The sequence below is a fragment of the Martes martes genome (assembly GCF_963455335.1).
Source record: "Martes martes genome assembly, chromosome: 9".
NCBI lineage: Eukaryota > Metazoa > Chordata > Mammalia > Carnivora > Mustelidae > Martes > Martes martes.
Window position 1 is genome coordinate 13716046 of NC_137896.1, and position 142909 is coordinate 13858954.

Below are 142909 nucleotides of genomic sequence, written 5' to 3' on the forward strand. Positions count from 1 at the left end.
AAGTAGATCTTCGAACCCACAGAACACACGAGATCATGCAGGATAGTCTGTAGAATGAAAAGAACCTTGAGGGACCCTCATGTTTCAAGGACAGGTGCACCCCAGGAAGACTTCTCTGGCCTCTCCAGGCACACATGCCTCCTACCTATACCGAGCCCCACAGCAATTCCTTTAGATTTCCTTTTACTGCCTCCTTGGTATTATTATCCCCGAGATCCATGGTTCTTGACCAGGGGCAGTTTTGCCTCTTAGGGGACATTTGGTAATGTCTGGAGACATTTCTGTGTGTCACAGCTGGATAGGAGGCTGCTACTGGCATCTAGTGGGTGGAAGCCAGGGATGTTGCTAAACATCCCGCAGGGCACAGGACAGCCCCCCTCAACCAAGAATCGTGTAGCCCAAATTGCTGATAGAGCTGAGGTTGAGAAATCTGGCTATCGATGAAAAGATCCTGAAGGTGGGCACCGGGCTTTTCCATCTGGGTCAACCCAGTGTCTAGCATGACTTAAGGCACAAGGCGAGCACTCCCTACCCTCGCTGAATTAAACGTGGGCTTGGGGAGCATTGCTGTCTGCAATACATAAGCCCCAGTCCTCCCCATTAAGCCCCAGTCCTCTCCAGGGCGGCCCGTTCCCTCCCCCGCAGGCTGTATGGGCCCAAGACTTGGGCACCTGTGGAGGAGGGAAGGACAGGCCAGCAGAAAGCCTGCCAGAGGTTGAGGGCACGCTGCCGTGTCTCCTTTTTCCCTCTGTGCCTTACTAACTTCTGTCATTTCTTCACCCGAGTAAATATATGTAATTTTTCTTAAAACAGGCAAGTTAGAGATAAAATGAGAGAACACAACAACCTCCTGATGAAGGTCATGGGCTCTGGGGTCAGAGAAAGCCAAGTTTAAAAATCCTAACTCTGCCATGTACGAGCTGAACAAGCCTCTGTTTTTTCGTCTGTAAAATGGCTTTAATAAACCTACCTCCTAGGATTGGAGGGAAGAGCAGAAGTACAGACAAAGGCTGACTTAGTGCCATGCTGGGCTGGTGGCTGTCAGCTACAGAGTGAAGCCATATGCATGTGTCAACTTCTGTGTGTGTGTGTGTGTGTGTGTGTGTGTGTGTGTGTGTGTCTTTTTATATAAGAAAGTATTTTTAATTAGCCATAATCCCACCACCACTTGGCTAACATTTCAGTGCATATCCTTCTTGACATATATAGATTTTTAAAAAATAAAAATGGCATCTTGCTTTATACATATGCCTTTGTAACCTGCTTTTTTTCACTTGATAATATATTGTGAATGTCTTGCCATTTCGATAAATATACATCTACATCATCATTTTTTAAGAGCTGCGTGGTTCTCCATTGTGTGGCTGGCCCGTAATTCATTTAACCAGCCCCCACCGGTGGACATTTGGGTTGTTTCCAACACTTTGTGATTACAAACAAGTCTGCGATGAACATCCTTGTACACACATCTTCACGGTCTTGTCCGGTGATTTCCTTGGGGACCCCTTGGATAATTTTGGCAGAAGGCGTGTGGCTCTGACCAGACTCCTTGAGTAGGAAGCCCTTGGGCCCGGCAAGGAGGGAGCTGGGGGTCCCCGGGGAACGGAGAGGTGCCAGATGGCAGAGAACGGCTTTGGCTCCTGGGAAGTAGGTTCTGATGTTAAGACTGGACTTCTCTGGGACCAAGAAAGGAGAGGCCCCACCCTACCTCTCTGTGGGCGGGTAGATTCGTGTCTGTGTGTGTGTGTGTGTGTGTGTGTGTGTGTGTGTGATGGGCAGAGTGACAGACACCAGACAGGCAGAGAACACAAGGTGAATGGGCCCAGGCAGGCTGATGGATGGGGAGCCGAGGCAGATAGGATGCAGGTCAGTGGGCAGACAGGATGATGGGCACTGACGAGCCAGGCAGATTCAGATGACTGGGGTGACCGTCCCTGGGGTTGCAGGGGCAGATCCAGCGACAACAGGGAGTTCCTGGGACAAGTAGGCAGGTCCCGAGGCCAAGAGGCTCCCATGGCTTCGGATGATACATTTTAGAGGTGAAAAGGCCTTTAGGGGCAGATGCGCCCAACCCCATTAAGTAGATGGGGAACTGAGGCCCAGGGCAAGTCTCCTTTTCTTTCATTTTCACTTTTTTCTCATAAGTCCCTCGCCTGAGCTGGCAGGGCTGAGGGCTAGGGCAGCAGGGGAGGAGATCACAGTGGGGAGGAAGACTGGGAGGTCAGAATGTCTGTCATGAATGTCTCTGTCCAGCCACCTGCCGGGATGCCCTGTTGGGAGCACAGACCAGTAGTGGGACTGCTCGCTTCTGTCCCTGCTCTGTCACTTACTAGCTGGCTGATCTTAGAAGAATTGCCCAGCCTTGGGCCTCGGTTTCCTCATCTGTACCTACCTCATAGGTTCATTGTGACGACTGAGTGAGTTACTAGGAGGAAAGCCCTTAGAACAGTGCCTAGCCCAAAGTGAGTGCTCTGTACTCATTAACTGTGAATATTACACTATTTTGCCTTTATTTTCCCTTTTAACTTCTGTATGTGTTTGCGTGTACCTGCACACTCAGAAGCAGGCTGTGAAAGATTGTGTCTTCCTCATCCTGTATCCTCCCCTTCCCATCATTAGGGCCCTTAAGCCAACTGAGCACACGGTAGGTGCTCAATAAATGTGTTTTGATCAAGTGGCTTGCTTCATTATATCCAGTTGAAGGGATACGGAAAGGTTTCATGGGCGAGGCAGCACTTGAGTTGTATGTTGAAGTCTAGGATGGCATTGCCACTGGTGGAGGTGACAGGGAGGGCTTTCCAAGTGGTAGGGACAGCATGAGTAAAGAAAGGGAAGTATGGTGAATGTCTGGGCCACAGCCAGGTTACCTAGTATAGAGTACATAAGGGAGAGGAATAAGAGAGGCCCCCAAAGGGACGATTCAGCTGAATTTAGAAGTGTGGAGCTCCTGGCAGTTAGGAGACACTAAAGGTTGTTGACTGGAGTTGAGCTACAGGAAGGTCGTGCCAATGGCATTGTTTCAGGGTCAGGTTGAAGGAAGGAGAAAGGAAGCACAGGGCATGGGCAGCTGAAGTCGTCCAGGAGACCAGCTGGGGGCCTTCAATGAGTTCATGGAGAACTGGGGCCCAAGGGCAAAGGCACCAAGGAAATCAGATCCACAGGTCTCAGAGCTGCTTGGTTCTGGGAAATGAGGAAGAAGTGAAATATGACAGGTCTCGAGCCTGGGTGTCTGAGAGAACTGGGGTGCCATTAATCAAGTTAGGGAGTCTATACTTGGGAGATATGGGGAAAAGTTGAGATGCCAGCTGAGATCATTCATCGATCCAACATCCTGTCTAAACCATCCTTCCTGCCATCCATCCATCCATCCATCCACCCACCCACCCACCTACCTGTTTATCCATCCATCCATCCATCCATCCACCCACCCACCCACCTGTCTATCCATCCATCCATCCATCTATCCACTCACCTGTCCATCCATCCATCCATCCATCCATCCATCCATCCATCCATCCATCATCCGCCTGCCCACCCACCTCCATTTAAACATCCATCTGCCCACAGGTCACCCACCTCCACCCTCCATCTATCTACATGTCATCCACCACCACCACTAACACCTGTCTTTTCATCTCTTTGTTATTCATCCATCAATCCAGCAACTCATTCATCCATCCAAGATACACTTCCTGTGAGCCTCCGGTAGGCCGGGCTCTGGTAAAGCCCAACCACGAGCATTTGGAGATGCCTAATAATAAATAGAGTAATCAGAAAAGCCCCAGTGGAGGGACCTGGATTCATTTACCTAAAGGAGAGAAATCTGAGAAGAGACTTTACATGCCTGAAGCTATAACAGGTGCCCTGATAAAAGGGGGCCTGCTGATCAGCTGTATTCTATTCCTAGGACAGAACAGAGGACATGGGCTGCACTTGCAGCTGGAGGGAATGAGGTTAGCTTGGAGGGAGAACTACCTGACTGATCCTTGCTGGTGTCCGAAGTACTCCTGATAATGCCCCTGGGCTGCAGCAGGACACGGAACCCGCGTGGGCGAGTCCGAGGGAACAGATATCCACTGGGGCATTCATGGACTAGTGGAGAAGGCCTCGGGGCTGAGCCTGGAGGGTGTGGGAAGCCGAGGACCAAGGTGAGGGGTCTTTAGAGGAAGGGGCCTGTGTGGGCCCAGGAGATAAACTGGGGCGGGGATGAGCCAGGACCAAACAGGGCACCTATCTGATGGGTTGGGAGGGGATAGTTGTACTTAATTCTCAAAACAACCCTTCCAAGGAGGGCCCCTCCACTCTCCTCACCCAGGGCCCAGCCCAGCCCTTCCCACGCTAAAGTTTCTCTCTCTGGCTGGGTTCTCTTACACAGACCTGACCCCTCCTGGAGCTTCTGCACCTTTGATTTAGCCCTTGGTGCCTCCCAACTGAACCCCTGTTCCTTCTGAGCGTCCATCTTCTGAAGACCCCCCACTCTCCTCAGAAGTCCCAGGCACCCCCCAACGGAGCCCCCAGCCAGAGTTCTTCCTCCAGAGTCCCCACCTTTTCTCTGAGCCCCATCTCCTTGTGGAGGGCAGGGAGCGCCCCCCCCACCCCGTTCCCCAGAGTCGCTGGCAGAGCTTATGCTCCCTTTCACAAGAGCCCTACCCCTTGGTGGAGCCGGCAGCCCCTCCTGGAGCCCCCAGTCCTTTCCCTCCTGGAGACCCATGTCCCCTCTCTGAGCACCTCGCTCCTTGACTTAGCTGCCAGCCCGTGTTCCTAACAGAATTATGTCACTTTTCTGAACACTCATCTTCTCCCCTTTTCCTCAGGGGGGTTTTCCTCCCCCTCTGCAGAGCCCTGGTGCCCCCCCCCACCTCGTGCCCCCACCCGGCACAGACCTCTTCTCCTTCAGGCCCTGTCAGTGGGCAGGGAGGGGCTCCTGTTCTGAAGGCACCCCTGGGGCTCTAGTCAACCCAGTCAGCCCACCAGCCCCTCCCCCAAACCCTGGGGGGCTTTGGGGAGCGGGGGGCGCTGAGGTCCCCAAGTGGGCTGGACTGGGGGCGAAGACTGGCAGCTCGAGCCGCTCAGCTCAGCTTGTGGGCTGGGAGAATCTGGAGACTCTGCTTCTGGGTTAGGAAAACAATCACAAATTAGAGAAAATGCTCTGGGAAATTGCTCCGCTGTGCGAGAGGGAGGCCGCCTCGGGAGGGAGGCAAAGAGGCTCCTAAGCCAGCAATGGCTCCCTGTGGCCTCACCCATCGGCTCCAAACCATCTGCTTGGCACTTGAGGCCCCATCCCATCGTCTGACATGGTCACCCGCCGAGCCCCGACACACACCTGCTCCAGCGAAGCCTTTGCCCCCGGGTCCAGTCCCACCTGCCGGCCTTTGATACCTGGGCTGGGCTCTGCCTTGCATTCGGTCTGAATGCCCCCTTCCAGGCTTTCATGAGCGCTTGTCGGTTGTCCTGTCTCCCTGAGAGTCCCTTGAAGACAGGAACCATGTCTGGTACTAGAGGCAGACAGAGGCAGACAGATCTGGGCCCCAGTCCTCATCTGATACATATTAGCTGGGTGGCTTCGAGCAAGTGTCTTTGATGTTCTAAGCCTCAGTTTCCTCATCTATAAAATGGGGAGAGCGAGCCCTCCCTTGCTGGATTGTGACTGGGAATGAATGAGGTCATGGGTGCACTGCTCACAGTAGGTACCAAACTGATGAAGGTGCCCTTGACCGCCTGACAGCCCACTCGGATCTTTGGGCTGCAAGTGCTAGTGCTTAGCTATGAATGTCCCCTTTTCAACGTCCCCCACCGCCCGCCCTGTCCTCAACTGCCCTCCATTCCCCTACTGAGAAGATGCAAAAAGAGGGTGCATGAGCTTCAGGACAAGCACTTGGGGGTCCCCGATATATGACAAAGCAATCACCATTGGATGTTGAATCTTCTGACCCTCAGGCAAGACTCGGTTCAAACCATCTTCTGTCAGGAGGAATTAGGACAGTAGCCGAGAGCCAGAATTCCCGAGACAGGCTCGGGAATTTGAGCCCCGATTCCCGAGCCAGACTGTCTGGGTCTGGGTCCCTTCGCTGCTCCTCTCTAGCTGCGTGCCCTTGCACAGGTGACTTAACCTCCTCAGTTTCCCCATCTGAAAAATGGGGATGGTAATCACAGTACCTGCTTCCCAGGGTCATGGTGAAGAGTAAATGCACGAATGTTTGTACAGTGCTTAGAACAGTGCTGGGCTCTAGTAAGGCCTATAAAAGGATTTGTTCAGTAAAAATGATGGGGAGGCAAGGACATAGGGGTGGGCAGCAGGGGAGCTCAAGCAAGATAGGAAACGGGCTTGCAGACTTGAGTTTTTGCAGAGCTAGGGCTCAGCCAGCTGCTGGTCCAATCGGGCGCTTTCCGAGTAAGGAGAGCACGGGATGTTCTTGAAGGAACAAGGCTTTTTCTGGAGACCACTTGAGCGCCTCGTTTGCAGGAGGATGGGCAGAGGAAGGCTGCACCTGGAGCGGGCTCTGCAGACGGCAGCAGGGACAGGGGTCCTGGGCCATTGGCTGTTACCTCTGAGCCTCCCGGGCTTCACCTGCCCTTTCTCCAGCCCACGGGTGGCTCCAGACCCACCACTCTTCCCATCAGTGAAAGGTGAAGACCATTGCCATCTCCCCTTGATGAAGGGGGACAAAGACCCTTTGTCAAGGGCTCTCAGAGAAATCCCTCCTGCTGTCTAGCTGAGCCAGGAATGGAGGGGTGTCCAGGAGCACCCCCTCTGCCCCCCAACTACCCCAGCCCTGCCTGGAGCCAGCCCAATTCCAGAGTGTCTGTGCTGGGCTCCTGGGTGGGCACTGTGGACCACACACAGTCCTTGCCCTTGAGGAACTGGGGAGAAACAGCCAACTCCTGGCGTTCCTCTTCTCCTTGGCCTCAGTTTCCTCACTGGACCTTTCCCTTTCTGCCCAGAGGTCCTCCTTCCTGCCCCTCTCTTTTGCATCCTCCTTCCAAGGCTCCTCCGCCAGCAGAGGAGGCGAAGGGCTGCCCTGGAGGAGAGAGAGTTTGTACAAACTGGGGGCACGGCTGGAACTTCTGATTGGCTGGTCAGGGCCATTCTTTTCCCCGGTTGCCATGGCAGCCACTTCCTGGGGTTGTCAGTGATGAAACTCATAATATTGTTTTCAAATAATCCGTGTAATTGAAATAACAATTGAGCTGTTAACTCGTCTCTCACACCCGGGCTAGGACACGTCCTCCTCTCCTACACCCTCCTCCCCACCTCCTCTCTGAGGCTCTGGGTCCTTCCTTGGGTAGGAGAAGGTTTCCTGATAGAATCCTAGAAACTCTGGCCCCCAAAGCTGAACCGGAACTCTGAAATTGGAAACCCGCTCCTTTTGTACCCAGAGGCACAGAGGCCATCAGGACTTTGCCCAGAGTCACGCAGGAAGGACGCAGCCAAATTGGGACACAGAGTTCTGTTTTTCAGTGGAAGTTAGAGTTGATGTGTTGGTTTGAGGGACTGACCGGAAAGCCACAGAGCCCTCCCCTTCAAAGGACTTGATCTTGTAGGAGTCCTTACCCTGCTTTACAGGTGAACAAACTGAGCCCCGAGAAGTTAAGCTTCTGACAAGCATTCTTGTAACTTTTCAGAAAACAGCTGTTGGAGGGATAGATCTCAAAGAGCACAGGAACTTCTCTCCCTCTGTCACTGCTGCCCCCCAACTGGGAGCAGAGACCTGCTTTCTTCAGTGGGAGAACTTCCCGGAAGAGAGAGTTGAGGACAACTGGGGGACAGCGTGGCTTAGAGGAAGAGGAGGACAGATTCCCCGGAGGAGATAAGAGAGGGAGGAAATTCTGAAGTCCTGGCCGCCAGCCCACCATCCACCACCAGGAGCTTGGGTCTGAGCTTGGGTCTGAGGCTGCGGAAGAGCATACATGGGAAGAATGCAGGTCCCTGCCTAGTCCTCAGCCTGGGATGGACTGAAAAATGGGAAAAGCAAAGCTTTTTCTACCATCCCTTGTCTCCGTGCGCACGCGGGATACAGGTCTGCACAGACAGCTCCCTGTAGTGGTGGCTCCACGGAGGATAAAAGCATTTTTTAAATAGCGTCTGGTCTCTGTCCAAGGCACTCGCTGGGTCTGCAGACTGTGGGGGTGGCTGGGGCGGCAGGCACTTGCTGGGAGTGGGGGTGGGGGCCGTCTTCTGAACGTGAGACTGGGTGACAGCGAGAGGTTGGCTTCCTTCCCTGGATTCTAGAGTGCTGGAACCGCTCAGGGTCTTGGCAACCATCTCCTCCTGCCATTCATTCATTCTTATTTATTCAACATTTATTGAGCACCTACTCTGTGCCAGGCACTGTGTGGGCCATGAGGATATAAGGATTAGGGACACCCAGTCTCTATCTTCAAGGACTCTTTTATTCTACAAGGGAAGACACATATACACACACACACACACATGCGCACACCCAACAACACCCGCTGATGCTGCGTAGGGTTAGCAGGTGGTAGGTACTAAGGGAGCACGGAGGAAGAAGTAATTGACTCTTCTTGTAGGAATAAGAAAGACCTCCTGGAGCAAATGACTTGGGCTCAGTCTTTTTTTTTGCAAGATTTTATTTATTTGAGAGCAAGAGAGAGCACGAGTGGGAGGGAGGTGCAGAGGGAGAGGAAGAAGCAGATTCCCTGCTGAGCAGGGAGCCCGATGCGGGGCTCGATCCTAGGACCTCAAGATCATGACCTGAGCCAAGGGCAGACCCTACACTGACTGAGCCACCCAGCCGCCCCTCAGTCTTGAAGGATGAATAGGACTTCTCCCAGTGGCCAGTGGGGTGAATAGTATTTCAGCGGGGATAGTGTAAGAAAGACAGGGGAGTATTCACAGTTAAGAGAAGTTCTGTCGGCTCCAATGTTGGCTGCCTTTGAGGAAACTGCATTCTAAAGAGGGGCAGTGACTTGCCCAAAGTGACACCTCGAGTTGGGGCACAGCCAGAACCAAAACTCATGATACTTCATTTTGTCCAAAACCTGAAACATTAGAGCTAGCTGAGGCTTTGGAAGACTCTGGCCCAAACTTCCCATTTTTCAGATGGGGAAACAGAGGGTCAGGGATGTCCTGTATAGTAAGGATGTGGCAGAGCAGGAATTTGAAAGCTGGGCTCTCTGATATCAGAGCCTGAGTGATTTTCACAGAACCAAAGCTGGGGGCCGGGCAAGTGCGCCCTCCGCTCAGCGTGACAGCAGAGGGCGCGGGCAAGGACAGGCTGCCCCCGTGGGACTTGCGCGGGCGGCAAGACAGGCAGCATGGGCCGGCTCCGGGCCCGCTGTTGGCACCGACACTGGCGCAGGAGGAGCGAGAGTCCAGCAGGAGAGCTTGGCTGTGAGACCTTTTTCTTGGCGCCGTGGGCCTGAGTCCTGCTTGCAGTCCTGCCCCCGATTCTCTGAGTGACCTTGGCTGGGACGTCGCCCCTCTCCAGGGCTTCGTTTCCACCCCCATCTGTGTCATGGCAGCCGCTCCTTGCTACTCCCCGGGACGGTTGTCCTTAATAGTGGGGGTGGAGGTGGGGTCCCTGGGGGACCCTTGGCAGTGTTTGGACAATTTTGGCTGTCACAGCTGAGGGACAAGGGTGCCACTGACATCCTATAGCATGCAGGACAGCCCCCACTGCAAAGAATGTTCCAGCCCCAGTGCCAAGGCGGAGAAGCCCTAGAGCCTGGGGCTTGTTTGTGAAGATGAGATGAGGCCTCTAGCACGGGCACCAAGGACTGGGTGGGGGTGCGCCACACGCTGTAAGGCAGGGGAGCAGAAGTGGCCTTCGAGTCTGGCAGACCTGGCTGGGCTGAGAGGTACTTAACCTTGCCAGGGCTTCATTCCTGGAACAGGGGCGGTAATAACCTTACCTATCCCAGGAGGTGGTTGAGAGGGTATGATGAGGTCACCGACGCAGATGGCCCAGGAAGACAGCCACACAGCAAGTCGAGGGACCCCCACCCTGAACCCCTCTACTACAAACACAAGCCCTGAGCCTCTAAGTGCCAACACGGGGCCAGCCCTGCCACTCAGACCCATGAGATCCGAGGCAACGTACGTTCTCTGTGCCTCAGTTTCTCATCTGTACAATGGGGAAGACAGCAGTAGTGATCCCACAGGCTTGGTGAGCACTGGGAGTGGCACAGAGTAAGTGCTCTGTGCCATCGGCCACTCCTCCTTCTCCTTCTGTTGTTGCTGTTATGGGGGTTCTGTCTGGAACGAGGACCGAGGACTGCACTGGCCTCTCTGGGTGCCATCTCCCCATGGCCGTCCGCCCGTTCCTGCTCCCAGCCCGAGCCTCCCACAGACCCCACTGAGGTGGTCGGCCACCCCGCCTGGTTTCCGGCCTCCCTCCCCGCAGCTCCCACCCTGCCTGTGGGTGATTCCAGGATGCCGCCTCCGCCCCCAGAGCCAGGGAGAGCTAAGACCAGTTGCACAGGGTGGATGTAGGCACCTGCACCTCCCTCCCTAACTCGGGCCCCATCACACCAGCCGCCCGTCCTGAGTACTCATACCCGAGCCCTGGCCCCCCTGGATGGGCGCCTTGCCAGCCCGCCAGAGAACAGACAGAACTCTAAACAGGCTTCTAGCACTTTTGACAAGTGGGACCCGATCATTCTTTGTTGGAGGTGGCGTCTCTGTGTTTCGTTAAGTTACTTAACAGCATCCCTGGTCTCCGCTCTCTAGATAACAAGAGCTCCCTTCCTCCTTCAGTTGCAACAACCAAAAATGAGCTCCGGCATTGCCAAGTGTCCCTTGGGTGGCCTAATCACCCCTCGTGGAGAACCACTGTTCTAGAACTTTGCTATAAAATGTGAGTGTCTGTTTTAAAGCGTCCTGGCAGAGAAACTTCTAAAACCTAACGAATGTCCTCAATTCAGGCCCCTGATGGCACCCTCAGCTTTATCCCATTTTCTGACCAAAGCTCCAGTCCTTGATCCAATCCCCAAGCCAGCTGGTCACAAGCATCAGGTCCAACTCCCAGACTCTCAGGCTTGACCAGAAACCCTGAAGCTGAACCTCAAATCCAAAATTTCAACTTATTCTCAACCTCAAACCTTAGCTCAAATCCTAATCCTAAACCCTTGACCTGTTTCAAAACTTCAGATTTCTTAACCTCAAACCGAATTCTTTTTTTTTTTTTTTTTTAGATTTTATTTATTTATTTGACAGAGAAGTCACAAGTAGGCAGAGAGAGAGGGGAAAGCAGGCTTCCTGCTGAGCCCGATGTGGGGCTCGATCCCAGGACCCTGAGATCATGACCTGAGCCGAAGGCAGAGGCTTAACCCCCTGAGCCACCCAGGCACCCCCAGAATTCTTGATCCAAAGGTTAGCCCCAGTAAGAAATCTGCACTTTTAGATCCTTCTAGCACCAGCTCCTAAAATCCAGTCCCCGTCCCTCTGGCCTCCAGGGAGTCTCTGACTCAAGGTTCCAGTGTCTTCCCTCCAAAGTAGCCCTAGGTCATGGGGGAGAGGCAGTAAGGGCTGCAGGAATAAGAGGCTCCAGGAGGCAATTCTTTCTGTCTCTTAAGGCCTCTCAGAGCACCCCAGGCAACCCATCTGGAAACTCTATTATTTATCCATTTGTTTACTCAAACATTTGATGGATACCCACTCTATGTTCTAGTCTTGGACACCAGAAAAGCAGTGGCAAATTAGACCCTACTGCTGCCTGCTGTCCGGTGGGGGAGACAGAGAAGTAGATGAACAAGTAGACAGTCAAAGGCAGTGGTTCCTGCATCATTCGAGAAATAACCACTGAGCACCATGTCCTTGCCAAGCACTGTTCTAAGTGCTGGTGATATAGCACTGAACACAAAGGCAAAGCCTTTACACTGAGAGCTCCCATGAAAGGGCGAGGAGGCAGATCAGAATTAAGTGAAGTGTAAAATACCACAGTGCAAAGTTCTAGGTGGGGAGGGAAGCAGGTTGAGAAGACAGGGAGGACAGGAGATGGAGGAGATGTTCTAGATCAGGATGTCAGGGAAAGCCTCATGGGGTTCAGCCAAGTAAGCTAAACTTTAAAGGAAGGAGGAGAGGGATCGAGGCAGATATCAGGGGCATGGGTGTTCCAGGCCAGAGGACCAGCAGGTGCAAAGGTCCTGAGGTGGGAACATGCCTGTTATAGTCAGAGAAGAGCCAGAAGGCCAGTGTGACTGGAGTTGGGGGTGGGGATGGTAGGAGATCAGCAAAGTAACAAGAGGCCAAGTCATGTTGGGTCTTATGAGTCATTTTACTCGAAGACAAGAAGTGGAAGGAATTTAAGAGGAGGAGTGTTATGATCTGATTTATGTTACAACATCATGACCTAGAGCAGTCTGTAGGAGGCAGAGGGAGAAGCAGGGAGATGGGTGAGGAGGCCATCACTGGGGTTGCGGTCACTGGGGTGAGAGATAGATGGTGGTGGCTTGGACCAGGCTGTTAAAAATGCAGGTGGTGAGAACGGCCAGATTCTGGATCTATTTTAAGGTAGAGCAGGCGGGATTTGCTGATGGATTGGATGCTGGGGTGTGAGGCGAAGTCAGGAATGACTCCAAGGTTTTTGGCGGAGACCACTGGAATGGAGTTGCCGGATACTGAAAAGGGGAAGCTGGACAAGGAGCGAGTGTAAAATTTGTTTTATTTTATTATTATGTATGTGTGTGTGTTGGGAGTAGAAGTCAGTAGTTGAGTTTCAGGTGTGATGAGTTTGGAGTGCGTTGGAGACCTGCAGGCAAGGGGAGGGAGGAGGCGGGGATGCCAGCCCGGACAGCAGCTGGACCCACACTCTTGGAGGTCAACAACACATTGCTGGCCTTTCAAGCCATGGGATTGCACGTGGTCACATCGGGAGTGGATGTTGCACAGGGAAGAGTAGTGACCCAAAGACTAAGCCTGGGACCCTCCAACCTACAGAGGGAGATGAGGTGAAGGCAGCAAAGGGGAAGGAACCTTGAGGTCACTGAGGCATGGGGAGCTGGGAGAACCGTGTGATGTCCCTTCCCTTGGCTGTCTTTGCCACACTTCATGAAGTTTTGAGTTCATAAAGAGAACTTGATCCACAGAAGGGAGAGACCCAATCTGGGATAGCCAGGGAAGGGTTCATGTATTGGAAGTGAGGTCAGAACCTGGCTGTGATTGAGTCATTTAAAAATCCCCCCTCAGACAAGACTGGGGAAGTGCATTCCAGGGAGAAGGAACAGCGTATGCAAAGGCTCAGAGGCCTACAGCCACCAGGACATGCAAACGGAACTCATGGTCCCCGGCGCTCCACTCTCTCCCTCTGTCCCCCATGTCACCAGTGGGCCATCCTAGAGGCATCCCTGACAGGTGCAGGGGGTTCTGTGTCCTGGGGGTTCTGCCTCCTGTCCATCCGTAGGAGCAGGCCTCTCCTCTCCACCCTCACTGCCCCCAACTCACCTGGACTGTAGCCTCTTCTCCTGTCTTCCTCTTTCTTTCTCAGCCACCCCAGGAGGGTCCCAGCTGGGCAAGGGGAGCCAGTCCACTTTGCATGCACAGTGTCCTAGGTGAGTTTGAAAACAGAATAAGGTTCCTGCCAGTCTTCTGCCTCAGAAGCTTTCTATCACTTACCATTGCTTTCAGGACAAAATGTAAAGTATACCCCAGCCCAAGAGGCCCTGTGTCCTCGGCCCCATTCCCCCCTACTTCTCCTGACCCATTACCTCCTACTGCCTCTCAACAACCTGGGCATTCAGCCAGCCTCAGGACATTGACCCATGCTGTCCCCTCCACCGGACTGCTCTGCCCTCCCCACGCCCACTCCACTGCCACTTCACTTAGCACCCACTCATCCCTCCCGTCTGGGAGAGCTGGACTTCTACAGGGGACCCTTCCCAGGGCCCCAAATGGGGCCAGCCCTCCTGGTTGATACCCCCTTTTCTCCCTGGACCTTTCTTTTGTAGCCATCACCGTGCGATTTAATAAAGTCGTGAATTAACGGTAATAATAATTCACGGTTATTGAGTACTTCATGCTCAACAATAAATGGTAGTAAGCATATTACATCTTTTCATATATTTTTAGTTACTTCTTCCTACAACCCTCTGAGGTGGCTACTATTATTATTCCCATCCTACAGAGCAGGAAACCGAGGCCCGGAAGAGGTTCTGCGTGCAACGTCCCAGACACGAAAGAGGCAAACTGGGATGTGGACTCAGGCAGCTTGGCCGCAGAGCCCACAGATGTGTCTTTTCTGCTGGATGTTCAACCCCACAAGATGAGGAACCTTGTCTGTCTTGTTCATAGCTTTGTCCCCAGCATCCTTCAGAGAGCTCAGTAAATGTTGAATGAATGAATGAATGAATGAATAAATGAGGAGTTGGAGCCGAACACAGGCTTGGCGGTGTGGGAGAGCAAGCAAGGAGGCTGGAGCAGGAGACGGAGGAGACGAGAACCCGGAATGGCAGTCGGATGAGGCCAGAGTTGGCTCTGGGCCCCCCCCCCCCCCGACCCCTGGGGCTTTCTGGAGCAGAGGAGGGCGGAGCTCAGATAATTATGTTAGAAAGAGCCCGCTGCTGGCTGGTGTGGAGGAGGGCCAGAGGTGGGGTCCTTCCTTGCCCAGCGGCCAGGCAAGATTGGCACCTGCCCCCTCCCACTTGGCCCTATTAGCATTCCGCATGTGGCTTGGGCTCCACAATTAACACAAAGGTACAGTCATTCATTCTGACTGGCGGACTCGGGGGATCAGCCGATCGGGGGCTGGCTGCGCGGGGCTTCTGCTGGGAAGGCATGTCACAGCACAGCGGCCACCGAAATGAAAAGCTATTAATAATGATCCTGGAACTTCACTCCCATCAGCTGTTTGTTTAAAGGTGTTCGGTACTCGGAGCCGCCTGATTTATGTGGGCAATAACGCGCCCCGGTCGGTCCGCACTTTTTAAAGCAGCGCTAATGGGGTGAGACCGAGACCCCGGGGGGATGCTGGGGAATAAGGCTTGAAGGCCAGGCCTGGTCAGGCTCAGACCTCGACTCCCTGCCCAGCACCCCCTAAAGAGGCCCTGCAGATGGCAAAAAGGAGAGAGGCAAAGGAGCCAGGGGAGCTGGGTTCAGATCGAGGGGCTCCATTTGACCAGCCCGAGCATGCTCTTTGCTTCCCCGAGCCTCAGTTTCCCCATCTGCACTTGGAGGGAAAGAACACGCGCCTTGCAGGGGTGATAGGAGGACCCGTGAGAAGCATAGAGTTAGTACTCAGGAATAGCTTCGGGTTCTCCCCTCTCCCTTCTCCTAATAGAAAACTCTCCCTACCACCTACAAAACCATCTCTACCACCTTTCTCCAGAAAGGAGAAGCATTCAGTCCTCGTAAGTGTTTATCGAGGGTCTATGGTGGTATTTGACATTTAGATTTCAGACAGCCTCAGAACAACAGAGAAAGAGACATACCATTGCCCCCACTTTCACGACGAGAAAACAGACTCAGAGAGGGAAAGAGATAAGTCTAAGGTGATCCAGGTGATCCAGCTCAGGGATCACCACCCTGTGAGTTCCCCACGGGTAGAAAGTTCATCTGTTTTGTCCACTACTGAATACCTCGCCCCTTGCAAATGCCTGGTACGAAATAGGAACACAATGTACGTCTGTTGATTTAAAAACAAAAAGGGTCAGAACCCTGAATCTTTGACTTGGGGGCACACTTGCATTTCTACTGATAACCCCATGGGGGGCATAGTGAGAAGAGCTAGGTCCTGGGGCGCCTGGGTGGCTCAGTCCGTGAAGCATCTGCCTTCAGCTCAGGTCATGATCCGAGGGTCCTGGGATCGAGCCCCACATCCGGCTCCCTGCTCAGTGGAGAGCCTGCTTCTCCCTCCGCCTCTCCCCCTGCTTAAGATCTCTCTCTCTGTGTCAAATAAATAAATAAAATCCTTTTTTAAAAAAAGAAGAGCTGGGTCCTAGCTCTTAGGTAAGCTACTTAATGGGGCCATTGAATCAAATGACTCTAGGGAGGAGTTTCTCAACCTTGGCACTGCTGACATCCCGGCTTGGATGTGGGGCCGTCCCGTGTCCTGTAGGGTGATCAGCAGCCTCCCTGGCCTCCACCCGCTAGATGCCAGGCGCTTCACCCTGGTTGGACAAGCAGAAATGTTCCCAGATGTTGCAGATGTCCTGTGGGAGGCAAAATCACCCCTGCTTGACAACCGCGGCTCTAGGCGCCTCTCTCCGAATGGGGCACAAATTCTGAACAGCAGAGGTTTCCCTTTTGGTTGGAGGTATAGAGGGGACACAAGACTTGAATGTGCGACCTAGCCCGTGACCGGAGGGGAAATGTCATATTGACATTTTCGCAAAGTCCTGTCTTCCCACTTGGCCTGTGGAAGAGCAGTTCTCGTCCCTGCCAGAGCCAATCACCAGGCACTTTCCGCTGCTGGCGCGGACCTGGTCCACACACCGGTCACTGGATGTGCAAGGTTAAGCTTCCCAGAATGCACTGCGGCTAGAAGTGGGACCACTGGGTCCCTTCTGGGTTCAAAGGTGAGGGAGAAAGCTGAGGCTGTCGGGGATGAAGGCCAGGAGCGATCGGGCCGGAGTCCAGGGAGGCTCCAGAGGGTTTGGAGAGACAAGGGGAAGCCAGCGGCAGGTCAGGGGGCAGCCACAGTCTAACAGATATGAGGCCGCAGACGCGGTGGCAGAGGAGAGTGAGAGAGAAAAATAGCCTGTACCCATCCGGAAAGGGCAGACACCAGGCCAGCCTTCCTTTTCCAGTAGGCCCTGCTCCCACTTTCCCACCTGGGGAAGCCCTCCTTTTCCCGCAGGGGACCCCCTTTCTCCTGGCTCCAAGTCATCCCCTCTGAGCGCCCCCACCCCGGACTCATTACACAGAGGGGCAGAAACGGTGTGTGCCTCGGTGGGGGACACCTTGCGTTCCAGTTGCAGACTGGAACTCACCGCCCCGTGGCCTCCGCCAAGTCACGTGACCAACGGCGCTCTTCAGAGCCTTGAGCAACCAGAACTGCGCAGGCTCTGAGCAGGGAACCGAACACCGGCCAGCTACCAGTAGACCCTCTGAGCCTCCCGTCTCTGCCCGTATAGTATAGGATGCTGACACTCGACCCTGGAATCCACCCCCTGGGGCTCCGGGGGGCGATGGAGATAAAGCTTGCCAATCACCAGCAGGCAATCAGTGCATGTTCCCTGGCTTCCCTAGAGGATCTAGAAGGTGCTGAGGTTGGAATTCCCTGCAGTGTGTCCCGGATCCTGGCAAAGACGTCTGTCTTTCCAGATGTTCAGGGACGTTGTCTGATGAGTGCTCTGTCCCCCCAATCCGGGGCCAGGGCCCAGGAGCACAGAGGCCGATGGAGATGCGCTAGGTCCAAACACAGCAGGTCCACTGAGCACCTACTCCAGAGAGGCCCCGAGCTGGGGCTCCCAGGGCTCTTCGTCCTGCCCGGGTGGGGTGGGGGCCTGATGCAAGGGGGAGACCTGGGACATCCAGCTGCCCCGCATTCCCAGGGACCTGGGTCTGTCACTCCAACAGAGCCCGGCGGGCCCCCTGTTGGTGCGTTCAGGCAGCTTGTCATTACCAGATCCATTTTCTTATCTCCTACCATATCTATTTTTCTAATTCTTACTTAACGAGCTCCCCTGAAAATAAGAAAATCATTGGAACAATTTCCTTAAGTGTGAAAGATTAGTCTGAAATCGGCATTAAGGGGACTAATTACCTTCATTCTCCCACCTTTCCGAGAGCCGTTTGTTAACTGCTGGGACTCATTCATCTGAAGCTCAGGAAAGTCAGGCAACGTTCACCGTGGAGGGCTTCTCCACGCCCGTTTTCACTCACGGGACGTGTGTGTGCACACGTGTGTGTGTGTGTGCGTGTGTGAAAGAGAAACAGAGAAATGGGGAATGGGACGGGCAAAAGCAGCATGTCCTGTGGGCGGGGCTGGGAGGGGAGGGATCCAGTTCAGCTTGGGGGTTGGTGGGGGGTGAGCCAGCAGCACAAGGTCTGACAAGCTCTCAGAGACCTGGGTTCTCTGTCATTGATTCACAGAATGACTTTGGGGAAGTCACTGTTTCTTGGGGCCTCAGTTTGCTCATCTGTAAAATGAGTGTCATTTCTTGTTGCTCCAGGAGCAGCCATGTGTCTGGCTTTCACTGAGGCCCGTCACCGTGCAGGGAACCCCACCCACCCTTAATCCTCACTGTGGCCCGGGGTAGCTGTTCTCCTTAGTGCCGTGTACTGAGCAGAGAGTGGAGGACCAGAGAGGCTAGGTAACATACCCCCATCACACAGACAGTGAGTTCAGAGCTGGAATTGGATCCGGAGTCTGTCCGATTCCGGAGCTCATGTCCTGTCCACTCTCCTCGGATTTTAGACCTACATCTGCTCCCAGAATCACACTCCCAGTGAACGTGGAGTCTGAAAACCTGGACTCCAGGGGCACCTCGGGTTCATATCAGTGGTGTGACCAGAAGCACATCCAGGCATCTCTCTGAACCTCAGTTTTCTGCTCTGTAAAATGGGCATGGTTATCACGCTCCTTGCCATGGAAGGATGTGGTGAGGCCCATGTGTCAGAATGCATTCTGGAAACTGAAACGTGGGGTGGAAAAGTAAAAGATGGCAACAGAGAAGCTCATGTGAGGGAGGAGGACCCAGAGGGGGCAAAGACTTGCCCAAGAGCAGGTTCAGAGTATGTGCACGGTGGAGACAAGAACCCAGGTCTCTGGACTCCCAGCTCCCCTACCCATGGTCAGCTGCTCCCTCTCCTGTTCCCAGAGTTGAGGGGCCTCCTTCCAGAGCAACATGAAGGTTTGTGACTAGGGATCAAGTGGACAAGTGGTGGCAACCGGAGAGAGGCAGGGCTCTAGGGCTCGGGGTCCGGGCCTATGCCTGGCTTCGGGGAGAGGGGTCCCCCCCATCTCCCCAGAGAGCTCATTGGGGGAGGCGGATAAGCTCCGAGAAGACGACGGGAACATCTTCCATTTTCCATTTAACCACCCGATATTGAATTATAAATAATTCATACACCTGCCAAACATTTGATTAAAAGAACCCAATTCACACTGCATTTGTCAAGGGGTAAGAATTGCATTTGGTGTTTTTATTTTAATCTGTCCTTTAACTCTTTTACGAATATTTATTTATACTTGGCTGTCAGGTTTTATTCTATTTGCCCTGATTTTATTCTGGCTGTAGCTGGCATTTTTTCCTTTCCCTTTTTATTTTGTCACTTCTGCCTGGTAGTCATGCATCTGAGAGCCCAGAGGTAATAAATAAGGAAGCGAGACTCCTTCTCCGCTCCCTCCATGCTCTCCTGCCCCACCCCCATCTCCGCCCACTGTTTACAGACCCCTTTCTGCCCAGCACTGCTCCCCACCCGGCCAGGGTCTAACCTGGCAAGTCTGGGTGTGTTGGGTACATCACACACACATCTCTGCTCCCGACCTCTGCCCGCGCCCTTCCTCTGCCGTTCTCCTTCCTCATTGCCAAGCAGAGAGTAGGTACTCAATAATTATTTTTTAAATGAATAAATGAAGCGACATCATTAAAATCATCAGTATCAGTGTCTTTGGGGACAGAAAGGAAAGTATTGTTATTCATCAAGTCTGGTGATGAAAACAAGCTGTCACAGTGGACCTCAGAGATCCATGAGCTCCAAACCCCCGCTCTGCTACGCAGCTGCTTTGTGAGTGTGGGTAAGATGCCTCGATCGCCTTGGTCTGCCTCCCCCCAGTCTGTAAAAGGCATGTATAAAAACATCAGAGACCGAGACAAGACTTAGTGCGTGTGTCCAGCACATAGTAAGCTTTCGAGAAATGGCAGGTGCTGTTTTTACTAGAAGTGGTAACCTCCCTCCCCCACGATGTCCATTCCCACCTGCCTTTCCTGCTTTTCCCTTGAATCTGAAGTTTCAGGCATGTGTGATATTATCGTGAATGCCGGGTGTAGGTCAACAGACGTGTCTGTGACAAACAAGAAAAAGGAGAGCCGGCCGTTCCCTTTAGCTGGCTACCCGCTTTTGCAATAATGTGCTGTATTTGTCGGAGGGCTTACACGGGTCGGTTTTGTGAGTTGACATAAAAACTTGTTTCTGCCAAGTGATTCAGGTGAGCTGGGAATTTGCTTGAGACCTGTGTTGATGCTCCCTGAATACAAAGGGGCAGGGATGTTGTATGCCCAAGAAAGGCTGTGGCCATGACAATGAGATCAGGGTGGATGTATCTGAATTTTTTTTTTTCAGTTTACAGAACACATTCTCATGTACATCACGTGTTTTTATCTCTGTCTCCTTTAAAATCCTGGCATCTTTCAAAAATCGAGTCCAGCCACCCACCCTTTTCCTGGCTTCCCCTTGTCCCCTAGGTATCTCAGATGAGAAGGGACCTCAGGGCTCTTACCTGAACTGTTCACCATAGCACCGTCACAGGTGTCTCTGCCTCTGGGCTGGTCCACTCGAATCCACACTCCACACCGTGTGTTCTTTCTGAGATCAACCTCACCATGTCACTCTCCTGTTTAAACCTTCAGTGGCTCCCCATTGTCCTCAAGGTAGAGTTCAAAATGGCCCTAATAATCTAACCCCAGGAATCAGCTAGGATCGGGGAGGACCCTTGCTTATGAGGACCATTTAGACTGTGGTGACTGTCTGTTGTCACCGATAATCTAATCCCATGAGAAGCCAAGCCCCAAGCTTCCCTGGGCACCTCCTGATATCGAGCACTGTGCCTGACAGAGGGTTGCAGGGTGAGTAAGGCCCCTGCTTAGAGCTGAGAAGGCCGTGGGAACAAAAGAGCAGGAACTAACAGTCGTGAGTGCTTATTACTAGGTACACTTTGTACACAGCAACCTGTAAACTCAGTATTACCTTGCAGAGCAGGGAAGTGGCTGGCTCAAGGTTGCCAGCTGGCAGGTAACGAGCTAGGGTTCAAGTCCAGGTCTCTCTGAGACCGATAGCCAAGGTCTATCCTTAGCACCATACTGTGTCCCAGAAACTTGTAGGCGAGGGTCTCAAGAGAGAGGGCAGCCTCCGAACCATGAGGCTGAGGTCTTTAGGGCCAGCTCAGGTGGGACTATAGGGCTTCTGCTTGGAGACGACAGGGATTTTGTCCCTGAGAGGGAGCTTAGCAGTAGGATGTGGCCCCATCGTCATTATCCTGATGACCAGACTGGCCTGGAGACCATCCAAAAGGCATTCACCTCAAAGCCTGAAGCAGTAGAAAGTAGGGCCAACCTAGAGAACCCGACAGCCTCAGGCTTGAATCCTAGCTCTAGCGCCACCCCACCTGTGTGACCTGGGACAACCGCTTCACCTCCCTGTGCCCCGTCTCCTCCCCCATAGAACAGACATTGTAGTCCATCCATCTCAAGTCTTGTTGAGAGGATGGCGTAAGGTCATGTTGGGTAAAAAAAATACTCTGTCAACTAGAAAATGAATTACGCACTCTCTGTGCACATATAATTCGATCCTCCAAACAATTTAGCGAAACAGGCAGGCCGGGATTTTTTTTAAGTTAATTTCTTTTCAAAAATTAATTTTAATTTTATAAGAAATACCCGAACCCATTCTCTTAGTAATCAGGACCCTGCCGGCGAAGCCGAGGACCCATCTCCCACCACCTCCAGTCTGGCCTCTTTCCCACCTTCTCGGGGGTCACTCCTCTCATGAGCTCGGTGTGTAGCCCCACACCCTGTTTTTATACTTGGGTGTACAAGATACGCACCCTTAGAAAATTAGTAGCATTGTTTTGTGTTTTTTAATATAAATGGATTCGTCCTAGATGTATCATCATTCCGCAACCTGCTTTTTTCTCTCCAACAATGTTTTTGAAAGCTATCAATGTTGATATATATAGCTCGGGCTTATTCCATTTAAGTGGCTATATTCCATCGTGCGAATATACTCCATTTTTATTTGTCCACTCCCTTACTGAGAGGCATGTAGAATGTTTTCCCGTTTCCCCTTATTATCAGCAGCGCTGTGGTGACTGTGTCCCTATCTCCTAGAACATGAGCTGGTGTTTCCCTCGTACAGACTTCCGGGTTGCGGGTTTCAGACATTTTCAATTTTCGTAGATGCGGGTGCAGCTTGTTAATAAGACTTATCAGATACCGAGCTTATGTTGTATGGTAGGATCATCACGTGCTTCGCCTCATTTAACCCTTGGAGTAAAACCACGTGGACGCAATGATCACGTCCATGTCTCAGATGAGAAGGCTGAGACCCAGAGCCCCGAGGGATTTCCTGATGGCCATGGAGCTGGATGGGGACAGAGTGTGGACCGGGCCCTGGCTGTTTGAGGGCAGGAGTATCTAGGAAAAGCAAACGAGGCCATTCTGAACCCAGAACCCACAAAATTCCCAGTGGTAGGCATCTTCGGGTGATGAAGGGTTTCCAGGTCATCTCTGGGCCAGGACATTCATCTTGTCAGCCGGTAGAACCGTCTCGCCCCTCATGAGGTTTCCTTTAAGGCAGATGTCGGGGCTGAGGCATCAGGGGCACAGACTGGCAGGCACACTTAGCCGTGCAATCCTAGGATCCCTTCACCGTGCTGGGCCTCTTACGAACCTGGACATCCAGCCCAGCCTCCTACCAAATCTCCCTCTTCTGATCCGCCCACCCCACGCTGTCTGGGTTTTCTCCCCACCTGTCTGCCATCCCCTCCTCCACCTTTGTCATCCTTTGTCATCCCCTCCTCCACCTGCCCCTTCATTTGTTAAAAATACCATTACATTAAAAAAAATATATAAGGAGATATATAGAGAAAAAACATGTAGAAATGATTTTAAATCTCACCAACCACTCATTTTCCCGTTGATGCTTTTTGAGAAATAGATGGGGCCCAAGAATCACCCGTCTGGGAACATGTATGGGAGGAGGGTCCTTCCCCAACCCTGCGCCCCCGCCCCCCGGAGGTGAACCCTGTTCACACTTTCTCCGAATCCCTTCTAGAAAAATATTTTGTCCATACTCCAGCACCTATGTTTGTCTGTTACTTTATTTACTGTGAAGAGATTGTGCCAACACCCTGTTTTCCTCTCCTGCCACCCTGGAAATCTTGGGGCTCCCCTGGGCCTTATCTCACTCCTCAGTCGGGTCTCCAGCTGTCTCAACCACCATCTGGTGGTGTCTTTGGAGGTAGGACACCCAAGTCACTTGCTGTCACCTTTAATTTCTTCTCTGGATTCCGGACCCCCATATTCAGCTGTCCTGTCGGCATCTCCACTTGGGTGGTCCCCAGAGCCTCACACTTTTTGTGGATGTAGCATCTTCCTTCACAAATTGGCTTCCCTCTTTCTTCCCCCCACCCCCAGCCATGTCTCCCCAAATGGCTCTACCTCTCCTCCAAGCCAGCAGCCTGGGGATCACCCTGGAAAGCCGAACGTCAGCTGTAGAGTGCGTCTGAATCCTGGCTGTGCCCCATGTAGGTCACTGAGGCTCCCTGAGGCTCAGATCCCTCATGTAAGTGTGTGGATTAAGAGACAGTACCGGCCAGGCGCTCGGAGCCTTCCCTGGCACATAGTACCTGCTCAGCAAATTCTGCCGCAGTTATTACCATCCACGATCCCTCCCTTTCCCGAGCGCCTGTGTTCCATCAGTCACCCTCAACCGGCCATTCTCCCAGCAGGAGTGCCATGAAGCCTTCTGCCCAGCCTCCCCCAATTCAGCACCAGTGCCTCCAATCTGTTCTGCCCTTGGCAGCTGGACAGCTGTCAGTGTCCCGCTTAAACCCTCCAGTGATCACTAACACGTCTGAACCCCAGGCTCTCTTTCGTGGCATAAGGCCCAGCAGAGACGCAGCTGGAATGTCCCAGCTGTTTGTGGCCAGCGCCTTCTCTGATTCTGCTTCAAGCTGTGCCTCCAGCCCATCTCACCAGCCCCGTGTCTCGCTGTTACAGATTATGTTTCGACTGGAGCACACTTCTCCCACGTCTCCAAAGACACTTTCTCTCTGGCCTCGGGGCATTCACGTTCCCTGGGCCAGAAGGCCTCCTTCCCCCCTCCCTGGTTGGCCAATCCCCACTTATCCATCAGGCCAGTTGTCAAGAACACCCTCCGTCAACCTGCCCCCATAACAGCCTTTTGTAAAGTTTATCGTATTCTTGAGTTCTTGGTGCTGGGGCTTCCCGCCACTACTGGTTTACGGTATTTTCTTGCCTCCGGTCTGTGCCGCTGAGATGCAAGCCACCCGGGGCGGAGAGCCCCGTTCCTCCAGTTCTCTGCTGTGTGTCCACCTCCCGGCACAGCGAGGGCATTCAGAAATCACGCAGTAACTCATGCACCCCCGCAAATGTTCATTGAACACCTGTGCCAGACATTGTTCTAAGTGCCCTAAGCGTACATCGGTGAACCAAACCGACAAGAATTCCTATCCCAGGGGAGCGTATATGCGAGTGAAGAGAGAGACACACAAACAATAAGCAGAATAAATAAGTAAATCATGGGTTTGAATCAAGGTAAAACTATGAAAAAGTAAGGAAAGGGTGCTTGGCAGAGCCTTAGAGAGGGCATACAATTTTAGCTGGAATGCTTGGGTTACTTTCCACGGAAAAGATCATATTTGAACAAAGATATTAAAATGGTGAGGGAGGGAGCCCGGCAACTGTCTAGGGGGAGAAACATCCCAGGCAAAGGGACAGCCACTGCAAAGGCTGTCAGGTGAGAGCACGTCCCTCCCCGGGCTAAGCCAGAAGGCCCTCGAGCTGGAGCTGAGGGGGAGGGGAGGGGAGGAGACAATGGGTCCAAGAGGCCACGGGCACAGATCACGTGGAGCCTTGGAGCCTTGTAGAAACTCAGGCTTTTATTCCGAGAGAAACGGGAGCCATTTTTTCCGACAGCTTTATTGAGGTATAATTTACATACTATCACATTCACTCATTGTAAGCGTTCAATTCACTGATTTTTAGTAAATTACAGAGTTGCGCAACGGCTGCCATTCTCCAGTTTTACATTTCTTTTACCCCAGAAAGATCCTTCGTGTCCATCTGCAGTCAATTCCCGTTCCCGCCACCAGCCCTAGGCGACCAATAATCTGTTCTCCGTCTCTATAGATTTGCCTCTTTGGGACATTTCATGTAAACGCAGTCACACAGTATGTGTTTTTTTTAAAAATCTGGCTTCTTTCATTGAGCGTAATGGTTTTGAGATGCATCTCTATTATGGCATATATTCACCGTTTGTTCCTTTTTATTGCTTAATAGTATTCCTTTGTGTGGATATACCACACTGTTGTTTATCCATTCATCTGTCGGTGGATTTTTAATTGTTTCCACTTCTTGGCTACTTTGAATTGTGCTGCTGTGAACATTTGCTTAGAAGGCTTTGAGGAGACATATGTTTTCATTTCTCTTAGGTAGATACCTAGGAGAGAAATTGCTGGATTGTATGGTAATTTATGTTTAACTTTTTAAGAAACTACCAAAATTGTTTTCCAAATGGGCTGCTGGGTAGAGAATAGGCTACAGTAAAGCAAGGATGGGAGCCAGGAAACCGGTTGTTTAATTAACATAATTAATTAAATAAACCCACTGGGTTCGAGGAGAAAGGAGTTAGGACTGTCTCCAGGTTGGCACCAAAAAACCCTCATGGAGGACCCAGGCCAGGAAACCCTGGGCTGCAAACCCAGCCTTCCTGGCCACAGAAAGGCACAGGGAAGCTTGTCCCACCCCAACCCCTCCCTCCGCACTGCCCAATCCCCAGACAGCTCCCACGCAGCCAAAGCGTGGAAATCTCCAGTTTGAAGAAAGAATCAGCATCAGGCATGACTATCCGAAGCTACAGAGCCCTCTCCCCCCAGGGAGATGACAAATTTTCTTTGCAATTAAAATTCCTTTGAAACTGGGACCAAGGAAAATTCAGAGGAGAGACCGTTTTTCAACTGGGGGAGATACTCTTCTCAGCAATTACCATGTGTGCATTTTCACAAAAGCTGTTTCTCCTCCCTCCTTCTGCCAGGGCTCTGCTTCTGCTTTCACATCAGGCCCAGGGGCCCACCTTGGCCTTCGTGACTTTCCCCTGGCCGGCCCGTGCTTCTCTGCCCCCTCTTGGTTGCTGAATCCCTTATACATCCCAGCCTTCACTTCAGGACTTTACTTACAATGCCACCCCCCACGAGTCCTCCTTTCCTAAACCAACGGCCGATTTGCTGTCACATTCTATCTTTTGTGCTTACCCTGGTCCTATCCTCTATCTCCTGCCATTGTCCTTCTTGATCCTACAGAGATCTTTCCCCTCCTCTGAGCTCATAGCCCCGCCTCTTTGCACAGCTCACTGAGCTCTGACCACAGTGCTCTGTTGTATCTTGGCCTGGGAGTGTGATATCTGATGCATTAGAAGAGGCAGGAATGTTGGAAACCTGGGTCCACTTCATCCATTCAATCCATACATATTCTTTGAGCCATGCACGGTGCTAAGCCCTAGAGACTAGCATTTTCTGGGTTTAGAAACAGGAGGCTAGGTTTTTTGGACCAACCCTTCTGCTGAAAAGAGCTAAGAATGCTAGATAAAATAGAAAAAACATCTTATTAAAGCATCAAAGCACTGACAAGTAAGCTCTTTGTAAGGAATTACCAGGAATTATTAGGTCAAAACTGAAGGGAAAACAGAAACCCAGAGAAGTTAGAGAGCGTAGAATCTGCTTTTATCCTGAGGGCATTTGCTGATCTCGGAAATTCTGAATTTGTTTTTTTGATGATCTCACAGCATAAAAGGAATTGAAATCAAAGTCCATGGCCTGCATAAGGTGGGCAGTCAAGTAGGAGATCCTTGTGGAAATAAGCTGGGACTCCAGAGGGCTTCACCCTTGGGATAAGGGTGAACCAAAGGTAGCCCAGCCTTGAATAATGGATTGGCAGCCTCATCCACACTGCTTGGGTCTTTCAGGGAACTTCAAGCCTTGGATTTTTGTTTAAAGCAATCCCAGAATGGTAGCACCACAGTGAAATGCAAATCCTTTTTAGAAAAAAAAAATATATATATACCTTCATCCTGAATTTGAAATTCCTCCTAAAGGAAAAAAAAAAAAAATCCAAAGACAATGGCCAACACATAGTCAAAGATAACCAGACACGCCAGAAAACAATGCTAATGAGCTAAGCACTAGAGGCACAACACGAGCAAACCAATGATATTCCCTGCCTCGTGGGACTTACTGTCCAGCAGAACAGACATCATCAAGGCCACTAACACCCTCTGCATTGCCTAAAGGAGTCACTTCTCCATCCTCAGTTTACCTCGCCTCTCCGTGGCTTTCAACATGCTGATCTCTAGTTCCACTCTTGGTTTCCATGACACCACGCTCTCTTGGATGGCCTCCAACCTCACTGGCAGGTTCTTCTCAGTCTTTGTGACTCCTTTTCCCTCTATCTCATCTCTGATATTGGAGTGCCCCAGGGATCACTTCTGGGCCCACTTTCTGTCTCTCCCCAAGTGAGCTCATTCATTTCCTCAGCATTAAATATCACTACATGCTGATGATCTCAGATTTATGTCTCCTCTCCTTGGAGCTCCAGACTGTTGCATTCAACTGCCAGCGACACATCTCCACTTACATGTCTCACGAATGTCTCAAACATATCTAAAAAGGAATTCTTATTTCCTTCCCCAAGCTTCCCTCCCCTCATTCACTCCATCATGGTCAGTGTCACACTATCCAGGGTCAAGCCAAAAATCCAAGGGTCATCCTGAATCCCTGGTTTGAATCAGGGTGGTCATGGAGATGACACAAAGTGGCCAACTTAAGGAGTTATTTAAGATGTAAAATGAACCAGACTTAATGATAGATGGATTGCCCATTGGGGGTGCAGAGAAAACAATAGTCAAGGTCATGACTTCCAGCCTTCTGGTTTGGACCACCTGACAGAGATGAGTGCCATTCATGCAATGGGGCACCCAGACAAAGGGCCAGTATTAAAGAAGAAGAACATATGTTTGATATGTCTGGTTTGAGGTTTCACAGAGGCATCTAAGTGGAGGTGTTGAATGGGCAATTGTATTTTTATCTGTAGATTTCAGAAGGGAGGTTGAGCCTAAGTTGGGAGTCACCATAGTGTTCAGGGTAATTGGAGCCATTGTCATGGCTGAGATTGTGCAGGTAAAGATGGGGTTCTGACTGTCGGATGCAGGAACAAAAGCCAGGAGATGCAGAGGCATAATTAGGAAGGTAGGAAGAAAGCCAGTCGTCTAGTTTGATGTCTCAAACGCTGCTAAAAGGTCCAGTGGTAAAAGGTGGAGAACATCCATTGGATTTAGTAAGATGGAGGTCATTGGTGACCTCTGTGAGCCACCCTAACGAAACATTGGGGGATGGGAGCTAGGTGGACAGTGGGTTAAGAAGTGACTAGGAGGTGAGTAAAGGAGGCAGTAAGTATATATAGCCAGCTTTCAGAGAAGTTTGGTTGATAAGGGACGGGGCTGGGAGGTATTGGGAGGTGTGTGCTTCTTTTTTGTTGTTATTTATTTTATTTTATTTTATTTATCTGACAGAGAGAGTGAGAGAGCACAAGCAGGGGCACAGTAGAGGGAGAGGGAAAAACAGGCTCCCTGCTGAGCAGAGAGCCCTATGTGGGACTGGATCCCAGGACCCTGGGATCATGACCTGAGTCCGAGGCAGACGTTCAACCATCTGAGCCCCCCCAGGTGTCCCTGTTGCTACTGTTTTTGAGATGGATTCTACTTGAGCACGTGTAATGCCAGGAGCCCATCAGAAAGGGGTGAAGATAGGGCAGGAGAAGTGTGAATTCATAATGTAAGGTTTCTCCACTGCCAGGGAGGTGTGAGTGGGCTGCAGAACCCAGATCAGGGGACAAGAGAAACGTTCCCTCCATAGCAAAGGGCAGTAAAGATGGGGATAGCCAGGCTCCCTCCTCTCTAAGATGGGGATATAACAGAACCTGCCGTCGGCGGGGGGGGGGGGGGGGGGGGGAGCTGGGCGCTCTGTGAATGGATGTTCTAACAGGCCCAGCCTGGGGAGGTAATGGCAGGTGATAAAAGCTCTACAAAGAGCCACTATTATTATCTTTCACTCTCACAACTCGGAAAGATTTATTATTACTCTCACAAGTGGATAATAATAATCAACCCTCACCTGCACTCAACTCTTTCCAGAGGATTATTTTACATTCACCATCTATTGGAGGCTCCCAGCAAACCTGGAAAGATTTAACTTCCCCGTTTTACAGAGGAGAACACTGAGGCTCAGAGACATGAAGTAACTTGCCTGGGGTCACACAGCTGGGAGCAGCAGAGTCAGGAGTCCAGTCCTGGTCCAGCTCCTGCGCACTCCGTAAAGACGATGCAGGCTCCGAGTCTCACCACTTCCTTTGTGGCCCCGACGGTCTGGCCCTGTGCGTGAGCTCCGTTTTCTTCCATGCTCTCTCCGTTCCCTGGAGATGGGGAACCCATGACTAGAATCTGTAGCTTTAAACTCAGGAAGACGAGGATTAAGTTCGGAACAAGGTGCCAGGCTCAACTTGCTTCCTCGTTGCAGCCCCAGACGGGAGATTAAGGAAGAAGATGCTCTATCTGCCAGCTCCATCGCTTGTCAGGAGAGAGAATAAAGGAAAATCTCCCTCAGCCCCGGCATCAGCACTGTCTATCTGTCACCCCACACGGGGCTCTGTGCGTCATCGGGGGTGGGGGGCGCGATGTAATTTGGCCAAACTGGTTTGCAGACTGCAGCCCCAGCAGCCCCCACCTGAGAACATAGAACCTGCAAGAAATATTTTCACCCTGTTGCCTTTCCCCATCTGTCCCAGGCACAAGTCATAAAGAGTGTTCCCACATCCAAGTAAAGACCCAGCTCTTTGCCAAGGCTGTACCTTGCTTTTCTGTCCTCTTTGCCGTCCCTCCCATCCCCCCACTCCCGCACTCTGAATATCCCTTCTTGCAAGACTTTGCTCCAGCCGGTCCCTCTGCCGGGCATCGGCTTTCCCCCTTGTTCTATATGTCGAACCTGTACTTCGCCTTCCAGGAGCAGTTCAAATGTCCCCTGCTGCGGGAAGCCCTGCTTGAGTCCCTTAGATAAAAGCAAGCCTTTACTGAGCACCTGCTATGCACTGGTCCCCGAGTTAGGCTCTGGGATGTAGTAGAGACACAGCAGATCCTGGCCCTGCCTTCAGGAGGGAGAAGTGATGATGCTGAGCATCCCTGGGACCGTGGATGGGAAGTTGCAGAGGATGTGGGAAGTGACAACACCACATGGGCAGGCTTGGGGCAGGGGGAGTGTTGACTTTATGTCCCAGGCCCAAGAACCCAAGGGATAGGCCGTTCCCACAGCAGACCCACCATCCTTGCTTCTCGCTGGTATGTTGGCTCTTCTGGGCGCTTGTGTGTGCCGCGCCATTCACCAACAAGCCATGCAGAGTGGGGGGGTAGGCAGCGTGGAGCGGGGGAAGCACCTGTTTAGGAGCGTGACTCTGATGTCAGAGGGCTCTGGGGACCTTAGGTAAGTCACCTGACTTCTCCATGCCTCATCCCTCCGCAAAGTGGCAATAGAATTGTATCTGCCTCGTAGTGTCGTTCAAGAATTAAGTGGATTACACATGTGAGATGCTTAGAATGGTGGTATCAAGCACTCAGTGCATGTTAGCTATTTTATGACGAGTTGTTATTTTAATTGGCAGAAGATTTGGGCCCATCATCAGCTCCCCCTGTGCACTAGGGAAATTCATCCCCCTCTCCGAGCCTCTCTCCATCAGGAAAATGAGGAGCGAGTGCTTTTCCAGCTCTGATATTCTGGGGTAGGAATGAGGGAGGTAGCATTGTAAGGCGGAGGGTGGTGTAAGAGAAGACTCAAGGGCAGAGCCAAGCACTAAGCAGCCCGGGGGGATCCCCAGGCAGCCTAGAGTGTTGGTGAGCCACGGAAGATAAGGTAGAGGGAGGGAGTTAGCAGCCAGATCACGGAGGACCTTAAATGCCAAAACAATGCTTCTGAGAGGTGACAGGACTTGATCAATTATTTGGAGACTGTGTCTAGTCATTAGGGAGATAATGGGCCCTTCAGAGAGGCAGTGATCTCCCCATTCCTAGAGGATAGGAGCAGGGGCTGAGATCTAAGAGAGAACCAGACATTGGGTGGAGGAGCCAAGGTCTTAGAGGGCCTGAAGCCCCCAGAAAGACTCTACGCCCCTCCAAGAGCAGCCGTTGGGGGAAGAGGCAGCAGCAGCCCAGCCCTGGACTCGACTGCTTCCTTGGTGTGTGACCTGGGCAAGTGACCTCCCACTCATTGGCCGCAGTTTGCCCATCTATAAAATGGGGGTGATGACAGTGTCTGCATCAGGAGTGGTGTAAGGATTCGATGGGACGGCATCTGTGTGCCTGTCATTGCTGGGCTTACGGTGGCTTCTCTGCCTCAGTCTCCGGAAGCCTCTTGCGCTGGCTTGGCCTCTCCTCTCTCCTCCAGCCTAGGAGGAAGCGGCCGCACTGGAGTCTGGGGCTGACGAGGCTCCAGCCTGAAGCCTCCCTAAGGAGCTTGCCATGGTTACCAGCTGCCTGCAAGGAGAGGCCATAAATCCTTGTGCCCGGGGTGGTGGGAGGGAGGGACCCACATGTGGGGCAGGAAGGGGGGGCAGCTAAGTAGAATTGAATCTTGTTTAAGGAGGAGGCCCACGCCTCCCCGGGCCTGTAATTTACTGCGAGGTTGACAAGATGAAAGCGGAATTTTCAGTGGCATAATCGCTGGGACCTCGGGGAGGCACGGGAGAGGAGCCGCAAGGCAGGTGGCGGCGGCCAGGCTGTTAGCGAGCTCTAGGGCGCTGATCCCGCTGTGAACACAGCAGGCGCCAGACTCAGGATACCGGGCTCAGGGCCGGGCCAGGGCCGCGCTGGTTAAGCCCAGGGCTCAGGCCACGTCATATCTGCTGTCATCTCCAGAGCTGAGGCCAGACCCCGAGTTTTTCAGCAGATTTTATGTAGCAGAATGCACTGCCCGGGACGGCTGTGACAGCGGCTACTGACAGGCCTCGGCTCGAGCCCCTTCCCGGGGACTGCCCTCAGCCAAAGGGAGCCGTCTTGCTCAAGGTCACACCCTCTGGAGGGGTGGGCAGCCCACGTGAAGCGTTCAGTAGATGCATAGATTGGAAGGCTGGGTCCCTTCCCTCAATGGGGAGCATCGCTGCTCTGTATGTCCGTGGACCGCCTGAGGACTCTGCTGGGACAGCATCGCCGTTCAACTTCCTTCTCACCCCCTCCGCACTGTTCCTCACAATTCTCCCCAGTAAACCTCTTGCGGGCGAATCTCTACCCCGGGGCCTGTTTCCAGGGAGCCAGACCCGAGGCCTTGCATCATGAGGAGGAGGCTTATTTTATTTTATTTTGTTTTTAAGGTGTACTTATTTATTTGAAAGGGAGAGAACGTGCATGCAACAGCTCCATTTCACAGCTGGGAAGACCGAGGCCCAGAGGGTTGGGGGTGTGATTCAGCGTCTGTTAGCAGGTGCAGGGGAGAGGGGCTAACAGTAGCGGCGTGGTAGGGTGGAAGCCCATGGCTTCGGAGTTGGACTCTCAGCCACGTGGGCTAGAGCAAGACCCCTCCTCATCTCTGGTTTTCTTCAGTAGCAGGAGAGACCAAAGCCCATCTCGTGAGTGTGGTGTGAGGATGGCCTAGAGAATGAGCCGTAAGAGCTCGTGCTGGTTGTGTGGGGGGGTGACTTCACACACGTCCTGATGACTCACCATGAGGTCATGCTGTTCATAGCAGGTGCCCCGTGCTGGGTCTCCATTATGCCCCTTCCTGACCACCTGGCCCAGGGCTCCCAGGCCAGCATCAGAATGTGCCCAGGAGCTATCCCAGACGGAGGACAGGCTCAGACTTCCCTCGTTCAGGGCACGGCTTCCCCACTTCCTGGCTGTAACCCGGAGTGAGCTCCTTCACCTCTCCATGGCCCAGCTTCATCACCTGTAAAACAGTAATCAGCCTGTGGCACAGAGCAAGCAAGGTAACTCGTGTAAAGTGCTTAGCACGGTGGTCAGTAACCACAGCTTCTTACTTCCAGCACTGGCATACCTGGTGCCCTATAAATGTTGCCCTATTAGCATTACACTCATCCTTCCTGAGCCAGATGCTCCCGGAACCCAGGGATGTGCATTTTGAACAAGTCTGCCTTGTTATACTGCCAGCATGACGCTGGTCCTCTAATGACCCCTGGAAATCACAGTTTGACCTTTCCTTGTAAAGAAGCCCAGAGAGGGCGGGGACTTGCCCAAGGTCACCCAGCATGGCAGGATCAAAGCCAAGTCCTAACCTAGTCCGCTCGCCTTCCAGTCTGGAGAGCGTTCTCCTGTACTGTAAAGGGACAGATTCCTTAATGTCATCTGCTCGGGTTGTAATAAAAATTAACTACCCTGAATATGTCATCATCAGAGCAGCTCCAAGACAGAGCAGGGACTCAGGGAGACAGACAAAATGTATCAGATGTGCTCCTGGGGCACAGCAGCGGGGTCTGTAGGGACTCTTTGGAAGGCCCCCTACCGTATGGGGCCCCCCATAGTCTGCTGCTCTCCTCTCTTGTTGGGGGTGGGGTGAGACTCACTGCTAGGCACAGGTGGGTGCTACACGGGACTGAGTGAGCAGAGCCGAGGATGGGGCTTGGCCCTTGTCCAGCCTTGGTCCTCTCTCCCTGCCTCTCTTTGTGCATCCTACTGACAGCTGCAGGGCCACTTGGGGCCCCCTCAGTTCTAACCCCGGGCCAGAGGGTAGTGTTTGACCATTGGGGGCGGTGAGAGGTGAGTCCCCCTCTCCCAAGGCTGCTAGCACAGCAGCTGGGTGCTCCAGGGCAGGGTCTCTGCTGGTGAGACCTGTCTCTGCCCCAGGGATCCGCTGCAACAAATAAGCTATTGTAGGCTCAGGTCTGGGGGACCCTCCCTCCGGCTGGAGCCTGTGTTCCAGGAACTGGTGGGGGAGGGAAAGACCCAGAGCGGGCACTGGGCCCCTTCTCAGATGGCAGAGCTGGGATCAGGCGTGTGTGTGTTGTGCGAGCCGATGAAGCAGACAGACCATCAAGGAGGTGGGACGGGGGAGAAGGAGGTGGGAGGGGAGGGAGTCACTGACTAGAAGAAGAGCAGGAGGAAGTGGGAAAGAGAGGAAGAAGGAACATGGCTGGAACGGAGGTAGAGGCCATAGTGCGGCTGTGCCCTGGAGTACTATACAGCAGTGAAAAGGAACGTGCACAAGAACAGAGACAAAGCTCAAAAACATAACGCTGAGAAAAAGAAGCAAAATGCAAAAGAGGACTCTACCCGCGGCGGGCTCAAATACAAGCAAAACTAAACTGACACTTTAGGAGGATATAATGGGGTGATAAACTATAAGGAAAGGCCAGGAACTGGTTATCATATAAGTCAGGAGGGAGGAAAGCAGGGGGTCGCAGTCAGGGAGGGACACAGCAGGGGGGTCCTAAAAAGGGGGACAGCGCAGAGGGATCCTTAAAAAAGGGGTCCCATTTTCAGTATTTTGATGGACGGGTGGACCCACAGGTTTCCTTTTCTATCAGTGACCACTGACCCCTGTGCTAAGTACCATACCCGAATTACTTTGTTTAATCATTTGTTAAACTCCGCATTGATGGTTTTGGGCACTTTTGGGCAGGAATGTTGAATTTCACGATTTCCACCGATGAAAGAGGAGGAGGGAGAGGGGAGGAGTGAGAACAGGAGAGGCGGCTCCGGCATGAGAGGGAGAAGGGGTTCCTGGAGCCATGCTTGGCTGGTACCACAGCAGGGCCCTGTCCCCCATCCGGCCGCGTTTGTAAAATGGAATAAATATTGACACGGCCAGGATGGTATTCAATTTGTCCTGATCACTGGGCTGCGGTGAGTTCTGACAGGACGCGGTGTAAAACAGCAGCCCGGGATGTAATTTCTACTGTCAACATGATGTACAGCGGACTCTGCCTGCAGCACCGGCGGGCGGGGGCAGGGCGGGCGCAGGGTGGGGAGACAGGTGCAGGCCGGGGGCATCTGGGGTGGAAGGTTCTGGGCAGGCCAGCCCTGGGTAGGCGAGCAGTGGCAGCCAAGAGGCATGTGTGTGGATGCGCGCGCGCGCGTGTGTGTGTGTGTGCATGCACGTGTATGTACATCGCTTGCATGGGAGGCTGGGCTTGAGAAGAGACAGAGGCGGAGGGTGAACTTTGTCAGGAGGTGCTGGGGACGAACACAAGCCTGTCCTTCCCAGCAGTCACCAAGCACCCACTTTGTCCATCCTCATTTCCCTCCCCTATGGCAGCCTGTTTGAATTCCAGATCTACCACCAACTAGCTGTGTGACCTTGGACAAATCCCTCAACCTCTCTGAGCCACTGTTCTTTCTTCAGAAATGTTGAAGAGCGCTGTGAGTTGGGGGAATTCAATCAGACCACTGACATTAAAGTGCTCTGCATAGAACTAAGTGTTACCTCTTATGATTAGCTAATTGGATGGTACCACGCCTGGCACACTGTAAAAGCACAATGTAGTAATGCTATCTGTCCTTATTCTCACTGGCTCGGTATCTGCTCAACATATGCAACCTGCCTTCCTCTCTGCCTTCAATTCCTTATATCCACCAGGGCTGTTCCCCCAGAGAAGCAGGGCTTGGGACAAACCCCACTGGGTCCCACTGCCCCTTCATCCTTGCCAGAGGGAAGTGAGATCCTGAAGGGGAGCAGTTATTGTGAGCAGTAGGTAAGGTGGGGCCCAAAGCAATAGAACAGTGCCTGGCTCTTAGCAGGTGATCGATAGACATCAGCTAGAACAAAACAAAAGCCCCGAGTCATTCTTGATGTCGTCCCCCCCATTCACTATGTCTGATCCATCACCAGGTCTGGTCTATTTGCTTCCTAAATATATCCTATCTGTCACCTCTTCCCCACTCCACGGTGGCCTCCCTGGTCTAAGCCCCCTCCCCCCAACTTCTGGCGACACTGTCACCACCTTGCTCACTGGTCCCCTGCTTCCTGTCCAGCACATCAGCCGTGTGGCCTTTAAGTGGCAGACTCGGTGATCTTGAAAACACAAATTTGATCACACCTCCTGTGTTCTACCCCTTCCCATGGCTCTCGAGCCGGAATCTAAAGTCCTTACGCTGCTTGTAAGTGGTCTCGCCCGCAACGCTGTGCTCTGGGCCCTGAGCTTGCAGGCCCTGGAATGGGGCTTTGCTGGGTCTGTTACTCACAACTTGTTTGTCTTCGCCTCCTTAAGATTCAGCTCGAAACCCCTTTCTCAGGGGACGGCCCCTCACCTGCCCCATCCGTCCCTAATGAGACTGTGCGCCCTGCAAAGTGCAGGAGTTCTTATACTTTGTGGTTGTGGAACATTGTACATTTACCTGTGACCTTACTGGATTAGTGAACATCACTCACACATGCACACACAATGGAAAGCCATGGCCCCAGGGACTTTGATTCACCCACTGCTCCATACTTAGCCTCCAGCACAATGCCTGGCATACAGTAGGCGCTCAATAGATATTTGACGATTCAGTAAGCAGACGAAGCAGAAGGACACGGTGCCATCGAAGGACATTCTGGGGGAAGGTAGTGTGGCAGTAACCAGGCAGCCCCATCATCTGTCCTTCTGTTTGTCCGTCCATCCATGCATTCTTTCATCCATGCCCACATACGTTCAGTAGCGCCCACTCAGAGCACGGCACAGAGGTATGGATCCAAGGGCATAGAGTGGTAATGGAGGTGCCCAGAGCCAGCAGGCAGGCTGCTGAGGCCAGTCCAGGGAGAATTTGGTTCTGAGCCAGGGCTCTGATGAGCGAACTCATAGGGGTCTGTGGGAGGAGGCAGAGAGACCCGCGAGGAGGAGAAGGCAAGTGGTCTGGGCACGGAAGGGTGGGCCAGAGTTGGGCGTGAGGCCGCAAAGGAGACTAGATTCCTGGCAGGGGCAAAGGCCCCGAGGCACGCAAGTAGGGAACAGTGGGTGGAGCCCCTGCCCAGCAGACGGGTGCAGGAGAAGAAGCGGTGGCAATCACGTAGCGTGGGCAGGTCCAGATCTCACAGGGCCTTGGGCAGCCGTGGGTGGAGTGGCTAACAGTACAGGCCTTGGAGCTGACAGCCCAGGGCTCAAACCCCAGCTCTTTCTGCCTCAGTTTGCTCATCTGGCAAATGAGGGCAAAGAAGATTACCTGCCTCGAAGGGTTATGTGGACGTGTTTTGAGCATGAAGAGCCCTTTTTGACTCTGGAGGGTAACTAATGAGTGGTAACTAACTTTATCTTGAAGGTGAAAGGCAGTCAGGGAAGGTTTTGAACTGGAGAACCTTCCAGACTGAGCTGGGTTTCACGAAAACATACCTGTGCTCAACAGAGACTGGGGGCCAAGACTGGGGGGGCCCTTGGAGCAGCCTTTGCAGGTGAGGTGACTGTGTGAATGGCGTGGGTATAGCCCCAACTGTGCTCATCCCCTCTCTCCTGATCTCCCACCTTTGCCCCCCCTGGGTGATGGTCCAGCTACCAAGCCCAAAAGCTTTGGGAGGTCCCGACCCCACACACCAACACACTCAGAGATGCAAGCCCACCCCACCCCAGCAGTACACTACTGAGCTTAGAGGACATGGCGTCACACCCACGGCCCCAGAAATATCCCATGGGCTCAGCCCACACAGAGCAAACTCCCACCCGGTGCCTCACCCCACACTTACGGAGCATTTCCAGTGTGCAGGGCTGCAGAGCATGCATCATTACTGACACAGAGGCACACATGTGTTCACGCATGCCAGGGGCACACCAGACAATAACTAGTCTGCGCTCTGGTTTAGGGCTTCATGGTGCCCTCCGCCTGGGAGGGGTGGGGGCGGGGCAAGAGAGGTGAGCAGAGACAAGACAGCCCTTGGACAACGCCTCAACAGCTCCAGCGTTGCACTAGGATCCCTTCTGGCCTGAAGGGAGAGCACTGAGCTGGAGAGATAATTTTCCCCTTGGGAGAAGACAGCAGCCAAGCACAGAGCTCCGGGCTCAGGATCCATCGGGCACAATGCCCCTGGGGACTCGGACAGGGCAGACAGGAGCCAGGCTGCCAGGCCCAGCTGCCACTGGCAGCCCGGCCCCACCGCTGGAGCTGGAGGCGGGCGTGGGGGGGACCGCCCTGGCCCGGACAAGCCTTCACTCTCCTTGGAACGAGGTGTGCTTGTGGGCCCCAAGGCAGCTGTTAAATAAGCGCATGAGTGAATAAATGAATGAGCAGACAAATATCTGTGAAGCCTTTTACCTGGTCAGGACACCTGGTACAAAGTGGGGGTCCAGTAAGTAGTTGTCAGGTGACCAGAAATGAGAACGATGGTCAGTATTCTCCCATCAGCTAATATTATTGCCAGACACCATAGATCCCACCACGTGCCACATCCCCGCAAATCCTCACATGGACCCTAGGAGAGAAGCCCCGTTAGCCCCACTTTTCAGATGAGAAAACAGAGACTCAGAGAAATGGAGCACATGATCAAGGTCAGACATCCAGTAACAGAACTGGGACTCAAAGCCTGGTCTGACTTTGGACCTCTTCATTGTAGTTCCCCTGAATGTTAAATCCTGCCCCAGAGAGAGGGGCTGGGAAGATTGTCAGGAACTTTAGGGAGGAGGCAGAGGTGAGGAGGTCCAGGCTGCACCATGAAGTGTCCCCTGCTTTATGTCGCCTGTGGGTCACTGTGCCCAGCCCTTCTTGGTCTTGGCAGACAGAGAGGCTAGGAAATGAATGCGGATGGGTAGGATAAGAAGCCCTTCCTCTGTCCCCAGGGAGACGGCCAGATGACAAAGTAGGGCCCGGAGCCTCTAGCTGGCAGTCATACAGCCTTGGCAGCAATGATACCAGTGTTTTGAGAAATCAAGAAAGGACACGCAGGCCACCCAGCCTAGACTCTGGAAGGACACAGTATGGACAGTGACAGTGATGCCCAGAGCATAGACGAGGCCACAGCAAATCAGCAAGGCTGGCAGGTCCTCTCTGAGAGGGAAAGAATGTTGCCCACGCAGCTCTCAGTATCTATCTGAGGCAAGACTCTCCAGAGTTCCTTCCAGGGTCCAGCTCCGTGCTTGGCTCTGCCAGGCGTGTGTGGGAAGGAGCAGGGAGAAATGGAAAAAGGAAGAGTCATGGTTTCTGTCCTCCAGAAGCTTGCCATCACAACCGACACCAAACCCCAAAGAAGACTCAGCCAGACGGGTCTGAGGGAGTTCAGGGGAGAGAGAATGAGTCTGGAGAAAGTAGGAGCTGGAACTGGATCTTCAAGGCCCAAAGTGGGTAAAGCCAGTGGTTTGACAACATTATCCAAGCCACAGATTTGTACCGTCCTTCTTAGTAAGTCCCTGTAGTCTCTTAGGGGTGGTGGCTTCCCTCGTTGTTCCAAAATGGCTGCTATAGCTCCAGCCATCACCTCCTCAAACATACAGAAAATGAAAAGTTTCTCCTCAAACCATGTCTTTTTATGATTTTTAAAAAAGACTTTATTTATTTGAGAGAGAGAGAGAGAGCACAAGCAGGGGGAGCAGCAAAGAGAGAAGCAGACTCCCCTTGGAGCAGGGAGCCTCATGCAGGGCTTGATCCCAGGACCCCAGGAAGTCAGATATTTAACCAACTGAGCCACCCAGGGGCCAAAAGGCATCTCTTTTTAGAGAACAAAAAACAATTCCCAGAAGCTCTCCAACAGTTATCCCTTTAGATCTCACTGGCCTGAATTGTGTCATGTGATACCTTCTAAACCAATCACTGGTGGGGAGAGAGGAATGATTCTCTTTGGTTTAGACTAAGCAGTGTTCACAGAGGTGGAGCTGAGCACATGGCGAAGCTTGGGAGTGAATATTGAAACAGAATGGAAACAAGAAAGGACTGGGAAATGAATTGGCTGTTAGCAGTTGGCTAATCTATATTTCCCATCCCTCTCTTTTATATACCACAAAACCCTAGACTGCTCTGCTAGGGGTGGGGGCTGGGGGAGCAGGGAAAGGGAACCTTCAAAAAATCCCCCGAGAGAGTGTCACCCACCCCCTCCTGTGTCTCTGCCTCCCTGCCTCCCCGTCTCTCTTGAACCCACTCCATTCAAGCCTGCACACCCCCATGCCTCCAAACTAGCTTTGATCAAGGCCGCCCATGACCTCCGTGTTGCTGGAACCAACGGTCAATTCCAAGTCCTCATCTGACTTGACCTGGCAGGAGGATGACCATACAATTCATCATCTAAACTGGGAGGAGAGGGGGTGGGACACTATTGGCCGTGATGCCGGGACCACGGATGTAAAGCTGGACTGTCACAGGTGCCCTGGCCTGCTCCACGTGGCTACTGGATATCTAACAGGCATTTGAATGGAACACATTCCATGTCTGCTCTGCCCACAGCTGCCTTCAGCTTGGGGAGAGGGAACCTCACCATACCCCTTACTGAGGCGGCCTGATGACCATGCTTGGTTCCTCTTTCCCTGGTATCCCATCTCGGACCCACAACGTAGCCCACGGCACAGCTTCACTTCTCGGCACCTCCACGGCTCCCCCTTGGTCCGAGACACTTTCACTTCTTGTCTTCATTATTGAAATGGCCCCCCAGCTTCCCCCTATTTCGAACACAATAGCTAGCCACAGTGATCTTTTAAAATAGAAATTAGATCATGTCATTGTTCTGCTCAAATCCTCTCAGGGTAGGGGACCCGTCTCATGGTAAAAACCCAAAGGAGACCCTGCGAACCCTGATGCCCCCTTCCATATTTTCTCTGACCCCATCTCCTGCTGCTAACACCCCATCACTCCACTTCAGCAACAAGGGGCTCCTTGCTGTTCCTCCTGCACACCAAACATGCACTGACCTCAGGACCTTTGCACTTGCTGTTCTCCCAGCCTGGAATTTTCTTCTCCCAGTGATGTGCAGAGCTCCCTTCTTCCCTAACTTTGGATCTCTGTTCAAATGTCACCTTAGCCAGGAGGCCTTCCCTGACCACCTTCTATAAACTATTATTTATAACAGATGATTGAGAGAGAGAACAAATCCCCCCCCCCCACTCTAGCACTTCCCATGCCCCTTACCCTGCTTTGTTTTTCTTTTTTTTTAAATGTATTGTATAATGTGAATTTTTTTTAAGATTTTATTTATTTATTTGACAGACAGAGATCACAAGTAGGCAGAGAGACAGGCAGAGAGAGAGAGAGGAGGAGCAGGCCCCCCGCTGAGCAGAGAGCCTGATGCGGGGCTCGATCCCAGGACCCTGGGATCATGACCTGAACCGAAGGCAGAGGCTTTAACCCACTGAGCCACCCAGGCGCCCCTGCTTTGTTTTTCTTCACAGCATTTACCACGCTGTCATGTTATTTATTTATTTGTTTATTGTCTGTCCCCCATTAGACTTGCAAGAGTAAGACTACCCATTTCTTTTCATTGTGCCCAGAACAGCACAGAGTGGAAACTCACAAATGCCTACGGAATGAATGACATCCATGACTGCAGACACAGGCCCGCATGCACATAGGAATCACGTAGGCCTACGAGGTGGTGAGGGCACACAGATCAGAGGAGCTGAGGCTGGAGAGTGGAGAGGGCAAAACCAACATTTATTGTGCTTGACATTTAATCCCATGGGATGAAACAACCGTGCAGTAGGTTGAGACCTGTGGCCCAGAGAAAGCCACCAACATGCTCACGATCTCCTGGGAAGGCCTGGCAGATCCCACGGCAGGCCCAAGTCTCCCCAGCAGCCTCCCCTGAAGGACTGAAAGCCAGGATAGGGTCCTGCGGTTACACCGCTCAGAAAACGCAGCTGGAGCAGGAAAAGGAGGAAGGAGGGGGGAGGGGAGAGGAGGCTGAACTGTCTGCAGAAGGCCTGGCAGGACCAGGCAGAGCTGTGAATTGGCAGGTGACCAGGAAGCCTGGCTAACAGGTCTGAGAGAGGCCCTGTGGGCGGTGGGACGGCCTGGGGAGGAGGGAGAGGCGGGCTAGGAGGCCCTGCCCCTCAACCCATCCTGTGGGACCAGCCAAGCCGGATGCAGCCACCTGGGTCCTGCCAAGCGTGGCCCCTGGCACTGGGCTGCAGCCACTGAGAGGGGCGACTTTTCTTGTTCCTTCAGAGGTGCCCCCACACCCAATGGAATCCAAGCCTGGGTACCAGACCACACTCGGCCACCAAGCATCCTATGCAACTTCAGACAACATTCTGGACTCCACTTTGCCCCTCTTGAAAGTGGGATTCGACCTCTGGCCTTTGCCCCAGGCAGTCCTTCTACAGAGAGCTCCTTCTCCTCCCCCACGCCCCAAATCCCGCATGTCCAAATCCTTCTTTCACTTTGACTTCAAGAGTCACCTTCTCAACAATGCAGTCCATCCGCTGTGCCCCACTGTGCTGTGCTTGGCTCTCCTGTGTTGAAGGACATCCATCATGAAATCCCCTTATGGCCAGAGACCATTTTGGTCTCCTGTGGTTTTTGCCTCCTTAAATTCCTCCAAGCACTTCTCTGCACACACAGAATGTAATGCAAACGGCTTTCCCTCTCCCGGTCCGACCTGATCTGGCCTGCGTCCCCCAGTCCCGACTCATCTTCAGCCATGCTCTTGTTCTGCGCAAGCCACAGGGGTCTTCTTGTTCTTTTTCAGCTTATTCCAGTCTCCGGACCTTTGCATGTGCTATTCTCTCTGCACGGAACGACTTTGTACCAAGCTCCTTCTCATCTTTCCAAATCAGCCAAATGTCACCTCCTCCGACAGGCCCTCCCTGATAGCACATCTATAATAAGACACCCACTCCAGCCTTTCCATCATTCTCTTCCTCCCCCTTTCCTGTTTTATATTCCTTCTCACCACTTATCGCCCCCAGAAATTATATGGTAGATTTCTTTCCTTTATAACTAGAAACTCAACCCCATGAGGACCAGGATTTTTTGTTTCTTGCTTTGTTCCCAGTGCCCAGCGCAGGCGCTGGCATCAGGGAGATGTGGTAAATATTTGTTGAATGAGTAAATGACTAATCAGGAGAAATGCATCCCTGTCCTGATATATAACCAAGGAACTGAATGTATCTTGCTGTCTTGAAAGTATGTTGAAGGAACGAATGAATGCATGCATTTCTGTCTCCCCACTTGTAGTAGATGCTAATGTTTGATGAATGAATGAATGACAGAATCTTTGGAAAGGGGGTGTAAAGGAAGAAAAGGAAAGAGGGAGAGAGAAGGAAAGAGCAGTAACAGGGTGCCTGCAAACACTGGGGGTCTCCCTTTGTTCCCACCTCCTACACCCCCACAGCTCTCCCCAGACGTGGTCCCAGCCTCCCCCCATGCCCACCCTCCCACCAGCCCCTCCCCTCTTCATCCCTGCAGGGCTGTGATGGGTCCTGGAACTGCCTGATGGAGTCAGGGGAACAGTTCCTGCCGAGCCCGCAGGGAAGTCATAAGCTCCAGGAAATGAAGGCTGCGGAGCGATGCCTCCTCCTCACCCATAACTCCAGCCTCATTACAACCGGCCCAGGCTGTAACGTGGGGAATCAAAGCCCGATCCCCAGAGGCGGCACATCTCCAGGATCGCAGAGCAGGGCCACCAGGGGAGGGGGGGGCACCTCATCCCTTGGCTCTGCCTTCTTGCCTAGGCCCCATAGAGTGAGTGCGGAAGGGGTGAGACGGGGCGCTGGGGACGCTCACACCAGCGTCATGGGCCCTCCTGGCCTCCATTCGTTCAGGGTGCCGCCTGCAGGGAAAGAGGGAACACCATGGTTCCACGTTCAGTACTCCTCTCCCTCCTCTCTTCCCTCGGGGCTGTGAGGTTTTCTCCCTCTCACTGCCCTGAGATGCTGCTTTAACCTCATCACCATCCCCCCTTCCAACAGATGACTCCCTACTCTGAACCCCTCTCTAAGGAAGTTCCTCCCATGTGGGGAAGGAACACTGGGGAATCAAGCATCTGCAGAACGGGTATAAAAAACCAGTCTCACAGTTGCTATGACTGACACAACTTAGTTAAAGGCAGGAGAGCCGCCCGCTGTGCTGCTGGATCACATTTCTTCTGCCCCAAAGATTCTGGCCACCTCTTTTTTCTGCCAGAGGACCTGGTCCATCCTCTGCCTAGCCATACACCCCATGTTTGCAACCGAACTCCCCCAACCAGCCAAATGCCCCCTAGGCAGCCTGCACGCTCCTTGGCCATGACGCCTATCCCTTTCTTCTCAACCACTCAGAAGCCCCCTCCTCCAAGAAGCAGCCCAGATTCCCTTCCATCCACCATCCCCTTCCAGACACCGGCGCCCACTCTCTTCCCCGAGTCCTTCTTAGAGCTCTGCTCACATGCCACCCTGCACTTATGTCGCCCACCCCACTAAACCGGAAGCTTATTTACCTCTGTCCTAGCCTCCAGCCCAAACCTGGCCCAGCCGATGCTCAGTGGAATTGAGTTGTTGAACTGAGCTGAACTGGGCTTGGGGAGAAGAGTGGGGATTGAGCCCCTCACCTCCACTCACTCTTGTCAGTGCCTGAAATCCCTCCATTAAAGCAGCATTGCTGTCCCCTGTAAACACCCACATTAAGCCATTATTCATCATTATGGCTTGAGTAGGAGTTAGTCCCTCAGATCCTTTCTTGCTGAAAGCAGGATCTGATGGAGGTGAGGGAAGGAGAGATGGATTGATCTGGGGACAGCAGTGCTGGTCCAGGAGCGGGGAGCAGTGTCTCTCAGATGCTGCAAAAGGAAGGTTTTCTGGGGGAATGTGGAGACATCGTGGCAAGCTCAGAGGGGTTGTGGCCCTGCCCAAAGTCACTCAGGGAACCTCCAAGCAAGGCCCCCTGAGATTCAGGTCCCCCACCCTTGAAGGGGCCCATGCAGGCACTGCAAGAGAACAGAGGGCCTTCCCTGGGCTTCTGTTTTGGGTGGAATGACCTCTCACCTGCTTTGAGAAGGTGTGAATGTGGGTGGCAGGCTGGGTGCGGGACTCTGTGCACCCAGGAGGCCTGGGTCCTGGGGGCCCTTGAAGACCCCTTCTAGAAGGGCCTGCTCCCTGTCTGGGGTGGGGGATTTCCAGGGGGTTGGCTGGGGTGGACAGATTGCCAGCCAGGGTCAGGGGAGGCAGCTGGGAAGGTCCCTGCTCCTGTGGGCTTGAGGGCTGGTGGAGGACCCCGAGAAGGAGCTGGGCGAGGGGTCATAAGAAAGTGGGGGGAGGCTGGGAGAGGGCAGGTGTGTGATGGGAGTTGAAAGGAAGCATCCAGGGCTGGAGTGGGAGGGTAGATGGGGGAGGGACAGAACTACTAGACCGGAGGCCCAAGAAGGTGGGGGACCCCTAAGGATCACAACAGGTGTTTAACTGACGCCTAAGGTCCACTCAACCTGCCCTGACCCCACAAGGCGCCTCCTCTGATGTTCTCTTGTTTCTCTCGCAGGCTCCGGGCCGGGTCGGGACGGCCCCTAGCCCTCCAGGGATCTGCGGGGCCCCAACCAGCACCCCTCTGCGCGGGGACCATGGCGCACACCGGCCTCAGGAGCCGCGGAGGCGCCGCCTGGTGATCCGGCCGCGGCGGCAGCGAGGGGGGCGCGGGCGGGGACCCCGGGGGCCGTCCATGCCCCGGGTGCGGCCGCGCCCCCTCCCCCTGCAGCCGGGCGCCCCCGCCGCTGGGCGGCGCGCAGGGCCGCGGGCCTGTCCGGGTGCCCCGTCGGGGGCGGCGCCCCGGCGGCCGCACTGAAGCCACCATGTGACGTGGTGCCGCTCCGTCGTGCCACCGAGCGGCGACGCCCCGGTGCCTCCCGTCCAGGCTCCTGGGCCCCGGCCCGGTGCAGGCCAAGCATGAGGCCGCGGCCCGACGGTCGGGGGCTCCGGGCGGGAGCCGCGCTGTCGCCCGCGCTGCTGCTGCTGCTGCTGCTGCCGCCGCCGCCACCGCTGCCGGGACGCCTGTGGGCGGCGGGCACACCCGCGCCGGCGGCACCCGGGGCTCGGCAGGACGGCGCGCCGAGCGCCGGGCGCGTGAAGCGCGGCTGGGTGTGGAACCAGTTCTTCGTGGTGGAGGAGTACACGGGCACCGAGCCCCTGTACGTGGGCAAGGTAAAGTGGGCCCCCGCACCTGCTGCCCCGCGCCCAGGACCCCGGAGACGCTAGGGACCCGGTTCCCCCAAGTCCCAGTCCCCGGTCCCTCCTCCCAGCCCGCTCCCGGCTTGGGGCAGACAGCAGGGTGGCGCGCTCTGCTCGCCCCTCCCTGTCCCAAGCCCTCCTCCTATCCCCCTCCCCTGCGCATCTCAGAGCAGAGAGAGCTAGTAGGTAAACCCAGGCTGTCTTATAGCTGGATGCATCTAGAATGTAGAAACAAGTTTGCAAATCTGATCATGTCACATACATACTGTCCCCACTCTGCTTAGAATTCTTCAGTAGCTTCCCATGCACTTGGGGTCAAGTCCAATTTCACTGGGTTGCCTACAAAGATCTGGGTCCCCTGTAGCCTTACCTCCTGGCACACTCCTCTGAGTTTCAGGCCCAGGGCTCTTCTGACGGTCTTCACAGCGCCCTGCTCCTGCCACTGCCCCTTCCCTTTGTCTGGGTTATTTCCTCCCCCTGAACAGGTCAGTCATGCTCCTGCTTCTGCTGATTAATCTATACGGACACTCAGGTCTCCACTCAAATGCCACGTGTCCAGAGAGACTGGCCTAACCACACCAGGCTTAGATCCCCTGGATATGGCCATCCGTCCTTGTCACATGCCTTCCAACGTCCCCATAGCTTTCCTTCATGACACTTAATTATGCATGTGTGTGTTTGATTATGCAGTTAATGTATATATTTCCTATCAGACCGTGTTTGTTTTCCTCACTGTCAAATCCAGCACTCAGCACACATATTGTTCATAAACTGTTCGTATTAAATGAATGAATGAATGAATGAATGAAAGCTACTTTCTCAAACTGAGTAAATGATGTTAATGAGGCTAAGCATCTGTGCCTTAGGAGTATGTGAAGCCAGGAGAGACTTTTGTTCAGCCATTCAATTCCCAGCCCCTCATGAGTGCGATGCCGGAGAGGCAGAAGCAAATAATATTCAGCTTCTGACATCTGGGGGCTCCCCAGAGTAGCAGAGAGCTTTGGTACATGATTCACAGGTGGGCACCTAGCACCGAGCAGACATTCAGTAAATGATATCTGTTGGCTGGCTTCATGGAGGAGAACACACGTGAGCAGGGTTTTGTTGTATGAATAGGAGCTCGTGGGACTGATGAGAAAAAGGGCATACATAGCCCGTGCAAGACTTGGAGGCCTGTGGGAGCCTGACTGAGTCAGAGACTTGTCAGCAGTTGAGGTACTGAGGCAGAGGGTTCTGGAACTCTCTGATTTCTGCCCGTCAGCCTTCCAGGAAGTTTTGGTCAGCAGAGACGGGGCAGGGGACCAACTCTGGAGTTTCCTGTATGCTTAATGGGTCTGAGAATTGGAAGGTTAATCAACCTTCTCAGGTCAGAGGCTCAGGGATCAGGGATCAGGGATCAGGGAGGGGAGGAAAGGCTTGATGTAAATCTCCCGGTTTGTTTTGCAGAAAACCTACATTTTCTCTGGTCTAGACACAGTAATCCCTGGTCCTTGGCTACCTTCCCCTTCATCCATGTCCTTGCTCAAGGTCACCTGGCAAACTAGTGGCAGAGCCTAGGGCTCCTGACTTCCAGCCAGGGCAGTGAGATGGTGGGGCTGGCAGAAGGGGGTGAGGGGATGGGGAAGGAGGGACCAAGTCTGGCCAGGCTGTAGCTGATGGTGAGGAGACTAAGAATGCAGTCTTGGGGGCCAGAGGCACCTGAGCTTCAGGCCTGCCTCTGCCAACCCAGACTGTATTACCTTGAACTAGTTACGTCCCCTCCTGAATCTGTCTCTTCGTCTGTAATGGGGGGGGGGGGTGTGTGCTAAGAGAGCCCATTTCCTAGGGTTGCTGAAAGGATAAGGGAAAAAACAGCCTATATGGTGTTCAGACCGCAGTCGGGTTAGTTGTTCTTCGTTGTTTTCTCGTTATTGTCATATGAAGCATTTAATCCTTACACGGCAAGGTAGAAATCATCATTCCCTTTTGGAGCAAGGAAACCAAGACTGAGAAAGGGCAAAGTCCTAAAGGAGACACGCAACTTGGCCAAAGCTTGAACTTGTGTGTGTCAGAGGCCAGTCCCAGTCTGATTCTCCCAACGTCTCTGAGACGTCCAGCCCTGAGAGGTGGACTTGAGTCCAGGAAATCCCCAGAGAGGCAGGGAAAGACATCTGCCCAAATGTCAGCTTGGTGCTGTCAGGTACCTGAGCTCTGTCATCTGCCCAGCAGTTGGGGTTCCCAGGCCTCCCCATCCCCCATGTCCTAAAACCAGGAAAATCCACTGCTGACTCAGCGCTTTGCCTGCAGCCCACTGGCCATTGGCATCTCAACAGCCTGGGGGGAACCCCACCCCTATCTCCAGGAACCAGAGTCGGTGGCCTTAGGAAGTCCTTTCATTATAACACCAGGAAACTGAGGCCGGAGGCAGAGAACATCAGACCAAGGTCACCCAGCAACACGGTGACAGAACCGACCCTAAAGACCAGATTTCTGGACACCAGCTTGGGGCCCAGGGCAATGTGAGTGCCCTTGACCATGAGCCAAGCATTGTGCCAGACCCGGGTGTCTTTCTTCTCCTTGGGGCAACCTCTCCTAACATCCTCATGGCTGCCATGACCATGTTATCCCCCTCTTCCATCATCTTCACTCAGAGCCCCCTCCCTTCTTCCCAGAGCCCACCTCTGCAGGGAAGAAAGAGAATTTTCTATCTCTTTGCAAACATGTGCCCAGAGCATACTTCCTTCAGAAAGGTGGTATATAGTATGTGGTTCGAGGGGGCCCGCTGGAGCCAGAGCTGCTGGGGGCTCAGATCCCAGCTCTGCCCCTTATTATCTCTCTGATTTGGGGCACATTACTGAACCTCTCTGAACCTCAGGTTCCTTATCTGTTGTTGAATGAGACCTTTACTAGCCGGTCCTCAAAGGGCTGTGGTGAGGAATTACTGAGCTGGTATAGGTCAAGAGCCAAGAAGAGGGAGCGCCTGGCACCTGGCTTGTGCTGGGTGTTAGCTTTTATAATTATAGGTCTTGCCTGCTATTTCCACCAGCTTGAGCCTCCCGCTACACAGACACTCCCAACCCCTTCCCCAAACCCTGGAAGCCTTCTGGGCAACCCATGTCCCAGGATTCTCGCCCCCAAGTGGTGGGGGGGCGGGGCGGGGGGAGGTGGTCGCTTATCCCGCCCCTCACTCAGTATGCAACTGGAAAATGAGGAATATGGGTTTGCACTTTTAAAAACCACCTGTCCCCTTGCAAGCCGAGCCCCACCTTTGTGCAGGCGATTGTATGTGCACACACACACACACACACACACACACACTCTTACCACACTCTCTCGCTCTTTGGAGGAAAGGCCTTCTCCACGGTTTCAGTGAATTCGCTGCTTCCCGGTCCCCCGCCCCAGGGAGCCACTCGGAGCATCCGTCCTTGTCGAATTCCAAAGGTAGCTTAGCAACAACACCATCCGCAGAGTGAACCCCGGGCGCCCAACGGTAACCTATTTTACACGCGCCTTCTCCATCACTCACCGCCAGGCTCCTGTCGGCACCCGCAGGAACCGCTGGTGTCTGTGGTTGTCACGGAGGCCCCAACACCCACGGCTCCCTCCCCGGTCCTGCCCCGTAGACAGCCAGGCCATCTCTTCCCCTCACCTGCCCCCAATACTCACTCTCCAAGCAGCCTCCCAGATTTCCATACAATCTGGGTACTTTGACTAATCCCTTTTCCGAACTGTAATTTCCCCGGAGGCTTCTGTCAGCTGGATGTGGATTTTGTAAGATTTTTAATTTTTTTTCTAAAAAGATAGAATTATGGGGTCAGCACTTATGACCAACTCCTGTGGGCGGTGAGATCTATTTTAGATATACAGCAGGATTAAAGTGGGGAGGAGAGCAGATTTAATTAAGTTGCTAATATTTAAAGAAAATTGATGAACTCCTGGTTTACGAGTAGCACAGGCGTGAACAGACCCCTCATTCCGGGGGGAGGCTTTTTATTTGATTTGCTTTCCGTTTAAATCCTGGACTCATTTTATTTGCGTAGCTGCGCTGTCCGTTTAATTGTCTTTAATAAGGAAAACGTACTTCTGCTCGCATTTAATTTTGATTTAATTAGGAGGAAGTAATTAATGGCCTCGTAAATCCCATTTTTCAGCTCCCCCCGGGATGAGAAGCCATCACTCTTGTGTTTTTCCCATTGTTTATGATCTGGGCCTTGGGCCTGGGGAGGGGGCTCTCTTTTGGGGCTGTCCGCCCTTGATGGCGGTGGAAAGAACCCAGGATGTGGACTCAGGCTTCAGGGTTGCCTTTTGCTGGCTGTGTGACTTTAGAGGAGATATAGGCCCTCTCTGATCCTCAGCTTGCTAACCTGCGCAGTAGGGAGGAAATAAACTCTGATTCACAAGATCTTAATGAGACATCAATGAGGTCACAGTCAGCGGTCCAGAAGTGTGTCTAATGACTCTTCTCTGTAGTCTAGCTCATGTGTACCTGGGATTTGACAGTGACTGGATCCTCCAGAAATCCGAGAAGGGAGATGGGGCATTTTAGTGACTGTTGTATATTTCATTCTTCATTTATTTGATATGTTTGGCGCCATGCCTTGTGCTGGGTACTGGGTAGAAGGAAATAAACAGCCGTACACTTGGTCCTCAAGGAGCTTACATCTCACACTCCCACATGCATGTACCCTTACACACACACACACACACACACACACACTCAACTTTCTCACTTCCCCTGTATTTTCTCTGCAGGCCTACTCAGGACACCTGAGTACCAAGCATGGGGGTTTCAGAAGGTGTGAATCAAAGTTAGTCCACATCCCTGAGGCCCAGGACAGCTGGGGAGACAGATGTGCAACACTGGGGTGTTACGGGGGAGTGTGGAGCAGAAGGGAGTGTGCGTGGGGCAGGATGAAGACTCTTCAACCAAATGGGTTGGGGCACCTAAGAGGACTGCCTGAAGGAGGAAACAAGCCCAGTTTAAAAGGGAAGAAGGTACTAGATGATGCCCCTGTCTCTCCAATGGGTCAGGATTTCAGCCAACGATCTTGTGTCAGACGTTGGGGGATGAAGTGCGGGACCCTCAGTCCCTCCTGAGCCCAGGGTGGGGAAAGGATAGGGAACTGGTCTGCACAAACACCTATTTCATGCCGGGGGCTTCCACACGTTATCTTATGAATCGTCGGAACACGTGGGAGCCATATCGTGTCCTTTACAGATGAGAAGACTGAGGCTCAGGGAAGGGGAGCTTCTGGCTCAGGGCCATACCACAGGCCAGTGGCAGAGCCTGAGCTGGCACCCAGCTGTTCCCGATCCCCAAGCCCATCGTCTGTCTCCATATGTGATTTGCAGTCCTTTTCCAAGTGATGAAGTAGAGGCCCAGGTAGAAGAGGCCGCCTGTGACTGTGGCCGGTACGAGGCAAAAGGTGTGTCCAGCCCTCTCCCCCAGCCAGACTGACAGATCTGCAGAGGCTGCAGAAGGACAGACTGCACTTTGGAGTCAAACAGACGTGGGCCCAGCTCAGTATCCTCACCTGGGAAAGGCCGATACATGGAAGGACGCTCCAATGTTGAATTAGATTTCCGCAGAGGCCCTCCACACGACTGGCCCATGGTCGGCGCTCCATAAGCAAGAGTGCTATCCTCCAGCCTCCCCTCATAGCTCAGAGTCTTGGGAAATGTTCTTCTGGGGGTAGAGACCCAGGCATACCCTCTTCTCTCTGGAGTCAGGACCCACATGGGCAGGGCAGGCAGCTGCAGCCCAGCCCAGACCCACAGCTCTGAACTCTTAGCTCCTGCCCCCCTGCCCCCACCCGTTCCGCTCTGTCTGACTCTGCAGTCCCCAGAGAGTGGCCATTGGGCCACCGAGTGAGTGCTATGTCATCCTTCACGGGAGAATCACATCGGTGACATCACCGCTGGGTTCCACTCCCTCCTCCCCACCCCTCCCTCATGAGTGATCCCTGTCCAGGGTCTGAGATCACATGTAAGGAAGGTCTGCGGGACATGATAGAGACCCAGGGGGCAGAAAGGGGAGGCAAGAGTGGTCTACCTCGGGTTCAGGTCATTAGAAACATGCTCTCATTGAATCCTCATGGCACCTGTGCCAGGGAGGGCTTGATCTGATTTCTCAGGGGGGAAAACAGAGAGGAAAAATGATCACAACATCAGCGAGTGATGGGATCAGGAGATTGGCTTACTGAACTCAGCTGTGTGACACAGCAGGTGACTTCCCCTCTCTGCATTTCCGTTTTCTCACCTGAGAAATGGGAAGAATAATGCTTCATAGGGCAGAGATGAAAACTGCTAAGGTTATCGCTCTTAAGCGTCCCCCCACGTGGTGTCTATCCCACCGCACCGCGGTGTTTGCTGAGTCTGATTGGAAAGTGGGTGGAGGTGCTGGAAGAGGGAACAAGTTTACCATCTCCTATTCCCACGTCCCCTGGGCCAAGGTGGAGGGAAAGCATAAACAGCAAACAGGAGAGACAGGTCTCCTCATCCCCAGCACTGCCAATGATTCAGGGCTGACGTCCTGAGATAATTTTATTGGGGGCATTAAACTGAGTTATGAGGTTTTTACAATACAGCCACTTATGAGAAATCTATTAACAGTAACTGGACAGGAAGAAGGCTTCTCAGTGGAGCCCAGAACGGGCATTAATTGGGGCAATCTATAACAGGACGGGGACCCGGGAAGGTTCCACCAGACGCCTCCATTTACTCCCCGCAATTTCTGCTGAGAATCAGCAGACTCGCCAAAAAGAGAGAGATGCCCATTAATCGGCTAATGAAATATGAAAATGTTTATGGGCCATTCAATCTTCCAAATGGCACTTCTATAATCCTCCTTTCAGACACAGAGTTCCACCAGCAGAATTTATACCCGGGCTCCTCCTGCGTGACAAGGGGTGGGCTTTCATCCCCCTTCGTGACGACTTCATTGACACCTGTTGTCCTGCTGTGTGGGCTGGGGTACGTGGCATCCTGGCCTGAAAGGGGCTTTAGGGATTCTGTCACTCACGTTACATCTCTGCGGAAGCTTAGAGTGGAGCGGGGACCCGCCCAAGGTCACCCGCTTCATCGAACACTTTTCCCTCTGCTTGGAGTTGCCTCGGAAATTTGGGAATCGGAGAATCGGGACCTAGGTGTTTCTGTTTGGGAGAACCCTTTTGCTACTGCTTCCCTGCCTAAGAGATCTCAGTTCAGTGAAAACAGCCTGGGATTTGGAGCCTGGCGGTGCCTGGATTAAATCCCAGTTATATATAGCTAACATTTAGTAAATAATATAACAGTAACGATAGCTACCATTTATTGGATGCTTATAATGTCTCAGGCAGGGCTGATTTTCAGCTAGTACATACCAGTGTTCTTGTGTCGGTCGTGAACATAGTGACCCTGTGGCAGTGCCCCTGCTGGCCTGGCTGGTGAATTTCGTGTGTCCCATGGTGCCAGGCAGGTGCTAGTGCCTTCTGTAGATTTTAAACCGCTTTTTCGAGAACTCTGAATAGATAAGTATGTGAATCATTTAGCACAGACCCAGACACAGAGTAGGTGCTCCTATGATGTGCATTCCCTTTCCTCCTCGCTCCCTTCACTCCCTGCCTGCGCCGTGTGCCAGGCTCAGAGTCTGGGCAGGTGGGGCTAGACCCATAATTCCCAGTGGGGTCAGAGACAGCTGTTTGGAAGCTTGTTAGAAATGCAAACTCCGAGGCCCGCCCCAGACCCACTGACCTTCCTCTCTGCCTCCCCAGATCCACTCGGACTCCGATGAGGGTGACGGGGCCATCAAGTACACCATCTCAGGTGAGGGAGCCGGGACCATCTTCCTGATCGATGAGCTGACGGGAGACATCCACGCCATGGAGCGCCTGGACCGTGAGCAGAAAACTTTCTACACGCTGCGGGCTCAGGCCCGGGATCGTGCCACCAACCGCCTGCTGGAACCGGAGTCGGAGTTCATCATTAAGGTGCAGGACATCAACGACAGTGAGCCCCGCTTCCTGCACGGCCCCTACATTGGAAGTGTGGCTGAGCTCTCACCTACAGGTGGGCGGCGGGCCCTGGGGGTGCCGGGTAGAATTAGGGGCCGGGGCGAGGGGAGCAGCCAGGTTCTGAGTGGGAGCCTGTTATGGGGACTGGCTGATCATCTTGGGGAGAGGCAGGAGAGATAGGAACTGCTGCCCCAGGCAGGGGATACAGGCATGAGTCCAGGAGCCCACACGGGCTCAGGCAGAGTGCTGACATGGTCACAGCTGCACACCCGGACTAAGACACACCCACGACCCCAGCCATGTACATGGACACTGACCCCACATGACGTGGACTGTGGGTGGCCGGAGCAACACGCTTGGCCGCGGTCACCCCCACAGGCCCAGCCCCACTTCCAGGCTCAGCAGCTCCCCTGTACACGGCCTTGCCCAGAGTTCAGCTCCACACTGACCTCGCACAGCCCTTGGCCACAGCCCCACACAGGGGCAGGCACAACTGAACACGGGCACACCTACGCCTGGAAAGAACCAGAGTGGAACACAGCTAGAACGAGGCCCAAGCACACAACCAGACACAGCCTCACACCCGACAGAGCCTCCTACAAAGCCCCTCGGGAAACAGCACCTCACCCGTATGGAGCTTGTGCAAGGAAACGGCCACCTACGTAGCCATAGGCCAAAGCCACGAACAGAGCCACCTGGGGCCAGGCTCTAGCAGAGAGTAGCCACAACGGGGAGGGGTACAGCGACAGGAGCAACAGCATCCAGACAACTTCGTTTCCTGCCCACGGGAGACCCCAACACCCCAAGACCTAGCCACTTGGGAACACAGGTTCACAGAGACGGCTGAGCCCCAGATGCAGCTCAGCAGCATGTAGCTGGGTATGGCCGCTAGAGTGCAGGGGCGCCGGGAACGCGCCATGGCGTGGGTCGATCAGGAGCCCACATACCAGAACCCCTGCGTGTGAGAAGACCGCAGGAGAGGCCACACTCGGAAGCTCACTGCCACACGGCAGCGGGACACTGAAGCGAGAGGTTGGATGACTATACCGGCTCCCGTGGTAGGGCCCACTGAGGCCAGGGCTCCCAGGAGAAGCTGGAGTCACGGGCAAGGGGCTCAGCCATCTTCTGCAGGGGGTTACCCCAGGCACCTGCGTGCCAGGCTGGGCGGAGAGCAGTGGTCCTCAGTCCTCGACACCTCATTCCATCCCTGACGTACTGTGGTCGAGGGCTCAGGGCTGCCCCTCTCTGGGCCCTCCAATCCTACTAGGGCATGTCAGAGGCAGGGGGTGTCTGAGCTCGGAGAGGCTGCGGGCAGCCCCCGCTTCCCCAGATGGGGCTAAATCTGACAGATTGGTGGGTAGAGAGCCAGCAGCCGGGGATGGAGAGGAAGAAGTGGACCAGAGATACGGGTGGGCACAGAAGGACGGTGGGAGGCCAGGGAACAGTGAGGGCGGGGATGCGGGTGCGGGCTGGCGCACACACATGCACAGGTGTGCACATGTGCCTGGTGTGCGTATGTGTTCACACATGTGTGTGCATGCACATGGCTAGCCAAAACGCACTTTATGGCCTGCGTGTACATACGGCATACTATGTGTCTGTTTGAGTGTATCCGTTTATTTATTCGACAAGGGTACAGGAGGACCTATTATGTGTTGGGCACTGGGAACATGCCGTTGAAGAGACAGACACGCTTCCCTGTCATGGAGGGTAACTTCTGGCTGAGAAAGGCAGGCAGCAAGCGAGTAAACAAACAGAGCGTTGGGCTGGAGGGCTTCTCTGCGGAGGTGACTGTGAAACAGAGACCTGAAGAAAGGAAAGGGTGGGCCCTGGTGGAAAAGCATTCCAAACAGAGGGAACAGTACCTACAAAGGCTCCGAGGAGAAGTGGAGAGGTGATCAGATGATGCAGCCCTGGGGAGCCTAGTCGGGGCTTTGTCTTTTACGCTGAGCAAGCTGGGCAGTCAGCAAAGAGGCTTGTTCAGAAGACTGACATGGTCTGACTTAGTTTTAACAGGACCCCACGCTGTTCTGTGAAGATCAGGTGGTGATGGGATTGGGGTGTGGGGCAAGGACAGAAGCAGAGGAGCATATTGTAATTACCTTGGTGGGAAATGATGGTGGCTTGGAACAAGGTGGGATCAGTAAGGGTAGTGAGAGGAGGTCCACTTTGGGATATATTTTTAAAAGTAGAGCTGAAAGCATTTGCTAATGGATGGGATGTGGGGTGTGAGAGAAAGACAATTCAGGGATGACTACGGAGGTGTTGACCTGGACAATTAAATAGATGGGATTTCCATTTGCTGAGATGGGAGGAGCAGCGGGAGAAGCAGATCTGGGGACGGAGGGAAATCAGGAGTTTGGTTTCAGTTGTACTAAAGTTGGAAGTACTTACTAGACAGCCAAGTGGAGATCTTGCAAAAGGCACTTCAATATACGGGTTCAGTGGAGAGATCATTGAAAGTTGTCGGTAGTAAAGACCCATGGACTTTCAGAGCCTAGTGATTACTTAGAAATCAATTTTGCAAAGGGGGGAAACTGAGGCTCAGAGGAGCAGTGATGTGTCCAGGATCACACAGCAAGTCAGGGGCAGCTAAAGCCCCTGATGTCCCCCCATCCTGCAGCCCCTATTCACTGACTCAAACCCTGGTCCTGTGTCTCTCCATCCCAAATGGATCCACATGGAAAAGACCAGAAAGGTGACACAAGGTGAGGCTGGAGAAGGAAGCAAGAGCCATACCCAAAGGACTTGATGGAAGCACAGGACCTGGGAAAGGCTAAAGCAAGGGAGCCGATCAAGTGCAAAGTGCAAAGGTCCTGAGGTGCATTTTGGAAAGCTCTCTCTGTTACGGTTTGGAGAACAGGTGGGGATAGGGGACTCCAGAGGGAGGCATCGGCCAGGTGCTTGTCCATCACTTCACTCCCACTTCAACTCTAAGAGGTGATGGGACTGATGGTGGCATCCCCATTGAACAAATGGGAACACTGAGGCTCAGAGGGGAGAAAATATGTCCACCATTACATAGCAAGTCAGTGACTGAGCAAGTCAAGTCTTGGTTCCTAGACTGTCGGAGTGGCAAGAGTCCTTGCATCACACTTGGGGTAACTGAGGCCAAGAGAAAGGCAAGGACACTTTCAAGGTCACCCAGATTGTAGGAGGCAGAGCCAGTCCCCAGGTTCATGAATATCAGTCATGAGGAGCTCCTGTCCTGCCTCCCATTCCCCTCCCAGCTCACTGACTCTGACATTCAGCTCAGGAAAGAGTCAGGCATTGGATTCAACTCGGACAAGCCAAGGAACCCAGGAGAAGAAGGGAGGAAGCAGAAATTAAATTAGTTTATTTCATTTAAGCAACTTTTTGAAGAGGAAGCAAATCTGACACCGGGGTGCTTGTGGAGACTCCAGGCAGCTTTGAAAATCAGTCACAATTACTGAGCCTCCTGATCTGGGCTGAAGAGGGCGGGGCGGACAAGCCGCACCAGGGTCTGGGCAGCTACGTAGATCAGAGGGAGCAGGGACACAGCTTGGGACATGAAAGGCAGCAGGGCTCGCAAATTAAACCACTCACAGCTTAAAAAGGAAGGGAAGTGTGCCGGGGGCCTCCGATGAGCCACGCTTCTGAGGAGGGGCACACCAGCCACACTGAGCCTAACACAGCGAAGCAGGTCCTACAGCTGACCGTCAGGAAGCCTGGCTCCTTACATGACCTTGGGAGAGTCCCTGCCTCTCCTGGGCACCAGTTTCCCTTCAAAACATTGAAGGGGTTCATCATGCAATAGATATTTACGGAGGGTCTTCTCTGTGCCAGGCACTGTTCTAGGCGCTGGAGGTTCTTAGGAAGCCTCCGTACAGGGCAGGGAGACAGACAGGAATGAAATATAAACAAGCCAATATATTATAGGCCCTTATATAACAGGTCTAAGTGCTGTGAAACCTAGGGAATTTTTGCATTTTACTGGGGGAGTGCTATTTTAGATAGAGGAATCAGGAAGGGCCTTTCTTTACAAAAGAGGATATTTGAACAAAGATCTGAAGGAACCAAGGAGCTATGTGAAACAGTGGTTTTCATACTTGACTGTGCATCCACATTACTTGGAGGGCTTGCTAAAATACAGATCGGTGCCCTTTCCCCCCAGGGTTTCTGATTCAGCAGGTCTGGTTATTAGAAATGTTTGCATTTTTAATTAATTCCATGGTGATGCTGCTATTGCTGGCTCAGGGACCACACTTGGAGAATCACTAAGCTGAAGGAAGAATGTACAGGCAGAAGAAACAGCAAGTGCAAAGGTCCTGAGGCATAGTGTGTTTGTCATGAGAGGTCAGTGTGGGTGAAGAGAGAAGTAAGTGATGTGGGGAGAGAGTCCAATGAGATTGAAAGAGATACTGGATCATGTAGGACACTGTAGCCATTGAAAGGATTTCGGTTGTACTCTGAGTGAGAGATACAGAGTCAATGAGTGATGTGATCCAACTTATACTTTTAAAGGCTGACTTGTTGGCCACCATGTTGAAAATGGACTATAAGGGGACAAGGTTGGAAGTAGGGAGATCAGTGTTGAAAATGGACTATAAGGGGACAAGGTTGGAAGTAGGCAGATCAGTGAGGAGGCAGCTGCAATCATGTGGGCAAAAGGTGATGCTGACTCAGACCCACATAGGAGGTGAGAAGGTATGGGATTCTGGATGTATGTTGAAGGTAGAGCCAACTGGGCTTGTGAGGGACCGGATATGAGGAGTGAGAGAGAGACAAAGCAAGGATGATGTTGACAAGTGTGTCCTGAGCAATTGGATGGACGGAGCTGCTGAGATGGGAAATGCTCCAGGAGGAGCAAGATTACAGCACAAAATTAAGACTCTTGGGTATGTTAAGACTGAGATGTCTACTAGAAATCTGGGTGGAGTTGTCAAGGAGACAGTTGGGTCTCTGAGTCTGGAGGCCAGGAGCACAATCAGGGTCAGAGATACAATTTTGAAAGTCATCAGCAGAGAGAAGGAATTTAAAGCTTAAGGCTGGATGAAACCAACAAGAAAGTGAGTTTTGAGAGAAAGGAGTTAGACTAGATAATCTCCTAATGTTGGGGGCACCAGACCCCTTCCCACAAGTTTCACAACCTGACCAATGGACAGCAAGATTTCACAGGGCTTTCATGCCCAGTTCAACTCTACCTACTTATTAATGCCAACTATGTATAAGATATGCTTGGCACTGTTGAGGATACAGAAATGAGAACTTCAATCCAACACGCATCTATTAGCCACTACTTTATTCCAGGCACTGCAGGGGATCTAAAGATAAGTAATTGAATTAAATCCACAAATGTTTATTAGCACCCATTATGTACAAGGCCTCCAGTGTACTTGGCTCTGTAGGGGTTGCAAAGATGAGTCACCTAACTTAGCAAACATTTATTAGCACCTACTTTATATATAGCCCCAAGGGGATAGAAAAATAAGCAGTTGCTTTCAATTCAATAAACATGTATTAGTGCCTACTGTGTACATGGCACTTTGGTAGGTATGTGGGGATGCAAAGAAGAGCAAGACCCTCCCCTGACCTTAAAGTGGTGGCAGATCAGTTTCACCTCTGGGGCGAACCCTGGTCAAATGGTAGTGACTATAGGGTTGTGTTGAGAAGGAGTCTGAGGCCCCTCCCATTCAAGCTCAGGAGAAAATGCCGCAAACGATTAGTAATGTCTGCTGAGAGCAAAGGCAAGAGAATGGAATGGTTCATTTGGCATTGGATTGGCATTGTTGGACCATGGGATTGGGACTCAGTGAGCTGTGGAAATGAGCAGGGGCTCTGCCAGAGTGGGGTTCCCATGTATTCCAGTTCCTCTGTGAGTAGCATCTCTAACAGACGGAAAGGGCTGTTTTGTAGTATAGCCCGCACTTTTTGGGACATTTACTAAATAACAGCTGTCAGCCAACACTGCTTTCACGGAGCTATTTCCCTTTATTCTCAACAATCCTGGGGAATAAGCAGGGCAGGTATTACTGTCCTCATTTAACCAATGAGGAAATAAATAGAGAGAGAGATAAAGTAACTTGCCTGAGTTTCCAGAGTGAGAGTTGGAGTCAGAACTGGACCCTGAACCCAGAAGCAGAACCCAAGCCACTTGCCTCAGCTTGTGTGGGCAACAGCCATGCACGGGGACTTTATAGCTTGCAAAGCACTTTCACATCCCTGATCTTAATTCATTCTCCCAGAAGCTCTCAGGTCAATTGTTAACACACCCATTTTATAGCTGGAGAAACTAAGGCTCACGAGGGGAAGAAGGTAACAATGGAAAGAACACTACTGATTGCTGAATCCAGTGGTTGGCGGGGGACAGGGCAAGGAGGAAGGGAGGAAAGCAGGAGGCAGTGTGTTCCCCAAAGGTCTCATTTGGGGAGGGCAGCAACAAGCTGGGAGCCTCTGACTGTCCTGTCTGCAGCCAGAGAGAGTATGGCTCAGCAGCCCTCAGGCCCAAGCCAGGAATCAATCGCTGGCCTCTGCAGAGACAACTTCTAAAGATGTTTTTAATTAAAGTCCAGGAAGATCTATATGTGCAATATCTCCTTGCCTAGCAACGGCACTGGCTCTCACCACCCAGGATTGGGGGAAACAGGGCAGGAGATTTCTGGTGGGGAAAGGTGGCAAGGAGGAGCAGAGGCCCCGGCCCTCAGGAGTCATCCCCGTGGCCCAGGGAACCTGGACTGTGAAGAGTGGATCCATGCCTTTCTTTGTCATTTCCATCAACAAATTATTCAACACACACAAGCATTTTCTCTAAGCCAGGCCCTATACCTACATAGCAGTGGGTACAAAGGTGACAGAGCCACCATCCTGCCCTCAAGGGCCTAGCACACAGTGGGTGCTCCATAGATGTCGGGTAACTGAATGGAAGCAAATAATAAGAAAAAAATGTTTGCTTTCTGCAACAGGCAGAGGGTTGCTACAGCAGATACTTAAAATGTTGCTGTCCCAACAAACAAGGTGACCAGACTTACATACTAGAGGGTCCCATTTAAATGTGGGAAGGACAGAAGAGCATAAGGGTCTCAAACTGGGATGGTAGGAGAGTCCTCTCTCTCAGGGGAACAGATTAGCTCCCCATACACATTCATGGGTGAGTCCATGGCTGGGATCTTTGGGGACAAAGGGAGGGGACAGTGTCCCAGAGGTTCACTGGAGACTCTGGAGAAGCGTATTTGCAACATAGGGCACTCTTATCCCATTGAGCCCAAACTGCTTCTTCTCTTTGTCCCCCCTCCCACTCTCTCCCACTCTCTTCTTGCTTAATATGTATCTCTGCCTGTCTGTTTCTATATAAGTCTACTTTCTGACTTTATCTCTGCATTTCTACCTCTTTCTGTCACATTCTGTGTTCCACTTTCTCCCTGTCTCTATGTATCTCTGCCTTTCTGATGTTCATATCTCTGTCTCTGTCCTAATTTCTTCCTGTGTGTCTGGGTATCTGTTTTCCCACTTTCTCCCTGCCTGTCCCTCTGAATCCCTGTCCCTCTGTCCCTTGTCTCTGTCTGTGTCTCTGACCCACTTTCTAGCCCCATCTCTTAGTGACACCTTCTCTGTCACTTGTCTCTGGGCCTGCCTCCTACCCCTCCTTCCCAACTACTCCCCGCCCCAGCCATGTTCCTGCATCTCCTGCATATCATTAGGCTGCCCTGGCTGGGCGGCCGGAAGCTGTGGAGGCTAGCCCAGTGAGCCAGCATCATAAGTGATGATCAAAGAGGGAGTTGGGAGGGAGAGTTTGAGAAGGGGTTTGTTTCCTGTGTAATCTGAACGTTCCCAGGGACTCGACAAGTGGTTTTTAATTTTTAATAGAAAGCATTCCGCACAGTTCTGGCAGCAGCAGGGGGTGGGACTCATTTTTTATAAATGTTTGAGAAGCTAAATGTGAGCTGAGGGTTTCCCCAGGCCCAGCAGGGCAGCAAAGGGAGGTAGGGAAGAGGCATGATGGTAATAATTACAAACATCTTCATAATAATGACACTTGGTCACCTCGTTTGAAGACTCTGTTCCTTTCCAAAGTGCTTCATCTCTTTCATCTCATTAAAGGGCCTCCCTCTTCCAGGGAGGCCAGAAGGATGAAGTATTTTCTCCATTTTACAGAAAGGGCACTGAGGCCCAGTCGGGTCAGTTTTCCCACAGCCACAAAGCCCAGGAGAGGGCTGGGATGACTTCAGTCCTGGAGCTCCCCTCCCCATAGCACCACCTCCTCCTTGAGCCAATGGGACTCCTCCTGGGGGCTCTGGAGCCCAAGTCTAGGTGGCAGTTGGACCTCATAGATAGCAAAGACAAGAGATAAGAAAGGAAAGAATTCTGGGTTGGGAGCCAGGCCATGCATTCCAATTCTGGCTCCATGACAAACCATGTCAGAGACACCGAGGTAAGCCAGAGATAAGGGGTGAGCATGCCCCCTCCCTCCTGATAATGGTGTCCAGGAATTTTCTACTCCAGGCCAAGGGCACAGCCCCAGAGACCTTCTGACCATTGCAGAGAGACAAGAGGAATAAACTACTGAGTGCTACTATATGCCCATCTTTACCAGCCATGTAAATCCATCAATTCTAGTCCTCAGAGCATCCCTGGGAGGCAGAGGGGCCTCCTCTAGACTAAAGGTGAGGAAAGAGGTCAAACAGGGAGAAACACTTGACCAAGAGCACAGAGTGAAGAAGCGGTGGGATCTGAACCCAAGACTCTATGATGCCAAAGCCCACCCAGTCTCATCTCCTGGCAGGAGTCTGATGTCTCATGCTGATTTTGTCTGGGAGGAGCACTGCTGCCTTGGTGGCATGTGCTGTCCTTGCTTCTTCCTTCCTAGTGTCAGTCTCAGGACTGGCACAATGAGTCCAGAAGGGTGACATGCTGGCTCCATAGACCTGGGCTGCAGTCTTTCCCTACCACTTACTACTAATAGAACCTGGGGAAAGTCACTGAGCAGAGACTCCATGACTCAGTTTCCTGAGTTCAGTCAGGGGTTTGGTCGGTGGTTAGCCTGGGATGCATTTTAGAATCACTGCAGGAGTTTTTAAAAAATGCCCTTGCCTCTGCTTCACCCCAGGAGAGGCCTACTGAATTGGTCTGGGGTGGGGCTCAGCATCGGTTTTATTTTAAAGCTCCTAAGAGATTCTAATATGCAGCCAGGGTAAGAAACACTGGTTTCCGTGCTCTCTGAGGACCAGCCTTTCCACATTTAACATTCCACGTGGAACCCTGCTCTGAAATCCTGTTTACCCAAGAATCATTTGGGCAATACTTCCTATGCCAGCCTGGAAAGAGGCCCTTAACCCCACATAGCTTCAGAGTTGGCCGGCAGCACCATGGACAGCGACCAGCTCATCCTAGCCAATCCCAGCCCTGCTTCTGGAAGTCTGAGCTTCAACCAGTTGTGGCAGGGAAAATCCTGGATGCAGTTTCTTGCCATTCCCCTCCTTTCTTTGACTCTTCCCTCTCTTACTTGCCTGTCTCCTTTTACTCCTATTGCCCCCCCACCCCCCCCCACTTCATTAGACCAGGCACATGTGGGTTTTGACATCAGATCAATCTGGGTTTGAATCCTGCCTCTCCTATATCCTTGCCAGGTGAACTTGGCCGGGCATTGTTCTTGGTTCTGAACATGGAGAACTATTTGAGTTCTCACAGTGATCTTGAGAGCTTGGCAGTAACATTACCTTCATTTCACAAGTGAGGAAACTAAGACACAAGGGGCTTCATTGCTTAACTTCACTCAGCCTCATTTTTTCATCTGTAAAGTGGGAATCTCAATAGAGCTTACTTCAAGCTTATTTTATAAATTCCGTGAGAGAACAGACATAAAGGGCTTGTCATAGGATCTAGCACAAAGTAGTTACTCAGTAAACATAATCTATCATGATCCTCGAATAACAATAGGTAATACTGGGTTTCATCAGCATTTATTATTAATTCACATTTTCACCCTTCACTTTGCATAGCAGTTTCCTCATCTGTAAAATGGGAATGATGCAGGATTGTACGGTGTTGGCTCATCTCTGCTCCCAATAGGCAAATATTGATTTTCTGTTTTGTGAGCCACTTGATATCACATTGGTAGCTTGAAATTGGCCATGGTGAGAGTCTCTACACCATGGAAATCAACAAATACAACAAGGCAGGGCATTCCTCCCCACCCCTCTAGCCCTCTGAGCCGATGGTTAAACATTTACCAGCATACCACTGCATCTACATCTTAGAATTTGACTGAGGACTAAAGGAGGGAGTGGATGTGATGGTCATTATAAAATTGAACTGCTGAATGGAGGGGGGCTGACCCTGCGATGGTCCCATAGCAGCCACAAGCCTGGAACCCTTTTATCTGCCCATTCTGGGGAGCTGCTGACTTGTGAGGAATGTAGGAGGGGGTCTGGAGCCTGGGGAGCCAGTGGTGAATCACTGACCCTTCACCTACCCCACGTGTCGGCATTAACTATAATGGCTGCAATAAAGAATCCGGGATTGGGGAAATGATTCCATCATCCCCGCAGGAGTCCCTGGGATGCAGCCAGGGAGAGAGAGAGAGAGAGAGATCAGCCATTACCCTGGGGAGTCATTCAGCTGGATATTGTGCCTTGCCCAAGGGGTGGGGGGAACAAGCAGAGGGGAGTGGCAGGGAGACCCTCTCTCATAACAGCTACAATAGCCACTATTTATTGAGCACCCACCATGAGCCTGATGCTTTATGTATCTTCTCCCTTTTCAGTGTTTCTGTGAGGGAGGAATGATTGTGCTATCATATACTCGCATGCCATGCCTCCCAAGACAACAAAAACCTGCATTTATTGAGTGCTTAGCATGGGTCAGGCACTGTCCTCGATGCTGAACATGGAAGTCTGCTTAAATTCCTAAAACAATTTTAGGAGTTTGGTAATACACTCATCTTCATTTCACAAATGAGAAAATTGAGGCACAAGGGGGTTGTGACATGTTCAAGGTCAAACTGCTAGTAAATGGCAGAGTCATCATTTATTGTGATTCATTACACTGAGCCACCATCCCCAGAACCACTCTGCCTGCCTGCGCTGACTGTCACCCCAGGAGGGCTTTGACCTCAGAGTCCTGGGTTCAAACTCCACCACTTCCTCTCTCAGTGCTCTTGGTCAAGTCTTTCTACTTGTCTTACCTGTTTCCTCACCTGTAACTTAGAGGGGAACACTCTGCCTCTCGGAAATACTATGAGGATTAGAGATGATGAATTTTTTTTGAAGATTTTATTTATTTATTTGACAGACAGAGATCACAAGCAGGCAGAGAGGCAGGCAGAGAGAGACAGAGGAAGCAGGCCCCCCGCTGAGCAGAGAGCCCGATGCGGGGCTCGATCCCAGGACCCCGGGACCATGACCTGAGCCGAAGGCAGAGGCTTTAACCCACTGAGCCACCCAGGCGCCCCAGAGATGATGAATTTAAGTGCTTGGTGAAGCTGGACATGCAGTGGGTGCCCCTAAGAGTTTATTCCTTTTTCCTCTTTCTGTATAATATGAGGTATCTGGGGTTATGTCCTTGGCCCTGAGAGGAGACCCTGGGCACCAAGCATGGAGGGGGAGAAGGCTTGCTCAAATACCTTCCCTCGCTTCTCTGGGCAACCCTGACATAGCTGACATGGAGCAGGAGCTGCCAAAGAGAGGCGCATTGCGGGGCCGGTTTAGAAGGCTCAGGCTGGGAGGGGGGACATAGAGAGGGAAATAAGGAATGCAAAAGAGTGAAAAATAAATACATGTGTCTGTCTGGAATGATCGAGGGCCCCAGGCTGGAGGCGGGAGAGGCGGGCGGCAGGCTGGGCTTAGCAGAATTGCTGCAGTAGCACTTCCAGAGCCTCACTCATTAGCCAAGCTGTGAATGGGCCTTACCTCCTAGCAGGCGCCCTCCTGGCCCAGAGAGTACCACCCAGCCCCGGGAAGGCCCCACCCAGAACCTCGGCAGGTCTGGGTCCCAGCCCCTCACCAGCAGGGCATTCAAAAGAAGGCATCACCTTGAAGTGACGTCTGAGTCTTATCCCCTTGGCTCATATGCTGAGCCCCCAAGACTCCCTCTTGGGTCTTCTACCTCACCCCCTCCTTTCTGGAAAGGTTCAGATGGACCAGAAAGCTTTGCCTGCCTCCCCATCCAACCCTCCCCCACCCCACCCTCACCCACCTCCTGTCCAGCCTCACGTCCTAAGCCCTGATTTCGTCAAATTGAACATGATGTCAAATTAGAGCCATCTCTGGGACAGGCCGAGAGAAGCTCCCAGTTTAATGAGGCAGCGTCGAAAATCAATAACTTAATTGCCGCTGTTTGATGGACTTTTATCCAATTTATACTCTCCCCAGCAGCCTACGTGCAGAGCGTGCAGAGCATGTGAAGTGTGTGTGTGTGTGTGTGTGTGTGTGTGTGTGTGTGTGTGTGTGTGTGTGTCTGGGGCGGGGGACTGTCTGGACACCCAGGGGGAGGGGCGAAGAGGGCACCAGGACCCACAGCCAACTATTTCCCAAAGGGAAAGCTGGGCCTTGCCATCCTCCTGCCCCAAATCCAAGATACTGGCCTCTGAGCCCCAGTGAACTTGGTTATCCTTCTGGGCTGCCCAACCCCCATCCTGTGGGGGTTGGTGAGGAGAGAGGGAAGAGAGGCAGAATTCCCTTGAGAAATCAGGAGGGGCGGGGGTGGGTAGAAAGACCCCTGTTTTGGGAGTCGGGTGCCTGGTTTCCAGTTCTGGCTCTAACTCTGACCGTGATGACTTAATTGGTGACGATGACCATTGCATCACCCGCTGAGACTGAGGCCCATCTGCCCTGAGAATTTAAAGTGCATTCCCTCAACATCAAGCACCAAGGTCTGGGATTATCCCCCATTTGCTCAACAGGAAACAGATTCAGAGAGGCTGTCTTCCCTTGCCAGAGTCCTAGAGCTGGGAGCCACCAAAGGAGATCTGAACCCAGATCTGACTCCATGGTCATGCTTGTGCCACAGGAAGCCCCCAGATCAGGAGGCGGGTTGGGAGTCGGTGTGGGGATGAGGACTGTGAGGGGACTAGCTTCCATGACCTCCAGCTTGGATCTCCTCTCCTAGCTTCCCTGGGGTGGGGAGGACAAGCACAGCGGCCCCAGGTGACCCCCGTCTCGCTTGGTCCCCCGGGTCCAGGCACGTCGGTGATGCAGGTGATGGCCTCGGATGCGGATGACCCCACGTACGGCAGCAGCGCTCGGCTGGTGTACAGCGTGCTGGATGGCGAGCACCACTTCACCGTGGACCCCAAGACCGGTAAGGGGCGGGGCCGGGCCGGAGGGGCGGGGCCTGGGCCAGACCGGAGGACGGGCACGGAGGGGCGGGGCTAGAGGGTGGGGGTACTTCCGCTAGCAGCCTTCTAACCAGACATCGCTGAGGGTAGGACGGGACCGGAGGCGGCGTCTATCCTGTTCCAGGATCTCAGAGAGGAAAGGACGGCCAGGCAGAAAGAGGGAAGGGCTGAGGAACAGAAGAGGATGGGGCTTGAGGGCATGGGGGGGGGTCGTTGAGGAGCGCCTGGCACACTGGCAGACAAACAAAAAGGCAGGGTGCCTCCACCGCCAACATGGGCGCCCTGAAGGGGACTTCAGAGGTCCCACGTAAGCGACCCTCTTGTCCTTGGAGCTTAACCGAAGCAAGCGTGTCTGCAGCCCTTAGGGTTCAGCAGGTGAAGGGCACCTTTTCAGCAGTTGTGAAAGCTCTGTTCAAAGGGCAGTTGTTAAGGATCTGATGGAAAGAGATAGAGACGGGGAGAATGGCTTGTTGGCTTCTTTTCCCCTCCCCCCACCACCACCGAACACAGTCCCTACTTCACTTTCTTTGAGGTTAGAGCCTGATTACGTCTCTGAGGGGCCCTGCCAGAGTGGCAGGGAGGGCAGAGCAGGACACTGAGGCTCAGAGAAGTGAAGTGCCTCACAGAGGTTGCACAGCTGGGCGTGGCTGCCGATGCCAAGGATGGTGTTCTCCCTGTCCCTGAGATGGGATGGGGCAGGCCAGGAGTGAGGGCTCACGGGAGACCGCACACCACACAATGTTTATCAGATGCCATCCTGGGACTCACAGTCCAGTGGGGGCAGGGGCGACAGGCACATGCATGGGCCATCAGGATGCTAAGTTCTGGGAGGTGGAAGCAGCTGATCTCCAAAGGATAAGAAGGTGTTGGCCAGACCCAGATGGGGATTCAGAGACAGGCATTCCAGGCAGAGGGCATGGTGCTGGCAAAACTAGGAGGGAAAAACACCCTGAGGTATGAGGGGTATTGTAAGCAACTCAGGACCGGGAAAAGCAGGAGGCCTGAGATGGGATCAGGGCTGGCTGGTAGGGCCCCAACTGGGCCCAGGAGAAGTGAGGCTTAAGACCTCGGATTTTATTCGAAGGGTAATGAGGGAATTTTTTTCCAAGGGTAATGGGGGTAAAAGGTAGTTCTAAGGATTATTCTAAAGGTAATGGTGTGTGTGTGTGGTGGATCTGCGTTTTGGGTTTTTGTTTGTGTATTTGATTTGTTGGGGTGGGGGATTGAGGATTCCAGATTATGAGCACAGTTATAATTGTATTATCTTACACAAAATATCTTTTTCATTTTTTTCTCCTTGCAAAAGTAATATATTTGGGAAATTCAAACATTAAATGTTAAAAGAAGGAGAGAAAGAAAGAAAGATGCTTCCCACCCTCATCCCCTAATTGCAGCCCTAAAGGTAGCCACTTGGTATATATATCCTATGAGATCTTGGACTCATTCACTTATAAAAAATATTAAGTTTTTAAAACTTAACTTTCAAGGTTCGAAATTTAAAAAGTAATCCAAACAGATATTTAGTGGAAATTCTTCACCCCTTCCAGTCCCCAGCCACCCAGTTTGGGTCCCCAAGGCAACCAATGTAATTTTCTTGCGTATCCTTCCAGAGCTATTCTATGCATGTACAAGAAAATAGGTACATGTATTTGTTTTATTTTTTTTTTACACAAATGGTAGCTATAAACACACACTATATACACTGCTTGCCTTTTTCACTTTACAATACATCTTGAAGATTATTCTATATCAGTACATAAAGAGCTTCCTCATTCTTTTATTTAACAGCTGTTGTGGATACACTAAAATTTATTTCACCAGTCCCCTATTGATGGACACTTACGCTGTTTCCAATCTTTTGCTACAACAAGCAGTGCTACAGTGAATAACCTCATACATATATCATTTTGTGCTTGTGTGAGTGTATCTGCAGGATAATTTTCGGGAAGTGGAAAAGCTGGGTCAAAGAGCACATGCATTTGGAATCCGTATAGATAATGCCGAAATGTACCAGATTACACTCCCGAGAGCCACATAGGAAGGCGCCTGTTCCCCTCCTCCTCACCAACATTTTGGGTTCATTGATGACTTTTAGGCAGGGAAGTGACATGCCCAGGTTTTCATTTTAACAAGATCCCTCGGGCTGCTCTCTATAGCACGGCTCAGAGACAGGAATTGAATTCAGGGAGACTCAGTAACCTAGGGTGCCCAGCAGAGAGCCCCAAATGACAAACACCAAGGCCTGCACCCTCCCCCGCCCCCACCCAGACTCCTGAACCTGCTCCACCTAGTTAGGGAGCCAGAGATGACACAGGATTGGTGGCGAGCGTTAGTTGAGATGCTGAGGAGGGAGAATGAGAGATGACAGTGCGATCCTACCAAGGGCAAACCTTAGGGGTAGGGAACTGGACTGAGGGAAGAATCTGGGGGTTCCCAACTTTGGGGCCTGGGATGGGAAGGGGCACCATCCATAGAAACAGAAGGAGGAGTGTCGATTAAGAAAACTAAGACCAAAAGAATTAGTGAATGTGCTCTGGGATCTGGTGCAGAGCTAATTCATTCCATTTTAACCAAAGTGCCTTTAAGAGGAGAGAGGAGAAAGAAGGAAACATCTAGAACATCTAGCAGGCTGTCTGAAATATGGGCCTGGGCTTTCTGAATAGCTGGGGCTCCTTAAACTTTGGTTTCCCACGTGCACAAGGATAATGTTTCCCATCACAAGTGACTGTTGTGAGGATCCAACAGGAGAGTTCCTTCCTTCGTTCAACAACTCTTCAGCCAGGGCCTCCTATGTACCTGGCTCTGTTCTAGGCTCTAAGCATATGGCAGGAAGCAAATCCCTAGCCTCATGGAGCTTTAATTCAAGTAGGGAATACAGAAATGCAGAAAATCAGCCTATCCAGGTATAACATAACATCATAGCAACAAGTGCAAGGAAGACACAGAAAGCAGGATAAGGGGGTAGACTTCGATGAAGAAATCAGGACGGACCTTTCTGGGGAGGTGATCTTGGGCAGAGACGTGAATGGACAGCGAGGGTACGAAGTGCCCGGCGCAATCCTTGGTACCTCCTGGCAAGCCAAGGGGCTGCTGTTGCCTGTTGCTACTGAAGCCTTCATTCGTTCAGCCGGAGGAGGGGGCCCTTCACGTTGATTCCCCGTCCAGAAAGGGAGGAAGAGACAGAAGTAAGGGAGGGGCCAGGGCTGAGTCGGGGAGATGGCAGGGGTGAGCAGATGGGGGACCAGACTTCAAGCGAGTGAAGAGGACGGCCAGGTTCTCAGAAAAAGCATCCCCCGCTGCAAGGAGTCAGTAAGAGGGTGGCACGTGGGAGGCCGCGGAGAGCCCAGGAGGGCAGGAACCGTTCCCAGAAGACCAGAGAATGGGCACCAGACAAGGCAGGTGAAGTAGCGCAGATGAGGTCCTGGTCCTAGGGTCCTTCACTTTCTCAGTCTGAGAGGGTCTTTGCTGACATCTCCCAGGAAGGACCAGATTTTTCCTCCCCTTGGCTTCAGCCCCACTGCAGGAGCCTCCCTGGTGCCATTCCCAGCCCCAGCTCCATTTCCCCAGCCAGGAATATTCCGCTGATGCGGGTCTATATTTAGCAGCTGCTGCGAGGTACAGTCTGTTCTCGCTGTGCAGATAGCAGGGAGCAGAGCCGGAACGGGCCCTGAGAGGAAGGTGTGAGGGAGAGGAGGAGGCGGGGCTCCGTGGGGCCGAGTGCCAGAGGAGGAATTAACTTGTGTGTTTTAAAGGCCAGGCCTGCCAGCAAGCCCCCCACAGGGGCGACAGGGATGGCATTTGCGGGCTAATGAGGCATCGCTTGGGCTCCAGGGCCCCTTCTGCAGAATCTGGAAGGGACAGCAGGGGTGGCGAGGATAACAGCTGGAACTGAGGGTGATGGGTGAGGACGAGGCTGCAGGGAGCCCTGGCCAGGTTCTGACTTTCAGCCCCCGCCCACCTCCACCCCCGCAAGACTAGAAAGGCGCGCTCAGAGACTCCAAGTTATCTGCTGAGAATTCTCAACTGGGCCAGAGATGTCTGTTTTCCTGGGATGAATGAAACAAACCTTTCCTGAGCACCTTCTAAGTGCCAGATCCTGGGGTCAGGATGATAACCAGATCTGGTTTCTGCCCCCGCGGGGCTTTTGTTCCAACAGAGAAGCCAGAAACAAACAACATCCAGCCTGTGAGAGGGGAGACAGAGGGTCTGTGGCAGTAGGTCAGGCAGTCCAAGTGTTTACTGAACACCTACAACGTGCCAGACCCTCTAGGTAAGATGATGAACAAGGCCAGTAGGATCGGGTACCCGATCCAGGACTTGGGGAGGAAGGGATCATCATGGCATCCCCAGAACGTGAGACCTGCTGCTGGAAACCTTGTCTCATTTTGTTCCCTTAAAAGCCTTCCAACTGGGTAGTCCCATTTTATAGAATAGGAAACGGAGGCTCAGAGGCACTCAAGAACTTGCCCAAGGTCAGATAGCACGTACATGGTGGAAAGAAGAACCTAAACCAGTCAGTCTGACCCCAAAATCCCTCCTTTCTGCACAGCCTCAAATCTGACTCCGTGCCCCTACTCACAGTAGTACATCCTCAGTAAGCATCTGATAAACGAGTGAATGAAGCGATTTGCAGGGCCAGAGCTTCCAAGAACAATTGCAGAGGCCAATGTGAGAATTTGACCCCAGAGCCAGGAGAAAGGCACCAGCCCCCAGGGTGCTCTTCCCTGCATCAGGAGGGGGAGTGGGGAGCAGAACGTAGCAGATAACAGAAGATACCATCGATTCCTCCCACCCCGCTACTCCTATCAAGAGGTGGAGTCTAGATGGGTGCCTGGCTGGCTGAGTTGATAGAGATTGGACTCTTTCTCTCAATGTCATCAGTTCAAACCTTATGTTGGGCATGGAGCTTACTTAAAGAGAGAGAAGTGGAGTCTTGAATCTGGAGCAGAAATGATGTTCTGCCAAGTCCCAGGTTAGGCCTTACGAGGCCTTGCAACACTCACTCTTCTCTCCCAAGACCACCATCTAAGGAAACGCGCCCAGCCTGCTGAAGACCGGACACGCTCCCGCTCACAGCTGGGACCACCTGCCAGACCTATGAGCCAGGCCCTGCTGGGCCTTCTGGCCAGCGGAGCCTCTAGGGAAATGTGGCTGCATGAGCGAGCCCAGGAGAGGGACAGTCTGGAGAACATGATTTCTCCATCAGATATCTACTGCTCTTTGACAAACTGCCCCCGAACATGGCGACTTCACAGCACCACTTTGTCCTTGTCATAATCCTGTGGGTTGGCTGCACAGTTCTTTTTCCAGGGTCATTTGTGGGGCGACAGTCAGCTGGCAGGTTGGCTAGGACGGCCGGCGTGGCTGGACCCCTCCCTCCGTGTGGCCGTCCGTCTGGGGCTTTTTCTCAGCATGGTGGTCTTGGGACTCCAAGAGGACAGACCCCAGCACACAAGGGCTTATCATAAAGCCTCTGCTTTTTGTCCTGCTTGCTGATGTCCCATTGGCCAAAGCAAGTTTGCAGGGCCAAGGCCTGAATCAGTATGAGAGGGGGTGACCCAAGAGTGTGCCTAACCGCAGGTGTGCTCTGTTGGGAGCTGTCGTCATCCCAGGTTATCACTGGGTATGATCCCAGGGCTGGGTCCGGAGGCAGCAGGGCTCCCAGGTACCCACCTTCTAGTCTCCCAGCAATGGCCCCTGATCGTCTACAAGCCTTCATGGCTAGTTGCCAAGTGAAAAGAGGTTAGTGGCCCTACTTCCCCCGGAGCTAGAAGTGGCAGTGACTGCAAGGAGGCAGCCCCATGAGCAGGGCTCCTCCCCCGAGGGGGTGGACCTCTGCCAGAGCCCTGCTCCAAGCCCCATTCACCAGCTTCTGGTGCACAAGCTCACAGACGCACAGTGGCCCCAAATCCCAGCACCGCCTCTACAGTCCGTGAGGTCCTGGAGGCCAAGGACATGTGCAAAGCTTAGAGATGCAGGAGGGGCTCCGCTGGTCGGCTCCTTCCCAGCCCTTTGACTGGTTCACTCAGGGAGCCCCCGTCTCTGGCCCGGTGCCCACTCCACCATCAGTGGGCCTGTCTGCTCTCTCCTTTCCTCCCTCCACCGTCTTTCTTCCCTCTTTCCTGACCCTGGGGCTCCCTGCTGTCTGCGAGAAGGGCTGTTTCCTCAGTCTCTATTGTTCCCTGCCTTCCTCTCTCCCCTCAGTTCTTTCTCTCAGTTCTTTCTCTCCCCGTTCATCTCATCGTTCGTTCAGCGGTCTCGGGTCTCTGGAGCTCTGTTCCTCTCTCTCACCATCCCCTCCTGAGTCCGCATTTCTCTCTGGCTTGACCAATCCCTCTCTCTTTCTCTCTTTCCCGGCTCCTTAGGTCTCCCTTGCTCTCTGTCCCCCCTCCAGGGCTTCAAAGCCTCAGCTGACAGACCAGTGGAGGCCAGGGCCCAGCCTCATCACCAGAAGGGCGCCCCGTCCACAGTCAGTGTTGGAACAGCTCAAGGAGGGCCTGTTGTGCCCAGAACTGGCACTGGTGGGGAACACGCTGCTACTGGCAGCTGGTGGGTAGCATCATCCCACCCGAAACACCTGTAGTGCCAAGGCTGATCATTCCTGTTCTGTTTGAGACACTGCAGTTGTCCCATTTTCCAGAGAAGGAAACTGAGGTTCAGAGGAAGGGATTTGTTCAAGATCACATGGCCAAAAAAATGGTAGAGCTGGGATTTATCCCAAGTTCATGGGTTTCCAAGACTCCTCCGTCCTTGCGAAGATCACCCTCAGGAGAGGAGGGGTCGGCGGGGAGCTCGTAGAGGGGTCTCAGAGGCCACCGATGGAGAGTCTGTGCAACTCTTCATTAGACAGACTACACATTTTCCATGTCTCCACGTGATCCCACAAAAGCAGGGCCACTTCCTAGATGCCCTGCCTCCAGCTCCCCCAACTACACATACAATACACACATACACGCACACACTGCAGCCTCTCCCCTCATTCTAGCGCCTCTATTGGAGTCTGGGGGCTGTTTGGAGACATCAGGAGTCAGAGATTGGGTTTTATGGGGCGCATCATGGGGCTGCTGGTGCATGACTCCACCTGGCGTGCCGGCCCCGGGCACCACCTGTCACCACCTGGTACTCGGCAGGTTGGAGTGAGTGGCGGGGGAGGCTCTGAATGCCTCATCGACTCTCCCCTCCACCTCGGTCTCCCACTGGCAGGGAGACAAGAAGCTCGGCCTTCCGCTCGGCAGAATTAATCTTGCAGTCATCCCCCCCTCCCCACCGTTCCTGCTGCCCCTGCCCCTCTTGCATCAACAGCTTGAAGGGCTGTCTGATCAGTGATTAGCTAGTGCCTGGACAGAGAATCTAGGGCTGGGCCAGGGCCCAGGGACCCCAAGGGCTGGGGGCCGACTCCAACATGGAGAAGGGAGTGTGAAAATAAGTGTGCATTCAGCTGTGAGTGTGCACGTGTGTGTGTTTGAGTTCATGTGTGTTATTATGTATGTACTATGTAAGTGTGCGAGCCATACCTAGTGTATGCATACAGGTGAGTGTGACTCCAGAGTGAGTGTGCATGAGTGTGGGTGTGAGTCTCGTTCACCATGTTAACACTCAAAGCCAAGATGCTGCTCCATGCCTGGCTCTGCTGAGAGCCACTGACAGAGAGAGGAAAGAGCGGATCTCTCTGAGCAGGCATGAGTGTGCGTTATTGGTGTGCATCAGCGTGCGTGAGTGTGCGTCAGCGTGCATGAGCATGCATGGGGCTGCGGAGCCTGCATCCACATCGTCCCCACACCCGTGTCTTTGATGTTCTCCTCCTGAACTTGCCTGAGGCCCGCCTCTGCTTGCGGAGGGGTCCGTGTATCTGCTGGCAGTTTCGGGGGGAGATCCCTGGCCTCACTCTCACTCACCCACAGGTGTGATCCGGACGGCTGTGCCCGACCTTGACCGCGAGAGCCAGGAGCGCTACGAAGTGGTGATCCAGGCCACAGACATGGCGGGCCAGCTGGGCGGCCTCTCCGGCTCCACGACCGTCACCATCGTGGTCACTGATGTCAACGACAACCCACCCCGTTTCCCTCAGAGTAAGCGGGGCCTTCCCAGACGGCGAGGGATGCATCCGCGTCCATCTGGTAGACCCCCAGCTCCCCTTGCAGCGGGCTTCCGTGGCGGGGGTACCGTGGGCGTCCATTCATCCTTCCAGCCGCCCACTGAGCTCATGCTTCCCTTTAGCTGTCCACCGAAGAGGGACTTGAATCTGTCTATCCACCCAAGTCACCCATTCCCTCCAGTGCCCCTCCTATCATGCTTCTTGCAGAGAAGTCCTCAAAGTTGTCTGATTTTCCACACGGCCAAGTAACACAGTTACCAACCCACCCCTCACCTTGCTTCCTGCCACAGGGGAGCCCCCGTTTGTCTCACCTCCAGCCCCTCACTGGCCCTGCACACATCCCACTCCTGCTTAGTCTATGTGACCTGCCCCTGACCCAAGCTTGCAAAGGGAAGGGCTGCGGGCTGGACAGGGGGTTGGGGGGGAGACACAGGGATGTAGACAGAGGCTGTGGCCAGACCCAGGCCAAGGCCCACCCATGCTGCACGGAGAAGCGGGGAGGGATGGGGGCTGGAGTGACAGTTCTGTCTCCCCCCCCCCCACCCCGATTAGCCTCGAGGGCAGGGTGCTGTGCTTCTGAATTAGGAGGTCTTTCCACTCTCTGCCTCTCCTGGAACAACAGGGGACCGGGGCTGGTTCTCTGGCTGAGTCCCCCCACCTCCCGGTCAGCCAGCCCCTCTGTCCAGCCGTGGGCCCAGAGCCGCGCCGGGGAAGCCGGGAAGCCGCCGAAGCTGGCAGAGACTAAATGCCGCAGGGAGCCGGGCTGATCCCTATCGGGGAGTCATTACTCGAGGTCTGCTGCTCTCACATTAGGCCCGCCACAGGGGACTGACCCCCGAGAGATAAGGGAATCCAATCCCTTAGCTGAGAGCGCACCGTCATCGGGGCCTAGTGCCTCAGCCCAGGCTCTGGGCGGGGTGGGCCGAACTGCCAGCCAGCTCTGTGTCGCCAGGGAGCCGGGGGCAGAGCCGGCCCCTACCTCCACGTGGAGTGGGGAGCTTTGAGGGTCCGTGTGGAGGGGTGGGGCCCACCCGGGCTTCTGTCCAGTTGTGCAAGGCTCTGTGCCGGCTCTGAGGGGGAAGCAGTGGGGCAGAGCAGAGAAGAGGGACCCTGGCCCAGGAAGATTCTTGTCTATTTGTTCATTGATCCGTTCCCTCTTTATCTTTAACATTTCTTTATTGTGAAATACGCACGCCAGCAGAAGGCTGGAAAGTAAAAATGTCCAGTTTGACAACTAATTATAAAGCGAACCCTCCTGGAGACCACACTCCTGGACCCCAGCGGCCTCCACGTGCCTTTCCTGAGCCCGACTGTCCCCCACACCCCTTCTTCCAGGGTTGACCATGATCCGCTATTGTGACCGCCGCCTCCTTGCCTTAGAGTCAGCTTACCTACATCCACATCACCGAGCCCTATAGCTTAATTTCACCTGATTGTTTAACCTTAGATGAGTAGACTCATACCATATAACCTCTTTGTGTCTTGCTTTTTTTTTTTCCTCTTAAAATTATCTTCGTGAAGTCATAGGTTGTTGCTCATTGCTGTAATGCGTTCATCTTCATGGCTGTACAGTGTCCATCGTTTATCTGTTCTGTGTTGATGGATGGTTGGTTTGTTTCCGGTTTGAGGCTATGATGAAGGACACTGCTCTGAACGTTGCTGCACCTTGCGAATGTCTCCAAGTGCTGGTTTGCACGCGTTTCTCCGGTGTATATACACACTGGAACAGGATAGCCGGCTCATGGGATATACTCAGCTTCAGCTTTACTAAACAAAAGCCCAGCTGTGCCCCCCATGGAAAAAAATGCACGTGTCCACTGTAGCCCATCCTCACCAACACTTGCTATTGTCAGACTCTTTAATCTGTGTTAACCCAGTGAGCGTAGACCCATGGTCCTTTGCATTCATTCACTCCCTAGTCACTCACACATTTCATTTACGCGACAGTCTGGTGTTCTGCCAAGCTCGGAGAATGCCTGATGAATAAGAGATGTGGTTCCTGCCTTCCAGGAGCTCACACCAGGGACAGAGGAGACAGGAGAGAGCAGGGATAGAAGAAGCAGAAACTGATAGGGAAAGGCAGGAATCCTTAACAATGGGATAAGCTTGGTGGCCCTGGGGCACAAGACCGGAGCCTGGAGGTCAATCTGAGAAGGCTCCCTGGAGGGGTAGGAATTGGGGAGGGCACAGCAGAAAGGAGAATAAAGAGGGGAATGCCTAGAGATGAGAAATTATAAGGACCTCAGGCAGGCTGCAGCTGGGGTCAGGGAGAGGGAGGCTGAGGCTGCGTAAGTGAGCAGACACCAGGCAGCAAGCATCCTGTAGGGCAGGCCAGAAGGCTGGAGGGCTCCATCGCAGAGCAGCGGGGAGCTAAGGAAGGGAGTCCAGTCGGGGAGTGGCACAGATTTGGAAAGAGCCCCTCTGGCTGCCGTGTGAGAATGATTCAGAGGCCACCGTCCACACAAGGGGTGTCCAGACCTTGGGGAATGCAAGAGGCACATCCTGAGCTCCACAGGCCCTGCGTCACCTGCACAGGCCCCTCATGGAGCAAATCACCCTCATCTCGACCTCAGCTCTGGGAGAGGCGGGTACTGTCTGTGTCCCATCTGACCTCATTCCCTCGCGTTTCTGCTCTGCTTCTCCCCTCTAGCCACAACGGAAGTTGCCATTCTTCAAACATACCGGGCATCGCACCCACCCCAGAGCCTTTGCACCTGCTGTCCCTTCTGCCTGGAATGCCCTTTCCCACAAATCTGCTTGGCTTACTCTCTCACCTCCTTCAGGCTTTTGCAAAAATGTCATCTCCCCAGTGAGGCCTTTCTTGATTACCCGATCTGAAACTGCACACACACCCTCATTGGCTTTCCCCAGGCCCTTTCCCTTACTTTATTTTTCTCCAAAGTACCTATCACCATTTGATACACCACATGTTTTACTGATGTGATTGTTTGTGTCTTTCTCTGCCTGGTAAGAGGAAAGCCCTGTGAGAACTGGGATTTGGGTCTGTTCTGCTTGTTGCTATGACCCCAGTGCCCAAACTGCACCTGGAACACCATAGGTGCTTAATAAATACATGGGAAGGAAGAAATCAATGTCGTTAACATCAATAGCAGTAGGAAATCGATGTGAAGCCCCACTCTTTTACCATAATTTGTTCCATTTATTGAGTAGCTACTATGAGCTAGACACTGTACTAAGCACTTCCCACGCCTCTTCGTCTAAGTTAACTGGGATAATGACAGTGCCACTAGGAAGGCACTATTCCCATTCTACAGATGAGGAAACCAAGGCTCAGGATTACACAGTCAGGACTGACTCCAGGCCCTGAGCCTTGATCACTTTGCTCCTCTGCACCCCTCCTGGACCGACAGGGAAACCGAAGCCCCAAACACTGCAGGCATTTTTCCTATCAGTCAGCAAATCAGCCCAGGGTCAGAATTAGGACCCTCCTCTCAGCACTGCCCGCTTGGGAGCCCCTTCCAGACACTGCCCTCCCGGGAGCCCATCTGGGCCCCCCTTCTCATCTCTCCTAAAGGTGGTGGAAGTTGGGGTAGGTGCTGCCCCTCCATCTCTGTTCACAGCTGTATCCCCTACAGAGATGTACCAGTTCAGCATTCAGGAGTCGGCCCCCATCGGCACAGCTGTGGGACGAGTGAAGGCTGAGGACTCAGACGTGGGTGAGAACACAGATATGACATACCACCTCAAAGAAGAAAGTGGCAGTGGCGGCCACGTGTTCAAGGTCACAACGGACAGCGACACTCAGGAGGCCATCATCGTAGTGCAGAAGGTGCGGCTTCCCCAGGAGGTGGGGGGGGGGGTAATGCGGTGTGCAGACTCAGGGTGGCGGGGCTGGGGCGCCTTAGAGCTGCCACATAGCCCTGATCTCTCTGGGGACCCAGGACCAACCTGGGGAAAACAGTGATGGTATCAGTCTTATTTTACAAATGAGAAAATGAGGCACAAAGAAGATAAGTGGCACAGCTGGCTGTGAGAGCCCGGATTCAAACCAGATTTGGATCCGTGCTCAGAATCACTGCATTGAACTCCTTCAAGTTCATGCCCTTCGTGCTCATTTCCTTTAATCCTCATGCTTCCCTCTGAAGAGACATCAGTCCTTAAGCCCATTTTTACAAGTGAGAAAACAGAGGTACAGAGAGGGAAAAGGGCTTGTCCAAGATCACACCTGTAAGGGGCAGAGTCAGGATTTGAACCCCAGTCTGGTCACTCCAAGCTCTTTCCTTCCTCAGTTCAACAGCCCTCCTCCCCTACTGACTAGCCCAGGAACCAAAAGCTAAAAGAACAAACTCAGGGGAGTTTGGAGGAAAACTAGGGGAAGCGTATGGAGATCAAATGAGAAGCAAAAATCTGTCTTCCAGGACTTGGTCGTGGGCTTGGCAACTCAGTGCCGCACAGGCCTCTGAGACCATCACCCCAGCCTTGCTCTCCCATGAGAGGTCAATCCCCTGGGCTGGTCTGCAAATGCTGGTCGGCCTTTGTACGCCTCCAGGCTGGGGTGCCCACTCCCTGCCACTGTCTGGCTATTTCTCCTCCCATTCAGCCAGAACCTGTCTCCATCAGCAGATCAGAATCTGCTCCCATCAGCCTGGGCCCTGCCTTCTGGGACCCACAGCAGCGTCTGCAGTCTACAGCCCTTCATTCACTCAAGAAGCACATAATGACCTGTTCTCTACCTGGCCTGGAGGGTTTGAAAAGAGTGAAGGCTCCCAATTTCTTCAGCTACTCCCCAGAAGATTAAAATATAGTAGCTATTACTTATAGTAAAGTGTATCCGAGGTACCAGACGCCCTTCAACTGCTCATCATGTATTAACTTAATCAATCCCTACCACAACCCTCCGAGGTACTATTATTGCCCATTTTATAGATGAGAAAATTGAGGCCATGGCAATTCAACAATTCACATCCAAGGGCATGCATCTCGCAGAACACAGTAGGGCTACGAGCCCAGGCAGTCTGGCTCCAGAATCCAGAATGCACCACGATGTGGCTTTCAGTCTTCTGAGTTCCATTTGTCCTCTGGAAGATGAGCCCATTTCCCAGACGGGGCTCAGCATCCCAGGGCAGCAGAATCAGGCCCCAAGCCCAGCCTCTGCATTTGCTCTTAATCCCCAGGCTGCCCGTAACCCCTCCCCTGTCCCAGGCACCACCCCCCAACACACGGGCTCCAGCAGAGGCGCCAGAGGTGTCTCCGTGGAGGCGCAGAGCCCACGCCTGATTGATGACCTGGCTCCAGAGCCCATCGCTCACTCACGCCTGGCTCTGGCCTGCCTCCCTGCATCCTGATTTCCCAGGCAACAAGACGGAGGAAGGAGGAAGGAGGTGGCCGAGTTTTCTGCTGGAGAAGGTGGGGGCGGGAGGTTCTGAGAGAAAAGGGTGGGTCTCTAGGCACAGGGCAGGTCTCCAGGAAGGTCACCCTTGCCACCCAGATAGCTCCCCCCACACGACAGAGGCGCCTGAGCCCCACCACTGCTATGTCCCTGGATGTCGTCTTTAGAAGGCCGGAGCCAACACACAGCCTCGAAGCTCATTCATCAGAAGGTCACCCGTGAGCACTCCCTAATGAGAAGCAAGGCTCAGCACGGGTTTAGCCAGATTTCCAAGGAAAGCTCTCGGGCAGCCTGGCTTAACAGGCTCAACTCACATTCGTTGCTGCCGCCTGAGGACCTGGGAAATGTCTCCTTAACGCACAGAGCCGAGGCCCAGAGAGGCTAAACTGATTGCCCATAAACACACAGCGAGTCAGCAGCAGTGGGCTTTCCTTGCCTGGGGTTAAGGGCCAGGACTTGGGAGCAGCACTGCCAGGGTTTGAATCCTGCCGCTGCCTAACTGTTAAGTGACCTCGAGTTCCTCCGGTGCAAAAGGAGATAATCACAATGCAGGCCTCTTAGGGATGTTGTCAGATTAGATGAGTTAATGTATTTAAAGCACTGGCGCACACACTAAGTGTTCCGTGAATTAGTAAATTGATGAAATGCCCCAACATACTGTGCTTCCGGGGCGGGAAGTCAGATGTCAGATGTCAGGGTCCTTTACCCTGATGGGCTGTGTGACCCTTGGCAAGACTGTCCCCCGCAGTCTGGCTTCATCCACCCGCAACCAGGAAAGGCTGGTCTGGGTCTCCCAACAGCGGGTTTCCTATGCAGCCCACCACTCCCGGTGCGTCCCGCCCCACGCTGAGTCATCGTGACCTTGGGCCCGCCCCGCCCCCTCTGGGCCCACCTCCCCGACGTTCTCTTTAGGCACAGAGCTTGTGGGGCCCACTCACCCGCCTTCTGCTTTCTCCCCGCAGCGCCTGGACTTTGAGTCCCAGCCCGTGCACACCGTGGTCCTGGAGGCCCTCAACAAGTTCGTGGATCCCCGCTTCGCTGACCTGGGCACGTTCCGCGACCAGGCGATCGTGCGCGTGGCCGTGACCGACGTGGACGAGCCCCCCGAGTTCCGGCCGCCCTCCGGCCTCCTGGAGGTGCAGGAGGACGCGCAGGTGGGCTCCCTGGTCGGCGTGGTGACGGCGCGGGACCCCGACGCCGCCAACCGGCCCGTCCGGTGAGACCCCCGCCCGGGGCCACGCCTGCTGCCTGCTCTCCCGCCACCGCCCCGAGGACGGACTGCGGGCAGAGGGGGAGGGGCGGGGGGCGGAGAAGGGGGATAAGGACGCAGAGATGCAGCTCAGAGACAAAGGAAACAGATGTGAGAATGATCACAGAGAGTCAGGGGGACTCAGGGCAAAGAGGGAGACCCAGGTTTGACAGACACCGCAGAGTGAACCCGGCTCGCCCCCGGTCCTTCTCTCTGTCCACGGTGGCTCACTCCCTCGGTGCCCACGGCCTGTCCATCCACAAGCCTGTGACCCCCGATTCCACTCTCTTGCCCACCCTGCGATCTCAGCGGCTCCCCGTGGCTCCCTCAGGCACCCAAAACTCACCACGTTCAGAACCGAGCTCCAGGTCCCTCCACCAAAAACAACGACCCCAGCCTTCCAGTCCCTGAAGTCAAAAATGTTGGAGACACCCGGCCTCCTGTCTCACACCTCCCTCCAGCCTATCAGCAGACCCGTCATCCACACTTAAGCGGCCTACCCGGAATCCAACCACTTTCTCCACCTGCGCTGCTATCCCCTGGTCCAGGCCCCCATTTTCTCTTACTTGGATCCAGACCAGATCCCCGCACTGCCCTCCTCCCCACACTGGTCTCCCTGCTTCTGCCCTGCCCCTCTTTAATCTAGAACTGCCTCTGGGCCAGACTGATCCTGTCGAAATGGAAATCATTTCTGGGCCTTCCTCTGCCCAGGGCCCCCCAGAGGCACCCATCTGGCTCAGAATAAAAGACCAAGCTCTCCTAATGCCCCCCAGACCCGTGAGATCTGGCCTCCCTGTAGGCTTTCAGACCCTTCCTCCCAAGGCCCTCCTTCCTAGTTCACACAGCTCAGCCACCCTGGCCTCCTCACTGCTCTGCAGGTGCACCAGGCTCACTCCACCTCAGGGCCTTTGCAACTGCTGATACCCCTGCCTAGAACATTCCCCCCCTTAATATCCCCACTATTGGCCCGCTCCCTTCCTCCAGGCCTTTGCTCAAGAGTCACCTTCTCAGGGAGGCCTTTCCTGACCACTCTTTCTAAAATTTCAACCCCACCCCAGCCCCCAGCCCCAACACTTCACATTCCCTTTCTTCATGTTTCTCCCTCCTCAGTAGCCTTCGTCATCGTCTAACACGCTACCTAGTTTTCTGGCTCCGTGTGTGTCTCTCCTGCTACAAGATAAGCTCCGTGAGGGTAGGGAGTTCTGTGTGCTCACCACTCTACCCTCAGGGCCAACCCGAGGCCTGCACTCAGTGGACACTCGCTGACTGCCCTGGTGAGTGAATGAAACATAAAAAGCAGAGAAAAACAGAAAAGAGAGAGACAGAGGCTCAGGAGCCTGGGGAGAGACCCACAGTAAGAGGAGGAGGGAAGACCATGAGAGGAACTAAAAGAGGCAGAGGACCTGCCTGACCATGTAGAAACAGGAGATTTGCTGAGAAAGCCAGAAAGGGAAAGATAGGGAGAGACAGGGGCGAGCAGGGAGGGAGGCAGGTGGGTGGAGGGGAGGGGATGCTGCAGCTCTGTCAGTGTTTCTGGAAGGGTTTGGGAAGTCCCTGACTGTGGCTCAAGTTGGAAGAAGGTCAGGTAGAAGAGACCGGAAGAAAGGTTGTAACAGAAATAATCCAGAGGAGGCCAGGGATTTTGGGAGGGCCATTTTTGGACAGACCAGAAGGAGATTCCTGATCTCCCTGCTTCCTCCCTGAAACCCCTGTACAGAATCAGTAAGTAATCCCTGAACTAACTATTTGCCGGTCTCTGTGCGGAATTGAAGAGAGGGAGAGGGGAAGCTAATTTGAGGATCTCTGCATTACATGGTTCCAGATGGGAAACATTCCCCTCATCATCTATGTGAATGGTTCTCTGGGTTGTGCAGTGCACAGCCTGTGCAATCCTACATGGCAGCCCTGGGTAATGACAGAGAGATGCCATCCTGCTTGACTGCCTATGGGCTCCCAGATTGGGACATACCCTCAGGGGTCTTAAAAGACTTCCTGGAGGAGGCAGGAAATGAACTGATCTGGTATGGTCAGGTGTATGGTCAGGTGTAAATACGAGGTGAAGGGCATTCTAGGCAGAGGAACAGCTTGTGCGGACATATGGAGGCAGAGGTAGATGTGCCGGAGAAGAGCAGATCGTGATGGCTACAGTGGACTGAGGGAGATGAGGCAGCGAAAGTGAGGTCTGGCAGGCCTTAAGGGCAGGCTGAGGAGCTCAGACTCAGGCCAGAGGGCCAGAGGACTGGGGTTGCCTCTGCCCTCCTCACTGCCAAAACCGTCCTGCTTCCTCTGAGCTCCTCTGCTGCCCTTCCACTCAGGCTGTCCGTCGGTCTGTCGGCAGCCCCCTAGCCTCTGGCTGGGCCACGAACCTCTCTCCCTCCAGGAAGGGATTATCATCACCCTTGTATGTGAGGAAACAGAGGCCCAGGGAGGGGAGGAGGCGTTCCTGGGCTCCCCTGGGGAGTTGAGAACCAAGAGTAGGAGCTGAGTCCTCGCAGCCTCCCAGGTTAGTGCTCCTGTGTGCACTCCCCTCCCCTGCACTGTCGCTCTCACACCCCCTCTCAGTCTTCTCCCTCCTCCCTCCGCTGGTTTCCCTTCCCTCCGGCTTTTATCTGCACTGAAAGGGCCAACTTTGAAACCAGCTTCTCACCTTCTTTCATCTCTCTTTGCCGGCCCTTTCCCTGGGGCTCCTCAGACAGGGAGGCGGTGAGGAGCCTGAGACAGCTCCAATTTAACACCACAAACATTTACCCAACTCCTCCTCGTGTGCCGAGCCAGGCCCGGGGACGGGGACGCAGGCGATGACTCAGCGGAGGGCAGAGCTGGGGATGAGCGCCCTCTCTGCAGGGGACAGACATGGAAACAGGAGGCCAGTGAGGGGCCACTGAGAAACTGAAGGGCTCCTCCCAGGGCACATGTGGTACCCAGAGCCCAGCTTGCCTCCTCAGCTCCTCACTCCTCAGGTTCGTGGACTGAGTCTGAGTCAGTGCCTACACATTGAGTCAAGGGGGAACCAGTGGTAATAAGACCTTGTCCCTGCCCACAGAGAGTTTGCCTTCTCCCAGGGGTAGATAGTCATCAAGTCATAAAACATTTGTTGACACCAGTCAGGAAATAATTGCTGATAAGAGCCATGAAGGAGTTAAACAGAGCAATAGGATAAGGAGGATTGGGACAACAGGGGCTACTGCGGATGAAGTAGTCCAGGAGTTGGCAGATGAGCTGAGATCAGAATGATAAAGTGAGAGCCAGCCTGCAAAGATGTGAGGAAGAGCATTCCAGGTGGAGGGAACAGCAAGTGCAAAGGTCCTGGGGCAGAGGCAGCTTGGTGTGTTCCTGGAGATGAAGACATGGTATCCTGGGAGATTTTACCTAACACACTAGGCACCTGCGGAACACAGAGATGCAGATATACAGAGCGGTTTTTCCGAGTTCCTGTACTGGGGAGAGTGGAAAGTACCTCATCTTGTTGCCTTTCCCCCTCAGGGGGTAACATACGCAGTTTACAAATGAAGAAACTGAGGGTCAGAGAGGAGAAGTGACTCTCCCAGTGTCATTCAGCTTGAAGCGGGCAGGAGTGATTTAACCCATGACTGTCTGCTTCCTGAGTTCAGCCTCCTGGAATTTTACCCCAGCTTCTTACCCTCTCTGTGGTTAGGTGTCCTCCCCGGTGCATAAGGCACAGAGATGAATCAGACATAGGCCAACACAAAGGCTAGGCCCCCATGTGAAGGCCTCTAGTAACACATCTAAGTTTGAGTGGTCTTGGGCTGAGGGCCGGGGCTTGAGGACTACAGAGCTCCATGGAGAGGCGAGTGCTCAGGGCACAGGAACAAGCCCAGGCTCCCCCAGGTGACCCCTAGCAAGGCTGAAGAGCTGAGGTTGGCACAGGGAGACAGTGTTCCTGGTTGGAGTGAGGGTGAGGGCCGGGAAGCAGGAACAGAGTCGCAGATCCAGGAGGTTACGTTCAGCAGCAGCATGATCAGCTGGGTGAGCTCATGTCAAGGTGGGCAGAGATGAGGACAGAGGGGCACTTGGGCCAGCCTGGGAGGGACCCTGAATGTCAGGTGGAGAAGCGGGACTCCATGCTTCAAAGGGAAACCTGGGAAGCTTTGGAGGGAGGGAGGAGAGTGCTCAGAGGGGCTCAGATGGGCCCATCTCTGGGTTAGGCAGCCTTGCAGAGAGTCAGGCCCTTGATCAGCCCAGCGTAGTCCTCCCTACACCCTGGTGAGCCTTCTTCAAACATCAAAACCAGCAAAGCCCACACTGGACCCGAGGGAACAAACCCTCATTTCCTGCCAGCAGTCCACAGTGGGGTGCATCAGAAAGTATGGGGGTTCTGGAATCAAAGAAGACCTGGGTCAGAATCCCAGCTCAGTTGTAGAACTGTGGGAAGATCACGGGACCTACAGTAAGCCTCCGTTTTTCCATCTCTTTAATGGGCATCATGGTAGTACCTGCCTCATTCATTTATTCAAAAATTAGGTATTAAATGTCTACTGTGTTCTACTAGGATCTGCACTCGGTGCTCCCAGGGTTGGAGGGAGGCTTGTTTGGCACATAGTAGGCTCTCAAGAAATGGACGTTAAACATGTTCCTTTGTGGCCTGGACACCCATTTCTACCCTTCAATCTGCAGCCTGTACTAATCACGTACAAATTCCCAGGCATCGTGTTTGGGCTTTGAGTATGTGTCTTAAGGCTGGGGGCGGGGAGTACGTGAGAAAGAATCACAGATGGGGTAGAGTCAGCAGAGAGGAATCCCCGGTGGGGGGACTGGGGGGACGGGGAGCCCCTTCTGCATCTGAAGAGACTCTCCCTCTAGTAGCTCAGGTGGGGGCTGCATCATTCAGCCTTCGAGGCACATATGTACATGAATCCCCCCACCGGGGAGCCTGGGAGGGCGGCACACACGGGAGCCTGCTGCCTCCCGGCTCTGTCATGCCCGCGTGCACACTGTATGCACAGATTTACATGGATAGAAACCACATAGTGCACGCCCAGGCCAGGAAGCAGGACCCTCCCCACATCCCCCACCCTGACCTTGACAATGGCAGCACTTTGTGCCCTTGGAGTGTGTGCGAGTGTCTGCAGGTGTGCCTGGCCGGCCCTCAGGTGGGTGCCCGTAGACAAGGCCCCGCACAGACATGGGTGTCCACTAACCAGCCCTTTTGACCCAGGGCAAGGACCCTTGCTTCTCTTAGCCCAGTTTCCTCATCTGTGAAATGGGGGTTATAACAGTGCCTGTGAGGATGGGAGGAGCTCACGTATGGAAAGGCCTCCTACAGGCCTGGCATGAAATCTTGTCTGGCAAAAAACACAGGAGCTAATCCACGGGGCATGTGGCAGGCTCCTAGCACCGCTAGAAGTGTTCCACTGATATCTCCTTGTCCAACCCTCACAGCTGCTCAGTAAGGTAGACATTGTTATTGTCTCCATTTTTAAGAGGAGGAAACCAAAGAACAGAGAGGTCAAGTGATTTACCCGAGGCCACACAGCTAGGTTGCAAACCTGGGCAGATGCGCACCTGATCTGCGCTCCTGACCACCATTCCAGGGCCTACCTTGCAAGTGTGCACAGACATGCACACACACGCACCACACACTAGCCGACACCCATCCACACTCTCTCTCTGCCCTCCTCCACCCACACCTGCTCTGGTTCCCCTCCCTGCCATCCGGTCCTGCTGACTGAATGAGGAACGGGACATTCTAGACCCACAGCTGCCCCCCACCCTTCCCAGCCTGCTGGAGATACTCCAAGGTCCACTTTCCCTACATAGGGCCTCCCAGCCCCCACCCCCCATCCCGGGCGCAGGGACCATACACCTGCTGGAGGGACTCCTGTGTCCCCCTAACCAGACATTCTGAATAATAATTAGAATAACAATTGTTGTCTCTCCTGGAGTAATTTTCCCGGAGCTCAGCTAGGCACCTTATCCCCCTGCTAGGCATTTAATCCTCCCAGCAACTTGCAAGGTAGGATTATCATCTCCATTTTGCTCAAAATTAAAGTTCAAAGATTGAAGTGACTTGTCAGGGGCATCGTGGACTTGGATCCACACCCAGTGTTAAGCAGCTGCCTCTCGAGCCTCAGCTTTTCCAACAGCAAAGCTGTATCTCACACACACACAGGCACACACACACGCACACCACTCACATATTCAGGACACACACACACACACACACACATGCTTTCCACCCACAACACTGACCAGACACACAACTCCTGCTCCTACACGTGAGGTCCCTAAGCCTCGCCTCCGCCCCCCCCCATTTTTGCCAGGCCCCACTCCTCGCTTCATGCCACACCCCTCCATCCCTCCCTCCCTCCCTCCCACTCACTGGCTGGCTTCCTGAGCTGGAACAAAACCACCTGGGCTCAGCCAGCCACACTGACCTGCAGCCCCAAGTCTTTTGCTGGTTAATGGCAGGTCCCTGCGGCCCGCCCCACGGCCTTGGGAACAGCTGCCTCCACTTAGATTCAGTGCATGCCCCCCCCCCTTCCAGGAGGGAACAAAAGAGAAAACTAGGAGGAGAGAAAAAAGGAGGGAGTTCTAAGCAGGAACAGGAGAAGCGAGAAGGTGGTAGGTTTCCTCCCACAAACCCTGTCTCACGCCCCATCCTTGACCCAGCGATCAGGAGCCCAGGCTATGTCAGACCCTGGCCCTCTCCTGGACTCTCTTCCTGCACTGGTAAAATTAGGAGGAGGTTCCTTCCAACCGAGCTGACACTTGGAGTGTGGTTCTACCTCCTTTGGACCCAAACATTTGACAGGCCCAGGCTGAGGGCAAAGGAGACCTGAGCCTCCATGCTTTGCAGCTTTGGGTGGTTCAATGAGCTAAAAAAGAACTCTGGGTAGAGAGTCCCAAATTTGGGTACAAATTCCAATTCTGTGACAGACAGTTCCTGTGCAATTTTGAGCACGGTCATCACTAGCCCTCATGGCATCTTCACATAAATAAGGAAAAGATCCCTTTTTGAGAAGATCCTCCCTAGGACACCTGGCAAGCTGAGCACTGGGTAGACTTTAACCCCATTTCACCCTTCAGCCTGATACCTTTGTGCAGGATACAGCCTGCTCAACCATACTTGGCCATCCTAAGCTTGGCAGGTTTCCTTTCTGAGCCTCAGTGTCTTCATCTGCAAAATGGGAGATCCCTTCAGCTTCACAGGATGCCGGGCAGGGACCTCATGTGTCTCGTTTGCCCTTTTATCCCCAGGACCTAGCACAGGGCAGTACAGAGAAGGCACTGAGTTAATGTCTAGGCATGAAGGAGTGCACGAAAGGATGGCTAAAGGAAAAGCAGGCTGTACCTATTAAGTGCTGTGCTAGTGGAAGGAAGTATCATCTTGGGTCTGAAGCCCCCCATACACTTTCACCCAGGTCAGGAGGACCCTGGTTGGTTAGGGACAAGGGGGATGTGGGCTTAGCAGCTTAGGGACAGGAAGGAGAGTTGATGGGGGCTCAGGAGACTGGCTGTAATGCCCGCTATCCCCATACATACAGCCTTTTCCAGTTGGCCATAGTGTTCACCATTTTCACCTCCACCCCTATAACTATGAAAAGAATAAGGGATATCACCTGTGCCTATGCCCAGACTCATGCATTAGCTCCTCTAACCCACACCAGCATGAGGGAGTATAGGGCACCCCCTTTTCCAGATAAGCAGACGGAGGCCAGGGAGGTCCAGTGACTTGCCCAAGGTTACACAGGTAGACTAAGTAGCCTAGGATTCAAACGCAGCTCTGACTACTCTCCAGGTGTGGACAGTCCCACTGGGTGTCATTATTCCCATTCAACAGATGGGGAAACAGAGGCCTGGGGAAGTTGTAATGCAGCTAAGCCCCACTAAAGGGTCACTTCGGGGCTTTGCGCCTCCTGCAGGGGGCGTTTCTGATGCCCTCGCCTCCCTGGGCCTCAGTTTCCCCCTCTAGGAGATGGGAAAAGGGTCCCTTTACTCCCTGTGGGAGGGGCCGAGTGGATCTGGCTGAGCTCCGCCCCGCCAAGCTTCTTTGTCCTCGCCGCACAATGCGCCCTTGCTTGGCATTCGAGGCCTTTGTGGGCCGTGCAGCCTGGCTGCGCCCCCGCCTGCGTTATCAGCGCAGGGAAGCGGAGGTCCGAGCTGGCGGGGCCTCTCTGGGCCGCCGCCCGAGACATGTGTTGGACACGGGCCTTTCAGGCCTGGAGCCGCCGCACAAAGGCCCAGGAAGAAGGCGGAACAAAGGGCTTTTTCACGCGGCAACTGAAAAGCCGCAGATTAGCTCGCGCGTGCTGCGCAGGCGGGGAGGGGCCGCCGGCCATCCCCCTCAACCCCCACACCCCGCACTCGCTCAGCCCGTGTGCCCGGCCTGGGGCCTCCACACCGACCCACTCTCTCCTGCTCAGAATACCCCTCGGCCCCCACCCCCATCCCCGACAAGTCCAAGCCCCGAATTCTGCGCCCCGCGGGTGCGGATGCCCTCCTGCTTCTCCGTTCTCCGTTTGCCATTCTCTGAATAATCCCTACCCGCCATTCTCTGAATGATTTTTGCACCTGTTCCCACGCACCCGCCCACCCGTGCCAGCCCGGTCCCCTTCCCAAGCCCAGTTCTAGGGTCAGCTCTTAGGGAAAGGTAAGAATCGAATATACAGTGAGTGCTAGCTCTGTGCCAGGGACTTCGCCCACTTCCAGCCTCACAACTGTGGGGTGCAAATTATTAGCCCCATTACCCAGCTGAGGAAACCGAGGCCAGGAAAGGTGGAGGGTGGCCCATGGTCACACAGCAGGTGCCGGTGCCGCAGAGAGGCAAACCCAGATCCCTTTCCACCCCTTCTCTTTTGGAAAGGGTTTCTCTGCTCCTGGTGTTCCCCTCTTTAAGGGACGGGGGGAATGGTGGACTCGAGCATGGGCTCCACCTGGTGCCAGGGCACCTTCAATCAGTCCCGCCCTGCCTCCTTCAGGTACGCCATTGACCGCGACTCGGATCTGGACCAGATCTTTGATATCGATGCGGACACGGGCGCCATCGTGACGGGCAAGGGGTTGGACCGTGAGACGGCCGGCTGGCACAATATCACCGTGCTGGCCATGGAAGCCGGTGAGTCGGGGGCGGGGCTATCACTGGGGGAGGGACGAAGGCTGAGTGAGGGGCGGGGCTGAGGCGGGGCAAAGAGAAAGGAACCGGGCTCAGATGGCCTGGTCTCGAGAGGCAAAAGCTGAGACGGAGGAGCAAAGACCTGGGAAGGATCCCAAGCCAAAAGGCGAAAGCTGGTCGTGAAGCTGGATTTCTTCCCTCAGCATTTATTGAGCGCCCACTACATACGACGCCCTGTTTTAGGGACTGGGGATACAGCCCTTGAAGACAGAAAATCTCCTGTCGTTGTGGGGGAGCGCTAGACTCTCCCCAAACAGGTGTACCTAATGTCATATGATATAAAGTGCTAGTGAGAAACCGGCAAAGAAGAAAATGGGGGAAGGGGATTGGGAAGAAGAGGGTGTTGTTCGTTTTAGAAGAAGGCCTCTCTGAGAAGGAGACATTTCAACAGAGACCTTACGAAAGTGAGGGAGTCATGCCCATGTCTGAGGGAAGAGTGTTCTAAGCAGAGAAAACAGCCAGTGCAAAGGCCCTGAGGTGGTAGTTTGCCCAGCATATTGGAGGACTAGCAAGGAAGCCAGTGTGGTTGGTGAGGGGCAGAGGGTTCAGCCACTGTAAGTTCTTTGGACTTTACTCTGAATAAGGTGGGGATCATAGGACAGAGCTGAGGAGGGACGTTGCCTGACAGGATATCTCTGGCTGCTGCATGAGAATAGGTCTTTTGGGGGATGAGGGAGGAAGTTAAATGTGACAGTGGCAGGAAGACATGGCCTGGCCCAGGGCGACAGCCATGGAGGAGGTGAGACGTGGTCAGCTTTGGGGGGCAGGCTGAAAATGACATCCCAGGATTTTATGATGGAATGACTGACATGGAGATAAGAGAGGTGTCCGGGACTACTTCAAGGTGCTTGGCCAGGCTTTCGGGAAGAGTGTGTGTGTGAGTGTGTGTGCGCGCCACAGGCAGTTTGGTGCAGCTGGCACAGGTGAGCTACAGGGGGTGGGGGGTCTATGCATAGGGTCCAGATAAGTAAGGCCATGGAGGTGAGGAGCTGAGACCGTGGGGTTCACAGAGCCCCAGGAGAGGGGAGGGGGCAGCTCCAGACCTCCTCTAAAACCACAGCAAAGCTGCCTGGACCTCGTCTCCAGGCATCCCCCGCACCCCCTCCCCGCACCCCCCATCAGCTCTCAAGGTCCAGGAGCCAGCACAGCTGCCAGTAAGCAGTCATGACAACAGAGAAACTCAGAGCCTCTGAGCCTGGGGGGCGGGGGGGTGGGTGACGTTCAAACTTGCCCCTGCGTGTACTTCGGGGTGGGGGGGCCCAAGCCCCTCCTGGCCCTGTGAGCCCCCTGCCAGCCTTCCTCCTCCTCCCCCTGCTGGCGCCCTCCCACTTTGCCGCCCCAGCAGCCCGCGGGCCAAGGAAGTCCCTAGGCTGAAGTTCCCTCCATCTCTTTCAACTTCAGTTTAAAAGAAAATACAAAGCTGGCTCGAACCTCAGTGCCTGCTCCTCAGGAGCCTTTGAATCCACTCCTCCACCGCATGAAAGGAAGGTAACAAAAGGTGGCTGGAGAGGAAGTGGCGGCTGGACTGGGGGGAGGAGAGCTCCCCCTCCTTACTTCCCTGAACCTGTTCCCGGGGCAGCCGTGGGGGGGGACTGGCCTGGCTGCCAGGCAGAGACGCCGCCTCTCCCTGCCCACAGATACAGCTCCCCCACAGCCTGTCACCCTGTCTGACATCCCATTCTTGGGTTAAGCAGTGGGTCTGCTTGCACCGAGCAGCTCGAGTGGCATACAAAGTCTGTAATGCTGCCATTTCACGGAAGAAAGAATGTGGAGGGGACTCGCCCACCGGTGTTTAACTCATCCGTATTCTGGGCTAGAGGCTTTTCAGTGCCTTTATTGAATCATGATCAGTAACCAGCCAGCACCCACTTTATTGATGGGAAGATTGAGGCTCAGAGGATGTCTGGCTCAAGTCTGTCTGGCTCCCTCCGCAGCATGGCCAGGTGAGCTCCCTTTCCGGGGTCCTCTCTGCAATCTGAGCCCCGCCCCTCTCCCCCACACAGCAGTGCCTAGCAACTGACCTGGGGAAGATAAGCCTCTGATAGGAGACTGATCACTGGGCTAGATAGCAATCAACAACCCCGCCCAACTCTCACCAGGTATTAATCAATAAGAAAACGAATGGCTCCTGCTTCTTGGAGCTAGTGGGAAGATTCAATAGGATCATGCATAGGAAGAACTTGCCTAGTACTTAATAAGTGCTCAATTAGTGGTATCTATTGATCTTGACTCTGTGCACTTGACTTCAGCACCAACTCTGCACAAGGCATTTTACAGTAGTGTGCCCGCTCGTTGACTCTTCCCACCTGAGAGATATCGGTTCTGCCCTTTCCCCAACGTACGAAGGAGAAGGGAAATCATTTGTCCAAATTCCCAGCCCCAGTCTGTCTGACTCCAAAGCCCGGCTCTCACCCAGATCCCCCTCAAGTCACGTTTCTTTGGTGCCAGGCACGAATCCAGGACTGTCACAGATAACCCACCCACTCCAGCTTCTCAGCATCTCTGTGAGACAAGGGAAAAATTATTATCCCCACTTTACAGATGAGGAAATAAAGGCTCAGGGAGGAACAGCAATGGTTCCAAGGTCACAGAGCAAATCCATGCAGGACCAGGGCTCCACCGCCAGACCTCCTGCTTCCCAGCAGCCTGCCCCAGCCCCAAGTGCAATGCCAGTGGGTCTGCCTGCCCATGGCCTCCTGCTGAAGTATCCATTTGGCTCCTTTAGAAACAGAGGATGCTGGTGGGGTCACGGTGGCGCTACCTGCTCTGGGCATAACAAACAGGAGGGGACAAGAATCAGAGGGGAAAATTTATACACAGCGGCCAAGCTTGGTGAACACCTTGGAGAAGGCTGTACTGAGAGCCGCCGCTGTCATACTGGATTACCTCAAAGACTCCCAGCCACTTAGTATGCCGGCTCCCCTCTCCCCGAACTTCTGAGTCATCCATTCTGCCCATGCAGACGCTCCTTCCACTGACATTATCTTTAACGTTTTGTAATCATGAAATATTAATGACCGATATTGAATTTAAAGTACAATTTGTGTCTGAATCCTTCGGTGGAAAGGGCAGTTGTAAAGGGACAGTCTTCAAAGAGACGGGGGTGGGGACTTGGAAGGCCAGTGCTGGTGTGGGGGTGCCGGGGGCCGCATCCAGCCCCCCTCTTCCAGGGTTGTCTGGCCCTAAGCCGGTCTGGAGTGTAGGGTGGTGGCGGTCTCCAGCCACCAGGAATATCCAGGAGTTAAGCAGATTAGCGAGAAGCTTCCCCATCTGGGTCACCCCAGGCCACATACGTCTCACAGCACCCCAGTTTTTCCTGCAAACCATTGAGCATGCATCATGATTTATATATGTATTTATGTGAGTATCTAGTTAATCTCTTCTCCCCAGGAAACTGGACCTTCCACGAGGGCAGGGTCTCGTCCGCATTTGCGTTATTCATACCAGGCCTGGCACTTAGTAGGCATGTGTAAATATTTATTGAATGAATGGGTAAAGGGGCTGGCCCACCCGGTTAGGAAAGCAGGGTGGCGTGACAGGCAAGAACTGGGACCAGCTGCGCCAATCCCAGCTGTGTGAGCTCGGATAGCTTTCATTGCCTTACTTTTCTCATCTGTAAAATGGCCCTGTGTTTGATAATAATTTTACGATATCTTTACAATAAGAGCAGCTTCTGTTTATTTGAAGCTTATGATGTGCCCAACATCATACCGAAGGTTGTATATAAAGCATCTCGTGTCATGTACATTAGAATCTGTGTTTGTAAGGTGACTAGCATGGTTCCTGACACACGTTACGTGTGATTCATAGCTGGAGAAGGAATCCGAGGGGAGAAGGAATGTCAGAGGTGATGGACTCCAGTCCCCATCCCCCCTCCCCACTTTACAGCTGAGGAGACTGAGCCCAAGGAAAGGAAGCAACTTGCCCAAGTCCAGCAGGGAGGCTTTATGACTCCCAGTCCAGTGCTCCTTAGGAGGACAATAGGGGTGGGGGTGAGAGCTTGTGGTGGGGTGAGAGGCATAGTGCTCAGTTGCCACAAGGACACCCTCCGCCCCCCTCATGTCTGCCCCCAGCTAATGTTCCCGGGGGCCTCTCTTCACCGCCCATCCCAGGCTGGGTGCTGGGATCTGGTGGTAAGCAAGGCTTGGCCACTGACCCTGGAGCTCACAGGTAGGCAGGGGAGAGACGCGTTGACAGTGACAACACAGAGCAGAAGGGGGCAGTGGGCACTCAGGAGGAGCAGGGAGGGACTTGCCCACCCAGAGGGGAAGGAGGCCAAAAATTTTTCCCAGAGGAGGGGACATCTGAATTGGGTCTCAAAAGCTGAGGAAAGGGGGTTGGGTGCTCGAGGCAGAAAGACCCAGAAGCTCAGCTGTCCACTGGCCATTCTGAGAATGGGGAAGCTGGGGGGTGGGGCGGGGTGGGCAGAGGTTAGGGTGGGGGCCGGCTGGAGTAGACGGGGCGAGGTGAGCATGCAGACACCCACTGATCCTCTATAGGACTGGGTGTCCTCTGAGGAGCCAGACGTCTCCTGAAGACAGCAGGGAACCAAGGCAGGTCTTTGAGCAGAAGAGTGACATAGTCCGCTGTGCCGTTGCAATGTTCACTAGGGTTATGGGTGAACAGGAGGGGGCTGGCCTGGAGCAGGAGGACACATAGGAGGCTGTTGTGAAGCCTCAGGCTTAGACATGAGCTGGGGGTATCAGAGCAGGGCTAGGACAGGCAGGGAAGCTTGAGTGTGGTGCCGTCTGGGGAAGAGGCTTGGCACAGCACTGCCTGGAAGGGGCTGCTTCAAGAGGCACTGAACTTCCCATCAACAGAAGTGTGTAAATCAGGCCTGGACCCCTCTTGGACTGGGTAACTCCCGGAATCCAGTGCCTGCTGAGTACCTAACAGAGGCTGACCGGAATAAAGCTTTTGTCATGTCCGCGGAGTCTCCAGAGCACAGCCCAGAACATCAGGACCAGCTTAGCCTAGGAAGGAAAACTTTCTCCCCCACCCCATTCCAGAGTCCCTGATTCACCCCGAAGTCCTCCCTTCCCCTTTGGAGGACTACACGTACCCCCCTCCAACAAAGTCAAAGCCTCCAGTCTCCCCTGGGAAGCCAAAGAGATCATCAAAGTCTTGAGACAGAGAAGTATGTCCAAACCTCCCGCTCCTACTCAAGGTGAGCGGGGACAGGCCATGGGGAGCAAGGAACCCACTTTTGACAGCCCTGACACCCCTCCCCCGGAGCACCCCACTTGCTCACCCAGCCCCCCTCGCCGGCCTGCCCGCCCCGTCTTGGCCGGCGGGTAATTGGGATGATAAATCTTCCTGCCCAGCTGGCCAGCTCTAATCAGAGCCTGGTGTTTGGATGCAATTTAATTCTCTCTGGAGGGGGAGGGGATGGGGGGACGGGAGAAGAGGGTCCGGCTCAGCTGCCCACCCTCCACTGCAAGTGAGTGGGAAGGAAGTGCCTTCAAGCTCCCCCCAGCTCTTTCCCTCCCCCCACCCCTGTTTCTTTCTCCACCAGTCCCTCCCCCCCACCTTTCTCACTCCCACTCTTACAACCTCCCTTGCCTCCTTCTCTCTGGGCTTTTCTCTCTCTCTCTCTCTCTCTCCCCATTTGTTTTACTGATGAGAAAACCTTAGTCTGAAGAGAGGCAGGAACAGCATCACAGTTTGACTCCTTCCCAGATGGAGGGATCCTGGAGGGGGTGCACCCCCCCCCCCCAGAATCAGTCCATCTGAGGAGGTCTTCATCTCTCCCTGTGGCATAGTCAGGGATGCCACAGACAAAGAAACCCATTCATTCGACAATCTTTATTAAGCACCTACTATGTTCCATGCACATAGCAGGAAACAAAACAGAAATTCTGCTTACTTTCTGGTGGGGGAGGCAGGTAATAAGCAAGTTAAGTGGGTGAGTGGTATGGAGAGAAAGCAGGGAAGGGGGTGGCTGGTGGGATGGCAAGGGACACGTTTAAAGGTCATCAGGGGAAGCTCTCTGAGAAGGCATCTGGGCAAAGATCTGAAGGAGAGAATGGAGCAAACTTGGAGCAGAGCTCAAGAGAGGGGTAAGGGTTCAGGCTGGGGAGATCCCTGGAATATCACGTGCAGCCTGTTGGGCATGCGGGACTCGGCTCGTATTCTGTTAGCCCATTCTGATAGCCCAGGACGGAAGTAGTCAGGGAAAGCTTCCAGGAGGAGGCGGAGATATTTGTTTGGGACCTTGAGGCAAGTAGGACAGACAGATGAAGATGGCAAGAAAGGCAGTACCACCTGATGATCAGAAACTCCCCCCTTTGGAACCAGACCCAGGTTCGAGTCCAGATTGACCATTTGTTCCCTATGAGACCTTGGGCAAATTTGTTACCTCTCTGAATGGGTTTCCTCCTCAGTAAAATGTCAATCATACTAGTCTCCACCTCCCACAATGGTTGACGGGATGAAATGGGCCGCACAGACCCTGGCCCACAGCGCATGCTCCCTAAGCGTTCGCTGATGTCTTTCCGGGAAGTAGCACGTTCCTAGGAGTGCCCTTAACAGAGTCACCAGGTCCGCTTCCTCTTCCCTACCCAGTGGCCCCAGCCCTCCAAGTCCATGGTTGGTTCAGATACCGGGTGAGTGCCTGCCAGGGGCTGGGGTCTTCTTTGGAAGGGATCCAGAGTCTCACTATAGACAACCTCCTCCTCTTCTCCTCTGGGGTGTTTGCTTATGCTGTTCCCCGGGGCACACTTTCCCTCCCATCCGCATCACCTGATTCCTTCCTAGTTGGATCTCAGTCTAAAGGTCACTCCAGGGAAAATATCCCTGCACCCACCCGGCTCCTGAACCTTTATCTCTTAGCTCTTATGGGAGTCCTGAGTACTGTCTGTCCCTGCCGCTAGACTGAGAGACCGCGTAGGTCTTGCTCGCTGCTATGTCCTTGGCACAAAGGAGGCACTCAATTCATAGTCGTCAGCAAAACCCAGAAGCCTCAGCTCCAGATGGCTTAGTCCGATCCCATGTCCTTTATGCATAAGGGACTCTGAGGCCCAGAGAAGGAAGGCAACCTGCCCACGGTGCACAGCAGCACACCCCACCCAGTCCAGTCTCTTCCCAAGGCTCCCACTGAACAGCCCACCTCCTCGGCCTCGGGGCTCCCAGAGCTTCACCTGACACCTTCCCTGATTCCTAGCAAGTTAGCTCAGGGAAGGAGCCCCAGGCCGAAGCATGTTTAATTTTCATCTAGAAACCCGTTAAGGCTGTGGGCCTGTTCAGCTCTGGGCTGTCAATCAGCCTTCCTCAAGGCTGCATCAATTAGTTTAAAAATATTGAATGCAATTTTGCCTGACACAACATATTGCAGCTACTGCAAAATATAATTTATTTTAGAAGAAGAAATAATTAAACTAATTTGCATGTCAGTCAGCTGAACTGAGATGCCAAGAAGGGGGTTGGGACCCATGAAGGACCCAGCCCCGGGAGAGGGCACCTGCTGCCGGGCAGCGGGGAAGGGCTGCTTGGACCTGAGTCCGAGAGTAGTTGGTGCTAATCCCCAGGCAGCAGGAGGGCCTCCTGGCCTTGGATCTAGACCAAGCACTCGCCAGACCAGAGGCAGGAGACCCAGATCCAACCCAGTTCTGTGCTGACTCTCTTGTAGGTCTGGGCAAGGTCCTGGCCCTCTCTGGGCCTCAGTTTTCTCATCTACAAAATGGATTTAACAAGACCTCCTTTACAGATTGTTTTGAGGATCAAAAGAAAGATTATAGATAAGAAAGTTTGTTACGGATTGGAAAGTCCTGTGCAGGGTTGAAGATTAATTAATTGATGGAGTCTTTGTCTTATCCCAGAAACATTGAAGATGGTAAACTTATGAATTAATTATTAGCAATGATTACAAACGCTGTTAACTGGAAGGGTTTAGAGGAAGTCCACCAGAAGTAAGACAACAGGTTGGACTGGCCCACCTGCTAGTGGTTGGCAACCCTTGCCACATAGTAAATTCCTACAGCCATTAAAAAACCTCAGTGACAGAGCCTTGAGCATCAGTGTGTTTTAAAGGCTTCCCAGGTGGTTCTAATGTCAGCCAGGCTGGAGGTGTCTGTGATGTCATGGGCACATGGGCTCTGGGGGTTCCAGGCCAGCTCCAAATTCAGGGGTCCCCAGGATCAGTTCTGCAGGTGACAACTTGGCAGCAGAGAGGCATACCCCTTCCCTGCTCACTCAGCTGCCCCGCCTCCAGGACCCAGATCCATAGCCACACCGCAGGGTTCAGGGCTTTCCCAGGGGGTGATCCATAACATTTTTAAGAAGGAGGTAAGGGGGCACCTGGGTGGCTCAGTTGGTTCGGCATCTGACTCTTGGTTTCAGCTCAGGTCATGATCTCAGGGTCATGAGATCGAGCCCCACGTCAGACTCTGTGCTGGGCAAGGAGCCTGCTTGAGATTCTCTCTCTCCCTCTCCCTTGGCCCCACCCTCCCAAAAAATAAAATAAAATAATAAAAGAGGAGACAGGACAACGACAAAAAGGTCGTTGATTATGTGGGGTGAAGGATGTGTTAACTAAACTGATTATGGGAAACATCTCATAATATATATGTGTATAATAAAATCATCACGTTGCACACCTTAAACTTATACCATGTTATTTGTGAGTTCTATCTCAATAAAGCTAGAGATTAAAAAAAAAAAAAAGAGCATCCAGAATAGGTCCAACAGATCATAAAGGAATGGCTCAATAGTGGGGGTCTCGCCAGTAGCGGACCCAGCCCCCCCGCAGCATGTCCCCCTCGGAGGGGCTGGCCCTGCTGTAGGGTTGCCCTTCTGCATGGCGCATGGGCCCCTGTGCCCGCCCCCCACCTCAGCCGGGAGAGAGGTGCCTGGTCCTGGCAGTGGGCCTCACCCTCCCCACTTGCCTTCCTCCCAAACGCACCCACCTTCTGTCTGTTTAAGTTCTCCAGCAACACGCTCTTAAAAATAACGGCTTGCCCGGCATTCCCAGTCACGACTCCGATCTCCCGCCCCCAGAAAAGCCCCCTCTAATCACTGAAGCGGCAGATCTGGGTGAGCTGAAAAGATAAGGTGCCCCTGGCTAAGGGGAGCTCCAGAGAGAGGTCGGGGTCTGCGTTAATTAAGGACTCGCCCCCCCCCTCCTTTCCCTGACCCCAGGAGGGGGCTGCCCCTACCTCCCAACCTCATTTCTCTTTATCAACACACGAGCAGCTGCTGTCGGCCGCAGTGGCCCCTGAGTTCAGAGAAAGCGGCAGCCGACCAGCCCCACTCCCCCCCAGAACTCATGGGGTTCCTGGCTACTAGAAAGCTTCCAGACTGCCACCAAAGGAGCTCCCTGCCAGCCAGGCTAGTTCCCCTAGCCACTGCGCCTGGAAGGGGAGGGCTTCCTCTCCTAGTCCTTGAGGCCACTGGTGGATAGAGCTTGTCAGCAACAAACTCATGACTAAGATAGCTGAGAGCAGGGCACCAGTGAGCACCCAAGAGGTCCGGGAGACAAGGGAAAAGGTCGACATTCAGGGTGCTGCTCAGAGGGGTCCGGCTGGGATGAGGTACCCTTCAATCACTTGACGTCATTGCTGAAAGGACCCTTCAAGGATGTCTGTTTTGGGTTTTTTTTTTAAGATTTTATTTATTTGACAGAGAGAGGCACAGCGAGAGAGGGAACACAAGCAGAGAGAGAGAGAGAGAGAGAAGCAGGCTTCCTGCTGAGCAGGGAGCCTGATGCAGGACTCCTCCCAGGACCCTGAGATCATGACCTGAGCCAAAGGCAGGTGCTTAACGGCTGAGCCACCCAGGCCCCAAGGATGTCTATTTATTTAACAAATCCTTATAGAACACTTGCTATGTGTTATATACACAGTTTTTTAAAAGAATTTTTAAAACTTTAATAGACATACACACAGTTTAAAAATGCTTTACAGATAGTAACTCAATCTGTCCTCTTAACCAACCCATCACTAGTAGCTCCATGTTGCTGGAGAGAAAGCAGAGGCACAGAGAGGCCAAGCGTCTGGCATAGACCCCACAGCTCCTAAGTGGCAGGGTTGAGATCAGAACAACTTGGCTCGGAGACTTTACTCTGAATCACTATGCTCTGCTCATTTTCCAGATGTGGAAGGGGATATCGGGGAGGGAGGACCAAACACTGGGTCAAGGACAGAGCCATCCCTGGAACGCAGGCCTCTTTCCGTCTATGTTCTTCCAGTCTTCATTCACGCATTCAACGAATGTATTAGAACCTCCTCTGTGCTGTATCCCACGATGCTGGGAACCCGGGGATTAATACATCGGGGACCTTGACCTCAAAGACATCACAGGCAGGGGTGTCATGGTTTTGCTGAAGACCCTGGCCAAGACCTACATCCAGTGGACTGGTCTTGCCCTCTCAGGATCAAGTCCTAAAAGAGCAGAGGTCTGAGAGTTCAGTTGCCTGCTGACCGTTCTTTAAAGTTTCTCACGCTCTGTTTCTCTTCTGCAATGTGGGGGTAGAAATTGAACCCAAGCGCAGGATTTCCACGGGATTCCTGAAATGATGTGGATGTTCCAGGTGTGTTCTGTGCCCTTGATGGTGATGGGGTGTTGAGGATGGGATGTTGATTGACAGCAGGGGTGATGATCGTGTTGCCGGAGGTGGGAGCGAGGGGTCACGATGTGATGGTGACGTAGGTGTTTATGGCGGGGGTAATGGTCGTAAGGGAGGAGCTGGTAATGGTGGTTGTGGTGGAGACAGTGACCACCACCGTGGGTGGCGATGATGATGGTGATATTGGTGGTGGTGGTGGTGTAAGGCACTGATAGTGATGGCCTTGGTGTTTGTGATAATAGAGATGAGGAGGGTGGTGCCTTGGCCAGGGCAGTGGGGACACCATCATTCTGATGGCGATGGTTGCAATGGTGATGGTCTCACGGTGAATCCAGCAGGCTGGTGACAGCGGGAGTGGCAAGGTTGATGGTGGTACTGGTGGTTGTGTTGGTACAAGGATAATGCTAACGAGGGTAGCAGTGACAGGACTGGTGGTGGTGATGGGGATGGTGTTGGCGATGGTGCTCGGTGGCACTGGGATGGTGGTGGTGGTGATGGTGATGCCAGAGATGGTGTCAGTGATGGTGACACTAGCACTGAGGATGACAGTGATGACCTAATGGTGGCGATGGTGACCCATTCATGCCAGATGTCCTCCGTCCTGATCCTATTACCTGCTGGATCAACCCACAGATCTCTCAGTATGACCCCACTGCCTCGCCTTGCCCTCATGGCTGATGGGGGGTTGTCTAGATCTCACACTCGATGCCTCTCATCCCGTTCCTGTGCTCTCACTGCAGACAATCATGCCCAGCTCTCCCGGGCATCCCTAAGGATCCGAATCCTGGATGTGAACGACAATCCCCCAGAGTTGGCCACTCCCTATGAGGCAGCCGTGTGTGAGGACGCCAAGCCAGGACAGGTACCTGGAGGGGCTGGGCAGTGGAGGTTCTTGGGACTGGCCGGGACACCCTCTCCCCAGGTCCAGAGTGGGCTTGGCCTCCCATCAGCTCCTTGCCCCATCCTCACCCTTCAGCTTATTCAGACCATCAGCGTGGTGGACAGAGACGAGCCTCAGGGTGGGCACCGCTTCTATTTCCGCCTGGTGCCCGAAGCTCCCAGCAACCCTCACTTCTCCCTGCTTGACATCCAAGGTGAGTTACCTCTGAACCGCCAAATCGTCGGATGTGGAGGGAGGGGCCTAGCCTCCTCTCCCCTTCCCGTAGTACCGGTGGAAAGACTGAGGCACCCGGAGGGCCAGTGTTGCGTCCAAGATCACACAGAAAATCTGGGTCAAGCTAGAGCTATTCCCCAGCCCACTGGCCAAACCCTGGAGAACAAGCTGGGGGCGGCTGGCAGAGTGGAGAGGGGGCACCCCAAGAGAAGAGAATGGAAAGATACAGAGAGGTAACAGATGAGGAGTGGGTGGGCCAGAGTCCTGGGTGGAAAGAGCCCCCGGTCTAACTGAAGATTGAAATAAATCACGTGCACGCACTCCCACCCTTCAGTTTAAAAAGTGCTGTATCCCACTCATGTTTCTCTTTGCGTCCTCACGGCCGCACTCGGAGGTGGTTTTCTTACCCTCCCCTATTTTACCCGCAATGAAACGGAGACTCTAGGGGGAAAGGGACCCACCCAGGGCTATACAGGGAGTCGGTAGCAGGCTGGGGTTCCAGTCCACCTGTGTCTCAAATCCAGCATGCCTCCTGCTTTCCCTCGCTCACCACCTTGAAGGTGACTGCCCTGCCCAGCCTGAGCTGATGCCACTGGGAGATGTGCCCTAGCAAGTTCCTCCGGAAGCCAAAGTCTGGGCCTTTGAGGCCTGAACTGGGGGTGTGCGTGTGAGGGTGGGTGGTCAGTGGACTGGGAGTCAGGGCGCTGGGTCCCAGGCCAGGCTCAGCTGGGGGCTCTCTGTGCAACCCCGGCAAGGTCGGCGCCTCCTAAGCCTCCGTTTTGTCATCTGTACAATGGGTTAAAAGGGCCTGCCCCCTGAGCTGGGGAGGTGGCCCCAGCAAGAGGAGGGCTACCTAGGTATATTGTTTGTACATGGAACACATCATTTCCTGCATTCAGCAATTATTTACTGAAACACAGTGCCTGAGGCATTGTTCTAGGTCCTGAAATGCAGTGGCAAACAAGACAAAATCCCTACCCTCATAGAAGCGACGTTCTGGTGAGGGGAGGTAGAAATTAAATAAATGAATCTTATGTTGAGGTTGCTGAGTGGCTGGAGGGAGGTAGATAAGGCAATCTCCACAAGAGTCTAGACCTGGGTTTGTTCAGCGCTGGGCCCTGAATGCCTAGAGCAGTGCCTGATACATCGCGGGTGTACCATGAACTGTGTCAAACAAAACAGAGGAAAACAAAGCAGATAAGAGTAGGAGCTATTTTAAATAAGGGAGCCTTGGAAGCCCTCTCTGAAGGGATAGTGAATATGAATCTAAAGGAAATTAGAGAGTGAGCCATGCTGATAACTGGACCGAGAATGATCCAGGTGGAGGGAACAGCATGTGCAAAGGCCCTGTGGTGGGCACAGGCCCAGGATGTTCAAGGAACAGGAGGCCTGCATGGTTGGAATGAGTGGATGCCAGGACTAGGAGATCAGGTTATGTTGGTTCTTTCTGACCCTGGAACAGGTCTGGGATCACCCCCAAGACCCTTATAACCCTTCCCTCCAAAAGGAGGGACCTCAGGGGCCTCTGAAACCAGACCCTCTGCATTTCCAAGAGTCCTATTAAAAATATTTCATAACCAGTGCAGTTCAGATAACCAACCGAAAGGGACACTGACCATAAATAACCTGGAGCAGGATCCTGGAGCCCCTGCTGTGCCAGGCTTTACCCCCTTAGTGGCTTGATTGTGTCAGAGTTGGGGGTGGGCACGGGGAGAAGGCTGAGGCAGCAGAGAGGGACTTGGGGCACACAGAGTCAGAGCTATTTAAACCTTTTTGGAAGCATTTCAATATTTTAACAACTGGTAGTGCCTTGCCCACGCATTTTTCCAGCAGTATCCTGACTTGGCCCCAGGAGATACAAATAGCCTTGGCTTGACCTCGCCAAGTTCACAAGTCTTTCCAACCCGAGGGGCCTGGAGTTCTGTCCCAACTGCCTGTCTTTGATGGGGAGCTGCCGGGTGCTCCCATCGCTCGTGACTGCCTGGAAGGAGCTCCAGGAGCGAGGGCGGCATCCGTGTGCTGAGCTCAGCACGGCCGTGGAAGGGCTCCTCCACCAGCCCCCTAGCCCCTTCCCACGGCCTGCCAAGCCCCCTCCTCCTCACCGTATAAATATCCTGGGTGACAAACAGCCACCCCAACCCATCTGTTTCTTTGTACACATTTGTAGCCAGTTTGGAAACGTGATTTATAAATATTGCTTTTGCAGCCAGGGATTGACACTGATGTATGTCAGTCCAGATGGATGGATCCAGTGCTGGGCGCAGATGCTGGGCGCAGATCCTGCCTGGGAGGGTTGAGTCAGGGCCCGGGGTGACCAGCGGCTTCCCCAGGTGAAGCCAGCTGCCGCCCGGGAGGGTAGCTCAGGAGGTTCAGGGATGATGCCCAGGGATTCCCTTTCGTCGGGTAGAGGAGAGGCAGGGACCCAAGCTCTCAGAACATATGGCTCCATGACCAAAGACAGCAACCCTGAGAAGCAAACATCTCCTCTCCACCCCTCTGTTCTTGCTTGGGAATTTGAGGCTGAGCCAGAGCCAGCCACTCATTTTTCAAATCTGTCTACTTCTCTGTGCCTCTACTACCACTATCCTCTCCCATCTAAAACACACAATATCTTCCCAGCTCATCTTCCACATCCACTCTTGAGTTTTAGATTAGAAGCGCCCTTGCCTAGAATGGAGACTCGGCAAGGGCAGGGACCGTGTCTGTCTTGTTCATTGCTCTAGCCTCAGGGGCTGGGATAATGCTGACATCCAGAGGGTGTGAATGGATGACATGTTGCTTGGTCTCTTCTTTGCTGAAAATCCACCCATCAATGGCCTCCCACTGCTTTTAAGAAAATAACCCCAATTCCTTACTCTGGCCTCTGAGACTTTCCATGATGACTCCTGGCCCACCCTGCCCCCAGTTTGACCTTGACTCCCTCTAGCCATTACCTTCATCCCTCCAGTCACAAAACACTGCTTTAGTTCATTGAGTATACAGTGCTTCTTCCAACCTCAAGGCCTTTGCATCGGCATCCCCTCTCCTTGAACTCATCATTCAGGACTCAGCAATAATACCACTTCTTCCAGGAAGATCTCCCTGACCTCTCAGACTGAGTCAGGTCCTCTGTTAGGTGCTCTTCCTGTACTTTACCTTCTTAGCATTCACCATGGTTTGTAACTGTAGACTAAATTGTGGATTTATTCAATTAACATTTGTCTCTCACATTAGAATATAAGCTCGGATCCAGGGCTATGGTTGGCTTAGCTCTCCACTGTTTTCTCCCTGCGACTAGCATGGTGCCTAGAACATAGTAGTTACTCAATAAAGATTTATTGGATGGGCTGGGTAGAGGATGGATGGGTGGATGGATGGATGGATGGATGGATGGATAAGGGATGGATAGATGGATGATTTGATGGGTGGATGGGAAAAATATGTCACCATTTCACTGGATAAATACAGACAAGTCACTTCTTACTGAACCTCAATCTCTACGTGTATAAAATGGAAATACTGTCACAACTATTGGTGGTTGGGACAATTAAATATTACTGTATATTTAAAGCATCCACACGGTCCTTGATGTAAGGAAAGCATGCAGTGAGTGCAGAGGAGTCCCGCATCATTCCCTTTCCTCCATCTTGCCCTTGAGTCTCCTTTCCTCCCCTCAGGGAGGGCAGATATCTTCACAGCCAGGGTTGATTTACCCTTTGACAGGCAGGCTGGAGTGGAAGCCAGAGCTTGAGCAGCTGACCTGGGACCACAGTTACCCCAATAGTTGCGGTTCATTCAAGTGTCATTCTTTAGGCCTGGCTCGATGCCAGGGCAGAGACGGGCACACGCTCACCTAACACAACATGACAAGTGCTCCAGCAGAAGTGTGCGTGGCACCCGCATAGTCAGGGCAGGGAGGGGGACACCATAAATCCCTCCTTCCCAGGGAAGCACAGAAAGGAGGTGACATTTAGCTGGAGCATGACACATGAGGAATTGGCCCAGGCGGGAAGGCAGGGAGGGTGTTCCCGCTAGTGGGAACGTGGTGAGTTGGGGCAGGGCAGCCAACGCGGAGAACGGGCCCAGGGCGCAGCGCAGGGAAACGGGATGGAATGAACAGCTGGCATCTATGGAGAGTTTCCAGGGCCTGGGACCGATTCGAAGTGTTAGGCATGAATTTCACCATGTTATCCTCACACCAATGTGCTACTTTTTCCTCAGTTACAGATGAGAAAACTGAGGTCCAGAGAAGCTAAGTGAGCTCCCAAGTTCGTAAAGGATTGACTCGGCATAATTTTTTTTTAAGCATTTTAATGGAGATTTTCAAATGTGCGTGAAAGTAGATAGAATAACATCATGAAACCGCATGATACCATCACATGAGGTTCAACCCATGACCAGTGTTGTTTGAGCTAGACCTCTAGTTCGCCTGACAGATGTGTTCAAGGTCACAGGTCAGCTCTTTTCTCCTGCATTGTGTCCACGATTAGGGGAGACCAGGCACTGAATTGGGTTGACGGGGACCACAGAGCCGGGGAAAGGACCCAGACTGCTGAAGTCTGAGGTCAGAGAGATTAGCAAGAAGGCTGTGAGTGCAGGAGCAGAACCCAGGAGGGAAGCCTTGTGAGGAGCTGGCTGTGAAGGGTGGGGGCAGCAGCCAGCCCAGCTCTGAGTCGGAGCCTCCACACTGTCAGCCATCAACATGCTGGAGGCTCACGGATGGCCTGACCCATACGGGAGAGGGTGGGAGAGGCAGGAACGGCAGGGCAAGTGGGCACCACCTATCGAGGAAGCCCATGCTCTGAGAACAGAGCCACCTGAGTCCTGCCTGGCATTCCCAGCAACTGGCCGAAGGGGTGTAGTGAGTCTGACTTGTGTTAGTTCACTGTCCTCTCTGCTCGCACATGTAGAAAGGAGACCTCGGTGCGCTCGGGTCCCCCATCAGCCGCCAGGAGCCATGCCCCCAGCCCTCCAGGCTCAGCCTCTTACACTCCCGACAGAAAGCCCCCTCAGTCAAAGCCAGGTGCCAGAGAAGACACTCCCAGTCTTCTCTGTCACCCAGGACTTATCAGGACCCAGGAACCCACAACCCAAGGACCCCGGGATCCTGGGGTCTGGGTGCATTGGGTAGCTGAGGTGGAACAAAAAAGGAATGAGGAAAATGAGGAATGAGGAAAAATATTAACATAGCTGGGGACAGGACCTTGGCCCAGCTGGGGACAGAATCTTGGAAAAGCTGGGGACAGGACCTTGGCACAGCTGGGGACAAAACCTTGGAATAGCTGAAAACAGAATCTTGAGGCAGCTGGGAATAGCATCTTGTGACAGCTAAGGACAGAACTGTGGGCTCCAGGGCTGGGAACAAGATCCTCAGGCAGCTGGGGGCAGAAGCTGCGGAGATGGGCGAGTAGAGCCCTGGGTCACCCGGGAGGCAGGAGCTTGGGGCAGAGGGAGGCAAATTGCGAGGTGGCCTCAGGAGGTGGCCGGGGTAGGGGAGACTGGCCCGGGCCCCCCACGTCACACGCCACCCCCTCTTTCCGGAGCAGACAACACGGCTGCGGTGCACACGCAGCACCTGGGCTTCAACCGGCAGGAGCAGGACGTGTTCTTCCTGCCCATCCTGGTGGTGGACAGCGGGCCGCCCACGCTGAGCAGCACGGGCACGCTCACCATCCGCATCTGCGGCTGTGACAGCTCGGGCGCCATCCAGTCCTGCAACACCACGGCCTTCGTCATGGCGGCCACCCTCAGCCCCGGCGCCCTCATCGCCCTCCTGGTCTGTGTCCTCATCCTAGTCGGTGAGTCCCCCCAGAGCTATCCCCCTGCCCCACTTGCCTTACCCCTGGAGCCCTGGTAACGCCCAATGGGGCCTCAGCTTCCCTCTTCTACCAGGAAGGTTGGCCCAAATGATACCCAAGCTTTACGGGGCAGGTCCCAGGACAAGTCTCCTAAGGACGGAGCAGCTCCACTGCCAGCTAAGGGAGCGTCAACCCCACCTGAGACCCCTTGCATGCTGGCGGCCCTCCACACAGCCCAGATATCCCCTAAGGTTTTAAAAACAAACATAAGAAAATTCTCTCATGTCCACTGTTCTGTTCTGTGCTCTATGGAGGACTTTTAGTAAAGTCCTTTTAGTAAAAAAGGGATCTTGTGACCCTCACAACCCGTAGCCAGGTGTATCATCCCCATTTTTTAGAGGACCAAAGTGAGGCTCACGGGGGTGAAGTGGCTTGCCTAAGGGTACGTTGTCTTCCGGCTTGAAATCAGGCCTCCGCCCCTTGTGTTCCCTTTAACTACACCAACTGTTATGAATCTCAGCTGGGGAAAACCCTGGGGCAAAATCTTAAGACATTTGGGGAGTTAAAACCTACTCTGGTAGCTACCCCATCAGAAGCCAGGTCGAACCCACAAAGTGTCACCAGTGAAAATGTCAAGTTCTAGGAACTGAGCTGGATTCCAGTGGCCATTGTGCCACCTCCCCCTGTCACAGCAGAAAGGCCTCACCTCAGCTCTGGCTGCTGGATTTTAGCAATCAGTCAGAGCTTGGGGAACCGAGTATGGTCCAGATTGCAGAGAACAGTTCTGCTCCGTTCCCTGGGCGATGTCAGCTGCCTGCCCCCTGCCCCTGGCGTGCTGGCCACTGCCCACCCCACCGAGAACCTGCCAGTAGCCGAGCCGCACCTCCCCGGGTCCCTGTAGAGGCCCTGGGCAGGCTTCTCCTAGCTGCGAGTTCTGGGCCCCCCTTCCCCCCCCTCCCCAGCCCATGGCTCAGAAACTCTTTTTCCAGAGGGTGCACTTTACAGCGGTTTCATTTTCCAAGGCAGTGCAAACAAATTTCTGCCTAATTGCCCACAAACGAAGAAAGTGCACATCAGTGCTCTAAAGGTGACGGGCGGAATCGCTGATCAGGCCGGGCACATCTGTTGCCCGCCGCCCGCACTCCCCACCATCTGCTCTCTCGGGCATCCCCCTCCGCAGCTCCCAGCTTCGGCTCCGGAAGCTGTCCATCCATCTTTTCCACTTCTCTCCTGACACCTCCCCTCCCTCCAGACCTGTTCCTGGGCCCCACCCTCTTCCCTGTCATGTGCCACCTTGTTAGGTCGTGGGCTGGAACCCGGCCCCTTGGCCCTAGCAGCTGGCTCTGGCCGCTGGCCCAGTGGGAGATGTTAGGAGCAACAAGAAGAACCCAGGGCCTGGCATGGTCCCCAGCACGTGTGTCTCCATCCACCCACTCACCTACCCATTTAATTCTCTCAGTGGTTCATCAGCTCCTTATTTATCCATCCAGCGGGTTCCCCGCAGCCCTCGTACTGAACCATTGCGGGCACTGGGATCCATCTGCGAACAAAAATCCCCACAAAGCCCTGAGTACCTGGACAGTTAGGGTTGCCATCACGGAGATGGGGGAGACAGAGTAGGGAAGGGGGAAGATTATTTCAAGTCTGGACGTGTTCAATGTGGGATTCTCTTGGTCGGCCCGGAGGACTTGCTGAGGAGGAAACTGGACGGATGATCTAGATTTCAGGGGAGAAGTCAGTCCGAGAGGAGGCTGAGATGTGGGGATGTGGGCATGGTCAGCCCCCAGGTGGACTGCAGGATAGCGCCCGCCCGCAGAGCGGTGTGGATGCAGGGCCGCGGACCGAATCCAAGGATGGTTGACGTTAACGGGTAGGACAGGCGAGGAAAAGCCGCTTGGAAGGCAGAGAATGAGGGCTAGCGAGGCGGGAGGAGGAGAGAAGGTGGAGTCCCGGAAGTCAAGTGCAGAAAGCAAGGAAAGAGCAGTGCTCTCTTCTTCATCCTTATACTCACCACGTCTCCATCCACTTCTTCAGTCAGTCATTCACTCAGCAAGAACGCTTCAAAGGCTTAACTGCCTGCTGGGCACGGACCTAGGGGAACACTCCCCGGGCCCCGAGGGGGAGTTTAGAGTGTGTGTTTCGGGGTGGGAGAAGCTGTGGTTCGCAAACCTGAGCTGCCTGGGCATCTCTTGGAGGCTTCGTCAAGACAGACCGCCAAATCTAGGACAGGATCCGAGAAGCCACATTTCTAGCAAGTTCCCAGGAGATGCTGCTGGTGGTGGTCCAGCAATTGTGCTCTGAGAACCGGTGGGACAGAGAGAACTCCTCACCAGGGGAACTTGGAGGTGAAGGCACTGAACCTGGCCTGGAGCTCGCGGGGGCTGGGGCTCCTGCAGGAGACATGTTGACCTGAGGCCCAAAGAGCTAAGCAGATGCTCAGGACTTCTGGAATAGTCGGAGGAGAGCGAGGATAAAAGAGGAGTCAGGTTCAAGACGTCTCTCATTCCTCCAGCCCCGTCTACCCCTCAGCTGCCCCCTTTGCACTCCCCAGGGTCTAGAGACCTCTCAGGTTGTATCTCTTCATAGAGTTGAGGATGGAAACATCAGAGGTTGGTTCCAGCCCCCAGCACCCATGAAATCTCTTAACATTGCCATCTGTGCTGGCGGCGCAGCACCGTGGTCTAGCCTCGATTTGCACACCTCCCGAGATGGGTAGCTCACTATCTGTCCAGAGAGCCAGTGCAGTTCTGACTGTAGGAAACGTCTTTTTGCACAGAAATCTAGGAAATTTGCATCAGCGGTTAGGCTGGGCCGGCGTCGCCGTGTGAAGGAGGAGGGGGTCTCGGAAATGTCCTGGGCGGGCCTGGGCCCTCACTCGCCCCTTCTGTCTTCCCCGCAGTGCTGGTACTGCTGATCCTCACCCTCAGACGCCACCACAAGAGCCACCTGAGCTCGGACGAGGACGAGGACATGCGGGACAACGTCATCAAATACAACGACGAGGGCGGAGGCGAGCAGGACACGGAGGCCTACGACATGTCGGCACTGCGGAGCCTCTACGACTTCGGCGGCGAGCTCAAGGGCGGCGACGGGGTCGGCGGTGGCGGGGGCCCGGGCGGGAGCGGGGGCGCAGGCAGCCCCCCGCAGGCCCGCCTGCCCTCGGAGCGCCACTCCCTCCCGCAGGGGCCACCGAGCCCCGAGCCGGACTTCTCGGTGTTCAGGGACTACATCAGCCGCAAGGTGGCGCTGGCGGACGGGGACCTGTCGGTGCCGCCCTACGACGCCTTCCAGACCTACGCCTTCGAGGGCGCGGACTCACCGGCCGCCTCGCTCAGCTCGCTGCACAGCGGCTCGTCGGGCTCCGAGCAGGACTTCGCCTATCTCAGCGGCTGGGGCCCGCGCTTCCGGCCCCTGGCCGCGCTCTACGCCGGCCACCGTGCAGACGACGAGGCCCAGGCCTCCTAGCCCCCCCGGCTCTGCCGTCGGGGCGCGCCTCCCGGTCCACCCTGGGCCCAACGGGGCCCCAGGACGAAGCATTTCCCGGGTTCACCCCCTTCCCCAGCCCTAACACCCTCCCAGGGCAGCCAGACAGGAGGGGAGACTCGTCAGGGGATGGACTCCCGGATCCCCCGCTGCGCCCCGCCCAGGGGGGTGGTGCAGCTTTTGCCCAGACGTGCAGGAATTACCAGCAACATCATTAAAAGTGCAGCGAGACCGGGCACTGCGTGGCTCTCGGGATAGAGGGGGAGTTGGCGCCGCGTTGCTGTGTGGAGAAGGGGTGGGTTACTCACTCCTGGCTGGGGGAAGAACCCTGAAGGGAGGGTGCTGCTGAGGTGACCCCCTCCCAGGTCTCCCCTTCAGAGTTAAGAGAGAAGGAAGGCTGTTCATTTACTAAGCACCTACTGTGTGCTGGGACACTCTAGAGAGACCATCTTAGTCATCACAGAAACCATGAGGTGGGGCCCAGCAGGTAACAGAAGGAGAAGGTCACCCTGAGAAGTGGCTCTGGCCTGTCCAAGGACACCTAGCCAGAACGGTGGAGCCGCTGGCACTGACTTCTCGGCTGCCTGGCCTTGGGCAAGTCACCTCACTTCTCTGGGCCTCAGTTCCTTCGTGTGTCACATGAGGCTCATAACAGAACCTACCTCGAAGAGTTGTGGGGATAAAAAGCGGTCATATGTGTCACGTGGTTAGGACAGTGCCTGGCACATAGTAGGTGTTCAATAAATGTTAGCCTTTGATACTATTGTTATCTTTGTCATTATTAGAAGCCCACGGGCTGTCCTCCTTCTCCCAACATCTCCAACGGAGAAGGAAATGGCCCCAACTCTTGGCTCTGCCCAGAGTAGGGGATAGGGATATTCCCAGTGACTATGGACCCTTCTGGAGTCTCAGGGGGGATGGGAGAGGACCCCCAGTGGAGATGCCAAGAGAGGACAAGCTGGGCAGCTCTGGGACTGGGGTGAGGTGGGAGGGTTGGCAGGAGATGGAGAGGCTGGAACCAATAGGTGTGATAGGGACCTTATCTGTTTGGTCCAGGAGCCTATCAGTCTCCCTATCCATGCCCCCTCCCCCCAAGTTAAGAACTTTAGGGCTAAGTTATCTTTAAAAGCCTCCAGCTCTAAAACCCTTTGATGACAAGTTAAAGGATAGTTGTCCTCCCAGCCCAACCCCCACCCCCCAAGTGAGTCATTCAGCATTGATCAGCCATGAATTCCAGCTCCTGCTAGCTAGGCAGCCTTCTTCAAGGTCCTCAACTGCTGAAGCCTCAGTTTACTCATCTGTAAAATGGGGCCAATGATAGTCCTTCCCTTAAAGGGTTCTTAAGAGGCTTAAAGGAGTTAATGCTTATTAAGCTCTGATCCCAGTGCCTTCCTGACGCATTGAAAATGCTCAATGGATGCTCATTAGACTTTTCTTTTCTTTTTTTTTTTTTACTCTCTCAGGAACCGTTCATTGATTCCCTCCATATCTGCCAATGTCCACTGTGACAGATCTGGAGATGGTCATTATGTATTATGAGTGCCTTCCCTTTTTTATTTCATCTAAATTAGGTACCGTCAGCCTCACTTCACAGGTGAGGAAACTGAGGCCCAGAAGGTAGTGACTCACCCAAGTTTAAACAGGTCATAAGTACTTCCTGCCTTCTAGCAATTCAAGGTCCCAGTGGGCCAGGTTTGGTGGGCAGAAGCAGCCAATAATAATGCCCTTGATAAGACTCATAGCAGAACTAACAGAACAAGGTCCTGAAAACACTGAAGGAACATTGAATAATTTATGGAGGGCTTCCCAGAGGCGGTGACTCCAACTGCATCTTGAAGAATACGATGTATGAGATGACCAAGCAGGCACGAGCATTCCAAGCAGAGAGAAAAGCATCTGCAAGTGGGGTGGGGGTGGGAGGAGGAGAGGCCAGAAGCATGTGGTGGCTTCAGGGACTGTGTGTGGTCCCAGGGACTGGATCACTGGGTGGAGTGATGGCGAGATGTGAGGCAGGGAAGGCGGGCTGGAGGCAGGTGGAGAAAGCACTTAAAGGCCAGGCCAAGGAACTGGATGCTTTGCTGCACTTGAGCATGTCTCTGGATGGCAGGTATATGGGCCGAGCAAGGTAGTCCAAAATAGGGTGACACTGGGACCCTCATTCCATGGGGGACGCTTGGTCCATGTTCCTGTATCGATCTCTTCTACCAGTGGGCATGGTAACTTGGGGACCCCTGGGGACACATGCGATCCCCTCTCTCATCGCATGTGCTCAGCTGTCCCATACAGAATCCCAGCAACATTTCTCAGATTGGTTTTTGCTCTCTCCATTGTAGAGAGGAAGCTGAGATCCAGAGGAGTGAAGTGACTGGCTCAAGGTCACCAGGCTAGTCTAGGACAGAGCTGGGACTACACGGGATCCCTAATTCCAAGTCTCTGTTCTTTCCACATGTGCCAGTTGCCTTGACAGATTCTGACCCTGCCGAGAAAGAGGTTGCGGTCAGGTTATGGGTCCAGAGGGACGTACAAACATGGAGTCACAGGCATCCATGAGCATCTTCCAAATCCCATACGTGGGGAATGACCTTCCCACGGTCACACAGAGTTAAAGATCCTGCCAGAAATAAAGAACATCATTCATCCAAATTCACCTTCTGAGCCCCTGGCTCTATTCCATTTACCAGCTGTGTGACTTCAGACATGTTATTGTCCCTCTCTGTGCTTCTGTATTCTCATCCATAAAGTGCACATACTCAGAACACCTGCTCCATAGGGTGGTAGTGAGGATAAAATGCAGGGATGACCACTGATACCTGCTACTTACTGAGTATCTCCCACGCACCAGGCACAGCTCCAAGCATGTCACGTGAACAACTCACCTAATCCCACAACCACCCAATAAGAATCCCTCCTTTTATGGGTGATGAACTGAGCACAAAAAGGTTGAGTCCCCTGCCCAAGATCAAATAGCTAGCTGGTAAAGAGAGGGGCCAGGAGTTCACAGAAGTGCTCTGGCCCTCAGCACCTCCCACATCAGCAGCACACACAGTGCTGGGCGCACAGGAAGGACTGGACTCGTGGCCTGGGCTGATGTGGCCATCTGATGTGGCCCGGGAGAGCCTGTTCTCCGCTCACTTCCGTGTCCTCCGGCCTGTGGGAGTCCTCAAGCCTTCCCACGATTTCTTCTCATTCTAAAGTGGGGCGTGGAGGGAAAGGCAGTGCTCTCTCAGTCCCCTCTGCTTCCGACTCCTGGGTCCCCAATGGGCCCTGAGCCAGCCCAAGAGTGAAATCCAGTGAGTCCGGCCCCTCTAGTGGGCATCACAAGGTGTCCATGGATGCCCAGAATGGCAAGCAGTTTGTGAGCAACTGTTCTGACGGCCAGGGTCACAGAGAAGGGGCTTGTTGTGGAATACGCAGTCTCTGGCCATCTGTCTAATGGGTTCCCATCAAATTCCCCCCGGAGCTCCAAATCCTCTCCCCGTGCGGAGCAGAGAATATGGCCACCCCAGACTCCCCCAGATCCAGGCCCTAAATGGCCACACCCAACTCTACCAAGGAGCTCAGAAAGCAATGAGCCTTTCACTTACCATGTCCGACCTCTTTCCACGGCATCAGGGAAGATGAAAAGAATTCCCCTTTACTGTCATTGTCTCCGTCACCGTCATCATCACGGGATAAAGGAGGATTCAGGGTCGTGAGCAAGAATTGGTGTATAATTGGCCAGCAGTTTTAGAGCCAGGGATATTAATGACAGCAATGACGATGGTAATGGTGATGATGGTGACAGCCCACTTACCTAGCCCTTGCCACATGCCAGACACTGTTTTAAGCCCTGCGTGTAATTATCACCAGCACAGGTAAAACCCATGGAAGTAGACTCTGTGTTTACTGTGTTTAGCCCTTTACAGAAGTTGCGTTGTTTAATTTTAAGCTGTTACATATTCGGCACTATTTTACGGATGAGGGATCCAGGGCTCACAGACGAGAAGAGGCTCGCTCGAGGGCACAGAGCTCGTGAAGGCGGGTCATTGCATACACACCGCCCCACCAGTCTGCACAGGACCAGGACGACTCAGATTCTGAGCAGAGTTTTGGGGCCGAGGGCGTGTGGGGAGGCACTGCAGACAGATGGCTGAGCTGGGGAGCAAGGTGGCCGCAGGGCTGAGGCGGCCGAGCGGGCCCAGGTCTGCACCTCCGGTGTGTACCGAGGGGCGTGTGTCCGCATGTGGCTGTGGGCACGCACGGGGGAAGTGGGAAGCCGGCGCCGAGCCCACAGGTCAAGAACTCACCTCCCACCTCCTGATTCAGGCAGCCGAGAGAGCCAGCTGCTGTCACAGGGGGCGGCTCAGCGCCCGCATCCGTCAGCCAGCCGTCATCGCTGCCCACCCCCGGGTCACGAATCAGCAGTTCCACTTACCTCCTGCCAGCAAGCGCTCTCGGGCCAGCTCTGTCGCTGGCCGCTGAGCCTTTGGAAAATGTAACCCTGTCAGCCCTCACTCTGAGGGAAGAGGGTTTACGCTTCAGTGCGTGCACGTGGGAGCACGCGTGCAGCCACGTGCTCACGCCAGCACGGGATGCCTGCACGTGTGGACCCTCAGACGCGCTCCCACCGGGGTGCACAGTGCGGACCCAGGCATGCTCACAGCCATGTGCACAGGGCATAGTGGCCGCTCTGCAAAGGTGGTTACATGCCCCACCCTCCAAGTGTACTGGAGGCGAGCTCTCACGTGTGCACTCACATGTATACGTGCAACATGCACATACCTTCCATAGGTGTGTTTGCTTACACGCATGTGTGCATGTGTCCACTGATGCGCTTCCATTTTCCCGTGTAAGCATGCACGCATGCACATTCGTGACACACCCCTGCAGTTACCCAGCGTGTACGGGTCTCCCCTCAGATGTGCTTCTGCACACGATCCCCTAGCCCCACGCACACATTCATGCTGCCGTTTGCACAGTTGCCTGCTTGTGTGGGAAAGCATGTGTAGCCTCAGGAACAGTCAGTTACAAACCCTAAATTCTAGGGCATAATGCCTATAGACCTGTTTGCACGCATGAGCATGTGAGTCCATGAGGACGTAATAAACAGGCTCAATCATAAGCATCTAAACAGCAAGGCATCCTCCAACAAGCGTGCAGAACTACACCAGTGGGGGCACCTGGGTGGCTCAGTCGGTTAAGCGTCCAACTCTTGGTATCAGCTCAGATCATGATCTCAGGGTCATGGGACTGACCCCTGCATCAGGCTCTGCGTGGAGTGTGGGACCTGCTTGGGATTCTGTCTCTCTCTCCCTCTGCCCCTCCCCTCTCTCTTTCTCTCTTTTTCTCTCTCTCTCTCTCAAAAAAAGGGAGAGAGAGAGAGAGAAAGGAAGAAAGAAAGAAAAGCAAAACAACGCTATATACTCCCCCACATCTGCCTGCCTACGTGTGCGAACGTCCACTTCCGGACCGCAGTCCTCGGACACCTGAGCACTTCTGGTCACTTGTACCTTCAGGCAGGCCCAGCGTGGTTCACACACTGGCCATGCCACATGAGCCTGGCTCCACACACAAGCATGCACACACACAGACATGTGCCTCTGAAACCCGTCTCCCACTCGTGCGTGGGGTCCGAGCCCTGGCACAAGGGTGCACACATCCCCCACTAGAGTGCAGCCTGCCCTGGTCCCAGATCGTCAGGTGTGCTGGGGACAACAGGAATAGTGCCCACACACAGAAATCGCCACTCATGCAGAATTGCATCTGCCGCAAACTTCTCATCTGCTGTGCAAATGATGATTAAATGTTATTGTGCAAGAGAAACCGGCAAGGAGGGATTCATTAGCTTTATTGTCAGGAAGGACTCCATGGGCTCCAGCGCCCAACTCCAAGGCTGGCTTAACCCCCTGTGTGCCAGGGGCGCCATGCTCACAGAGAACGAAAGCCCAGGAGAGGAATCCCAGCTCTGGGCCCGCATGAGCCAGCCAGGGTGCAGAGAGCACTGGAGAGAGGGTCACGAGTCCAGGCGGCCGCTCCAACCTCACCCCCTGTTTCCTGTGCAGCCTTGGACTTCTTTCATCCATCAAATAATCTCTCACCCCGTGTCACAGGAACACAGAAACACGGAGGCCATGGTTCCTCCTGAAAGCACGGGGCTTCTAGGATGGAGAATTGCTTCCAGGCCAATGAAACAACTTAACCAAAGACTGGAAGGCTTGGAGACACAGTACCGGTGCAGGGTTTGTCCAGGAAACACTGGGCTGGGCAGGACAAGTGGAGAGACCCAGAAAACCCTTCCAACAAGCTTAGACCTTTTCCGGAGAATAGTGGAGAATCACGAAAGGTACTTAGGGCTGACAGATAAAATACAGGGTGCCCAGTTCAATATGAATTTCAGATAAATACCAAATAACTATTTTAGCATTATTATGTTCTAAATATTGCACAGGACACAGTTACTCTAAAACACTTAGTCATTGTTTATCTGAAATTCACATTGAACTGGGAATCTTGTATTTTTATTCACCAAATCTGGCAACCCTATTACAGATTAACATCTTTTTTTTTTTTAAGATTTTTATTTATTTATTTGACAGAGAGAGAGATCACAAGTAGGCAGAGAGGCAGGCAGAGGGAGAGGGGGAAGCAGGCTCCCCGCTGAGCAGAAGGCCTGATGTGGGGCTCGATCCCAGGACCCCGAGATCATGACCTGAGCCGAAGGCAGAGGCTTAACCCACTGAGCCACCCAGGCGCCCCTGCAGATTAGCACATTATACAGATCCCCCTGGCTGCTGTGTCCAAGGTAGGTTAGAGGGTGAGAGAAGAGAGAGGGAGACCTGTGAAGAGATAAGGAGGTCACAGTCTCACCTCCCTCTTTAATCAAAGAATCCCCAATTTTTAGCTGGGCATGGCCACCAATCACAAGGATCACATTTCCTGGCCTCCATCACAACCGTGTTTTGTGTGGACTAAGTTATAGCCAGTATAATCCAAGCAGAATTGTTACACGCCAGCTTCTGGGACACCTCCTCAAAAGACTCTTGACCAATGCCTTTTGCCTTTTTTTCTTGCTCTTCCTCCTTTCTGCTGGGTGAACACAGCTGAGATGGCTGGAGCTCAAGCAGCTACCTTGGACCACGAGGACAAAGGCTGTACCTGAGGGATAGCCAAATAATGAGCTAGAAGGAGACTTAGGTCCTTTCAACTTCATGGCGTCAACTTTCCAGTCCTGAACTGCCCCCATTCACACCTGGATTCCATGAGAGAGAAATAAACTTCTAATTGTTGGAGTCGCTGTTAATTTGTTTTCGGTCCTGAGCAGCCAAGTCTAATTCTAGCAGATATGAGTACCTGACACAGGAATCTAAGTGAGAGATATTGAGGGTGAATCTGGGCCAGCAACAATGGATTTGAGAAATATTTAAGACCCAGTAGGAGTAGGTGGATGTATAGGGATGGGGGATAGAGAAGGTCCAACGTCAAAGGGTAGAGAAGGTCAAGCTTGAGGGATAAGGACAGTAGAGCTGTAATGGGCCAGGGAACTCAGGAGAAGCCTGGGATCTGGGATCATGGGAAGTTAGTCGAGTTTGAGGGGTCTACAGGCCATGTGCACTAGGTGTGGAAATTCAGGACTGGTGCTCAGGAAAGAGGAGGGGCTCGTGAGCTCTACAGCTCTACAGCTCTCGTGAGCTCTACACCCTCATCTCCAGGATAGTGAGAGCCATAAGAACAAGGGAGGGCTGAGCAGAGTGCAGAGTCGTGGGATTAGAGGGTCTGGGTGAACTTGAGAAAGCATCAGACATGGATGGAGGAAGAAGACCCATCTGGACCTCAGTTTCTCCAGCCATAAAATGGGGACAGGGAGAGGGGTAACTTAAATGATCCCTAAAGTTCTTACCCGATCTAACATTAAGAATTCTAAGGTGTGATCTTAGACCGTTTATTTCCCCTCCCTGTGTTCAATTTCTCCTTTGGAAAATGGGGCTAAAAATACTACCTATTCACAGGGTTGTCTGGAGGACCAAGTGACCCACACCCGCGCCCAGTTCAGTCATGGCACAGAGTAAGAACAAAATTAACAACAGCTGTCAGGACATAAACACGAGGCTTCATGTGGGTGAGTGAGCGGTGGGGATGAGTCCTCTTTCCACTCCAAACCCAGAAAGAGGCTGCAAGCCTGGAGTCCTTTGCCAAGACCTCTAGTGGGCACCTGCTGTATGCAGAACACAGAGCCAGGTGGGAGTGGGGGGAAAAATGGAGAGAAGACGTGCTTCCCCCTGGAAAGGTGATAAAGCCCAGCCTTACCAGGAGAGGCTGGAGGAAGCTGAGATCCCGGGACAGCAGAAGGGTTGGGAGAGAGGCAGGGTTATCCAGCCCTGAGGAAGGGCGGATAAAAGATGCCTTGGGGCTGAGGGCTCCGAGCTGGATCCCATGGGCAGAATGAAGATGTGCCGGCCAGCTGAGGACTGCAGAGAAACCTGTGAAATGGGTCTTCTGGGAGCAGAAGAGGCTGGAAGGAGAAGCACTTTTAACCTTACAGGTCCCCCGCCTCGGTTTGGTAGCGCCGCAGCAACAAGGGACCAGAAGCCGAGTAGTCTAAACCAGCAGGCTTTATTATTTCACAGTCCTGGAGGAGGGAAGGCTGAAATGCAGGTGTCAGCAGGGGTGGTTCCTTGGGAGAGCTGGGAGGGAAGGTCTGTGAGAGTCAGGCTCTCTCCCCGCTCCCTTCTGCGTGCTGCCTTCTCCCCTGCGTGCTGTCTTCCCTCTCTGTGTCTCTCGTCCAGATTTCCCCTTCTGAGGACACCAGTCACGGAGGATGAGGGCCCCTCCCAACTCCAGTGGGACCTCATCTGACCAATCACATCTGCAACGACCCTACTTCCGAACAAGGTCACATTCTCAGTACTGCCCGTTAGGACAGCAACATACGCATTTTAAGGGGATATCCCCCATCCCAGGCTCAGCAGCAACTGTCACCACAGGCCTCTCACTGGGCTCCCTTACTGGGGCTGTGTATGTCCTCTGCCCTCTGGTAGACTTGTGCAATCTGAGGGAGGAGGCCTTGGGAGCCTGAGGCCAACTAGGATGGGGTAGAGTTTCCTCTAGTGTTCTTCCTTCATAGCCACTGATTCACTCAGAACCTCACATTTAACCACACACACACACACATACACATACACACAAACTCTCTCTCTCTCTCTCTCCATTCAGAGAAAACCTCAGAGACCCACCCATACACACCAAGGCATACAAAGACACTCAAGCAGAACCCGCACACACAAAGACACACACACACTCTTATGCATCTTAGTCTTATGCACCTGCTCAGAGCCTTGGAGACACGCACTGGTACACACAACTTACACACATCCCCCAGACACACAGACACATGCTAGCACACCCACACAGGCACAATGACAGCCGTGTTGAGACGGATGCCCAGGGACACATCTGTGACCTCGCAATCACACATCACACACATCTGTTTGTGTGCGTTCTCATAAGCCTATACACCTACTCACAAAGACACAAAACACAAGGACACAGGCATTCATGGGCCCCCGCGTGCGCGCGTGCGTGCACACACACATACACACACACACACAGGCTGTCTGCATACACAAGACTTTTTAATCCCGTTGTGGTTGGCAGATCCTGGCGTGCACCCAGCATCCCTGTGGCCTCACAGCTCACCACTCACTCCCTAGTAATTGGAGGCAATTTAATCCCCATTCCGCCCCGCCAATCACAGGCTCTGCAGAGCAGGCGGCCATCACGGCGCCCCACCACGAGGGCAGCGAAGCCGAGAGCCCCCGCCCCTCTACCTCTGTAGTTGAGGGGGGATTTGCAAACCTAGACACACACACGCACACACACGTACACACTGAAATCCTAAGACTACATACACACACACACACACTATCACATATACACAGAAACACTCACAATTGCATGCACACACGCAGCTACACGTAGAGACACAGAGGAAAGTGTACACAGCACAGAAAAGGCACTGTGAGATAGCCAGTGTCTGTTTCCACCCCGATACACACAGCTTCGTGCGCAGTTCAGGAGACAACATGTACCTCCCTCTCTCCCGGAGTTCGGCTTCTGAGTTTGAACACACAGACCGACAGTGACCCCTCGAGATGGAGGACACACAAACACAGCCACACACAGACCTCAGCCTCTCCTCAGTGAACATGCTCCCAGGGTGGCTGAGGTGTGACACCGACACGCGATGACAACGAGGCGGTGTCCAGGCGGAGAAACGCGGGAGCAGGGCGCACACACCCATGCACAAAACACACAGGCCACCTCGCCAGCCCTCTGCATGTCCCCATGGAGACCCACGTCCCTGCCAGCGGAACCCAGAAATGGCCCCATTCCCTCACCACCTGGGGTGATTTCCCAGGAGAGGGGGAGCCCAGCCCCCGCCTCACCCCACCCCCACTCCCACCAGTGCAACCCAGCCGTCAATCTGCTGTTTGTCACTCCATCCCGGCCGGTGCGCTGACATTCAGAGCCCAGCATTGAGATGATCACATTTAGCTGTAATGTACCACAGATTGCACTGACATTTGGAAAATATCCCACCTCGGGACCCATTCGACTTCAAACTTTTTTTCCCAGAAAAGGAGAGAAATGACAGAGAGGGGGCAGCGAGGGCCTGCAGTGTTCTGAAAAGGAGCTGCTTCCCAGCCCAGACCCCAGGAGCTGAGACTCTCTGCCTCTCCTCCCAGAGACCCAGGGGCACTGGCGGGCCCCATCAGCATCTACCTGGGGACAGGTGGATCGGGAGTAGGAATGGGGGGGTCCCCAAGACAGAGACAAAGTTCCAGACCACACAGCAAGTCTTCACAGATGATCCACTGGGGGTCTCTTCATCAGGTCTGGGGTCTGGAGACAGCTGCCTGCTATCAGTTGAGCACCTACTAAGTGCCAGGCTTTGTTCTAAGCATGTTACATACATGACCTCTTTTGGGATCGGAAAGCCTAGGAGATAGGAACTGCTATCGTCCCACTTAAATGATGAGGGACCTAAAGCTCCGAGAGGTGAAGTGACTTGCTCAAGGTCACACAGCCAGGAAAGGGAGGAGTTTGTATCTGAACTCTGGTCTGTCTGGCTCCATCCATACCCACGTTTTTTCTGCCTGCACGGGGCGAAGACATCAGGTGTGTGGCGGAGTCGGGCGGGTATTGAATCCTACCCTGGCCCCCTGTGTTTTCCCTTTTCCTCCTTCCCGTCTTGTCTTCTCCACTGCAGTTCTCTGGCTCCCTTACCCTCTTCTTACCTCCCCTCCTCTCCATCTCTCTGAGCATGATGGCACAGACTGGGATGGCTTCCTGGAAGGGAGGGGGAGGGCCTGAGCTGCACCTGGAAACTCAGGGGTGTGGATGGGGAGGACTGACAGCTGCAGAATTGATGTGCGAGCCTCACAGAAAAGCCGCTGGAAATGGAGTGGTTGGACCGTTTCTATGTGACAGCTGCAGAGCAGCGCTTAGATGACGGAGACTTGCCTGGGGTGGCCCAGGCCTCTCTGAGGTTGTGCCCAGATGGGGTCTGGGCAATAGGGCCGTTCGGATGAACGAATGGCAGCCAGAGATGTGCCTACCTTTTCCCTAAAGAGGAGCCCACAGAGGACCCCGCTTAACTGACCTGGGCAGTAATGGTGGAAATGCACGCAGCGTGGTGGAAAAAAGATATTTCAAAGGCAGAGTGAAAATGGCATGGTCCAAGGTAGCCCAGAAAGAATAGAAGAGGCGGGAAGATTGTCTTGTTCTCTGATGAGCTGATTAATCTCCTTAAATAACTTACAGTCCAACTTCCCAAAAGGCAAAAGAAAGTTAGGTTAATCTACTCTAAATGATTCCTGAGCTTCTTGGGGGTGGTAATCAATACACACACTCTCTCTCTCTTTATAAGTAATTCTCAGTAATTGCAAGAAAGAGGGTTTTTCTGTGGAAAATGACATTCTAGCCACAGAGAGAATCCCAGGCAAGGGGATCAATTGGCCTCCAGCTGGGGAGCCCGGCCTGCCGGTGGGGGGACACGGTGGGATGACCACCATCACATCACGTTGTGGACCACAGGGTCATCCCAAGGTCTGTCTTCCTGCAGGAGCTGTCACTGATTGGGGAAAGGGAGACCAAAATGCAGAAGGTGAACCGAGATCTCCAGCAGAAGCAAAGACTGAGCCTTCGCAGTGCTCATTGTGAATGTCACCAAGAGCACCACTGGGGCTCAGCACCAGTGCCCGCCCCTTCTACGACATGAGCACCATCCATGGTCATTCCCAATGTCCTTGGGAGTGCAACAATGCCTAGCATCAATCCCCTGAGGACACTGTCAGTGACTTTGGGGCACCACCAAGGCTCACCAGTGACCTTGCAAGGCTATCATCTATATTTTCAGGAGTACCCATTGGTATGCATCTCCAAAGCCTTGGGTAGACATTCTCACCAATGCCCCAAGCATAGGAACCATGTCCTTGTTAGTCATCACTGTATCTCCATTAGCCAGGGCGCATGGTTCATGACGGGAGCTCAATAAATATCCTTTGAGTAGATGAATAAATGAGTGAAAGGGAAGGACAGGAAATTCCTCTTTGCCCTGTTGGCCACTACCTTATCCTCAGAACTTACCCAGTGCCTAGCCAAGGAGAATGTTCCATAACTGTCTGTTGGATGGACAAGCAGGTGGGTAGATGGATGGTGAATGGATGGTGGGTGGGTGTGTAGATAGATGGAGGATGGAATGTGGATGGGTGGTGGATGGTAGTTGGATGGACGGGTGGATAGTTGGTGGATGATGAACGGGTGGGTGGATGGATAGGTGGATGGAAGGAAGGAAGGATGGATGGATGGATGGATGGATGGATGGAAGAAAGGATGACCCTTGGAGGAAAGTCAGTGCCATCTGTAATTCCAGGCAATCAGCCCCGAAGATGAGTTCAATATGAAGTAATCTTGAAACAGAAGACAAGCCCACCTACTGCCCCACCCCTAGTGGTTCTGGGCCCCTATGCGAGCCTAATGGCTTCACCTGATTCTCTCCTTTGCACTGGAGATGGGGTGGGGATGGAGATGGGCAGAGGCAGGGAAGGCCTCTCACCCCCCCGGCCATACTCTCCCTGCTCCCACTCTCCAATTCAAATACCATTTTCTAGAATGTCCCCAGGTACTGGAGGGAAAGCTCATTACCTGTGATCTGCCCATTAAAATGTCAGTAGCTGCCTGCAGGCTGGGGAGCCCGTTGCCATCAACTCGGCCTGGCAGCAGGGTGGGCAGCTGAGCTGAGGCGGAGGTGCACCAGCTCCAGTCCTCAGCGCAGCCTCTCTGCAGGTGCCAGCTTTGTGCCAATCCAGCCATGACCCCTGGCAGAGCTGACTGTCCAGTACCTCCGAGAGGGCCACCCCGGGATGGGGAGCACTCGGTCCACCTGCCATGCATTCCACATGCACTTCAGGCCACCTGCTCCCCGTACCACTTGATCTAGACCCTCAGGGCCACCCTAGGAGTCAGGACCATCACTAAGGAGCTCCGTTTCACAGTTAAGGAAATGAGCTCAGAGAGGCGAGGGAAGTTGCTTAAAGTCACACTGCAAGGACGTGGCAGAGTCAGCGTCTGACCCCAAACTGATCTGACTCCAGAGCCTGGCTCCTGTGGATGGCGGCTGGCAGCCCCTGAAGCCAGGTCACCCAGTGCCTCCCAAGGTCATTGCCACACAGCAGCTTGGGGTGAGAGCACTCTCACTGCAGACAGCGTTGACCACGTGGCAACAGAGAACAACCTCTCTCTCTCAGCAACATCGAACCTCTGACCTCTTTCCATCGCCCGGCTGTCTCCCAGAGCCGAGCCCCATGGGATGCGTACATCAAGTCAGTAGTCAGGGGTAATGGAGCCTGGCGGGGGGTCTGCTAGCCCACGCACACCTTCCTGTGATTTAGAAAAAGCAACCCCTTTCGTCCAGGGGAGGGCCTGGCAACCTTGTGCAGTGGCCAGCCTGCACCTCCTTGCACAGTCGCCCTACCTTCGCTTTGAAATGAGATTCTGCTGTTAAATCTCAGAACCTTGGAACTTTGGCTCTAGAAATACTGAATCAATCCGGGTTCTCCCCATTTCAGCCATTCAAATACCATATTCATGATTTCTGCCATATCCAAGTATCACCTGGACTATTATTTACTGAATCGTGTTCTTCCAATGACCCCCTTTTTATACTTAATTTTGTTTGGGAAGCAAAACGTTCATCAGTACATTAAATGGAAAAACAGTAATGCAGGACGTAGACAGATACGTAAAAACAAACACACTTGAGTAAAACGCTATTATCACGGCCTACTCTGACATCGCGGCCCACTGACTCCTTCAGTTTGTCTCACGCTTTATAACAAAGGGAAGTTACTGAGAATTAGTCGCCCTGGACATGCCAGCGCCTGGCCCATACTTTCTCTGACCAGGTCAGAGAAGAAGGAGCGAGAGCTGAGAAGGAGCCCCCTCTCTCGCCAGGTGGTTCAGTGTTATTTAATGCTGTTTATAGGTCCTGGCTCTCAGGGTTTCCCGGGACTGACCCGCCTGGCCACCGCTGGGGCCCAATACAAGAGCTGAGGAGGCTTCTTGCAAGCCTTGGTTCTTTCACTATTGGCTGTGTGTCTTTTTTTTTTTTTAACTTATTTATTTATTTGCCAGAGAGAGAGAGACAGAACACAAGCAGGCAGAGCGGCAGGCAAGGCAGAGAGAGAAGCAGGCTCCCCACTGAGCAAGGAGCCCGATGTGGGACTCGATCCCAGGACCCTGGGATCATGACCTGAGCGGAAGGCAGCAGCCTAACCAACTGAGCCATCCAGGCATCCCTTGGCTGTGTGTGTCTTTGGATGAATCCCTGCCCCACTCTGTGCCTCAGTTAGACGGAAAATACAGCCGCTTTCAGCTCTGATAGTCTAAAATTCTGAGATCTAAAAGGGGATTATTATACTGTCTAGTTCGAGGGTTGACAAACTTTTCCTGTAAAGGGCCAGATCAGACAGTAAACATTTTCCACCTTGGGAGCCATGCCGTATCTGATAACCGCTCCTCGGTGCCGTGGTAGTGTGAACACAGACCATGCTGGTGGGCGTAGACCTTTCTTGGCAAGCACAGACAAGAACCAGCCACAGGTGGTAGTCTGCAAAACCCTGGTCTAGATCTGGGAGGACGGAGGAGGCCCCAGGGTCAGGGGAAACCAGTCAGGGTCGAGTTCTGTGATGGGTCAGGTGCAGGCCCCCCTGTGAGGCCCTCGCCTCCCCTCCAGGAAACCCCACCACAAGCTTCCCAGGCAGCCAGGATCCTACTCCCTTCTCTCCCCTTTCAAACCTATTACTCCTAGGAAAAGATCGAAGTCATTCTTCGAGGTGAAATCGTGGTCTCCCTCAGAGCTGACAGGGCACTCCTGTCCCCCGCAGCTAAGACACACACAAATTTCAGGACACTGCCCAGTTTGGACCTGAAATCTCACTCCCCTTCCTCACTTGTCATGAAGACAAGTGTCTTTTCCCTCTGGACCTGGTGTTTCCAACTATAAAACAGAAAAGACTGATACATACCCATCCTGACAAAGTTAATTGCAAAAGGGGAAAAATTTCTCTTTACGAAGCACTCAGCAAGTATTAGCCCGCACTAAGCCCTCCACGGGTTACCTGTTATTATTATGAATAACAATACCAACGACACAGGGTGGCCCAGCTCCTACCACACAGCCCCGCCTGCTGTCCGTCAGGGCTTGCCCCTCCCCCTGCACCATCTCCCCCACCACCCCCGCCACACACCTGCTGCAAAAGCATAGCCATTGATTTCTTGGAAGACCGCTTTAGGGGTTTGGTGATTTTTTTTTTTTTTAGTTTGATTTTTAAATCCTGGTTTATTCTTAGTGCCTTAAAAGAGGAAGTGGAGATTTGGAGGCAGGCTGGAGCTTTCTCGATGCTTGATTTTCCTGCTCTTCCACCCCATTTCCCCAGCCTCCCAAGTCCCAAACCCACCCCACCTCTGCTACTCACATTACTGTCTCTTCCCCCAAAGGGGGTGGCACAAGGACTTCTGCCCTGCCTGGCCCTGGCACGGGAGGAGGGGATGGAATCAAAGAGAGTGACTTGGAGCCCAGGCACTCTCCCCTGTCCTCCTGGTGACTACCCCCACCCAAGCCCCAGTAAGCGTATTTCGGGGCCTCTCCTTTCCATCCACCCCCAGCCTTGGACGGGCACAGGTTCAAGGATCCCCTGAAACTCTACCACTTCCTAGCTGTGTGGCCTTGGGCATATCATTAGAACTCGGAGGGCCTCTGTTTCTTCTTCTGCAAAATGGGTAAAAAGGTGCCATCTCCCAGCACTGTGGGAGGAGACAATAGGGTGGCAGGGGCTTTGCGAGTCCAATGGATGAGGGAGTCTCAGTGATCATTGCCTGACCAGGACAGGGTCTGGCTGCTTCCCAGGGGCCGCTGGGTTCAGGTGGAATCAGGCAGAGAAGTCTTCCCAGCTGAGTGTTTCAAGCTCAGGCTCCGGAAATGTTGCAGCTGCCACTCTGCTACGACCCAGCTGGGACCCACTGACAGCATCTTAATTTCAGCCCCAGCTCTTTTCCAGACGGGCCGCTAATTAGGGCTAATGGGCAGCTCTCCCCGCTGGCTCCCAGGGCCGCCTCCTCCTCTAGAAAGCAGGCCACTGAACAGGGGCGTTGGGCTGATGCCCCAGGCTCGTTGGCCGGTCAGTCCCCTGGGGTAGACATCGCTCTCCACGTCTCTTGGCAAGGGTGAGTTCTTTTGCTGCTTTTTCCCCTGACAAGTGGGAGGCAGGGGAAAGGGCAATATTCATCCCGGCGAGCAGGCACCCCTTCGGGACCAGGTACCTACCGCCTCCTTTGGGCCGGGCCTGTGGGAAGCACTGAGGACATGCAGATAGGCTGAACCAGAAGCCAGACATTCCTGAACTCAACGTTTAATTTAATCACATTCTGGCTGGGTGACCTTAGGCGTGTTACTTAACTTCTCCGTACCCAGGTCTCCACGTGTATCATAGAATAGTCCCTACCTCACGGGGATGCTGTAAGGATGAGATGAGATGGGATAAGCTGAACACCGTAGCCAGCAATCCCAGCCGCGAAGCTGGCAGAAGTCAGAGGAGGCATAAAGGGCCTTGAGTGCCATCTTGAGAAGCCGGAACGTCATGCCTAGAGAGCAATGAACAGTGACTATTATTCTTACCATGTTTACTTCTGTTCCATGCTCACTAGGCATCTCCAGAGTGCTGAGAATATGATAATAGCTACACGTATATAGCCTTTGCTGTATACCAGGCGCTGTCCTAAGTAATAACTCCTTTAGTCTGTACAACAACCTGACAAGATAGGTGTGATTATTTTTTTTAAGGTTTTATTTATTTATTTGACAGAGAGAGATCACAAGTAGGCAGAGAGGCAGGCCGAGAGAGAGAGAGAGAGAGGGAAGCAAGCTCCCCACCGAGCAGAAAGCCCAATGCAGGGCTCGATCTCAGGACCCCAGATTATGACCTGAGCCGAAGGCAGAGGCTTAACCCACTGAGTCACCCAGGCACCCTGACAGGTGTGATTATTAACCCCATTTTACTGATATAGAAACTGAGACACAGGTCAAGTAACTTGCCCCCAATCACCCTGTCAGTATGGAGTCACCCACTGCTCTATGACAAATTAGATCCAAACCTAACAGCTTAACACAATCAACATTTTTTTATCTCTGTTTCTGGAGGTCAGGAATCCAGACACCATTAAGCTTGGTGCCTCAGGCCTCCTGGCTCCTGGCCGGGATATCAGCTCCTTGGCATGTGGCCGTCCCCGTAGTGCAGTTCACTACACGGCAGCTGGCTTCCCTCAAGCAGGAGAGGGTGTCCAAGACGGAAGCCTCCGGTTGTTTATGACCCGTCCTCGGAAATGATAGCCCATCCTTCTTGCTGTACTGGGTTTATTCAAAGCAAGTCACTAGGTCCAAACCTCACTCAAGAAAAAGGTACTACGCAAAGGCAGGGGTACCAGACGCCACCACTCCATGGGGTGGGGGCATCTTAGTGGGTATCTAACACAGCCAGTAAATAGGGGAGCTGGGGTATGAATCCAGGGAGGCTGGCTCTAGAGTCCATGTTCTTAATCTAGAATCTGATGGATATCCCGGCTCCACGATTGTCTGATGATTGAATTATGAGAAACGAGACACTATCCCCACCCTCCCGAAGCTCTCCTTCTAGAGGGAAGCAGAAAAGAGAGTGAGATGCAAGTGCATTCATGGAGGAAGGCAAAGCGGATGAAGCAGGAAGCCTGCCTGGAGGAGGTGACGCCCACTCTGAGAACCAAAAGACAAAGCGGTGTTGGCCAAGCAAAGAGAAGTACGGGAGAGAATTCGGCAGCTGGAACAATTTGTGCCAAGGCTAAGTGTGGTAGATTGGTGCTTTGTGCGAAGGCCAAAGTGTGTGTGGGAGGAAGAGAGCTGGGGTGGGCAGAGAAAGACCAGGAGAGGTAAACAGGCCAGGTTGCAAAGGGGCAGGTAAAAGAAAGTGGATATTATTCCAAAGAACTAGGGAGTCATGGAAGGTTGTCCACAGAAGATGTGTGTTTTGTAAAGACTATCCTAAATGGTACGGGCAGTGGCAGAGGGTGGCTGGGACAAAGAGGGGGAGTGAGGAGGCTCTTTCTTCCTTCCTTTGTTCATTCATTCGGGTAATATATATTTAGCAAGGCCACCAAGGTACTGTTCTAGGCACTGGAGATACAGCAGTCAATAACACAAGGCTGTTCCATCTTGGAAGTCACATTCTAGCGGAAGGAAAAAATGAAACTTACGAAACTAATAAATAAAAAGGAAAATTACCAAAGCGATAGATGCCGTGAAGGAAAAAAGCAGAGTAGCCTCAGCCACGTTGACTTTAAACCTGAATGACAAGAAAGAGCTGGCTATGGGAACACAACATTCCACGCAGAGAAACAGCTAGTGCAAAGGTCCTGGGGTGGAGTGGGTTTGGTCCAAGGCTGGTAGGGCGGCGGCATAGCAGCCAGGAGGGAAAAGAAGTAAACAGAAGCCAGAACAAGAGAGGATGTTGCCAGATGCTGAGCCCTGGCAGCAGGGACTAGCGATGGGAACACAGGAGCAGCAGGAAGAAGACAAACTCCTTCTACCGGCCCTGGGTAAGCAAATCTGAGTAACAATGCCAGGCAGCCCCCATGGACCAGGGGAGCCCTAGCAAGTAAGGGAGAGAAGAGGCTGGCCCGGCCCTGACCTACTTTGAGAACAGGCTTCCTCCCCACAGCCCCAGCCACAGACTAACCGTCATCCCCACGGCAGACCCAGGCGAAGGCAGCCGGTTAGGCAGCATTTGCATATTTGTTTAATAAAAAGTTATGGATGTACAAAGATGGATAATTAATTACCCAGCATATTTTCCCTCAGCTCCCTCCCCTCCTTCCCACATTGCCACCATGGCCCCAATTGCCTTCCTCTCCTTCTGGCTGAGTCAGCAGAATCCCTCTTTGCCTCTTCTGGGGAGGGGGGGAGGGGAAGGACAGGCCCAATAAATACGTACTTATTAAGTGTGTATTGCGGCCCGTCAGGCCCGCACAAGCAGCAATCCCAGACCATTCTGCCTGAAGTATTTATGCCGGTACCTAGGGCCACTTTAGCTATTTATTTTCACAAAGAAATTAAATTAGATAGTTTGATAGCTTTCAGTGTAATTATGAAAGAAATCTACATGAGATGTTTATGAGGAGGGGATCATTAGGCACCCGAACCCCGAGGATATCCATTTGTAGGGACCCCCCTCTCTTATTTCCTCCCCAGCCACTATAAGGGGAATGGGGATGTATCCCTCGGGGGTGGGGGTGGAGCTGGAGTTGGGGGGTGACTCAAATTGCGGGAACTTGAGCCCCAAGAGGGTGGGAGCCGTCTCTCTGTTGCAGCAGTGAGCTTGGAGCTCTGAGGGACAAAACAAGGGGCTCCTCCTCTTGAAGACTCAGTTTCCTTATCTGTAACAATGCCTCCGTCGCCACGCTGTTCTGGGAATTAAATGAGATAATGCGAGCAAAATGCTCCCTAGCCAGAGCTGCTCTTTACTGGGTTCTTACATGTCAGGAAAGACTCCGAGGACTGTCTTGCATCCTTGTAACAATCATTTTAAGCACATGTCAACAGCACCTGGTGGCTCAGTCAGTTGAGTGTCCAACTCTCGGTTTCAGCCGGGATCATGATCTCAGGGTCGTGGGATTGAGCCCTGAGTGGGGCTCTGTGCTCAGCACAGAGTCTGCTTGTCCCTCTCCCTCTGCTCCCCTCCCCCGCTCACTCTCTCTCTCAAATAAATAAAACATCAAAGCCGATGTCAGAACTTTAAGCTTCTCCCCATCTGATGGATGGGAAAAGTGAGACCAGGCTAAATTAGTTACCCTAGCAGCTCAGGGCAGGGCCAGCTTTCAAACAGGGCAGCTGGCCTGAGCCCACCCCTCGGGTCAGGAGCTATGCAGCCACCTGGCTTTCTTTGAGGTGGGAGGCTAGGCTCTTTCCCTTGCATTTCAGAGTTAAACACCTACTGCCTTCACCCAGGCCGGTGCGTAGCCAGGGAAACCCAGAAAGGAAGAGCATATTGTGCCAGCGTCCCACTGAGCAAGCTGCGGGGCTGGAACCCTCCTAGCATCTCCGTTTGCTCACCTCCCCATGGACTGAGTAATCAGCCAGGCTGATTAGCACTGACAGCAGCCTCCGCCCTGCAGGGCAGAGAGGGAGCCCTGTCGGCGGGGGCTGGGCCTGCAGGATGGGGGAGTGCAGGGTACCGGGGATCCACCTGGTCCTTCTCTCACCAGCCCTGGAGGAGGCTGGCTCCTAGGGACTACCATCTGAGCTGTAGAGGGATGGGCCAGAAACCCTGGGCCAGGAGACATGCCCTTAAGTCCAAATCTGGGAAACTGAAGCTGGCTTGACCAGTCTCCACGGGCCAAAGCCCCTGAATTCTAATTCTGGCTCTGCCACTTAAACTAGCCATGTGGCAATCACTTAACTTCCCTGAGCTTTAGTTTCTGCATCCATAAAATGGGAAGATGATAATAGTTCCCCTCCTCTCTGGGTTGTCATGACGACAAAATAAGCTTCTGCAGGTGACACGCCTGATAGGACATGAGCATTCAAGAAGCAACATTTTTATTATGTGTGTATTTTTTGTTTGTTTGTTTTTGAAGATTTTATTTGAGAGAGAGCATGAGAAGGGGAGGAGCAGAGGGAGAGAGACAGGCAGACTCCGCCAACTCGGGGCTGGATCCCACGACCCTGAGATCATGACCTGAGCCGAAATCAAGAGTCAGATGCTTAACTGACTGAGCCATCCAAGTGCCCCAACATCGTTTTCATTATTAATTACCCAAATCCCTGAAAGTGGGAAAAACAGTGGGGCTGGATGGCTGATGGATGCGGGAGAAAGCTCTGGCCCCAGGCCATAAAGGCAGGATGGTGCGTCCCTCCTCTGGCCATCTGAAGCCCCCCCACCCCCAGACCTTGGAGGTGGGCTGAAGACGGAAACACCAGGTACCTGTTGTATGTACTTGGTAAAATCGTCCAGGTGAATCCCAGACGAGGACGTGGGCCTAGCCAGCAGGGTGCCTTGCCCAGATCACCAGGAAGAGTCAAAATTCCAATCTGGGCCACTCTGACCCCAGAGCCTCCAGGGCAGCTGGGACGGCAGACTGAAGCCCCCTTCTCTGCGTCGGGAGACCCCGGGGGGACTGCGGAGGGCAGGAAACTGGCTAAACAGAGCACAGAGGAATTAATGGAGGAAGCTAATCAGGGAATCCTAGAGAGGACGCCAGACAAGATCCAATTAAAATGCCAGCCTCTGTGAGTTCCCCATTTTAATTTTCCACAAATTAGCTTAAAAGGGGAGGGGGTGGAAATGAAGATATTAGCTTTTCTTTCTTTTTTTTTTCTTTCTTTTTTATTTTTTTCTTTGGAGCCAAGAGAGAAAAAAATCCTTTGAGGATTACATTACTTCTTTCTCTTTTTTCAAAAAAAAAAAAAAAATCAAATCACTCTCAGCTGAGGGATTTGGGTTCTGACGCTACCCTCATTGGAGGCAATTTCCAAGGCCTGCATATTAGAGTGTAGACGTGGTAAGCCCTTGATAATGTAAAGCATGATTTTCTGAAAGAGCACCTACTGTATACCGCCCAACCCTCACAACCCCCAAGGTCGACAGCACTGTAACTGTGTGCAAAGTTCTGCTCCAAGCCTTGGGGCAGGATCCTGGCAGAGACAAAGCCTTACCCTTCTGCGCTGTGTGCCTTTGGACGAGTGACTTAACATCTCTGTGCCTCCATTTCCTTATCCACAGAAGGGGATAATAAAAATTGAGCTGGAAAGGTTGCGGGGAAGGTTCCATGAGACCACAGACATGCGAGGCCCCAGCACATGAGTTGCTTAGTTAATGTGACCTTCCCCCCTCTGAAAACCGGGAGGTCAAGGGCCCCGCGGGGACGAGGATCCCAGATGGAAGAAGAAGCAAGAGAAGGCTGAAAGAGTGAGACAAGACTTCCTTTAATGGAGTTCCAAGTCCACTGAAGGGGGTGAAACACCACAGGCTGAGTGACAGGCGCTGCCTCCCTAGCCTGGTAAGAAGGGCCAGGACAGACCTGAAATATCCCGGGCCATTGCCAGTGAAGCAGTGGGAGAACCAGAGCCAGCAGGGATCCCCAAACCTTGGTAAAAGCTTATCTGGGGGGTATCTCGGGTGACCCCTCAGATTCTGCTGGTAGCTTACCCAAGGCTAGGGGGAGCCCAAGCGAGGGTTTGGAGTCTAGTTTAGGGAGATGTCTAAGTCTGCAATTGTGCTAAATCTGTGCGTAAGCCCGGGTTTGGGCCAGGCCAGCCCTGGACGGTGAGCTCTGAACTTGGGGCTGACCCTGGTGAGATGCTCCAGGTTTGGGGGTCTGCACATCCACCTTTGGTAGTATCAGGATGAAGCTGAGCCCCAAGTCTGCCTGTCGGCCCAAGCCCGGGACATATCAGAATTTGAAGCGAGCTCTGAATTGGGGTACACTGATAGTGCACCTCAAAAGCTTGGGGTATCTGTGAGCCAAGTATGTGAACCCCAGCCCTGCTGTGTTTAGGAAGGAGCCAGGCAACTCAGGGCAGTAAGGTGTGAGTCTTGGGTGATTCCCTGGGCAGCAGGTGAAGACCCGCCAGGTTCCCCACCTTTTGTTTCTTCCTTGCCCTTTTCCCAGTGCATCCAATCTCCTATTTTTGGTCTCGCCTTCCACCACCCATTCAGCCTCCCTCCTTCACCCCCACCTCTGCCCAGAACTGCTGACTCTCCAGGAGCTGCTGTTCTGAACCCCAAGCCTCAGGAGCCTCCACGTTCTTTCCCTGGGGTGAGGAGGATGAAGGGATGAGGCGGAGAGAGAACCCACCATCCCCTCCTCCTCCCACAGGGCAAATCCTCCCCAAAGCACCCTTTGGGGCCCAGGAAAGACAGATCCTATTCTTGGGGAGCTCAGAGGCCTACTGCCTTATCTAACTCTCTGGAACAAGCATTTTGCATTTATTCCCCCAAATGTGTTGCCGAATTGCGTTCCAGCCCATGGCTCCCAGCCATCTGCAGAGAGAAATCCAGTTAGACCTTGTATAATAAGTTCCTGACAATCTTGCCGAGGACGCTGGGTCATAAAAGTCTCCTGGTTTTATCGCCGGTAACAGACACGGAGTGAAATTAAGTTGTCTTATCAAATTTAGATAATATATATCCCTCTAGAGTAGAAGGCTCTGCATGGGGCTTTCATGGTATGAGCCCAGGAGGGGAACGGGGAGTGGGGGAGTGTTCTTAGGGATGTGGCATGGGGTGGGGGCCGTCCTGGAGAGCCTGGCAGGACTAAGTGACAGTTGGACAGTGTTACCGGCATTCCAGGCTTTGGTACCAGCCAGGTGTGGATTTGAGACCTGCCTCTGTCATTTCCGTGCTGGATGAACTTGAACAACTTAACTTTACTTCTGAGGGCCTCAGCTTCTTCATCTGTAAAGTGGGTGGGACAAGAGCAATGCCCGCCCCCTGGGTTGTTGTGATGTTTAAAAGAGATGCTACATCCAACAGGCTTAGCTCAGTGCATGTTCTCAATCATTTGAGAATGGGAGAAGGGAAACAAGGGCTGGACGTTGATAGCATCTGGCCCATTCTCTATCCATTTTATTGAGTGGGTTCCCAAGTCACCCCTTCAAGACCAAGCCATCCCAACTCTCTCCAACCCCAATGTGGACCCCCCAGAGGGGCCGGAGGCTGCCACGTTCCTGCCTCTGCCTGCAGTCCTACCATTTAGCACCTTGCCCCAGGGAATGGGCATGTGTGCTAGAAAGCTTGGCTGTCCCTTTGCTAGTGGAATGAACTTCTAGGACATTACCCAGTACTGAGCCGGCTCTGGGAAACTTATCACACTGTCCCGGGTGGAGGCTGTCCACCCCAAGTAGTATCTGCCTGATAGAATTGACCTGTCTTTCTCTCACAGCTGGGATCCTCTCTGTGGCAACCTCACACTTTGGCATACCTCCAGTGATGGAGAGCTCACTACCTGACCTGACCAGGCTATCATTCATGTCCTCAACCTGGGCTTAAAACAACCTCACCTTATCTGACTCCTAAGCTAAGACTCATTCATTCACCATAGCTTTCTTCCAGCACAGCCTGAGTGTATGTGAGCCTGTATGTGTTAATGGACTTCTCTGTGTGTGTTCCACACCATGAGTTCCAAAGGGAGGGAAACTGAATGAGTGTAGCTCTGTGTTCCCGAGGAACACACAATAAAATTTTAAAAAGAAAAGAAAAGAAAAGGCAGGTGGCCTGGGTGGTTCAGTCGTTAAGCATCTGCCTTCAGCTCAGGTCATGATCCTGGTGTCCTGAGATCAACCCCCGCATCAGGCTGCCTGCTCACCGGGAAGCCTGCTTCTCCCTCTCCCACTCCCCCTGCTTCTGTTCCCTCTCTCGCTGTGTCTCTCTCTGTCAAATAAATAAATAAAATCTTTAAAAACAAAAGAACAGTAGCTAACCTTTATTGAGCACTGACTACGTGTCAGACGTGAGTTATGTGCATTAACTCATTTAATCACCATATTAACCCTGAGATGCTGTTGCTATTATTATCGCCAATTTACAGAGAGGAAATCTATGGCACAGAGAAGTTAGGTGACTTGCCCAAGATCACACAGCCAGAGCATGGTAGAGCAGTGTGAGCCCAGAGCTATTACTCTCATTTCCCAGGTAGTCCTAAAGATTATTTGAAATGAAGGAAAGAAAGGAAAAAAGGAAGGGCAGACCCAGCTGTGTATATCCATCTCGTTCAAGTAATCTGGGCTCCCAAAAGGCAGGAAATCTGTATTATTCATATCTCTTTTCCCCAGCACCTAACACAGTGCTCGGCAAACATGAGGTGCTCAATAAATATTTGTGAAATGACTCACCATCAGCCCATTTTTCTCTCCCATTATTCCAGGAACCCTTGGATCAGGAACTGAATTCAATTCCTCTCTCCGGAGCCGTCACCAGCCCACTCTGCGGGCATTAGAAAAAAGCAGCTGCAATCTTGTGAGTGTGGCTTGCCAAGCTAATGGCGCGTTGTGGGAAGAGAAGGGAAATTCCCCTCCTCTGGCCTCAGGAGTTCCAGGTTGACAAAGGGAGCCCCGCTCTCCCCGGGGTGAGGCTTCGTGCGGCTCACAGCCTGCATGACGGTCCATGGAAATCCCGCTCTGATTCCCTGGAGCCCAGCACGGGGCCTGAACATGCAGCAGGCACCCTGTTTGTTGAGCAACTACTTGCCAGGATTTGCTGCTCTTCCACCGTGTTTTGCCCGTAGCCATTCTAAGCCCCAGGAGAACAATTGCTGGAAGAGCCACCAGCTGGGTGTCATGCGCTATGGTGCTGATGGGGGGGGGGGGGGGTCTGCAGACAGAAGGGGGACAGACAGGGTCAAACATAATTGGTAAATATTTGTCTATCTAATCAGAGGGCCTTTTAATTAGCAATTTCATCTTTGCAACTGGTTTATTTTTTTTCTTTCTGCGGGAAGTCAATTAAATGTAACAGATGGAGGAGAACATGGGGGTTTCCTTGTCTCCTACCATCTGTCCCATCCCACCCCCACCCCCAAGCCCCAGCAGCACCCAGACCTCATTGGTGGAGCTGCCTGCCAGTTTCCAGAAGAGGGCGGGGCTAGGGCACTGAAGAGGTGGTCTGGGGCAGGGTCTCTGAACCTGCCAGCCTCCCCCTTCCCAAGAAGCCCTTTTTGGGCTCTAGTCTCTCTGGCCACCCCACACACCTAGGCTGATCTTGTTGTCTTGCCTATGATGCTCAGGTCCTAAGACCTTTTGCCAGCGGGGCATCTCCCCATCCTGCCTGGAGGCCAGTATCATCATATGCTTGTTTTAGCTGCAGGCTGCCAGGGGCCTGCCAGGGGCCCCCATCTGAAGGAGACACTTGTTTAGTTCAACAAACCTTTCCTGAGTGTCTGCTCTCTGCCAGGCCACGTATCGGGCACTAGGGGTAGACATCAGGCAGTCCCTGCCCTTCAGGAATTTGTAGCCCATTGGGGGCAAGGGGACATTCATTCATTCCCTTATTCTTTAAATATTTCTTAAGCAGCATGTATAGGCCTGGGCTAGACCCCAAGAACACAGGGATGAATCCGTCCCTCCCCTGACCTTAAATAACTCAGTCAAGCGGAGGAGACAGGCACGTAAATCACGCATTCAGTGAGGATTTGTTGAGTGACTACATGTGCCGTGGGCTGTTCTGGCTGTGGGGGACACAGCAGTGAACAGCGCGGAGCTCACGTCCTTTCCTGCAGGGGGAGAGGCAATAAGCAGATGGACGTGGCATGGCAGGGGTGATCCGTGATGTGAAAAAATTGCCTATCCTAATCTGAGCTCGGAAATGAGAAGTCCAGACTCTCCAGCACCGCCCGCCAGGGCCCTGATCACGGCCCAGCTTTCTCTGTAGGGTCATTTCCTGCCACTCCCCACTCCCCAGTCTCCGTTGCAGTCACATTCACCTTCTGACAATTCCTCCGACCTGCCAGGCTCTGTCCTCAGACCCGCCCCGTGACTGTTCCCTCGGCAGGCCACACTCTTCCCCTTATTGTTTGCCGGTTAACTCCTTGGCTGAAATGTCCCTCTCTGTCCCCTCTGGGTCCCTCGGGCCATGTTCCATGTTCTGTGCAGGATCCTGCATCCCAAGTCCCCCTTCCAGCTTGGCTGTTGCCAGAGATGCTTCCGTCTCCCTTGTCCTGTGTGGGAGCCAGCCCAGGGCCCGGACTGTGTCTGTCCCATTCCTGTGCAATGTATCTGTCCCCAGCACCGGGCACAGTGCCTGGCATGTGCCGATCACCCAGCCCACTGATATTGACTGGACTGAATTCAACCAAGCACAGAAGAGGAGAGAAGATATCCCGGCCAGGGGCCAAGATTTGCAAAGACAAGGCAGCTTGCAAGATTCCTAAGTGATTCAGAAACAGGGAGAACCCTGATGTGGCTGGATTAAAGAGAAGAGCAGCGTCCGAAGCCAGAGTTAAGCCTTGAATGTTAAACTGAAATGTCTGGACTTTATCCTTATTAAGCCTATAAGCCAACTTCAATCACTCACATTCCTCCTCCATAATTTTGTCAAAAAGCCATGTATTTCTGTACTACAGTTGGCTTTTTTCTTCAAATGGTAACTTTTTTTGCTTTATTTTTCAAGTAAAAGCTTTACTGAGATATAATCCACATTATAAAATCTACCCTTTTAAAAAATATCCTATTTATTTATTTAGAAAGAGAGTGTAAGCGGGGAGAGGGCCAGAGGAGAGGAAGAGAGAGAATCTCAAGCAGACTCCCCACTGAGTGCAGAGCCCAACGCAGGACTTGTTCTCACAACCCTGAGATCATTACCTGAGCTGAAATCAAGAATTGGACACTTAAACAACTGAGCCACCCACGCACCCCTAAAATCCACCCTTTGAAAGTGTACAATTCAGTGGTTTTCAGCATATCCACAGAATTGTACACCGCTCACATCTAATCCCAGAATATTGTCAACAGCCCAAAAGAAATCGTGTACTCATCATTAGTTACTCCCCATTCCACTCACTGTTCCGCACCTCCACAGCCCCGACAACCACTAATTCTCTTTTCTGTTTCTATGGATTTGCCTATTCTGAATACTTCATATGCATGGAGTCATGCAACGTGTGGCCTTTAATGACTGGCTTTTTTAAATTAGCAAACTGGTTTCCAGATTCATCGCACTGTAGCACGCATCAGGACTCCCTCCCTTTCTACCGCTAATGTTCCCGGGTATGGGTCCACCATACCTTGTTCATCTAGTATTCCGATGATGGAGCTGAGCTGTTGCCACTTCTTGGCTATTTCGACTAACACTGCTATCCACATTCCTGTGCAAGTTTTTGTGCACTTGTGTGTGTTCGATTCTCTTGGGTACCCAGCTCCGAGGGGTGGGATTGCTGGGTCATCCCGTAACACCATGTTTAAACTTTGGAGGAAGAGGAGCTGTCCGACTCCTTCCAAAGTGACTGTGCCGTTTTACAATTTCATCGGCCACGACCAAGCATTCCGGTGTTTCTCTGTCCTTGCTTACACTTGGTATTGTCTTTTCCATTTTAGCCCTCTTGTAGCTAAATTGTAATGGGTGTGAAGTGGTGGCTCATTGTGGTTTGATTTGCATCTCCCTAATGCTTAATGACGTTGAGTAGCTTTTCCTGTGCTTATTGGCCATTGGTACGTCATCTTGGGAGAAATGTCTGTTTAAATCCTTTGCCCAATTCTAAATTGTGTTATTTGTCCCTTACGGTTGAGTTGTAAGAGTCCTTTATATATTTTGCATACAAGTCTTTTCTCAGATCTTTTTTGTTTTATCTTCAAAGGAAAGTTTGTCACTATCTAAAGTGGAAAAAAAAAACAGTAGCAGATGTCATAAATCAAAGGCACTTCTAAAAATAAATGCAGTCCATTAATTCAATCAATAAACATTAATCATCTCTGATGACCTAGGCACCGTTCTTGACACTGGGGAATACAGCAATGGACTGGAAGACAGGTAAAGATCCTACTTAAACTTCAAGTGTACACTGATCTGGGGAAAAGCAAAAACCAAACAAAGGAAATAAATAAAAATGTCCTCTGCTAAGACGGGGCGCCTGTGGTTACGTCTGGGGTGACTTTGCCGTTGGATGATCAGGAAAGGCCTCTCTGAGGAAGTGGCCCTCGGGCAGACAGCTAAAGGAAGAGAAGGCACCAGGCAGGCAAGGGTCAAGGGTAAGAGAATCCTGGACAGAGAGAATAAGGCGGAACTGAGCTGTGACTGGAACAGCGTGGACAAGGGGAAAATCATATGGGACAAAGAGGAAGAAACAGACAAAAAGGTCCTGTGTGGACGGGCCCCGTCCACACAGGACCTTGTAAACCTCAGCGAAGAGCTTGGAATTGCTGTAAGCATAGAAAATGCCCTTTGAGACTTAAGCAGTGGAGCGACATAATCTGATTCATGTTTTTAAAAGCCGCTCCGGCGACCATGGGGTGGATTGTTGGGGTGCAAGGTAGAAGCACAAGACCAGTGCAGAGGCTACCCCAATGTGCAGGTGAGGGGAGATGACGGCTCGGGCCAGGGCCAGAAGCAATAAAGAGAAGTGGCTGTTTCAGGATATGTTCCGCAGGTGAAGTTGACAGGCATGGCTGATGGATTGGATGGGGCAGGCAAGCAAGAGAGCGCAATCAAGGAGAACTCTTGAAGGTTTCAGCTGTCTATGGCAACAGCCCGCAAGAGGGGAGAGGAGAGGCGGGCTGTGGGGTAACTCCAGGCTCTGCTTTGGACTTTCCGGTTCAGATACCTGCTGACCTCCAAGGGGAGATGTCAAGAAGACAGCCGGAAAATTCTGGGTCTGGAGAGAGGTATCTGGGAATCACAGATGGTGTTCAAGGCCATGGGACTGGATAGAGTCCAGAACCCCTGGTACACCAGCTCTAAAGGGCCAGCTGCAGAGGGAAAACCAACACGGGAAACTGGGGAGGAGCAGCCCGTGAGTGAAGAGGAGGCAAACGAGAAACGATGGCGGAAAAGAGACCCAAGCAGAAGGTGTTTTGAGAAGAAGGAAATGGTTGGGAAAATCTAGTTTTAAAACACATTGTGGGGGTGCCTGGGTGGCTCAGTGGGTTAAAGCCTCTGCCTTCAGCTCGGGTCATGATCCCAGGGTCCTGGGATCAAGCCCCACATCGGGCTCTCTGCTCAGCAGGGAGCCTGCTTCCTCCTCTCTCTCTCTCTCTCTGCACCTGCCTCTCTGCCTACTTGTGATCTCTGTCTGTCAAATAAATAATAAAATCTTTAAAAAACAACAACAACAACAAAAAACCACATTGTGTTATTGAGTTCTAACCAGATACACTGGTTTGCTAGAGGCTCTGGGTCTCAGCCTGATCTCTCTATGGCAAGAGTTGTGAAAGACAAACCACCCCCAACCTGAGATGTCCTCTCGAGCACTGAAGGAGAGCTGGGGACTTCCCAAGGGACCCAGATCACGTACTGCCTGATGGTATCCCGTAACTTCCTGGGTTCTCCTGGCACACTTGGAGAATCACTTCTGTAGGCAAAGGGGAGTCCTGGAAGGCTGTGGATGAGGGCAGGGATGGGGTCAGATTAATGAGGGTGGAGGATGGAGATTAATGAGGAGGAGAGACCAGGCAGGAAGAGAAGGGAGGAAGGAGGAAGACTGGCCCCAGAAGGAGATGTGAGGACTGGACGAAAACAGAGTAGACTAAGCCTAGAGATCTTCAGGGGGTCACCTGCACCCCGACTCAGAGACAACACCTGCATTTCCACCTTGCTTTCTGCTTACCTCAAGTCCCATCCCTCCCATCAGCTCTCTCTGGCCCTCCCCACCCACCCATCCATTCCCACTCTGCCCCAAATGCTACCATGCTAGAGTTCTTG

General features: G+C 53.2%; 1 protein-coding gene across 1 annotated transcript; it reads left to right on the forward strand.

Annotated features, from left to right (window-relative positions):
• Positions 1–45636: 45636 nt before the first annotated feature.
• CDH22 (cadherin 22) lies at positions 45637–111923 on the forward strand (the record flags this gene model as incomplete). The annotated part of the gene is made up of 11 exons (XM_080814657.1): positions 45637–45891; positions 53649–53943; positions 67023–67142; positions 75081–75248; positions 78871–79064; positions 81587–81840; positions 90813–90949; positions 102308–102429; positions 102544–102661; positions 108207–108458; positions 111358–111923. The coding sequence occupies 11 exons, from the start codon at positions 45637–45639 to the stop codon at positions 111921–111923; spliced, it is 2481 nt and encodes an 826-aa protein (XP_080670783.1).
• Positions 111924–142909: the final 30986 nt, after the last annotated feature.